The 144,179-nt window shown below is 41.3% G+C and overlaps 6 protein-coding genes and 1 non-coding gene across 11 annotated transcripts in view; 5 read left to right on the plus strand and 2 right to left on the minus strand.

Annotated features, from left to right (window-relative positions):
• The first annotated feature begins 2,052 nt into the window (after positions 1-2,052).
• On the plus strand, positions 2,053-2,240 carry LOC119262771. The gene has a single exon (XR_005129894.1). It is a non-coding gene; the product is annotated as a U2 spliceosomal RNA (small nuclear RNA).
• A 22,725-nt stretch (positions 2,241-24,965) lies between these two features.
• commd10 (COMM domain containing 10) lies at positions 24,966-55,734 on the minus strand. Its single transcript, XM_017721848.2, has 7 exons — positions 55,601-55,734; positions 55,106-55,196; positions 54,909-55,019; positions 54,415-54,570; positions 49,620-49,733; positions 25,814-25,873; positions 24,966-25,695 (listed from the first exon to the last, which is right to left on the minus strand). The coding sequence occupies exons 1-7, from the start codon at positions 55,627-55,629 to the stop codon at positions 25,657-25,659; spliced, it is 600 nt and encodes a 199-aa protein (XP_017577337.1). The 5' UTR covers positions 55,630-55,734; the 3' UTR covers positions 24,966-25,656.
• Positions 55,735-60,147: 4,413 nt separating this feature from the next.
• Positions 60,148-75,534, minus strand: ap3s1 (adaptor related protein complex 3 subunit sigma 1). Of its 2 annotated transcripts, XM_017721839.2 has the most exons (7): positions 75,344-75,534; positions 68,295-68,386; positions 68,078-68,189; positions 67,847-67,918; positions 66,113-66,220; positions 64,680-64,721; positions 60,652-60,787 (listed from the first exon to the last, which is right to left on the minus strand). In XM_017721839.2, the coding sequence occupies exons 1-6, from the start codon at positions 75,410-75,412 to the stop codon at positions 64,686-64,688; spliced, it is 489 nt and encodes a 162-aa protein (XP_017577328.1). In that variant the 5' UTR covers positions 75,413-75,534; the 3' UTR covers positions 60,652-60,787; positions 64,680-64,685. The 2 variants fall into 2 exon arrangements, with proteins under 2 accessions (XP_017577327.1, XP_017577328.1); XM_017721838.2 differs by lacking the exon at positions 64,680-64,721 and having other exon boundaries at positions 60,148-60,787; positions 75,344-75,533.
• An 11,546-nt stretch (positions 75,535-87,080) lies between these two features.
• Positions 87,081-96,180, plus strand: cdo1 (cysteine dioxygenase, type I). Its single transcript, XM_017710213.2, has 5 exons — positions 87,081-87,301; positions 89,524-89,601; positions 90,282-90,439; positions 90,908-91,077; positions 95,181-96,180. Exons 1-5 carry the CDS (start codon positions 87,132-87,134, stop codon positions 95,208-95,210), a joined length of 606 nt encoding a protein of 201 aa, XP_017565702.1. The 5' UTR covers positions 87,081-87,131; the 3' UTR covers positions 95,211-96,180.
• An 11,160-nt stretch (positions 96,181-107,340) lies between these two features.
• tmed7 (transmembrane p24 trafficking protein 7) lies at positions 107,341-112,630 on the plus strand. The gene is made up of 4 exons (XM_017710214.2): positions 107,341-107,424; positions 107,745-107,960; positions 109,883-110,128; positions 110,264-112,630. Exons 2-4 carry the CDS (start codon positions 107,796-107,798, stop codon positions 110,498-110,500), a joined length of 648 nt encoding a protein of 215 aa, XP_017565703.1. The 5' UTR covers positions 107,341-107,424; positions 107,745-107,795; the 3' UTR covers positions 110,501-112,630.
• Positions 112,631-125,731: 13,101 nt separating this feature from the next.
• Positions 125,732-130,033, plus strand: fem1c (fem-1 homolog c). Its single transcript, XM_017710215.2, has 3 exons — positions 125,732-126,247; positions 126,890-127,457; positions 127,634-130,033. The coding sequence occupies exons 2-3, from the start codon at positions 126,914-126,916 to the stop codon at positions 128,941-128,943; spliced, it is 1,854 nt and encodes a 617-aa protein (XP_017565704.1). The 5' UTR covers positions 125,732-126,247; positions 126,890-126,913; the 3' UTR covers positions 128,944-130,033.
• Positions 130,034-140,558: 10,525 nt separating this feature from the next.
• Positions 140,559-144,179, plus strand: part of LOC108434814 (coiled-coil domain-containing protein 112) — an 8,536-nt gene continuing 4,915 nt past the window's right edge. Inside the window, exons 1-6 of one of the 4 annotated variants that reach the window (XM_017710218.2) lie at positions 140,559-140,897; positions 142,683-142,786; positions 142,889-143,010; positions 143,207-143,296; positions 143,440-143,515; positions 143,625-144,015. In XM_017710218.2, the coding sequence (XP_017565707.1) occupies positions 142,710-142,786; positions 142,889-143,010; positions 143,207-143,296; positions 143,440-143,515; positions 143,625-144,015 (756 nt within the window). In that variant the 5' untranslated portion in view covers positions 140,559-140,897; positions 142,683-142,709. Of the gene's footprint in view, positions 140,898-141,837; positions 141,856-142,553; positions 142,787-142,888; positions 143,011-143,206; positions 143,297-143,439; positions 143,516-143,624; positions 144,016-144,179 lie in introns of those variants that run through there. The other 3 variants (XM_017710216.2, XM_037535687.1, XM_017710217.2) reach the window with 3 other exon arrangements.

A 144,179-nucleotide genomic window follows, 5' to 3' on the forward strand; every position in this document is an offset into this window, starting at 1 on the left:
CATCTGGATTTTCCCCTCCTCTGGTTTTTAAGGTGATATTTTGAGAGGTTAGGTCATTATTTTGAAATAGTAAATCAGCCTTTTTGGAAAATAAATCATTATTTCAAAAAAACTAAACTCAGAATTTTTGACAATGCCAGAAACAGGTAGGTATGAGTTATTTTCTCCTCTGTCTGGTACGAATGGGTTTCCATATGTTCGAGGGGGTTCAGAGTGTAGTTCCCTTATTATGACATTTCCATGTATTTCACTTTTAAAGAATATTATTTTTAGGTAATTAAATTCTATGAATGATAGACCTGTGTATCCCTCATTTACATGTTTGCATTCAAGCCCTTTCATATTTTCAGTGTTTGATATTCAGATGCTAATAAGATCTTGTTGAAATAAGGGCCACAGTCTTCCACTGTACACTGCTTCACAATATTCTCTTCTTGAGGATTAGACCCTAAACCACCCCTTCCTTATATAACACAAGGATGTTTACGTCCAGTGTAATTCCTGTTTATGTTTTTTAACAAACAAATGCAACAAATGCCACCAAGAGATTCGTCTCAGTGTTTTTAATCTCCTAGCTGGCTTCTATGCACATTCTGAGTGCCCCCCATACAATCTGTAGTCAAAACAGGCTTAGTTCTGTAATCCCCCGACCCTTATTCCAGCTATCCAATCCAGAAGCTGATATCTGGTAATAACTGGCAACTTCACTGTGTGGGACTTTTTTGCCTTAATTCACTCTGCTCATTTGCACTGGTTCCAAATGCAAAGCTTAGTATCATGTCCCAGGGTTGAGTAAATACTGCTGTTAGTCAATAGTGAGGTAAAGAGGATGGTCGTGCTGATTAAAATGCACAACCAGCAACAACAAACCAAGGCAATGAAATAGCCAGTAATGAAAGTGCTCAGGATCTTGCACTGAAGGACAAACAAATAGGAAAAAATCCAAGGAGGTTTGGATTTTACACTGTGAAATTCTCTAAAATGATTAAAATAAAAATAGCCTAATCCTTCTATACCATACAGAAAGCTACTTAGACATCACTCAACTGATCATTTACATACATATTGCCTTTGATATGGCAGTTTCATGTTTGACCTATTTAATTTGAACTGCGTTCTGTAGTTTCACACTATGCTACACCGGTCCTTCTTTACAACACCCTGTCAAAAGCACCGCTCCACACGGTTTGTCGAGTTAAACTGTTTGAAACGGAGAATTTCTGTAATGATGTTTCGTCTTTTCCTTATTCTTGTACAATATTGCTTTATCCAGCATACAAAAAAGGGCAAGACCACCAGCATTGTTTAAATCCCAAGCCGGCAGCAGGGGGATAAAGAAAAGCAGTGTAAGCTGCAGAGCATGAGGATAAAGAGGGGTTTGGAGCATAGCTGGTGCTTTGCCCGAGCTTGTAAACTCTTGAGAATAAGTAAGGAGAGTGGCTTTCTTATGAGCTGCACATTGTGCAGATAACGTGTGGGTTGCACTTGCATTGGTTACACTACCAAATGCACGATGAAATAACAACGCAGGCAATACTGTGCAGAGTTTCTATCAACAGTGCAAACAAAAACAAAAACACACTGATGGAGCCTGTTGGGAATTGCTGACTCTGAGGAGCCAGACATGAACTGACAGATGCTTGGAAAGATTTCACGGGAAGATTATGATATCAGGAAAGTTATGACAGTGATATAATCTGCTCTATCAGGTGTTAAAACCATGATGGATGTTGGACACAATGAAAGGCCCATAAAAATCCGTTCTTAAATTGAACACAATTCTACTGCAGTTATAATGGGGCAATATCTGCTCTGTCCGCTTTAACCCACATTTCTCTTCTGAATGCATCTCCCTAACAGCTACAAACAAGAAATTGGACATCTTTCCCCACAATAATGATCTTTCCCAATTCCCTCTTCTGTGATCAGTTGCACCAAAGCATTTTATTGCAAATGTGCTTAGTATTTCCACTGCTTGCATCTTTCACTGTACTTATTACATATATTACTTATGAACTATACAGTTTATAATGTAATTGTACATAATTGTACATCGCTTCTCGGCCTTTTGGCTAAGATCAAGTGTAGTATCTGTTATCAGTTGAATATCTGATACATCCTCTATATGAGGACTACATATTAAACTGACTTTTAGAACAGGGAGATGGAAAAGGGGCTTGCTCCGTCCGCTCCACGCATTGACCTGGTATTGCAGTACCTCCGGGAACGGTGCACGTCTGGGGGCAGTCATGGACTGGAGGTTAGGGAACTGGCCCTGTGACTGGAAAAAGTCGCCGGTTCGATCCCCAGTGCCGACAGTCCATGACTGAGGTGTCCTTGAGCAAGACACCTAACCCCCAACTGCTCCCCAGGCGCCGTGGATAGGGCTGCCCACCGCTCTGGGCAACTGTGCTCACTGCCCCCTAGTGTGTGTGTATTCACTAGTGTGTATGTGGTGTTTCACTTCACGGATGGGTTAAATGCGGAGGTGGAATTTCCCCGTTTGTGGGATTAAAAAAAGTATCACTTAATCTTAATAACATTTTGCATTTTTCATGTTATGCTACCATTTAAAAATCCATTTGGAATCACTTGTCATATTAATAATTGCCTTTCCTTTATTCCGTAATGACTGTGTGGAAATACTAAAACCTATACACCACAAGGTATTGCAACACATTTAATATTTTAGGGGCAATAGCAAGATAAGTAATGAATAATATACTGTAATTATCTATTTACAGTAATTCTTGTCAAGATCAGCATCAGTTTAAACTACAAAACACACAGTACAGTGCAAAAATCAGAGACTGCCCTTTCATTTTCATTCAAATTTCCAGTGAAAAGCATTTGTTTTGGAAGACTTGCTTTCAGTTTTTCAAACAAATCTAAAAAAGTTAGTTGCATTTTCTTCTGCTCTCATGCCAAGTAATCCCAATTATACATTTAGACTCATTAGTACTTAAAACCTACACCAAATCTCAGATGTCTATTTTCAGTGTTCAAGTAAAATTTATTCTCTATTTTAAGTTCCTTATCTCTGTTACAACATCTTGACAGCTACACATCCTGTAGCTCATTGGTTTTAATCATTGGAGTGATGGAAGAGTTAAAGTACACAAACATAAACAGACAATTAGGCTTCTGTGTAATTTTCCGTTGAAAATGTTTCCTATTGTTTCTGAAACAAACGTGTACTAAATGATCCTTTTGACTGGAAATGAAATGAACCAAAGGGCGTCTCTGGCTTTTACACAGTGCTGAACATTACCGCTGAAAAGTCTGAAATCACTGTTTAATAACGTAAATCCGATTCGATCGCAGGTGCACGTATAAAATGACTCTATTGTGCAACTTCACAGTTTTCAGACAAAGTATAGGAAGCTAAATCCACAAATAAAAGAATGTAAATGCGTCTACAACGATGAACGGAGCTGCACATCAGTCTAAAAAGACAGTGAAAGCTGTAAAGCATGCAAAATCAATATGTAGAAGGCCTCGTATTTCACACAGACAACCTGTACACATATAATAGTTACATTGTCCATCTCATTTATCATTCATTAGCTTCTTGGTGTTGCTCCCAACATAGTTTGGGAAATAATCAATAAAACAGCTAAAAACCCCTTGGGATGTCTAGTTTACATCTATTTACACACGGTGCAAGTTATTAATGTATATAAAACAGCAAATGTTAATGAGACTGCTGATTCGAAACTTTTGAATGGTAGTGGATGTTTTTTTTTCCTTTATGGAACTTTTGTTGACACCTGCACCAAGAGAAATTCCTTGAACTTCTTGAACTTGGCAAATGAAAGAAGATTCTGATGCTGGAATGTGAAACGCGCACAAGTCTTTGTTGTAGATCTGACTGTAAAGTTCTGGTGGAGTTCTCTCTGGGCCTGTGTCAGAATCCAGGCCGACTTTGACAGGCATGCTTTCAGTTTGTGCCATCATTGTACACGATGATGAAACAGTGCAGCAGCTGCTTTGGCGTGAAGTCCACTGTGGCACTCCGCTTCAAGTTGGCGACAGAGAGATGCAGAAGGCTGGTTTGTTTGCGTGTATGTGAAAGCGTGTGTTGTGACTGACCCCAGTCTCGGTCATGTAGCAGTCCTCACACGCTTGAGCTGCGAGCTTTCGCTGTCTGTCCTCAAGGTCATCTCCTTGTCTCCAGGGAGACTGTGAAGGAAGCTTTTCTTTCGAGTCAGCTATGTCTGAGCCTGAAATGGCCGCCCCTGTGGCAGAGCTATTCTTTATCTCAGCTGGCGTACCCTATTTCCACAGTGAAGTTGTAAATTGATTCTTGCGTTTCTTTTCCTGGCAAAGTGGCCAGGTGCGCAGCTGGATCAAAACAACAGGTTGGAGGTTTCCCGTTGGTGACCCCGTTTTTGTTTCGCTTGTGAAAGCGTGGCCTGTTTTTCCCCCTCGGCAAAGGAGAAGGAGATTTTTTTCCCCAGTATTACTGCATGTTAGATGGCTAGGAAGATACACTACAGATCAAAATTATGGAAGCAAGATGTCAAATGACAGTAATTTTTAACATTTAAAAGACTACTTTACTTAAAAATGTAACTTACACAATTTCCCACATTCCCCATCACCCAAGACATGTTTGGTGTCCAAATTTTGCTTCTATAGATTAGCAATGGAGCTACAATCTGATATAACCATTTCTGCACCTATATCATAAATGGTAAGGCATGTTTATGAACACACTGTGTATCAAATACTGAACATATAGATCTGAAGGTGAGAGAACACATATATGCATAATATATGGATCTCAAGAGTGGGGGATCCATCTCAGTACAGTTATAACTGCTGCTACATTTGCTTTAAAAGATGAACTGATTTAAATGTGACATGGGACAATAATATCATTTATTTCATGTTTTAAAGATTCGCCAAGCTTAACATGTGCATGCTTTTAGAGTTAGGCTTTAAAGCTATTACATTCATTTTCACTTCATTAAGAAGGAACAAAGGAAGGTGCTGGAGAAACCTTATACTTTATAACATAAAGCTTGCACATATGAGTAACCCATATATGAATGTTTTCTATCATATGTTGTTAATATGTCTTACATATTAAGAAGTAAGACATCTAGTGTGGAAAACTGCATGATTTTTTTTTGCTGAACCATTCTTTTAAATTATGCCAATTTGCCAAAACCAACACATATTAATATCTAATCTAAACAAAAGGTTTATGCAAAATATTCCTTTGCTAAGCAGTGGAATGTATTGATTTACAAAAGTATTGTGTAGGAAAAGTATTAACAGTGTTGACAACAGTCAGTTACATTACACTTACATAGCTGTCATTGACATTCTACCGGATTTCAATTATTTACAAACTATTAGCTTAATACACCTGCTTCAGTTCATCAATCCCTCAGCAACTGAATGCCAGAATCATGTGGATATAATTAGGGCTGCGATACAACTCTGCAGGATAATTAACAGGAGCAAGGTTCAGCACCCCTGGTGTCAGAGTAGAAATTATGCAGTGGCATTCAGGGGCTCAGCTTCTTCTTCCTTGGCGATTGCACAGGGATTCTAGCTAGAAAGTACAGCACGGATTTTTTTCTTGCTTATTTAATGTAATATCTCTCCCAGTCTCTCCCCTGGTTACACCGGTACAACAGTGCAAAGCATTAAGGTTAACAAAAGAATGAAAATTCAACATGCATTGCACAGAATTTGCTTTTTATTTAATTTTTTAAAATGTAAACAAAGTCTATCAGAGTGGTCTGATGTGAAATGCACTGTTTTGGAGAAACCCAGTCAAAATCGTTCATGGCTCTATTTAAACTGCCTGTATTTGAACTGTAGATCCCTGGTTCCTGTCACGTTGGTAAGTTTCTCAGTGATGTACTACTTCACATGAAATGAACTCTCAATGAATTTGTTTACAATACAGTGATTTTCCCTTTAAGTGATACATATGAAATGTCACTGCGCTGTCCTATCTATCGGTATTTGCTACTATCTTGGTCACCTCCACATCAGACATCTCTCATGACTCTAACTCTCCTACCAGTGCAACATTAAAGGTGCAGTAAATGATTCTGGAGAACTGTTGATATTTGAACTCAACAGCAAAACAAATACACCCCTCCTTTCAGTGCTCCTTTAGAAGCCCTGCCCCCCCCCCCCCCCCCCCCCCAAATTCATGGACAAACTGGCAAACTTGTTTTTTTAGATCTTTATGGCCATTAAGGCCTTCGAAAATACTGCAATACACAAATACCTCAGAAGGAACAACGACACAGCAAGTAATATAGCTAAAGTTAGCTACGCTGCGGGGTTAGCAAACTGTCATTACAATTGCTGCTGCAAAGCTGACCAGTTGTGATTGGCTATCACGAACATTAGCAAACTGGACAAAACAATACCGACCTACTGGTTCCGAGAAACAGCAAAAATAATTTAATGTCAGCCACATATCAAGCAGAAACAGAAACATTTCCCAATGAAGCTGAAGTCAGCTTCTTTTTCGCCAGTTTCTTGTTTGAATTCTCCCATTCCACCTTAAATGGTGCAGCAGCCTCAGGTGCCAGAATGTGACGGCAGCACCATTTGAGGTGTAACAGGAAAATGAGAACAAGAAGCTGGCAAATAGGAAGTCAACCGCAGCTCTATCAGCTCTTACAGCTATATCAGCTCTTCAGCCTGTTGCTGATTGGCTGGAACGGTGTTGATCAGTCTGAGCCACTTTCTTTATTTCCCAATTCACAGAGCCATTGTTGTGTATGAACACTGTTTTTTTATTCCAGCACGGAGAGCTAGCGGACCCTGACGAGATATTCACTGAATTTGACAAAAAGTGGATTGGATTAAAATCACTTACTGCACCTTTAAAACTTAAATGTTCCTCGTATCCAGTAGAATATCTGTTGAAAAGTAAACAGAAACAGTGGTAATTATGTCAACACAACTGTGATATCGCTGTACTGCCTTTACTTTCACTTTACTTTGCATTTTTACTTTTCAGTTTATCTCAGTGTCTTTTTCCGCTCACCTCCAGATCAACTGACAGTGCGCTCGTTGGGAAGAGAAGGCCCCGACTGCTGTCACTTCACTGTGAAAGGGCTATTAGGCTCACTGCCACGGTAGAATGCACTGTAATGTGAGGCTTTACTGCTCACACACCTCCACATTTCTTGATCTCTCTATTCCTTTGTGAATAAACGCTCTTCTTTATAACAACACGTAAATGCAGCAATATTAATACTCTTTAGATTCACATAATAAATGGAGCCATGGATACACTAAAAATATAGTCTACGCTTTATTGCTTTATTTTCTTTTTGGAATACCAAACAAATACTTTCTGCTTGGTAATGAAAACTTTAACTGAGGCAGTTATGAATGCCTATTGACTTTTTCTTCTCTATTTTGTCACCTGTATGTCTTTGTTTTTTACCATATTTTGTTAACGGAAATTTGATCAATACAAATAAATACAAATTAGCTGAAGCAGCTATATTCCGAATATTGTGTGTATAGCTAACTTAACTACAATAAATCTATTCATTGGATTCGTGACTTAAGAGTTTTATTCAGCTGCACTGACTGAAAATAAACCTAGAGCAAAGAACTGAGAGAAAGATTTAGTTAACAGACCTAGCTAAGTTACCTAGAGCTACCGCTGAGTAGCTAGTCGTGTGTTAGCGAGTAGCTAACTCTTTAGTTAAGCATGTTTTAGGTTTGTTTTTTTCTCAGTTATCATGATCACTAGTTAATTCTAAATGGCCTTAGGTCTTAGATAGCAAATATGAATGAACTCATATGCACCAAAGGGCAAAAGGCAATGCTTAGTTAGTATTAGCTTCTAGCCTGTAGCATAGGGTCAGCTGTGGCATCATTTTTTTTCTTATCTAGCTAGGTTAGCTACACTCACCGGTCATTTTATTAGGTACAGTTGCTTGTTAACATAAATAGCTAATCAGCCAATCACACGGCCACAACTCACTGCATTTAGGCATGTAGAGGTGGTCAAGACAACTTGCTGAAGTGCAGACCGAGCATCAGAACGGGGAAGAAAGGGGATTTAAGGGACTTTGAACGTGGCGTGGTTGTTGGTGCCAGACGGGCTGGTCTGAGTATTTCAGAAACTGCTGATCTGCTGGGATTTTCACGCACAACCATCTCCAGGGTTTACAGAGAACGGTCCGAAAAAGAGGAAACATCCAGTGAGCGGTCAGTTGTGTGGACGAAAATGCCTTGTTGGTGTGAGAGGTCAGAGGATAATGGGCAGACTGGTTCCAGATGATAGAAAGACAACAGGAACTCAAATAATCAACCAGAATCTCTGAGGAACATTTCCAACACCTTGTTGAAAGTCTGCCACAAAGAATTAAGACAGTTCTGAAGGCAAAAGGGGGTCCAACCTTTCACTAGCAAGGGGTACCTAATAAACTAGCCGGCGAGTGTATTTTGCTACTGACGTTTTTTTTACCGGTCGTGTTTCCTACATCGCACAGGTTCTATATAGAACCATATACAATATGTTCTCAGTCAATCTGAAGAATGACTGCTCCATGCAAGATTTAAACATAAAAAGGTTCTATATAGTTCTATATAGAACTCCTGGTTCTAAGTAGAACCATTACCTTTTCTAAAGCACCCATGAAGAACCCTCTTTTTAACGAGTGCAGGAGATGCGCTCTGGATGTATCGATAGGAGCGATGAGGTCAGAAGAAATTTTGCTGAGTGGGAGTAAAGCTTTTTTTTTTTAAAGATTATTTTATAGATCTTGCCTAGAACCCCACAGACCCACAGATCGGTTCTAATGAGAGCAGTAGCTGTCAACCTTGTGACTACCAAACTAAGTTTACCCACTAATGTAGCAACATATATTCAAGTAACACTACATACAAGCAACAAGTAGCCTACCTATGGCAGATGAACTCATCTTAGAGCAGTTAGCACTGTTGTACTAGATTCATAAACATATTTCTCTGTATTAACTGTTAAGAAAATCATCCAAGCTTCGACTCTTAAAAGTTCCAAGCTTCCAAACGTTGGGCCTGCAGTGTGTACTGTCCAGCTGAGACAGATACAAAAAAAAAACCCAAAACATTTCACACAATGTAAACCAATACATTATTTTCACGTCTCCAATGGCAATGAGTGGAGTTTGGAGAGCTCTTGACAGGTCTTGTACCATGTCAGGTGATCCTGAGGCTATGTCTGGTTCCGTCACCTCGCTCTGTCTTTTCTCTGCATTTGAAATAAGCTGGGCCCAGGTGGCTGTAGCCCAGCAGGGTGGGAGAGATGGTCCTCCACTAAATGACAATTTCGTTGCAGTGTTGAAGGTCAGCCTCTGCAGACCAGCTGCCTGATAGTGTGGCCGAGGTGTGGGTCCATCTGATTGATTTTCTGTCTGCCCGCAAATTATTTTCACTGCTGATGGCATACAGTGTATCATGGTAATAATAGCGGTTTAGTATGAGTAATATTGTCATTGAAAATTGCAGAGGACAGTAACGTAATGGCTTAGAGATGATGAATGCATTCTTCTTAGTGTAATGGCGAGGGCAATGATATTCAGAACTTAGCTGAGAAATGTTTATACTGAAATAGCCATTCAAATGAATCAGTGTAGCGCTCCACCATGCAGTCTGGTACAGAGCTAATGCATGTTATTAAATTGCCGTATAACTTACATGTTAACCCATTTGTGACCAGGAAAACGGAGAACCTTGCTTTATCTTTGTGCTGCTGAGGCTCAGGCTGCATTCAGGACTTTAATGCGTTTCATTTCACCCCATTATGGCAAAGGTCAAGAGCCCAGACAGATATTCACCCATTCATCAATCACATTTGGCATTCAGTATTGACTATCTCTAGAGACCAGGGATGGATGTATTAGCAGGCTGTACTAGTCTCAGATGAATGTAACTAACACCAAAAGCTATTCGGGATGCTCAGTCAAGCATTTAGTATAACATTCTACACGTTTTTTTTTTTCCTTTTCATTTTGTACCTACAAATCAGAGAATGAGACTACATGGAAAATGCAATGCAATGCGGTGAAGTACAGGCCGGACTATATTTTCAATCCTATTGCAGAAACAGAACGTAGATTTGTTTCAGATGTTTCAGCAGATCCTTCCAGTCTTGAATAAGGACTAAAACACATGACCGGTGCTGTTCCCAGCTGCAGGTTCTTTCACCCCCTACTGCAGCTTCATCCATTATAGATGAGAGAGGGAGGTGAAGCAGTCCCAGGAGCCCTCCCCCCAGTGCTCCCAGCTGTGCTCCAGCAGTGGCCCCATTTGCATGCGTCCCCACCCACTTTTCATAATCATGCTGACAAAGCAGGTGAAGCCTTCGACCGGCCACATCACACATCACGCTCGCTTTCATCAACCTTTTCCAACTATGCGCTCAGGCCCACCTCCCGCTTCAATAAGAGCAGCACCTAATTTCCAGGGGTGGCCATTTTCCTAATGGAGCTGCCACTATCCGTTTTGAGCTGCTCTTTTAAGTGCGTCTCCAGACATCTATTCCATTACTGGGCCAGTTTTATTCGCTCTGATGTCTAACGAAGCAGCATGGATCAGCCCGAGACCCAGACGTAATCCACAAGAAGAATCAGTGGAATATCATTAGTGTAATTTTTGCACCCTGCTGCTGCGCGGATTTATCTCTTTTAGGTCCCCCCATGGTGTATACATCTTGAAACGGCTTTTCTTCTATTTTGTTACATTATTTCTCATGTGTGGTTCATTGAAAGAAGCTGAGAACGTCTGTCAAAAGTGCAGACTCTAAGCGTTAGTCCATATTTTGTCATTTTTGAAATGTAATTAAAAGTAACCGCAATGTGCAGAGTTGTGCTGCAGAAAGTGTCTAAATTTTTGCCATAGATTTTCTCCATTATTTGACATAGAAACATGAAAAAAAAGTATGAGGTTCAGGCTCTAACCTGTTGCTTTAGAATGTAAGCTAAATCTAATTTGTAATTTATTATGCAACTACTTAATAAATAATATAGCTTAGTTATTACATTTAAATATAGTACTGGCAACTAGGCAGCTAAACTACATAAGTTATTTGTTTTGGCAGGAAGTGTGATTTTGCCTTTCAAACCATCTACATAAAATCAGAATAAATACAAATAGACAGAACAAAGAAAAAAGATTTTTTGTTTATTGGAAAGTTAGAAATGTTTTGGTTACAAGTGTCAGACTGTCAGGGAATCATTTAGTGGGGTAATGCCCACCAACCAATCATCATGCCCCACTAAACACACCATTTCTGTAGTGGCTACCGGCAAAAACATTGTGAATCGAAACTCTGTGTGCCGCCACTCTAAGAGTCTATGTTGATAAACACTGGAAGGTTCTCACAAGGGTTCTTCTACTGTTACAGGCTTCACATCATAACAATAGCAGAACCCTTTTAATGCTATATAGAACCATTATCAGAGGTTCTATATAGAAACACCTTCTCCATCAATCTGAAGAATCATTTCACCATGCAAATAACCATTTAAGCATGTAGTTCTATATAGAACTCATGTGTTCTAACTGGAACCATTCCTTTTATTAAAGAACTCTTGAAGAACCACCTTTTTTTAAGAGTGTAGGTATTGGATGGTAACTGTAAATACTGGACTTTGAGGAGAGGTTTGGAAACGGTGAGGCCAATGCACATCCACTCCTAAAACAATAGTGCATTGGTTATTTGTTTATTTATATTTATTTGAATGATTTGGAAACAAATGCATATTTTCCAGATAAACGTCCTTTCCTAAAATATTCTCAGGTGTCAAAGAATTTTTCACAGTACTGTATGTGATACGAATCAAATTTATATTGATAGCAACAGTAGAATAACAACTTTAGCATTCTAAGGGGTTAAAAATGAAAGGCTATGGAGATCTAATAGAAGAGTGTTTCTCAGTGAGAGGCCGTGGATCCCAACCAGCCTGTAGTTCTGAACGAAACGCTGTAGCTGCTGAGACTGGGTCAAAGCTCCCTGGAGGAAAGCGTCGCTCCTGCAGATGGCGGAGTGAAGGAAATGCCCCCGAAAACAACTAAATAAATGAAAACAACTTCAATTTAGGCATTAATAATGCATGTGCATGCGACTCTTCTTTACCCGTAACCCCCTTATCTGAGCCTCGGGTTGCTGTCTCCAAGTAATTAAGGGCTATCCGGTTTAGGGTAATTAAACATCTCCCATCCTCTCTAATAGTCTTTATTAGAATGCCTTTTTACTTATCTACTGTAAATTACTCGCAACCGTCTACAGCATGGAGCTAAAACAAAGCCGCTCTGTATCTCGTAAACATCCTGGGACAATATTTAGAAATATTCATCAGATACGAGATGTTGTGTCTAGAGTGTGTGAGCTACAATGCCCTTATGTTTCACTGAGTGTGTATATGACTCAAGCAGCATATTCAGATTTTCAGCCAAGCAGTGCCTCTGTTATTTAGCCCAGACACCCTAAGGCCAGACTAGAAACAGCCACGGTGCTTGGATAAAAATAGTAATATCCTATTTGACTATTTTACACCTGATGCAATTTAAGGGCACAATCGCACAACCTGGATGTGTGAACAATGCCTGTGAAGTCAAAGTTAATTGGATGAATGCACCTTGTCTAGCTCCTACTGAAGCTGCAGCTTGACACTGTTACAGGGGAATTTCACCAGTTTCAAAATTTCTGCATACTTCAGTCATTGAGATGTAAACAAAGTCATTCCGAGTGGTTTGACCTGAAAGACTCCATTCTGGAGACACTTACTGAGGCTGAATTGTTCAAATTGGTGGTAGCAGGAATTTTAATGGCTCTAAAAGCTAGCTCACACAAAGTTTTTGCACAGAGTGGTTACAGATGCATTGCCTGATGCCTAAGGCATTGTTTTTAGAGAGTGTTTAAATAAGTTGTTTTTATCTAGAACCTACAGTTCTTCGCAAAAGTCAGAAATGGCACTGTGATTTTTTTTCCGATTTCCAGTCAAGTACAAGTTATTCATTCTTCAGTGTCAGGAAAAAAGCAGAAAAAATGCACAAAAAACTCTGACAATAAATATAATACCAACTCAGTCGGTACTTAAATTTGTCTGCTCTTTACTTTTGAGCACCTCCTGCCACTTTAACTTTTCCTTTCTTCTAATCTCAAAAACAAGTCTCAGCTGTGTCCCTCCAACAAAGGTTTTTCCCGAAGCTCTCAATGACATTAAGTTCCCCTTTAAAGAGACACCGACGTTCACAAGTGACAGTGCGAATCTAAAATGATATTTCTGTGGACTGTCCACTTACATAAGGAAGATGGATGTAAGAAAAATAGGTTTAAAAAATAGAATTTTTAAAACTAGAGCTCAAAAATGATTAAAAGGAAATTGGAAATTTGGTTATTAAAGGTTTCATCTTTTCATCTTTCAGGAAATCAAGCTCCACTCTTCAAATCTGAAAAAATCCACAGGTGTTTCTGCTCATCCTTCTTCCACTATGAGAAGACACCTCGACACTATGGGTCTGAAAGGATGTGCAGCTGTTGCTGAGAAAAGGAAACGGACAAAACTGAAGGTGTGGGAAAGTATCCCTGCAGATCTCGGGGAGAAAGTCTTCTAAAAGAAAAGACGGTGTAATAAAATAGTGAAAAATGGGATATTATATTTTGTTGTCGGTACTTTTCTCTAACTTTCTGCTGAATATATATTTTTTTTCTTCATTTATTTATTTATTTTTGGCTGAAAAATAACTTGAAAGGGTGATCTCTGACAGCACTGTATTTGTTTTTTAAAGCCATTGCTTTTAAGCCACAGTTGAGTGGTGCATGCAAGGTCAAATAGTATTCAGAGAAAACTCTTTTTTTGCGTTTGCCACTGTTTTATCAACATTATATACACAAAACCCAGAAGCCACATGTTGGTTATCTGGCCATTGTAGTTTTAGACAATAACATGGCTATATTAGTGCTGTAGACACTGCGACTGCTGGCTCCTAGTGTTGTTTTAAAGAACAGCTGGTGAGCTTCTCTACATTGTACCATTTCACACCAAACCACTCTGAATGACTTTACATCTCAGTGACTGAATAATGCAGACATTTTGAAAAATCAAGTAAAGTTCCCTTTAATATCTGAGCTCACAGCAAACCAGTGTTTGCTTGGGTTAAAGCACAGACAAACAGATATGCCAGTGCCTTTTCTCAGTTTATGGCTAAACTGAATGGCAGTGCTCAATCTTCAGCAATTAGACGGCCCCTATTCCTTATGTCCTGATTACATGGTGCGTGAGAACTTACCCACTTCAATCAGAAGCTGGAAGCAAAGTGAACTAAACAAGCTGGAGGAAATTGGAGAGATTTTTTTCCCCACTAAACTAATCTTATATAATGAACCATCTCTTAATTTCTATGTGTACTGGCGCATCAATCACTCCAGAGCTTTTTTAATGAGAGATGATTAAAAGACCACATGAATGCACTGGAGGAAGTGGATATTGAGCCTCAGAAAGAAAGGATAATGAAAATGAACATATACAGTAGTGTGATAGATACAAATCTAATCTAATTAAAGGTGCAGCGTGGCTGAGAGCGAGACGAGGTTACCTGTCACAAGAGAAGGGGTTAGTTAAGTCGAGCACCGTGGGAGGGGCGAGCCTGTGTGGCGTGGGGAGTGAGCAGCATGACTCTTAACCAATCTCATTATCACGCACATGCTCATGCACGCACACACAACTACTTAGAGGCAATGACACACCTCCTTAATCTGCTCTTCATCCTTCCCTCGCAAACCCCACTCATAAACACAAACATACACACACACACACACACACACACACACACACACACACACAATTACCATTTCCTCTGGCTTGCTAACAGCTGTTCTACCCATGATAAATGCAGTCTCATCTGTTTTTAACAATATGTTTGGAAAAAAATCCAATAAGTAAACTGAATAAAAAAAAAAATCAACAGTTGTTTTTAATTACTGTAGCAGATTTGTTCATTTGCTTATTTGACCAACAAATAGAACAGCAGAGGCAAATGTTCTACATGCTAAACTGTTAGTAATTCAATAAGGGATGCATATATAGGGATATACATTGCCTATAGGCCTCTGAAGACGTGCGGTCGACCTGTATCATGCCCATTTTAGGAACTCTGGGTCTAAACTGATTTCTCTATGGGGAACATAAATGACATGTTCAAAAATCGCTGCCCTGTGGTGAACTAAAATGTTCCAAACACATTGCATTTTACCATACAGACACTTTTCCTCCAAATGTCACTGGATCCTCTAAACGATGAGAGGCCAAGTATCAGTATGCAAGCTAACAGTGCTCTGCACGGACATCAGGTGACCAGTAACCTCAAAATACCCACACAAACCAGCAAGGTTAGTCAAATGTGGTAGTGAAATTGCTAGGACAGGCTACAGTTTGAGTAGCTGATGTTATTGTATACCAGCGTTTAAGTTTAATAGTAGACTTACTTTGGTGGCTTGCTTGTACCATATGTGCAGTATTTACTTATATTCCAGTGACATTCAAAGGAAAAGTGTATGCAGGCCAAAATGTATCTATTTTTGAAAACCACATTCATTACGCCTATAGAGAAATCCTAATATGGTTCTGACTCCAAGTAATGGGCGACGTACCGGTTCATCCTTTATCTATGCCTGCTTTATCGTAGACCAGCTGAAACTGAAGCATGATTGACTGTAATGTTTTCCAAATACCGCCAATGTCTAACGGTCAGAGGCACCAGTGTATGGGACACGAGTGATTTGAGAAATTTGATCAAGCTGACTTTTTTTTTATATTTGAAATTCCTGTGCCACCTTAAATGGTACAGCAGTTACATTCAGGTGGCTGATTCTGTTCTATTTAGGGTGGAACTGCAAATGCGAACAAAAAGCTGTCAAATAAAAAGTGAACTTCAGCCTTGCAGAAAATCAGAGGTGAAACAGCATTTAGCACCTTTTTTTGTCAGGCTTGCAGAGCTATCAGGAATATTAACACAGGCTTATCTACATGTTGTTCAGTTTCAGTTCATAAAATAGACTTGCCCAGATATGGAAAATGGTTTTATTTGAAAAGAAATACATATACCATGATTTATGTTGTGATATACACTCACCAGCCTAGTAAAAGTTTGGACCCCCTTTTGCCTTCAGAACTGTCTTAATTCTTCGTGGCAGACTTCCAGCAAGGTGTTGGAAACGTTCCTCAGAGATTTTGGTTGGTTATTTGAGTTACTGTTGTCTTTCTATCATCTGGAACCAGTCTGCCCGTTCTCCTCTGACCTCTCACATCAACAAGGCATTTTCATCCACGCAACTGACCGCTCACTGGATGTTTCCTCTTTTTCAGACCGTTCTCTGTAAACCCCGAGATGGTTGTGTGTGAAAATCCCAGCAGATCAGCAGTTTCTGAAATACTCAGACCAGCCCGTCTGGCACCAACAACCACGCCACGTTCAAAGCCCCTTAAATCCCCTTTCTTAGGTGTATCTAATAAAGTGGCCGGTGAGTGTAAATTTCTGGCCATGTCACCCACTACTAACACCAACTACAGTATGACGGACAACTTCCGAGGTCAATTACCAGGTGCCCCCGGTCACAAAGTTTCACATTTAGACCAAATGCAGAGCCCGTTAGGCCGAGTGCACCTTGGAGATTTTTTTCCTTTTTAATAAATCTCATTGGTTGGACAAACCTCCTACATCAAATCAGATTTTTTTGGAATTCATTAAAAGTAACCACTGTAATAGCTAATGAGATGGTGTGATAATGCTTCTGCTGGTCCACCTAGCATCATAGGTGTGCTATCACCGTAGTAGCTAAACAGTGCCTTATGATATAAACTAGATCAGATGATGTGAGGGCAAACCAGCTGGGCAGGTTGGGACCACGGTGATCATCACAACAGCAATAGGTTCTTATTAACGTGCAATTTTTATAGGCATTTCTTTTTTCAAACAGACGCCTGTTTTTGGTAAACCTGTTTCTATTATTGTAGCCACAAATGTTTCATTTTGGCCATAAGATTCATCAACCTGGTGACCCGAGTGACCAGTGCAAGGCTTTATATAATCTGTCTATCCCTGCATATGTATATGCTACATGGTACAGAACAGTGTCACTGAGTTCATGCAGTGCCAGCACGCTTTAGGCTGCAGCTTAAGACAAAGAAGAAGGTTGAATAAAAGGGCCCCACTATGCTAAACAGATGGAGAAATGCGCAGCGCCAATAGGATTTTCTCCACGGAGCCGTAGATACCTGGATTTGGGGAACAGGATTAGGTAGTGTGTAATTATATGGGTGCTGCAGGGGTATACTTGCCATGCAGCATGTCTGTGTATATGTGTGTGTGTGTATGAAGAAGAGAGGAAAGAGGGGGTTGTGCATTATGAGGGAACCTAAACAGAAAACTAGGTTCTTTCTATCTGAGTTTGCAGAAACTAGCAACTCTTGTGCTGAAATATGAATGACGTTCAGTATTGCTGAGCGCTGTTCCGACCACTCAGAAGCAGAACAGCCTATTCCGAGACAAAGCCGTAACGCAACAGATGACACCAGGGAAATCCCTTTTTAACCCATGTCCATTTCCTTTTGCTTCCAACATAGAAGACGGCTTCATATTGGGAGCTGGCCTATGGAGTGACAATCTTTTGTGAGCGTCCTGATGCTCTGCAGAGATGCACACAGGCAGAGCAGAACAGAAATAACTTTATCAAATAAAGCCGGCTGATTTGATTGACAGCCTAGGGGATAAATAGTGCGTGGTAACTGGCGTCAGGCTGGAAAGCACAAAATCTAAAAGACTGGCCTGGAAAAGTTCTGTAAACAGTGAAGTCTGTAAGTAATTGGACAGTGACACAATTAATTGTTTTGGCTCTGCGCTTCATCACTTTGTATTTGAACTGCAACAATTACAGTGAAGCTGCAGAGCCAATTTCATGGGAAAACAAATTTCCCTTGCTGCCTTGAAATAGTAGTTTAAACATGGAAAAACAACAGTTATGCACATTTTAATTCACACTGTGAGGTCAGCCAATCAGAAAAATGACCATTGGTAGATGAGTCTTAAAACCATCGTAAAAAAGCCTGCATAGTCTCTTTCTGTAGACCCTCTCAGTGGTCATTTTGCTGGTGGAATGGAAATCAACTGCACAGATTTTTAACTGGATATACAACCCAGTTTCCAAAAAAAGTTGGGGTGCAGTGTAAACTAAATAAACACAGAATGTAATTGATGCAAATCAATTACAAACCCATATTTAACTGAAAATAGTACAAAGACAACATTACAAATGCTGAAACAAGAAATGTCATTTTTGAAAAATATACGGCCACTTTGAATCTGCCGCCACCAACACATTAAAAAAGTTGGGACAGGGTCATGTTCACCACCGTGTTTCATCACCTCTTCTTTTAACAACACTCACTTTTGAAAGTGAAATGTTTTTCCATTCCTGCTTGATAGAGGATTTCAGCTCCTCAACGGTTTGGGGTCTCCTTTATTGTATTTTTCGTTTCATAATGTGGGAAATGGTTTAAGTGGGTGAGATGTCTGGACCGGACCAGTTTAGCACTGTTTTACCATGGAGTTGTAATACATGCAGATTGTAGTTTGCACTGTCTTGCTGAAATAATCAAGGCCACAGCGCAGCCTGAGGGCCTGAAGATCATGGCCATCCAATAGTGGTTTTCGGTTTTGTCTCTTGCATGCAGAGATTTCTTCGGATTCTCTGAATCTTTTAATGATATGTTCCGTAGATGATTCCTAAGTTCCTTGCTGTTTTACACTGAGAAGCAGTATTCATGAATTGTTGCAGTACCTCTGTCTGTCTGTCTGTCTGTCTGTCTGTGTGTGTGTGTGTGTCTGTCTGTCTCTATCTATCTATCTATCTATCTATCTATCTATCTATCTATCTATCTATACGCTCAAAAACTCCACAGCTGCCTCATTCGTATGTTTCGGGTCATTATTGCAGTAAGGTAAAGCACTATCCACCGAGTCTGGATCTGAGAAGTTATGATGCCTCTGAACACTTTAACATTCATCCTGCTGCTTCTGTCAATAAAGACAAGTGAGTCAGTTCCCCTGCAGCCATATGTGCCCATAACACCATGTTCCAAAGTTGAGGTGATTTGCTGTGGATCATGAGCAGCTGCTTTCTTTCATCTGCACTGCCCTCATTCTATCATTCAGGTACAGGTTAATCTTCATCTCCTCTATCCATAAGATTTTATATCCAAACTCTACAGACCTTTTCAACATTAGACATTTCGTTAGCTTTCTTTGAAGTGAACTAATCACACAATGACAGACTCACCCAATATAGACGGTTCAATCAATAAAGGTTCTGAATACCGCTGGAGATGACACCTCTGCACCTCCATAGCCATTTTTTTCCCTTTCAGATGAACCCATCCTTGAGTGCAGAGCCAAATCAAAAATAGCGCTACTGCCTGATTGCTAATGGACCACCGTAGTTCTATTTAAACTTCCACTGGAAAGCTTGGGCACACGTATGCATAGAAAAGTTTTCCTTATTTTTACTCCTCTTCATTTTAAAACAATAGTAAAGACCCTGCAACTATAAAGCAACATATTGCACACTTACCATAAATAGTGCATAACAAATCAAATCATTTCAGATTTTATTTTTGTAGAAATGAGCTCCACCTTGCCTTGATGCAACTTTACACATTCTTGATCAGTATTTCTAGCATCACCCACATGGGATGTTTTCTCTTATCGTACTGATGAAGATTTTCAACAGGTCTGAAGAAGACTGAAGAAGACTGAAGATGACGATATACTTATGCTGAGACCTTGTTGTCGCTGAGGCACATCAAATATACGTGCAATGCTGTGCAAAAGTCAGAAACCACCCTTTTATGTATTTAAATTCCAGTCAAAACAAGTCTTCACCCTTTTCTTTTATTTCAGCTTCTGTTCTTTTTGTGAGAATTGCTTTCAGTTTTACAAAGAAATCTGCAGGAGTGTTTTTGATACAGTTCAGCTTAGTCTTAGAAGTTGATTGCATTTTCTGGGTTTCACGATCCAAATAATGCCTATTACACTTTTGGACTCATCAGTCCATAAAACATCACTACACATCTCAGAAATATAGTTTCTGTGTTCTCTCTCTTTTTTTTTCCTCCTTTCCTCCATCCTTTCAGCCCCATAGAGTTGTCTTCTCACAGTGGAAGGGTGGACAGAAACTCTTCAGATTTGAAGCAAGAGTTTCATTTTCTCCTCTCTTTCAAAAATGAAAACTATTGTTTATCTTGTGGTAACAGTTTAAGTGATCTACAAGGTCTTGCACTGTTGTTAGGAGGATAAGTTTAGAAAGATTTAGAAAGCTCCAACTTCAGAAATTCCTTTTCACTTTCTTCTTTTGCAGTAATGTTAAATCTAATTTCTCCATAAGTATCCCCTGAACAATGAATAACTTGTACTTAATATCTCTTTTGACTGGAAATTAAATTTGCACAGGGTGTTTTGCATTGTACTCTTTGTACTTTTTTAATTGTCTTGGAAATCAATGTCATGAATTTTCATTGCATTTGAACAAAAGCCTTTAGATCAAATTGCCTCTAACGCTACGAAAAATGCATATTCAGTTATGTGCGTCCAAACATTTGACTGGCAGTGGAGGTAGCCTTCTATTTATGGCCCCAGCTATATATGGACCCCCATCTTTAGCCACAATCGAATGAAACGCTCCAGTCTGGTAGCACGTCGAGGTCATCAACTCTCTAAAACAATATAGCAACACAAGCTTCGCTCTGAACTGCATGAGAATTTATCTCTTGAACGCTGTCCCAGAACAGACTTGTCTTCAGGGCAACAGTTGCAAAAAAGAAGACTAAAGACAAAAGAGAACGAGAGAAGAGACAAGTGAAGCAGAAGAGAAAAGAGACAGTGTTTCGCCAAGAATAGTGTAATACCAGCGTGAGCTTCCAAGAAGCCAGAGACGTCCTCTGCAGACACAGGGCAGACTTAAAGAGTCCTTGTTGAGAGGACAGTGGTGAGCAGCGCTCCCTAAACAATGCTTATTCTTTCCCACTTGTTTTTTTGCTCAGTTTGAAGAGTTTGAACGGGAGAAAACAGACACAAAAAATGTGTTGAGCAATCCCAGGGCACTGTGATACGACAAGACGTGCTCGACATGGCTGTAGCAGACAAAGCGAAGTGGGGGGGGTGCGTGTAAGCAGGCTGATGAGTGTGGCTCCATGGAGGGGTCGGGATCGTGGACCCTCAGGGCTGTAGAGCCGCCCTCATCCCAGCTGCCTCAGTGAAGACTCCTCTCCCCACCGTCTGCCCATCTTACATCACTTCATTACATCACTTCATCTCGCAAAACAAGTGCTACCTACAATGTGCTACAAGTAAAACATACTACTCTACTGCTGCACTGTGTAAGATTTGTTGTTAAAATTCAGGAGAAAGAAAAACATGTTAAAACATGGTGTGTGTGTGTTGCAATTCACCCTGTAAAGCCTGAAACAGCAATTCCAAAGTCAGAGGTGTCGGGCTGGATTTTGCGGTTTCTGGTCCACTTCACACGGACAGGCTAGAAAAGGTCTGGCTGGATGTTTAGGTCTCAGATACTCATGAAGGTATGATAACAATAGTAGATAATTCACTCAAATTCTCAAAAGACACACATTTCACTGAGTTTTGACTGAGTTCTCTTTGAATCCTCTTTCAACATGCTTGCAATCATCAGGGTCATTCGCTCAGGGACTTCTGAAACACAACTAATGTTAGAAACTGCTCTTCTGCACACGCAATTATACATTTCTAACAGAGAGGTCTCCAAACCCCCAAAACTTCCACAGTGTAGCTTTATCATGGCATTCAAGTGAGTGGAGAACGTGTGACAGACTACATCCTCAACTCTAGCTTTAAGAGATGAACATCTTGTCATGAAAATTCACCTCAGATTTTAATGAATATAATGCAAAAGCATCTATTATAACGTTCTGATCGTTATATGATGCAGACAATACACAGTAATCATGTTCTGAAATTTATATTTACATTTTTAAACTAAACTACTTCACGTGCATCCGTCATTTTCTCAAGGTTGACCAACTGTCTCAGGAGCCCCGTCCCTCTGTGCTGCTAGAATTATGGGACTGAACAGCGTGTAATGTTTACTTTTGCCTTGGCCAGGTGTAGCGTAGCAAGGTGGTCATTACCTTACTATTTGATAAATACTGCAGTTCTGGAGGACGGTAGACTAGGAGCAAATGGAAATGTCTAAATTTGTTGGAAATCTATATGCATCACTTTGGAATGAAACTCTTCAAATACACCTCTTATCTTTTCATAAACAAAATGTGCAGTTTCATGCAAAAGGTTTGAACATCCTAGTCAAATGACGTTTTATTGATTTTCTAAGTGAAAATAAGTGAACAAATCATCTACAGGGAAATTAACTACGGCATTTTTCTGCATCTTTAGTGCAGTATTTCTATTTACTTTCTAAATAAATAGAAATTCTGCATAAAATATGTGTGCCATAATGTTTGCACTGGCTACATTTTGTTTTATTTATCCAATATGTTACATTCAGTAAATAAACAACCATTCAGTAAAATCAGTAAATAAATAACTACTGTGCATTAAAGTGAGTAGAAGTGCGTTTCTCTGCAGTGGATGTGTATTTTCATCTAGAAAATTAATAGCTCTTGTAATTTGACCAGGGGCACCTACACATTGGCATGACTGTATATTCAAATCATGATTACAATTTAGGTGGCACAAGTTAAATACACACTTTTACAGCTTTGGTTTCTGACAAAAAAGAGCAATCTAGCATAATAATAATAATAATAATAATAATAATAATAATAATAATAATAATAATAATAATAATAATAATAATAATAATAACAACAACAACAACAACAACAACAACAACAACAACAAGAATAATGTTGAGATCAGTAATGTCAAAGCCCCGAGCAACCCTCAGTGGTGGTATCCTAAATGAAAATGTATTACAGATTCCATAGGTCAGTTTTTGTATTGCACATTTATTTCTCAAGGCCACTTGGCACATTTGCAGCCCTGGGCTTTGGAGGCTCCTTTATCTGTGAACTGTTTCTGCCTCATTTTCTACTTACTGAGGCAGAACTCTAACTACTCTCCATCCAGCTCCTCAGGAACCACTCCAAGTCCTCTGCAGGTTAATCTACTTTAGTTGGGCTACCTGCAGGCCAGAGCCTGTGCTTAAACGCCTCTTAGAACTGAGCCCTCATGTCAGTGTTTACGGTCCAGAAGGCCTCCAAACTCGCTCTCCATTATAGAACTCTCTGTTCTGTGTTTTGCTCCTTCTCTGCTGGAGTCATTCAGCACCAACCGGTTTCACCATTGCAAGGCTCTGAGTCGCCATCTGTTCGCCATGCTGTGGGACACACTTTTCCCTCAGGCACCGGCTTGGTGCTTTTTTTGCATCGTGAAGTAAAACGTAAATTGGGTACAATGGCAGCTCTCGCGGAGCACATGAATGGACGTTGCTCAATCTCCTCAAAAGGCACCTGGCTATTTTAGAGATTTCATGCAGGGAAGGGAATATTTCGTGAAAGGACTCAGTGTGCAGCAGGGAACACGTTGCATAAGCTAATCTTAAATGAGGGACCAAGTCATCCATTTTACAGCATATGCCATCATCCTATCAGCCACGTTGGAAAGTAACGGGGTACATGAACTTCATTACTCTGCTTAACTAGCTGTTTGAAGAACCTGTACATGTGGATTTCTGTTTTTGGCATCTCTATGTTCTACCCTACTAAGTTCTAGCATTACAGGTCTTATGCCCACGATGGATCTGACTCGTACACGGGTGAAAATATCAGCGGCTGAGAGGTGTGACTGATGGAGATTACTCAAACGTCAGGCCAGACTGCAACAAATGCTCACCGAATAATAGCGTGCAGTTACTGCAGACGGTCTGAAGCAAGCCAAAGCCCATTAAAGCTGTAAGTCTCCCTGAAATGGAATGTAGGAGTCTGGCTTGACTGTAAATCCACAAGAAAGTAAGATGCGAATTAGAAAATGTGGGGAAAATTTGAACCAACTGATCTGAAAGTACATTTCTCTGAAGTCAACTTAGAACATTTTTGTGGTTTTATGTAATAAAAAGGAGTCATAATTCATTTCAATTTCATTCCAACCTCTGTCATTTAGAATGAAACAGGCTGATTTTGTTACTGTGCCTTTAAGGCTGATACCTCTAAAATTGAGCTCATTGATTGGCTCTTGTATTGTGCCGTATTCAAAAATCAGCCTGGGCTGACACACTGTTTGTAACTTACATTTACATTTATGGCATTTGGCTGACGCTCTTATCCAGAGCGACTTACAATTTGGTCATTTTATACAGGTAGGCCAAGGTGGTGTTAGGAGTCTTGCCCAAGGACTCTTATTGGTATAGTGTAGGGTGCTTGCCCTGGTGGGGATTGAACCCCAGTCTACAGTGTAGAAGGCAGAGGTGTTACCCACTACACTAACCAATAACTTCATCATGAACAGGCAGAGCTGAACTGCTGTAGGCTGAATGGGAGGATCGATGTAGATGTGTTGGTTCTTGTGAACAGTGAATGCAAAGAAAAGGGAAAAAAATTAAAAAACGAAGTTTCCAGAAACGGACTAACTGTTTGTTTTGAAAAAGTGAGGAAAATTCTGTTTGCCCATAACCTGAGTCCTTTAACACATTATCCTCCTGTAAAATGCCTGCACTTGTAAATTGCCTAAAGTCAAAAAGACGAGTTGCTAACTGTGCAAACAAACTCAAAGACTACTTTTAAAAAGAAAAACAAAGACCAATTTGCACTTTAAACGCTTCCTGCTTCAGCTAAAAGGAAGACAGGGATTAGATAAATTGTGATTTGAACCAAGACCTCTTGGTGACAATGATCCGCAGTTAAACTTGTGGGGCTTGGACACATTCATTACCAGTCTTAGCACTTCCATCATCAATTTAATGAAAGTTCAGTTCAGTGAGTGCAGCACAAACAGTAAACTATAAAATGACATGGCGCCGTTCAAAGAAGATCCTTCACTGTTTAAAATAGTGTCTGATGAGCGACACAAAGGGCTTTAACACACTTTAGTTACAAGAACTCCCAATTAGCACATGTTGAACCGAATGCCATACCGTTTATGTCAGGATTTCGTAAGTTAAACCCGTAAAGCTGTTTAACGCAGACGTACACTTAGTAACTGATCAAGAGTGTGACTTCACACTCTCACACGTTTTAAGTGATGAAACCTCTAGCTGCATGTGACGATTGGGAGCTTAAGGCAAGCAACCACTTATTATTAACATTGCTGCGCCTTGTTATTGGAGTAAGGACAAAGTAAAAGAATCTGACCAGTGCAACGTTTTGAGATCCACTAAGACGGACAGCTTGAGGCAAGGACCGTACTTTGACTCAAATATGAAGCAGAGCACTTCATTCATACAAAAGAGAATTACACATTTCTAAGATGTGGCAATTTAGACGCAGACTGTTATCATACAAAGTGATAATTAACAAAAGTGAAATTAAATGGGGAGCACCTGTTATTCTGGATCAGATTTGAAAACCCCATTACAATGAAAATGTGGGCTATATACAGCAGACTTGCTCATGAAGGTTGGCTCGAGCATCAAGTAAGGGAATCCAACTGTGCTTGAATCATCTCTAGCTGCAAACGGGGAGGAAAAAAGAGAGAAAAAAGAATGTTTGACAGTTTGAAGATGGGTATCATGTCTGACAGTGTTAGCTAAGCAGTCATGTGGAAAACTAAATGAATCTAGTCTGACCTTGTTGTAAAACTCCAGCAGTTCCTGGTGGCTGAATTCCACAAAAACATGCTGCAGATGCTAGAGGACAGAAAAAAAGAAAAAGAAAACAGCAATGAGAACCACAGCCGGCCCCTGTCAGCTCTCCATATAAAAGCCACTCATGAATTATTAGTACACATCTGTCCAAATAAAGTCAGTTTCCATCAAAAAGACAAAAGCATATATGTTGACCTCCTTTTATCAGTGAATTATATACGCAGACAAAAAAATCAAAGCGGCAAAATAAAACCAAAGCAACAAAAGTTCATGTCATTGCAAAGCAAATGACAAAAGCAATGATTACAAAATGCAGCACATTGTACACTAAAGAATCCCTACACTGAATATGAGAATACCTGCAAAATATTTTATTAGAAAACTTCTGCCACGCCATTTTCAAACAGTATCGTCATTGGGGCTGCACAATAAGTCATATTTTTATTGTCACTGCGTTAGGAGTTCTTCTAATAAACACAGTACCATAGGCTGCGATGACAGAACGGATCAAATAGCCTCATGTGTGGCGCTAAACTTACAATTAGACTGACGAAACGTGGAGACTCAGTAACTTAACCACTCGGCTTCATGAGCAGTTACAAAAGAAGCACATGGGCAGCACTAAAACCATCCTATCCTATCTGGATCTGCTACCCTATAAAAATGCATTAATGCTTATTAACTCTTCTCACTCTCAGGGTGTGAAATGCATAGACTTTATGGTCAATTGTATGAAGTAGTAATGGTTCCTGTCACAACAAATCTAAAAGCAGCTTTTAAAGGAATTTAATATATAATAATATACATAATTAAATATCACTGTTGTTGGAAGAAAACCTCATTTATAAAAAATTATATATATGTATATATAAATAACGCACACACACACACACACACACATTTATTTTACATTTACATTTACGGCCTTTGGCTGACGCTCTTATCCAGATCATTTTACACAAGTAGGCGAAGGTGGTGTTAGGAGTCTTGCCCAAGGACTCTTATTGGTGTAGTGTAGGGTGTTTACCCAGGTGGGGATTGAACCCCAGTCTACAGTGTAGAAGGCTGAGGTGTTAACCACTACACTATCCCAACCCCACACAGCCCCACACACTCTGTGTGTATTTTTAGATTGAGGCAGCTTATGAAACCTTACAGAACTTGCTCACATTTCGCAGGTTACAAATTCTCCACAAGGGGGCACCCTTATAGTACCCAAGAATGTGCTTGCAATTCTGATGCAAGTTGCTACTAGTACTTCATTTTTTGTCACATTAGTGATTTGTTTTTCTCAGTTTGCTTCAAAACAAAAAAGATTCTGTAGTTACAGAGCATCCAGTATTTTAATAATAATTTAGCACTTATTATCGTGATATCAAACATCACATTTTCCATTTATGTCATGCAGCCCTAATGTTCATAATGCAAATGATGAAATTATCACATCTGTAATAGCAGTTAGCATCGGAGCATCTCTTTGCAAACCGGAACAGAAGTGGCATGAGCTGTGGGGCTGAAGTCTCCTAGGGGGAGGAAAGTGTCAGCCCACATTAATGGCAAGGACATTAATTAGACGCGACATTATCATCCATAATTAAGAGTAAAAGGGGAAACGTTATCTTTAGCAGGAGCCACTAGAGATGTGGTGCATATGTAGGACACACTCATCTTGGACAAAGGCAGCACAATATCTATAGGCTAAAACAAAACAGTGTGAAAAACTTCAGGTGCACTAAAATTGTTCCAGCATTACAGCCTTTCGGGACCTCATCGTTCCAATCCAGATTACTACCTCAACTACGAAGAGCGGTTTTGTGTTTGTGCAGACATCTACCGAAAATCTGACTTGGGGAAAAAAAAAAAAAAAAAAAAAAAGCTGCTGGCTGGAATCTGCATCCCAAATCTCAGAGAAACAAAAGCATCTGCACTCTGGCAAAATATCTCAGGATGCCAAGACAATAACAAGCTTATCTTCAAGTCTGACATAAGTGTGTCGCAATAACATTCTCCTATATAAGGTTGGAGGTTCGTTCTGCAAAACCAGCAGAGCTGCGTTTTCTAGTGCATGTCACGTGCGTTCCACACACGAGGGATAAAAGCAAATGTGTGTCGCAAAGCAGGGGTTAAAACCTACCCCAGTGTTCCAACACAACACAGCCAATCTTCATTTGACATATCTAGGTTAACACTAATGGGTGTACTTTCCTGCACACCCAAAACGCTGAGGTGAACCTCAGAACTCTGGAGATAAGCCCCTGAAAGCGAAGCACCTTCTTATCTTCACCCTTTCGTGGCAATTCTGTGTTCAAATATACAGCAGGGCCAATACTATGAAAAATGAGGCTTTTGAGCTGCCATCGAGGAGGTTTATTTATGATTTCTGAATGAAACATTAATGACTAATGGTGATTCAGAAGATGGTGGAGTCTGACATTTTCTCGTGGCTGAGCAAGTGAGGAACAGTTGACATAAAAAGGCACTTCTCATGAATCATTTGGTTTTGCGGGCCACGTTTTTTTGGCTTCCTGTCAGTGAAATTCAGCGCATCTCCAAAAAAGTAGGCCTAAAATATCTTTGAGATGAAGTCTTGTTAATAAAAAAAATAAATAAATAAAAAAAAAACCACAACAAAAATATCCCCATGTCGTCCCGTCTCCACAACCTTTCCCCCATAAAAGGCAACACACTGAGAAATGGCTTTGCAAAAGCGTTAGGTGAGACCCTTAGGCATGAGCAACCTCATCTGGAGTATTTTTAGATCTTGCATTCTGAAAGCTCTTTATCAAGAAATTATATAACATATGGCGAGCAGAGTTGCCAGATGCAGTGACAGCTTAAGATGGAAATACATCCGCAAATAGGGTTAAGGAGTGCCGCATTAGTAAGCATGTTAAGATTTGAAAACTGACTAAACTAAGTATGGGAGGAGAGGCCGGCAATGGATAATAAAACGGTCCATCTGATACGCGATACATGTGCTGTGTCGGTGTAATCTGAGGATCCAGAAAACACAATGAGAAGGATTAAATAATTGTCTTTATAAATAGGCTGCGGCTGAATCACCACCTCTGAAATCTAATTAGAGCAACTCTTTATTCTGTATTAAGGTTTATGTACGCAGAAACAGACCGACACCAAAACTGAATGATACACATCCTTGACAAAGTAGAAAAGAAAAGGGGGGGGGGTAAAATAAAATAAAAATCAGTACAACTAAACCACCTATTCCTGCTTATATTCTGAAGGATATATATTGACCCTGTGAAATGTTGACCAAAGCCGAGCTCCCCCCAAAACATCCTTAATTATGAATTAGGTTCCTAGGTTAACCGGTTGCCATGGTCACGGAGCTCTTGGAAAGCCTTTTCTGCCATACTACGCTGTCTGCCTCTGTACAAAATGTCAGTCTCCCTTTGTGTAATTGCCCTGGTGCTCTGAGGAATACATTGTAAAGTTTTGTTTCCGTGTCAGTCATTTCAAAGTAGTGGGAGTTTCTCTGGGATAATGGTGAAAATTGGGAAATCGTGCAAGAAAAAGGAACCTGCAAATAACTACGAGTAATAGCAATTTTCCATTATGCATGGCTCGGCATTTACAAAATTAATAATATGTTTGCAGGAAACTGGTTTCCGCCCCTCCTATCTAAATGAAACTAGGAAAAAAAAAAAAAGTGTGTGACTATCTTAATTGAACTGTGCTGTTTTTTTGGCCACTATGAATTGCTAATGAAACAAGCTGGACAAATTTAATGAGCATACTGCCTTGGTTTAGAGTGCTGTTATTATCTACATGGTAAAATGTGTTCCACATCCTGTTGAAGAAGAACAGCTCTCAAATGTTTGCCCATGCACGCTACGCTAGCAAAGGACAAATGGTATTGCAATGTAAAGAGCCTGAGCGCCAGCTCCAAACCTGGAGTGATAAACAAGATATTAAACAGATTGTGCAGCTATTCATTGTCTGGGAAAGACAATGCAGAGGAATGTCATGCCTAACTAAGGCAGTGGATGGGCAAGGGGACAATGGTCATCTCCCCAGAAAGCATAAACAAAACCAAGGCCTGGAGCCAAAAGGTTGGTGCTTAGAGATGGAGAAGCCTCTGAGGAATTGGGATCAGTCGCAGAGCGGCCAGTGGGAGGCTGGCAGGATGCAGCAGGAGACGTGCTAGTAGTCATGTGTGGATACGACGTGAAGCTGATCCAACTATGAGCATAAACAGGGATGGGGTGTGGCGGTGTATCTACATGGTTTATTTCTTATTGATTCCATACACAACCCGGTTCCAAAAACAGCTCGGAGAGAGAGACTACGTCATAGCAATTCGATTCACAATTCCACCACAGGAAATGCGGTATAATAAATAAATAAATAAATGTATCTTCCTTTTTTTTCAATCTACCGACTGAAAACTCATTTATTTAAAGGAAAGCACATGCTGCAGAAAATCAAGCTCAGTTGTTACCCTCACCATAGGAGCACTTTAGAGTAAACAGAGCCCAGATGTGATATCAAAAATATCCAATAGTTGATGTAGCGGCGGGTGTGCCAGCACCCTCTGTTTCTCACACCTCGGCTACTGAAGCACCCTGGAGGCGAATGTGTGTTTTCATGTGTTTTCAGCACTCGGAGAAAGGAGAAGCCTAAACGCAGACCTGCTATCACAGAGGCATCCGTCTGCGGCGCTGCCGGATTGGCATTTATCGAAAGCCACGATGGAGTCGGTCTCCAGATAAATAGAATGATCCAATTAGAATGAAGAGGAGCGCATGTCGACATGCCGGGCCAGACGCTCGCACGGCCAAAGACGGAAAACAAAATGGCAACTGTAATTGGGAAAAGCGGAGGAAATACAAACAACTGCACAGAGTACAGACAAGATCCACAGCAGGGCATTTTAATTTGAGCAATGCATTCTCTTATGGCCTTCCCTTCTGCAGGCTTTTGTTATGCCATAAATCAGACGGCCCCTTGTTTAAAGGCATTGCTGATTTCTCAGTTTTAATTAGATTACCTCCTTTCCTTTTCGGTTTGTATCCCAGTCTAATATTCAGTGAATGACAGGTCCAAGTTTATCTACAGGCATACAAGAAGCAAAACAGCATTTGCTGAAGTTTATACAAATGAGAGAGCAATGAGACATACCTGCTTACCTTGTCATTTGTTTAATAAAAGATGAGGTCACCCAGGACATGGGTGGACCCTTCGTTGTTCCATCATTACAATAAACCACATCCTCGGCTGCGGCTTTGGAGGAGGGGACCAAAAAAAATAAAAAATAAAAAATCTGGAGCACTGCTCCAACAAAAACAAGCACTGTGCACATCCGACTCCTGACCCACACAATATGCATCAACCGCTGACAACAGAAAACACATCTCAGGACTTCATATTCGTCTGCGTTCGACGCCTTCGGGGCATTTGTCTGGACATTTTTTTTTGTTTGTGAGCAACTGGAACAGAAAAAAGATGCCTCATTGTTCCACTGAGGTCTTGGTGTCCCCCTGAAGCTGCCTGAATACATGTGAGCCAGGGGGGATTTTCACACGGTTTTCACACTGCCTTTCAGTACAGTACACAGCCAGAGTGCAATAACGGCCCAGCACAAAGGATGGGATTGTCCCCCAACAGCTCCGTGTTCAAAAGGCGCGGAATGACAGGCTTGGCCATACAGAGCGCTCTTTCAGCGCTGGCCTGGTCGCAGGACAGTGGGTAGGCCTCACCTTCCCCACTGCTTCTCCACAAACCAGCTTAGCATGGAAAAATAAGGAACGAGAAAGGCCTCTTCCTTGTACTCTGTCTAATAAGCCTAAATAATATGCATAGAGGCTCCCTCAATGGGGGTGGAGTGAATGGTATGAAACTTGAATGGAGTGCTGAGCACTGGTTTAGCATATGCTAATACCAGTAATAAATAAATGGGCTGAAACTATATCACCGGCCACGCATTTCATTTCTCTGAATGTATATTTGATTAAAAAAAAAAAAAAAAAAGAAAGAGGGTTTATTGTTTGTAGAGCTCACCAAAACAAATGAAGCTGTCGTTGTGCATTTGCTTCCATCCAAGCTTTAGATTCTCTAATATTTAATCCTCACTCCTGAGATCCTACTCAAACAATCAATACAACAAATGCTCAGTACTTAGCAGGGCACCAAAATGAAATGAAAAACAATGTAACAAAAACAAAGAACGGGAACGAAAGACAAAACCGGCCTGAACTGTTCTGGAACAGAACGGCTAATTTTATTAATAATTTTATTAATAATTTTATTACTATTATTAGCTTTATTTTTGTGTAGCGCACAGCTGAACAAGAATCGTTATTATGTCTTACATCCAAACTCAAACATGTCTTTGAATCAAAAGCAGGTCTCACATGCAATAGCTATATTGCAGCGTCTTAAGCATCCTTGGTCGCTTTCCCTACGCAATCCATGGATAAACCAAGGTAAATTTAGCATATTATAAATATGTTCTCAAGATAAATCTCATTACCTTAAAGCAGGCAATAGAAAAATAACCAGGCCTGTTTACTGGTTGTCACGATAACATAACAGACAACTTAATGAGCACAGCACAACAAATCGATTTGGTTTTTTTATTCCATTTCTGAGCCCCGTTATGGAGTAAGTTATCAGTTAATGCCACATTTTTGCGTATTAAAACAGGTTCGCTTCAATATTCTTGTATTAATACGGCTGTATTCATTTATACTTGTCTGCTGGGGCTGGGATTTCTTCATAACAAAATTACCAATGTAGAATTCATTTCCATGCTACGTCTCAAATGAACAATAAGTTCATTCAGCCCCTGGAGCCTTTAGTGAGTTGATTATTTTGCTAACAGAGTTTCACAGTTGCTCTATTCGAATAGATCTGGTGCGCACACAGTGAGTGATGGTCTTTTTTAGTACTTTCTTCTTTAATGAAAACCATAAACTCAAGCCATAAGCCTTCATCTAGCTTAACTTGATGTCTTCCTATGGCTCACAGCTTCAGTGAACCCTTTCCCCACGCCCCATAAGCCACAGTGGTTGGGACTCATTTTCGAGAGTTTGCTCATAAGGCCAAATCACTGCTTTACCACATCACAACCAGGCTGACCCAGGCAGTAATAGTCTCAGGCTGCTTTTCATTTACAGACGAAAGAAAGGCCTGCACTCGCCCTGCGTTGTGGCCCTTTAAACATGGCCTGAAGGGAGTTCAGAGCCTTGCCATTTTCAGTTCAGAGCCTCGCCATGTTCACGATGACATGGCGACTCTCAAACCAGCGAGGTTGCTGGAGGCCTTGTCACAATTTACTCACCAAAGACTCACACAGACATACAGACTAATCACATCTGACACAACGGGTTTAATTTGTGGACAGAACGTCACTCTCATATCCCCCCTGTGGCAAAGAAAAGTACTGGATGGACGTAAATGAGGCTCAAATTGAAGCATTTGATAAAAGCTTAAAACTTTTTCCTATTATCCACAACCAGTTCAGCATTTTCAGTCCAATATATGGCTTGGCTATTGGAAATAATATGTGCGCTGAAAGAGCTGTATACAAAATACGAGAAATATTTAAATTAACTGGAAGGTTAGGCTTCCCTTTGCCCTGTAAACATGTTTCTGAATAACTCAGCATTTTTCAGTTTTTGAAGTTCAGCTTCACTGTATTTCCATAAATCCCTTATCCTGTTTTTCTTTTTTGTTTTTTTTAACAGTATTTTTAATTCTTAGGAGATATTTGATGTAGTCATTCCCAGAGCTCTCTTTCATCAACACTGTCTTATTTCCCTGATCCACTGGTTGGAGGCCACAGACTTCACAAGTGAAGGTTCTTCACGGAAATTCATTACGGTTTGTTTACTCTCCGACTGTGGCCTCAGAGGACAACAGGCCTGGTTTGAGAAGCATCAAACTGTGCAAAGGCGTTCGCTTCTCCCATCCCACCATGCGACTTATCCTTAGCGAGAGCGCGAGTATGGAAATAAGTCGCCCTCATTAAGCCCTGCGTTCTTGAGCAGATTAGGGAGTCATTAGCATACAGGAGGGCCTAAAACTAATTATTTGCCACTTCATGGAATCTAATTCGGAATCAGAAAAGTCTTCAGTGGAAATGTGAGGTCTTCTGCGGTGGAGAGAGCTAGAGATGTCGATTTTCTGAACGTCTAGATGTTCTGATCTCTCATGCTTGGTTAACGTTTTGCATTAATAAGGGTCTGGACTCATCCTCTTCTCTCTCAGTTTTGACCTGGATATTATGCCAAGACCTGCTGCTGCACACAGGAAAGGGGGAAGAATCCTTGTCCTAATTAGGAGAGAGTTACAAGTGGATAGCTCTACAGGGCTGAAAAACCTTAGCAAACTCCAGAGGGAAAAAATGCAGAATCTTGTTTACATCAGATATCGAAAGGAGCTTTTGACACATACTGTGAGAGTGGCTCTTTACAGCCAATTCTGGCCCCCATCCTGAGACCCTGCAGCAAAAGGGTCATTTTAATACCAGCCACCGCTGCGAGGTTTGAGCATATTGGACATACCAGACGTGATCGGTGAACAGATCTACCAAACGATTCATGCCAAGCGATACTCTGCTGCATGTTTATTAGAAAATTACAGAGAGCATTAAAACGTTGTAGTTATGGATGGCATCCAAATATGTTTCTTTGAAAGTAGGGCACCGTACGCTTTGAGTTCTATAAGTATATTTCAATGCCGATTGAAGCCGGACATAAATAATTTAGCACGGACTGTCGCATGACACACTTTCAGTAAACATGTCTGAAGTCAGGTGCATTAAAACCAGCCACCGAGTGACTGAACACATCAGTCTGCCATGAATTATAGAGTCTGCTGATAGTCCAAAGCCTTGCTACAGCCAAAACTACTAAAGCCACTGTCAACGTGGCTCGCTTTTGTTTTTTATTGTTTCAGGCATATTTATTTAACATTTGCAGAAGAGCATCTCCATCTCAAAACGGAGGCTTAACATCAAACCAAAGCTTAAGGCAAAGTAAACACTCAAAAATGTGGGCAAGAAGATGCCTCAAGTTTTCCACAGAAAACTGTGACTAAAGGGATTGTGGAGGTTTTTCTCGTAACAGTTAGAGGACTTCCTTGCTGGGTAATTACTAGGAGCGTTTTTTTTTTTAAACCCAGTGAATCTTATCTTTTCATTTTGCCCCATACCAGTAGCTTTTTTTTAGGGTTTGAGAGCTTGGAGCATGGAGTCTTATCATGAATGCACAGGTTCACTGCTATCCAGAGTTGACAAACCCCGTCAAATATCTGCACAGCTCATTCCAGCACCATAACAATGGAGCTGACGTATGCATACTGCCCACATTAATATCTAGCCCAACAAAGACATAACTCCACAGTGAGAAAAACATTTAAATTGGCTTTAGGGAAGGCAGTGTGAGCAAGCGTCATGATATACTACCTACACTATGGTATGCTGCCATTCAGAACTGGGGCTAATGGCCTTATTTAACATCGGATATTTCCAGTGAAATAATAAACAAACAAATCGAATAGCATTATAAAAACAACTTTATCTTCACATCATAGCATTATTAATCTATCACAAACGACTGAAATACTAAACCAAAAATAATAACTGTGGATCAATAACAATGTGCAGTACCTTCACAGGTAACCAGCCTTACTCATGGAATATATAAATCAAAATGGAAATATATTCCTACTGCAGGTTTTCATTTGCAAAGCCACAGTCAAATTGGAACCGAGCAGAGTCGAGGTGGAAGAGGCAGCTGGGGCAGCTGACATAGTGTAACCCCAACTTCCATGCCGACATAACTTCTAATCACCCTGAGGATGTGGGATACTGCAACCTCCTGCTTAAGGTTACCGTCTGAGACATAGTCATAAACCACTAAAATACTATAATGCATGCTTCCTTAACACCAGTCCCAAGAATAATAAAAGTACTCCTTGCTTTAGGCATGTAAAGTCTGCACAAAGGAAACACATAATGCTTGTGGAATAGAATAAGGAAATTAAATATTTATAGAAGAAATGTTACGCATTAGAAGCTGAAGCAAATATGAAACTGTTGTAGTACTGTGCCATGTTTATTTACAATGTACCTCAACTTCTTTAAAAATTATAAATAAAAAAAAAAAAAAAAAACCACTCCTACTCAAAGATATTCTTTATACATCAAAATTGATAGTCATATGCAGGTGACAATCCAACATAAACCGTCTAAATAAGATGTCGGGCCACTAGTTTTAATGCAGTTTCTACAAGTCTCTGGAATTGTACTGGAGGAATAGAGCACCATTCTTCCAGAAGATATTCTTTCAGTTGGTGTTTTGATGATGCTGGTGGAGAATGCGGTCCAACACATAGGTTGGTTAGTGTAGTGGGTAACACCTCTGCCTTCTACGCTGTAGACTAGGGTTCAATCCCCCACCTGGGTAAGCACCCCACACTATACCAATAAGAGTCCTTGGGCAAGACTCCTTGTAAGAGTCCTTTTAAGTCGCTCTGGATAAGAGCGTCAGCCAAATGCCGTAAATGTAAATGTAAAACATCAGTCCAAAGTCTCCTATAGGTGTTTAACTGGGTTGAGGTCTGGTGACTGCCTAAGCCAGGACACATGATTTTCATCATTTTAAAACTCCTCAAACCCCTCAGTGAGCCCTCATGCCCTGTGGATGGAGGCACTGCTGTCTAGGAAGAGACCACTCCCATCAGGACCAAAATGTTTCATCATGGGATAAAAGCGACCAGTCTGAATAATTGTGCTAATTTGCAGTGACTCTTCTCTGTAAGGGCAGAAAATGACCAAAACCACACCAACAAAATGTCACCCACAGTGAAATGCAGCTACTGGATGCTCTCACTGTAAGGGTCAAGCACTTCTGCCTGCACCATCTTTATGGTGTGTGCCACACATGCACTCGCTCACTTGTGGAGAATATGATGAAGTATTACTCATCTGAAACTTTTTTCCGAACACATTTCTCTAGAGCAGTGCCTGGAGCTTTTACACCAATGACCTCTTAAAATGTGGACTCGTCTTTGTAATGAGGGGTTTATGCACTGCAACACTACTAGAATATCCCTCTCTGTAGAGTAGAGATGTGGGCATTCTTGTTCTTGCTGACAGTCTGATCACATCCTGCACTGACCTTCTCCGTCACCTTATTTGCAGGGACCCTCCTCTGTTTTTCTTTACATGCACGTTTGACCACAATTTCTAACCCAAATGACTGCTGACTTTCCCATAGGCCTAAATGCAGGAGTCCCTTTAGCCACTGTGCCTATTAAAACACCAGCCACTTGATCCATCTGTGCCACAATAAACCCTGTAAAAGACATTTTTGTGCCATCTTGATGCCTAATTGAAAATAACCGGGCCTGCTCAGCATTTTCATACTTGCCACAGATCATAGTAATGGCAGGGTGTTAATTGTTTTATCATGCAGTATACCTATCTGGAATGATCTGCCCTCATTAAACTGATCCGCTCATTCATTCAGATTTTTTCCTTTGTCACCCGACTGTAGCTTAGGACGTAAAAATTGAAAACATTACTAGACTAAGAAAAGCGAGTGAATGAATGGGTCAGAATTCATACACATGGCAGATACCTGAATAATTTCTTATAATAACACTAAGGAAAAAAAGACTAGTTTCAGTGGTAGAATGGTAGAATAAAAGGATTTGAGAATGAATGCTGAAAAATGAGTCTAGGTTTGACTGTACCAAGTTCTTGGCCACTTTTTTTTTTTTTAGCTCAATTATTCAGCTACATAACTGTGTTCAGCTCAAGTTTACAGTTCAGCTCACTTCACAAACTGGTTTAAACTAACTTCTTCTGGTGGTGCGAATTATATAACCTAGGGGCCTCTGGACCCTCAAACAGGTAAACAGCTGCAATTAAACATTAAAAAATCCAGTTAAATTATTGAAAAGAGCTCAGCCAGGCATCTTGATGAGGACAGCATATTTGCCTGGAGATGCAGATAAAAAGAAAAGCAGAAGGCCAGGCTAAATCAGCTCCCCTGTCACACACTAATATGCCTCGTCTATGTAGAGTAAATGCTGCCTCTGTTAAGCAAAGCTGCATAGAAAAGTGAAGCACATGACAGTTTGAGAAATCCATATGCTCTTCATGAGGAGCGTTTTAAGTCAGATGTTTCATTAATGATGGCTTCTATTTCTGATTCACAGGCTGTGCGTTTGGAACACGTTTGACCTACAAGTGATCCCAGAACACCATCTCTCCTGTAACTGCAGAAAACGGAGCCAAAACGAGGAGACAACCAGAAAAATCACAAGGGTCCTATGCTAAAGGTAGGACAAAAATATAACGTAGATGACATGAGTCACGATATTTTGTTTTTCTTTGGTTTGCAACGAAGTTGGAAAAGACCACCAAACATTAATGGCTTGAGGCTGCAATCACAAGGAACTTTCTGTATTTGTCAAAAACACGCACTGACAACGATTTCAGTAGAAAACATGCCCTGACTGACAACAGGCACCAACACACGACGGCTTGTGAAAATTATGCTCCTTTGTCCGTTGAAAAAGTTCGACAGAGTGAAGAAAATGGAGGAGAAAATGATCACTGCTGTCATCTCACATTCAGAGCTGTATAATCCACCTCTAAAGACGTAGTAGGACAGTGAATGGTCTCGCACGTATTTCTTGCCGCGTTTAATAAAAAGAAAAGCAACTGCCAGCAGATTTCGCTTACAAGCTTTCATGTTTGAATGAGTTTCCAGCTCACATTGATCTCAGCCCACAAACACACCCACAACAGACCAACCAAGCACATTTTTCTTTTTTTAAAACCGATATCAAAATGCATTGAGAATTCAGGCTAATGGGCCAACATCCAGTCACTACTTGTGTTATACACAGTCGTATGCAAAAGTCTGAGCAGAAAGTCTGAAAGAAAATTTTAAGTTAACCTCCTCTACAGAGAATAGACTTCTGCACATTTTAATGCACACTTACTGTTTATTGGCTGAATTTAACACATTGGAAAATTAATAAAAACATAAAATATGGCCTGTGCAAAAGTAATGGCACATTTTATCCAATATGTTAAATTTAGAAAAATTTTTGCATTAAATTTTCAAGAAAAATCCCCTATTCTAACGTGTTCCCCCTACGACTACGAGTTATTTTCACTTAGAAAAATCAACAAAACGTATACAAAACACGGCAAATTCATGAACTTCCCTGTGATGTGTTCCCATTTCACAGTGCATGAACGCAACAAATCTGACAAGCCTCCATTTCATTGTCCTTTTTATCAGTGGTGTCAAGGCCTTATGTAGCTTGAACCTTTAAGGAACACCTGCACAGATCTGGCCTCTGATCCCGGCTTCTATTCTGATTTGCTTATGCGAGGAGATAAGTCTTGGGCTTTGTCTGCAATCTCACCATGAGCCCTGAAGAATGCATGGGAAATCTGACCAGACTTTGATGCCACCCCGGTGCTACAAGGATATCTGCTCTCGTTTACTTCAGCCATGCTCAGACGATAATCTCTGATCTCTCAAGCATGAGGTGGATCAGCAGACTTGGCATGCACGCTAAAAAGTGAAGGTTCCCCAACAGTCCTTTGCTTGGACATGTGGTTTTGAGAAAACCTTTCACTGGTGTAGAACCTTTACATTATGTGGATGTTCCTTAAACTTTTAAAAAGGTTCTTCACATCTTGTACATCTCATTCACAAAATTAGTTCTTTAAAAGAACTGTCCACAGAGGTTTTCTTTGTGACATCTTTATTTTTAAAAGCGTGGGCATGGGGTATTTGTTTGAAGCGGCTGCCTTTTCTATAGGGACAGATAGGAAACCTACAGCCAACAATGACACGACACTATAAGTAAAACACTTACTAGGTCATTCCATTGTGTGACGTTTTTCACTGACATGGCATGGTGCAGCGAAGAAAATGACCACTTAATGCTTTTAGCCTCACAGTGCTAAGGTAAGCATCAATACCATTATATAGCTTTCATTATGATGGAGGGAAGCCAAGGGCAAGTTTACTAAGGGCCAAGAAAAAGATACATTCATACAGCAGAGAGGATGAGCCCCAAATAGTGTGCCAGGAGTGAAAGAAGAGAGAACGTGCCAAACAGAGCAGCACCTCAAAAATAAGGATGAAAAAAGGGCTCTGCTGTTTGGGACGTCCTTTCTGTGAAGAATGACTGGATATCCCCCATCACAGCTCATAAGGATGCCCAAATTCTGGAAGGAAAAAAGCATCAACATTGTTTTTTGTGAACCCAGTAAAACAATATAATACATATAAAATATAATATAATATAATATGTGGAGTATATAATATAAAAATATAATAACCTATTACTATAACAAGTGATGCCTGTTCTAAAGTGTTTATCAGCCTTTATATAGGGGCATATTAGGGGTGCAACGATACACAAATTTCTCAATATAATACATATTGTATTCACAATGTGATACATTTTCTATACAGAATTAGAGAAGAACGCTAACATAACTACTAAAAATGTTGATGTTTTGTTTTTAATTTCCGCAGTTTGTCTCTAAAAGACAAAAGTGCCCGTTGAAGGGTTAATTAACACAAGTCAGTTTTTTGAAAGGCATAAACAAACAAGAGAACACAAACAAAAGTAGTCTGCATAAAAAGAATCAGAAGTGTAAACTAGAATGATACATTTCAATATTAAATTAAATAAGCATTACAAGTTCATTTACAATGTGATCTTGTGTTTGTATATAAAAGTACAGCTCTTACCTTTTCTAAGGTGGCTCAATCTCTCCCAGCAAACTGTGGAACCCACAACCCGAGGCGGACTCTACAACCAACTAGCCATTCAAATCGGTAGCTATCAACACCTCTGAATGCTGTCCGGAAGAAATTGCTACCGAGACTCAGGTTCTCAACAATACTAAAAGTCGGCTTCTGACTTTTTATTAAAAAAAAAAAAAAAAAAAAAAAAAAAAAAAAAAAAAAAAAATCCATCCCACCTTAAATGGAGCAGCAGTATCATGTAACTGCATTTAAGCTAGAAAGCAAAAATTCAAATAAGAAGCCGGTTTACTTTAGCTTTGCATTTTCTCCTCACTCTGATAACTGACACATGCGGGTGCGTCTTCGCAAATGAGTTCGCATATCTGAGGTATTGGCACGGCTATCTGATCCTTATGTAAAGCAAATGTTGGCACACTGTCACTTCAGTCTACCACTCTTTGTCCATCATTACCGTATTTGACTGAGAAAGTCTACAATCAATCAAACAGCTTGGCTAACTAAACCAGTTTTTTTCCCCAGTACCGAGAGCCAGACAGTGGAGATTTTAGGAATGTTATGAATTGTGATAAACAAATCTATAGAAACCACTCATTACAATGCATTTTACAGCATGAAACTGAACTTTATTCAATTCATCTCAATTCATTCAAATCGTCTCCCAAAACCATGCATTAAAAAAAGAACAGCAGTAATGTGCATCATGACATCCCTAGGACACATCAAAGATTTGGGTTATGCACATCCATGATGTGCATCTATAGCTTACACTGAGCTTGCATTCAAAATGCTGTGAACTTTACAGTAGCTGAGCGTTTTGCAGTTATTTCTCCGTGACCTGCTTCAGTTTTGATTTGATAGTTTTTCTAAAGCGAAACAACAAAGAGCAGGTTTTGAAAAAGCATCCTGTGGCATGCTCGCAGCATCATCATCACAAGGCGTCCCACGCAACCGTGGCAGCCCTCTGTTCCATTTGTTAGCATCTTATGTGGTGAGCCTTACAGGGGAATGACATACTGATGCTGCATTCTCTATCTATAATTCATCTTCCTGCACCAAACAAAGGCCTGAGCTCGGGGTTTGATCACACACGCAAAAGAGCCCTGCAACAGACAGCCTTGTGCTTCTCCCTTTTGAAATTCAACTCTATGACCTTCATGTCAGCCCATTTAAGTGCACAGGTGTGCCCTCTCCCATCCATCACAAACCTGCTTTTGGTCGCAGCAGGGGTGTGAAGGGGGGGGGGGTTCTTGTCTTGGGAAAAAGTCACAGAGAAAGCATGGAACTTCTGACATACAGTAAAGACTCAACGAAAAAACGATTCCAGGCTTATAATGACGGTGACATCCATTTTGCTTGCTAGAGATTTGCTCGATAGGGTTTAGCTACCACTTCAAAACCTGCTTAAAGGAAAAATCACACCCTTTTCGTCACTTACAGGTGGCTTATAGTTAGAGTGAGTTATAAAGATAAAAGTCAGAGTTTCCACATTTAAATGCATCATCAACAGCCGCTTATCAAAACCCGATAAGAAATTACACAAATGCTGGTAATACGTCAAAACTCACTAGCTTCAAAACCAAAGAACAAGCCACTACAAAATATCTGACAAAGTGCTTTAGCATCTCAGAACAGGAAAAATGACCAAGAACGCCACCGTTCAAAAGTTTAAAGTCACTGTTCAAAAAGTTTGAAATCAGTGTTTTCAATACATACATACATACATACATTATATATATATAAATCGATTTAGAAATGTATAATGTATAAAATTGCAAAATGTGTAAAACAATGCTAATATTCTGGTGGCTTTAGACAGTGTGTAAGAATGTTTATATTTTTTAAAAATTATAATATCTCAGAAAGCTGTAAAGCTTTGAAAATAAGCTTATAACCAAACAAATATTCAGAATGCCCCATATTTGAAAACTGGTGACCAAATCTTACAGATCAAGCAGTTATTGATGGTTATTTTATGACCAGAGATGACTATAAGTAGACAACTGCATTTCGCAATTTTAAAATATCAGCTGATTTTTTTAACCATGGCTTTTTAAGTGAAACTGCTGAATGGCAGTGCCATCCTACTTGTGTTTTTTAAATCATGGAAAACTGAATTTTCCCTCACCATTTTGAAATAAAGGAGAGTCTATTTATGCCAACCAAACTGCAAAAGTCAGCCCATATTGAATTCAGTTTTGTGACAACACTATTTTTCATATATCTACCTTTGCAACCTATAACAGTTTAGCTCAATAATGCCATAATGTTAAGGTTATGAGGAATGTTTCAGCCTAGACTGCTTTTTTCATAGGCACAATGCAATGCAGCCAATCAGAACAAAGCTTATTTGCATATATCAGTCTTAAGGGCAGAGCAACAAAAAACAGCCTGTATATTTCTAAGGGGTAAAGACTGCTGTACTTTATAAGAGAGCCACAAAGGAAAAACAAACACATGCACTTGATTTTAAAATAAACGCATAATTAACCCACATTAAATCAAGAACATACGCATTCATATTTCGCACCATTTGTTGTCACTGGCTGTCAAAAAAAATAAAGCACAATGCCACTAAACAAATGCGACACTTAACCTGAACTAACCCAACCAAACTAATTTATGTACTGACATTTTCCAGCGACAATGCAATTAATTAGAAGATGTGAGATGCATTGCTTTCAAAACCGGGATCAAAAGAAAGATGTCTTTGTCTAAAATGACATGACCTTAGAGCTTCTCCAATGAAAATCTCTTTACACAAAGACTAAGATGAAACATGTTGGTGAAGCACTCCAGATCCAGTTAACGGGCATCAAAGCATTAGGCAATTTAGGCTTCGTATCCATGATTACTACTCACAAAGTTTAATAATATGCAAATGGTAGCAGTTGAAAATGTCAGTGTTAGGAGCTTAGTTTTTGTTTCTCAAGCAATAAATCAAAAATGTCAACATTGAACTTATTATTCAGAGTCACAGTGAAACATGCTGCGCTCTAAACAATAAACATAAAAATGTATATTAATCTACTATAATTTACATCTTCGTGGCATCAGATGATTAGCCTGCCAGATTTTTCTTGTTTCGCTTGATTTACAGCTTATTGTGAAGCAAACCCCGGGGGACAGAGCTCACTGAAATTAGGTAGATCAAACTCATTGTGCATGAGAGGCTCTGTGCAATCAGCCATCCGTCTACTGCCTGATTAGGTAACTTCGCCTTATGCAGGTAGCAACGGCAGAAAGTTTTTTCGGGGCAAAAAATGCTGGTGCCCTGAGTGACTCATTGAAAAATCCACATCTGCAAACGCTCAGTCAGAGTTGCTTGGAGATGGAACCATAAAAGTCCAGCGAGATTAAAAATCCATCCGTAATTTCTTGTCATAAGCCACTGAACTGAAAACAGTAGCAGTAGATGATGAGCATAAGCTTCTCATCCAAACAGTAATGAGATTGCCGCATCTGCTACCAGCATCGGTAGAGAACAAGTGAAAGCAAGAAGGCATAAGATAACACCCTCATATGCATTGAATGCCATTCATGGCATCTATTTATACACACACTGACTCATCTAGCGGTAAAGAGACGGCAGGCACCATAGAGCATATAAAGGACGCCTCACTCGCTCTGTTTTCCAGCTTGTAAGCAATGTTGACTACAGGAAAAAATGCCTGGCAGAAATACGATGGGTCTGAGGGAGCGGACAGACCAGGATAAAACGGCAAAATATTGAGGGAATAAACGAGAGCAGACACTAACGGGAACTGTGGCGCCCTTTGCATGGTCCTGGCAAACATCTAAGCAAAATTAACATTTTAGTGGCGATCTCTGGGGCAACTTCATGAAAGCCTGAGAACAAACATGTGGGACAATGGCATTTGAAAGCCAAACCCAAAACACACACACACACACACACACACACACACACACACACACACTCCCTCACAGAAATACATAAAAGTGTTTCTATAACATCCCAGATGCCAATGCAATGCAGAAAACGGGAATTGCACATTTTGACAGACAGGTATAAGCCACCATCAAGGAGTGAGGAATGAGAGTGAGTAGCTGTGCATTAAAATTCCCTTTCGCTCCCCCTTAACCCTATGTGAAGAACCCGATCATCTTCCAGGCAGATGTGTTCAAAGCGGATTGCGGCCTCTTAACGATATCCAACGTGGCAAAAAATGCAGATAAATATAGAGCTGCACATCGCTTTGTTTTTAGAGTTCAAAATCAGACACTAACAGCAAATTAACACGAATACACCACACGTTAAGGTCGCTACAGAGTTTCCTTTGACATAGCTTGAAAATTTAGTACAACTAGTGTCTCCCTAGTTGGCGATGCTGCCCTGAGACAACATGATGTACAGAACTGCGGCATGCCAAATTCCACCCCCGCTAAAAACATCCCCTTCGTCCATTTTGAAACACTATAGCTGCTGAGAGAGAGGCTCACGGGCTGCTATTCATAGCAACAGAAACCTCTCTTGTGTGGTAACTTCAGCGATCGCCTAGGCACCCTTTTAGATCCCTCTGGTATGTCGACACTGCAGCCCCTGAGAGCTAGAGGGCCTCGTCCATTATACTGTACAGCTTGTGGGAAAGAAGAGGATTCGAACAATCAAGCCATCTACAGCTGCCTCCAAATCCGACACATTTAGCCGAGGGAGGTGTTCAAACGCGCAGCAGATTGTTGGTCAAAAATAGAACGTATACCCTCCACCTGTGATGACGCAAATCACATCTCGACATCACCTCTGTTAGGAACAAGCAGCAAGAGGTCGCCAGCAAACTTTCAAATTTTAGATGCCAGTTTGACTCATGAGCACTAATTTTATATTATATTATATTATATTATATTATATGTTACATCTTCAGAAACCAAAACCTGTACTCCAGGGACATAATATCTAGCTGAAACCTAGTTCTTGTTCAACTTTGTAAGTCCAAGTCTTGTACTGTTTTCTATGCATTTTGATTTATCTGTTACAAATCTGGAAATTCAGCAGACATGTTCTTTTGAGACCTCTCATTTTTTATAAAATATAAAATTTTTTCGAAAAACTGCACATCGTTTGTGTTTCACCGGCTTCATAATGTTGCCCAATGCTTGGACCCCAATGATTGCCACTGGCAACATAATTTGTAGACAGTCATTTAACACGCATGGCAGTTATGACTTAACAAAAATGAGCATGTTCTACATCGATTTCAGACGCAAACTAAATTACGGCTGGTAGTATTGGCTGCAAACAATGATCATATTCAAAATGTACCCACCGCTTGGAGAAAACCTGAATATGTGAAAATGAAACTTTACCACTCGCAAAATGTGGCTCTCTCTTCGCATTTCAAGCAATGTTATGTTCATTTTGATTGCCCTGTCAAAATATCTGTGGATTCCCCCAAATAATGACCATGATCTCGTGACTGGTGTGTTTAGGGGAGAGGACAGACTTCAGAATTCTGTTGACAGTAGGTTACATGTATGTGTACACTGAAGATGGACACAGAATGTCTAGGAAGATGCATCGCCATGATAAGTAAGTTTTCTAATTCACTACACTATCTAGCACAAGGCTCAATTTTCAAAACATGCCCAGATGTAGCAGCGCATAAATAACTAAGCAAATACCAAAACGCCCTTTCATCAAAGTGACGGGCTTCAACACTGTGCTAATTTAACTGTCCAACAAGAACGGCAGCATAGGCAGATAAAAGCCTTCACTGATTGGGAAAAAATCAGTATGCAGCCAAATTCTGGTTTGCAGCCAACTCCTGGTTTGCCTGCATGCTGATCAGTGTGCAGACAAAATATGCAATATTTTTCGATTACATTCAACAACACTGGGTCTTTCTGCACAGGACCTCTGCACAACGAACTGTAACCGAACCAACAGAGTGCGATTCAATCCAGAAAAAAAAAAAACAAAAAAAAAAAAAACAAGCGTGGTCACGAATAAAGATGCGACATCATGCACGGATGCTCGCCACTGGACTGTGGTAGTAAACAGAAGGATAAAGCATGCCACAATAGGCCCAGTCCACAGGAGCCCAGCAGAGAACGCCACCTATTCTTCCTGGCAAACAGAGATACAAAATGCTTGCATGGAGCATCCTTAAACAAATAGAGCGAGACTCCACACCACAGAGCTTCAGCGTTCAACTTCAGGACATGTCTAGAGGTTATTTGGGGGGGGGTGTTTGGCCATTATGTGATGACAAGGTATATTTATGTTGAGAAGGTGCCCATTAAAAACTGTCAACCCCATTTGTGACTTCTGGAAGTCTTTTCTTTTTTTTTTTAGCTTTGAAAGAAAGTTGCCGGGTTGTTTACGTCTACCACAGTGATGTGTGAGACAAGTGCAGATGTTTTGAAAGGTTATGATCACGGCGTTTATTCGCTAGTCAAAACGTGATGTTTAATTACATTCTTTATCTCTAGGTGATAATAAATGAGGCCACCGCCTTCGTCAGCGAGACTCTCAACAAAGAGCTTCTCGCTCCTCAGTGGCTGAACCCAGAAAAACAAATTAAAAGCGGGAGAAGCTTTCATGTCAGACACTTTGATAGAAGTCGTGTAGGTCTGACGACAGAATTAGTTACCGCCTCAATGTTAACAAGGCAGATAACAGGGGACATACGCAGAGACCTGAAACAGGGACAACAACTCAGTATGAGGTTAGAGAATCATGTTATATAATCTTGCTGTAAGATTAGGCCAGGGTTAAAAACATTTATACATAAAAAAAAAAAAAAAAAAGATGATTTAAATCATAATCAACAGATCAAAAAAAGTGCATGTTATACAACCTCATTAAATGATTTATCAAGTGTTCAAAGATTCTGCTTTTTTTTTTTTTTTTAAAGCTGGATACTGAACTGGACTTGAAGTCTTCAGAAAGTTAAAACTGCAGGAAAGAAAACACGGACCCATCCCTGGGATCACTCCGTATCAGCCAAAACAGGTCTACAAGGAGTGGAGCATTTCATAGAACCTCCCCTGTTTTGGAGTCTTTTTGTGGACAAAGATTGATGAGGCCTTATCTCAGAGGAAAGGGAAACGGGAGGAACCCTCAGAAGTTCAGAGTAATATCAAAGAGCCGGAGTCTTTCCAGGAGAACCTAGCTGTTAACTGGCCATGACAAGAGCAAGACCGTAGAGGAGCTGGGAATATGCCTAAGGGACTATGCTGATGAAGCACCTTGCCCATCTAAGGCGATTTCTCCAAAGCTGCTAGGGTTTCCAATCGATAATGCACAGCTGTCCCCTGCCATCTCCCCTGCGCCTGGTTCATTTTATAAACTCTACCACTGAGCACGGCTTGTTCAGATTTTCCATTCAATACATAATACTTATTGTGGCCACAAAATTGCCGCGGTGTGCAATACTGGAGCTTTTCAAAATATAAGAGAGTTCAGAGCGTCCAGCACACAATTTAACCCAAACAATCAAAGTCGGCTTTAATTCGAATCTGGAAAAAGTGAGCAGCACTGCAATGCAATCCTCAACATATGCTGAATCCAGACAATACATGGTTATTTAAAGACGTCAACACTTTTCACCATCGTTAGAATGCCAGCTCATGCCCTCAGTAAGAAATCTTACCATCAAGTATAAAAGATTTACTGTAAGAGCACCACCTTGAACCCACAGGAAAAAATTATGAAAGCTCTGTAAATTTAACTTTGCCTAAGCAAAGAAGTAACATACGGTCTGCTTCATTTAACACAGAGGCAAATCAGTGTCCTCCTTTTTTCTTCCCCTTACAAATTAACACCTTGGCAGATTGCTAATTTCAACATGACTGCTTAAGATCATCCATCATCTGAACAGCTGTCACTGCAGCAATTCTCCCCCAAAAAGGAAACACAAACTTTCTTGTGATGGAGTTCAAAGCTTCGGGTTTTTTCTTTTTTGAGGAGACGGTAAAAAGGTTAGTCTGATTTATGATGTAGAAGAAAGTCAACCAATGTTGCTCAAATGGCATAGAAATCTTCATAAATCATCTGAATAGTTTTCGGGCAGAACATAATACAGACACCAAACGTAATAATATTGGTGTCATGATTGTAAACTATCAAAAGGACTGGATTTGAAAATTCTAGTCTAAAAAGAGATCTTTTTGAGGTTAAAGTAGAAAAGATTCAAGGACTACAGCAAATAATTCTACCAAAACCTGCACTTTGATCATGAATTTGAGAGAAAAAAAAACTGTCACAAACCTTTCATTTGGACAGAATGAACAGTTACCTAAACCTCAGAACTCGTGTATACTCCTGCTTCTCAGCTTAGAGAGAAGACAAGCCTACCTTTTGCCATGTGGCAACAGCGCCCCCATTTGCGTAGCTGAGGAAAAGCCATGCAGCACACAGCTCCTGCCATTATCATGGCTTGCTCCAGGCTTAAAGCTATCAATTCCCAACAGAGGCTTTGTAAGTGGATTTATTGTGAGGGGAAAATGTTCTGTTCATACTCTATTAGAATAAAAAAAAAAAGCGAAATACATTACGTCCTCCACTTGCTGTGAATACACTGTTGCCATTCAAACACACAGTACTGCCTCCAAAAACCAGCAGTTACATACGGGACTGAAAAGAGACAGAAATTGAAAATAACTCATAACCCACTGAAGCTGTAAAGGCTGCTTACGGCGAGACAGAGGATTAGGTTCTTTTTTTTTCTGATGTTTTGTTAATCTGCAGGCTTGGATTATGCCTGGATCCTAGCAACTCAGATCGTCATGGATAAACATGGATCCGTCGTACAGTGCCATAATACCTAGAGATGCAAAATCTAGCAGCCACAGCCTCGAGGGCGACTTTAACGAGCTCTTCCCCTTCCACAGCTTCTGTTTTTCTGTGTCAAGCCAGAGAAATGAGCCTGAATTTGCATCTGTTTCAAAGCCGGGGCCGATCCCAAGAGATTATGGATAAGTAAACATCTCCATGCTTGGAGGGCTTGGCGGGTTCGCATGGCTGCGGATAAGCAGCGTGAAGAGTTTACCTCGGACTCGTCCTCCTCTTTGACTCCCAGGTCCAGCACTGCGTGCGGCGCCTTGAGCTTGGCCTGTGAGGATTGGGCCATCTGAAGGTTCAGCTGCCAGCCTATGTGATCCAGCTAACAAGGAACAAGAACATGCGATATTAAACTGCAGCTTACAATACAAATAAGCCCTTCACTCACTGCCAAGGCCGATTCAGTCGAGTGAAACTTTTGGGGACTGCACTGAGAGCGTGCCTGCATTTTAATACTTCAGTAATATGGGTGAAAATGTCAAAGATTCATTTAGATTTTGCTTATTTTGGAAATGATCTGGTGCATCATGAAATCATACATTTCACCATGATTTGATTACATTATATTGGCGTAAGGCAGAACTATTTGTAAAAATAAAATGAGTATAAATTATAACTTTTTTTTTTTTTTTTTAAACAAAATTAACAATCTTAAATCTAGTACTTTTCTGTATACTGTTGGGGGGGGGGGGGGTTCAGCATAGAATATAAATTGTGCACATACAGTGCTGGCCAAAAGTATTGACACCCCTGCAATTCAGTCAGATAATGCTCAATTTCTCCCAGAAAATTATTGCAATCACAAATGCTTTGATATTAAAATGTTCATTTAATTTGTCTTCAATGGAAAACCGCAAAAAGAATGGTCAAAAAGCCAAATTGGATCTAATTCCACACCAAACATAAAAAAGGGGGTGGACAAAAATATTGGCACCCTTTGAAAAATCATGTGATGCTTCTCTAATTTGTGTAATTAACAGCACCTGTTACTTACCTGTGGCACATAACAGGTGGTGGCAATAACTAAATCACACTTGCAGCCAGTTAAAATGGATTAAAGCTGACTCAACCTCTGTCCTGTGTCCTTGTGTGTACCACATTGAGCATGGAGAAAAGAAAGAAGACCAAAGAACTGTCTGAGGACTTGAGAAGCAAAATTGTGAGGAAGCCTGGGCAATCTCAAGGCTACAAGTCCATCTCCAAAGACCTGAATGTTCCTGTGTACCGTGCGCAGTGTCATCAAGAAGTTTAAAGCCCATGGCGCTGTGGCTAACCTCCCTAGATGTGGACGGGAAAGAAAAATTGACGAGAGCTTTCAACGAAAGATTGTGCGGATGGTGGATAAAGAACCTCGACTAACATCCAAACAAGTTCAAGCTGCCCTGCAGTCCGAGGGTACAACAGTGTCAACCCGTACTATCCGTCGGCGTCTGAATGAAAAGGGACTCTATGGTAGGATACCCAGGAAGACCCCACTTCTGACCCAGAGACATAAAAAAGCCAGGCTGGAGTTTGCCAAAACTTACCTGAGAAAGCCAAAAACGTTTTGGAAGAATGTTCTCTGGTCAGATGAGACAAAAGTAGAGCTTTTTGGGAACATATAGTTTACAGGAAAAAAAACGAGGCCTTCAAAGAAAAGAACACGGTCCCTACAGTCAAACACGGCGGAGGTTCCCTGATGTTTTGGGGTTGCTTTGCTGCCTCTGGCACTGGACTGCTTGACCGTGTGCATGGCATTATGATGTCTGAAGACTACCAACAAATTTTGGAGCATAATGTAGGGCCCAGTGTGAGAAAACTGGGTCTCCCTCAGAGGTCATGGGTCTTCCAGCAGGACAATAACCCAAAACACACTTCAAAAAGCACTAGAAAATGGTTTGAGAGAAAGCACTGGAGACTTCTAAAGTGGCCAGCAATGAGTCCAGACCTGAATCCCATAGAACACCTGTGGAGAGATCTCAAAATGGCAGTTTGGAGAAGGCACCCTTCAAATCTCAGGGACCTGGAGCAGTTTGCCAAAGAAGAATGGTCTAAAATTCCAGCAGGGCATTGTAAGAAACTCACTGATGGTTACCGGAAGCGGTTGTTCGCAGTTATTTTGTCTAAAGGTTGTGCTACCAAGTATTAGGCTGAGGGTGCCAATACTTTTGTCCAGCCCATTTTTGGAGTTTTGTGTAAAATAATAATTGATTTGACTTTTTTTTTTTCTTTTTTTTTCATTCTCTTTTGTGTTTTTTCATTGCAAGCAAAATAAATGAAGATATTAATACCAAAGCATTTGTGACTGCAATCATTTTCTGGAAGAAATTGAGTATTATCTGACAGAATTGCAGATATTTTTTGCCACATTTTTTAAGTGAGGGCCATCCCACCCACCCACAGAGAGCAAGGCCACCTGTGTTCTCTTTGACTCCCATCCATGTATAGCTGTAACATCACCAGGGAACAAACTTGTGAGCTCCTGATGATGGTGCCAACACACAGCTGTGCCTCTCAGAAGGCCATGTAATGATATTGAAGGCATACAGAGTACTTACCAGAACATTCTGTGGTCTGATAAGTTTGTGCAGGCAAAAAAAAGCTCTAGTATTACCCTATCAAAACTATATGAGGTCACTCTTAATTTTTTTTTTTCCATCATGAGGTCACCCACTGTGAAAGCAGAGGCAGACGGTATATAATCTTTTAACTTTAAGTGACTTTAAGTGACCCTTATTAGTCCCACAACAGGGAAATTTCACCTCCGCATTTAACCCATCCGTGAAGTGAAACACCACATACGCTCTAGTGAGCACACACACTAGGGGGCAGTGAGCACACTTGCCTGGAGCAGTGGGCAGCCCAATCCGCAGCGCCCGGGGAGCAGTTGGGGGTTAGGTGTCTTGCTCAAGGACACATCAGTCATGTGCTGTCGGCTCTGGGGATCGAACCGGTGACCTTCCGGTCACGAGGCTGGTTCCCTAACCTCCAGCCCACGACTGCCCCCATAATAATCCTGAAGAGGGCAATGTGAGCTCCTAACTTTCTTTCGCTCATATTTTACTCTGTAAGTAAACTGAGGTCACACACACTTTCCCCACCACAGTCACGCTGAATCTGCACAGGCTTAATCCAAGCTAAACTGATGTCTGTGCAAAGCCTATAACCACCCACACTCCTTCAAATCTGACAATTATTTCAATAGCTATTATAAATTGTTCTCTTTTAAAATTACACATCCATACAGAATGGCATAAACCCAAATTGAACTAAAAACCTTTAACATGGCAACCAAATACTGTGACAGGATAATACAGTTGTTATGAGGTTTGAAAAAGCCCTGTTAAAGGATTTCGTGGGCAAAATATAAAAAACACGTAAAAAAAAAAAAAACTATACTTATTTAGTTGTCATGACTTCAGAGCTGTCTGGACACAGAATAACCCTTATGTCAGCCATTGTCAGTATGATTCAACACCGAAAAATCAGTTTTAGTCTGTATCCACAACACTCCAAGTACTGGCTCTAAGCTGTTGCAAATGTAAAGGAGACCTCAAAACATCTGCATCAATGCACTGGTTCTGAAAGACTGCAAAAATGGGCCTGTTCCATTATTTGATAACACAAAAATATAAAAAGCCATGATGCTAAATATTGTGAGAATTGTGGGTGTAATTAATCTAGATTTTTGCCGGTTACAAAAGCTGCTGAAAAGCTTATATCATATTATATATATATATATATATATATATATATATATATATATATATATATATATATATATATATATATGCGCTTAAATATTCAGCACTGTGCGAAAGTTTTAGGCGTCTAAGAAAAGTTTTAATCAATCAATCAGTGAGTTTATCACAATATACATTAGAATAAAGTCGTATTCATAATTCAAATAAACAGAAAAAAAATAAAACGTAACAAGAATTTCTTGGGTCCATTTTTTTCCTTGACACCTTCACAGCCGCCACAGAGACTTGTTAATATCATCAATGACATCATGAGCTCAATTTACTGAGCACTGATTGGTCAAACCAGGAGCTGCTTTTTAACTACATATAATACTGGGCTTCCTCAAGGAGAGGCTTGGAAACGGTTAAACACACACCAACATCCAGGAATTCACTATTTATTATTCTCATATATATAAATAAATAAAATAATTATTAATTAATATTCTATAAATTTTGTTTATTCAAATATTAACACTTGTCTCAGCAAATAAACACAAACTACACAAATAGATTTTGAAAATGTGTCTTGGGTGCCTAAGACTTTCGGGCAGTACTGTAAATATACTACATGGAGCTGATCACATTTTAGATTTTAAAAGGTCCCTTCTTCTAAGAGCAAACCAGCATGTGTGCATCCTATGACCCAAGACATATTACACCGTAGAAGATTATTTAGGATGCGACATAAATCTAAGACTATGATCTGAACATAAGTTAAAAATGCCTTAGACACTAATCACTAGTAGGATTTTCATAGTAGTAAAAAGTAAACTGCAAGCTTTTTTCTTATCAGTGTCTGTGTCATTCAATGTTGACGTTCAATACCTAAGTGGGCAGTCTTAGCATCTGGGCATGATTTTGATTGGCTGTCTAAATTGTAAGCATGTTGTTAACATCAGCGATTTACACCCACTTTGAGCGCCTCATTCTAACATCTCACCTCGGTTCTGATTTCCACATCCACCATCAGTTCATAAGTAAAAAGAAGGTGCTGAAAAAGTAGAATTTGAGAATCGGCACCAAAATTAAGGCATCAGGTTTGGCATGGATATAGAAAGCATGCAGCAAAACCCAGCCCTAATTAGAACCATCACATTACACTGGGACAACGGGCTAAAACAAGATCAATATAACCTACAGAGTAAACATAACGGTGCCGAAACATTATGACTGATGTGATGACTGATGATCCCATAACATGGATCAGTGCTGAACATAAGAAAACATATTAAGATAAGGTAGCATCACATAATCTCAAGTACCCTAATCTGAGCTTACCTTTTTAGGGGCAAATATTCTTTGTCTAATCTTCTCCACAACATCTGGGCCAGCTGTGGCCCAAGCTTGACAAAAAGCCTCTGCCTTATCTGGAGCGATATGTATGTTTTCAAGTTGCTGCTTGAAGGATGCTGGTTTAATATTGTGATACACAGCCTGTAAAAAAAACAAGAGTACATGAGAAATCCTCTCAGTTGTTGGTTACCATACCACAATGTGAAATACACTAATCCAGATGTATCCAAACAACCCTTCTAATTAGCGAATTCAGCTACTTTAAGGTTTAATGTGCTTTAATGTGTGTTTAATTTAATGTGTGAAGAATTAAGGCAGTTCTGAAGGCAAAAGGGGGTCCAACCTTTCACCATCAGGTGAGCGTGGTGAGTGCAGTGCACCAAATCAGGCAACTCCTCACTTTGCCAAAAAAGCCCAAATCTAAATCAAAATAAGGCAGCGAGGAATGAACACTGCAGATGATCCAATGAAACACCAACCTGTTCTAATAGGAATGATGTGGTCTCCAGGACCAGGTGAAGAGCTTGCTTCTCCATAGCCAGAGCTGTCTGTAACTTCTGCTCCTCGTCTTCACTGAAGGAGCGCTCTCCCTGAGTGCAGCAAGACCACAAACATCTCTGAGACAGAAGCTTCCATATTCAGCCCTGATGATGCGCAGTGAGCTGACTGTTCCTACCTTAAGGTGAAGTTTCTGAAGGATGCGAGAGAGCAGCCGGCCAAACTTATTGGCGTCAACCTGATTGATGTGGCCCACCGCCTCTTTGATGCTGCAGGGATAAATGAAGCAGTGAGGCAGCGCAGGTGGTCCCATCTCTGGATCTAAAAGGCTCACAGGCCCTTCAAAGCCAGATTTCATTCATTGGGAAGTAAAACTTGTGACCGAACTGCACTTTTCACGGTTCCTGACGCTACAAATCAGACTCGCTGACTAACGTGACGCTAAACGAAAGAACCAAAGGAACATTTTCGCTCTTGTTTGCGCTTCTAGCTCGACTAGGTTTCCTCTTTTGTCGGGTAATTTGCGTTTTCTTATCTCGGTATGGATCCCGAAGCAGGCGGTAGCAGACCTCCTTTAGCCAACACAGCTAACAGCTCAGCACAGACACGACAAAGGCCGCCAGACGACTCAGTAAAAAGCCCACCGCGGTGTTTCTTCGTAAAGCCCACTTACCTCTGTGTCTCTTTAGCGATTGCAGCCATGGCGAGAGTCAGATAATCTTAATTATAGAGCCAGTCTCTGCCTGAAGAACATTTGTTTTGCCAGTGGAAGCTCTTCCTGTCCAGCAGTCACGTGTCGCATGACGTCAGTGCTGAATACGGAGAGGAAAACAAATATCAATCAATCAATCAATCAATCAATCAATCAATCAACCTTTATTTCGACTCGGAAGTACATTGAGGGCAACCCTCATTTTCAGTGTAGCCGAGCATTTACAAAAACAGGGATTGACATTAAATTAAACGAAAATTTAAGACTAAAAGTGGAAAAAAAAACATAAGAATAATAATTATTATAAATATTGAGGTTTAATTGATAAGAGATTAAGATCATAAGAAGATAAGAGATGAATAAAATAAAAAAAATGTTTTTCTTTTTATTTATTTATTTATTTATTCTACACAGAACATGCATACATACAAAAAAACGTGCAATTTACAAACAAAATTTTAAAAAGTGCACTGCAAGCAAAGGAAAATGAAAAGAATACAGAAGAAAGGAAAATAAAAGGTAAATATAACAGAGAGATGGGGTTCAGGTCCTGAATCATAATCTTCCGTTAGAAGAACAGAGTTGGTGGGTGAAATGGAGGAACGTCTTTGCCCGCACTGATCAATGACCTCTAAGAAGGGTAACAGTGATTTTATTGGGAAGCTCTTCTCACAAATCCACTCCTTTAGTAACCTTCAAGTGGTCAGCTCAACAAAGGACAAACAGTCGTTCCATTTGGACTCATCCTTACCAATATAATATGTTCTCAGTAACAAAATAAAAGAGAGGCTCTATAAATTTAGCATAGGTGCTGCCTGGTTAAAGCTATTTTCAGTACATTTTATGATGTAAGTGATTTGTTTTTTGTGTTTTTTGTAAAGGAGCTGCTGAATCCACTGAACACTTATTTTTTATTGTGTATTTTCCTGTTTCTTTTTGGATTGATCTTTTTTTAGAATGGAAGAGAAGATTTGGTAAGGAAATTCCTCTCAAAGGCCAACACACACACACACACACACACACACACACACACATTTTCTAAGCCGCTTCTCCCTCAGGGTCACGGGGGGTGCTGGAGCCTATCCCAGTGGTCACTGGGCAGAAGGCAGGTTACACCCTGGACAGGTCGCCAGTCCATCACAGGGCCCTAAAGAAACGTTTATAATACATTTGATTAAGATTTTAGGTAAATATTATATACACAAAATATAATTTGCTAAAAATATACCATCATACCAAACATGCATTTATTCAGATCTGTACACTTACATACACAACTTGGTAAATTTTCAACAGATGAAAAATAAGAAGTGTCATAAATTCATTGATATTTTGAAGCTTATCAATTTTATTGAATCCCATTATATATATATATATATATATATATATATATATATATATATACATATATATATATATATATATATATATATATATATATATATATATAATTTTTTTATTTTCCTTTTGTTGTTGTTGGCTTGTTTTGTTTTAGTTTATTATTATTTTGTTGGATATATGAATTGTGAAATTGACCTATTGTATTAAGTGCACACAAATCAATAAAAATAAATAAATAAATAAAAATGAATGAGCTCTGATGGCCATGGACTGGTTTGACGTACTAATTAGTATATTATTATGTGCATTTATTTTACAAAGACGTAAAAGTTCCCACACAGTGGTTCAGAGTGGTTTGATGTGAAATACTGTCAGAAATGCTCGGTGGTGGTGACAGGAACCAGACAGGTTTAATTCCTTTAAAAGCCACCACATGGAAAGCTGTTACATCATTACATGAAATTAAAATTGCATTACATATAAAACTACATTTTGGATAGTAAGAAAAATAGCTATATTTGTGCTGAAGACATCATGACCCCTGGATCCTATTGACGCTAAATCAAAGTCAGTATAAAATATGAACTTGAGTGAGATCCCATTCTTAATTCATGGGGTTTAATATGATGTATTCATCCCAAAGGAGTTCTGTTGGGTTGAGGTCAGGACTCTGTTCAGGCCAGTCAAGTTCTTCCACACCAAACTGGCTCATCCGTGTCTTTATGTACCTGCTTTGTGCACTGGTGCGCAGTCATGTTGGAGCAGGAAGGGGCCGTCCCCAAACTGTTCCTACAAAGTTGGGAGCGTGAAATTGTCCAAAATCTCTTGGTGCTGAAGCTTTAAGAGTTCCTTTCACTGGAACTAAGGGGCCGAGCCCAACTCCTGAAAAACAACCCCACAACATGATCCCCCCTCCACCAAACTTTACACAATGCAGTCAGACGAGTACTGTTCTCCTGGCAACCTCCAAACCCAGACTCGTCCATCGGATTGCCAAGCACAGAAGCGTGATTGGTCACTCCAGAGAACACGTCTCCACTGCTCTAGAGTCCAGTGGTGGCGCTTTACACCACTGCATTCCACGCTTTGCACTGCGCTTCATGATGTAAGGCTTGGATGCAGCTGCTCGGCCATGGAAAACCATTCCATGAAGCTCTCTACGCTGTTCTTGAGCTGATCTGAAGGCCACATGAAGTTTGGAGGTCTGTAGTGATTGACTCTGCAGAAAGTTGGTGACCTCTGCGCACTATGCCCCTCAGCATCCGCTGACCACTCTGTCATTTTACATGGCCGACCACTTCGTGGCTGAGTTGCTGTCGTTCCCAATCGCTTCCACTTTGTTATAATCCCACTGACAGTTGACTGTGGAATATTTAGTCGTGAGGAAATTTCACGAGTGCATAGATGGCATGCTATCACAGTACCACGCTGGAATTCACTGAGCTCCTGAGAGCGACCCATTCTTTCACTAATGTCTGTAGAAGCAGTCTGCAGGCCTAGGGGCTCGGCTTTATACACCTGTGGCCATGGAAGTGATTAGAACACCAGAATTCAATGATTTGGATGGGTGTATTATTTCCACTCTTCTGGGACTTCAGTACAGCACATTTAAGAGTTTTCCCTGTTCAGATTCATCTGACTCAATGCACGGAGGTGCATTATCAAGGACTTCACCCACAACACTGTAAGAAATAGGCTACTTAGGTTAAGAATTAAATTGTAAGTTAAAAAACAAAATGTGAGTTTTTTAACGTGTGATGTTTTCAGGTGATACGTTTGGGATAATGTCTCCATCTGGTGGCCACAAAACTCTCATTCACCAACACTGCACCAAGACACCCTGACAGCTACTGTGTTCTTATGACTTGGTATCATCTGATCATTTTCAGGCAACTGTTTTCCTTAATGTTGTCAACTGAAACAATACATGTTTATTTGCCAATAGAGCTATAAAGACAAATCATTTGTCAGTGTCTGGATTAAAGCAAAACACATTTAGCCTCAACAAATAAATATAATTTCATATTTTTCAGAATTTAATGTGTTCACCCTTTGCCTTTATTACAACTTCGATTCTTTTTAGAGGATTTGCTTTCAGTTTTTCAAAGAAATCTGCAGGGATATTTTGCTACAGTTCAGTCTTAGAAGTTGGTCATATTTTCTGTTTTTTTTCACCATCCGAATAATCCCAAACACACTCCGTGTGATGTTGACGTCTGGACTCTGGGGCGGTCAGTCCACTGTTCTGGGAACATCAACTTCTTTCATTGATTTGTAAATGTTGTTCTTTTTTTGTCTATTTTCTTTTCTCAGTAACGAGTTCTTAACAACTGCACATCCTTTCAGACTCATCGTCTCACGGCGGAAGGATAAACAGAATCCCCTGGGAATTTTCTGTACCTAAAAGGAGATGAACAGATCAAAGCTTTTAGTGCTGTTAATCTGAGGGTGACTGTCTGGTGGTCTACGAGGTCAGGAGTCCTATTTTGTGTATATCTCTTAATAATTTTTTGAACTCTTTTTGTTTCGGAAACTCCTGTTTTTCCACTTTTTCCTCATTTGACTTTCCCCTTCCTTTTCCTTATTGTTTCGTCAGGAAACGAAATGAAGTTCCCATCGATTATCAATCTTTTTACAATTATTCACCACCTTAAACCAAGATTCAAATAATTCGAATCCCTTCCCTGTGGCTTCGGAAATTATTACGACCCCTTCACATTTTCCACGTTTCGTTTTGAAAATGCGTTCTGACCAAATAATGGGATGGGATTTAAAATTGAATACAATTTTTTTCTTTATGAAACACTCGGGGTCGACGTTCAGTCCCTGCCCCTCCAAACTGAAGTCATTCGCTTCTGGTGTATATGATGATCTTTGAGACATCTGTAAATCTTACTGTGCACCTGTGGTGAACTCAAATAACTAAATATTATTAGATCACGTGGAATTTTTTTGCCACTGCGTATGTAAAAATATTAGTCACTCCACATATTCAATGTATTTAATTACAGTAAAATATTTATCCATCATTTTTAACTTACATTTCTGTGTACTTCAGCAGCGAAAATACGTTTTTTAAACATCTTTTCACACCGTTATTGTCTTGTTTATAACTCAACATGGAAAAACACAAGGAGTTAAAAAAATAATAAAAAAAGAAAACAAGATAAAATGCTGCAATACTTTATTTTGTTGGGAAAAAAAAAGAAAAAAAAGAAGAAAAACTCATGCACCGATTAAAATAAAAGCATTATTTGAGTATGAAAAGAAGATAAATTATATATAAAATATTCTGATTACATACAGTATAATACCAGTTATATAATTTAAGCATATACAGAGTCGTTTAGATATTTCCATTCTGGAGCGTACTCTTAAGTCTGATGTACAAAGCACTACAAAGATATGATTGTTCAAATACTGTAGCAGCCAAATTGTAAGGGCACACCTTTAGAGAGGGCAAAGGAATGTAATAAATACTTTATAGAGTTTAAAAAAAAAAGAGAGAAATAAGAGACATTCCAAAACCAGGAGCCACACCAAAGGAAAAAAAAACAAACAAAACAAGTCACATGGTACCTTCATAGCCTCTGAAGTAACAAGACATTTCACTTGGAGTTTGGTAAACACATTTCAACGTATGCATCTGTCCATCCCAGCACAAGGTGTTTTTATCTGCTATTTAAAGGAGGGCAAGTTTGGCACTTTTATGCTGATGTCTCCAATGTTGATGTTCTTGGGCATTTCTGGAAGGTTCATGTTCTTTACTGCTGATACAGCACGTGCAGGAGCCCCTGCAATGCCAGCCTGCGCAAACAAACACATGCATACCTTTAATAACACTATTCAAACCTGAATTTAAGATGTTATTCATATAAGGACAGGCAACACAGACACTCAGTCCATCACACAGCACAGATCCCATTCGACGTCACACAAAATGCGAAGCACATTACAGATGTGTGCAACGTTGGCATTCTTGTTCATAGCTCAAAATGCACATGCATCACTCCGGTCGTCTAGAATATTCTCAATCGTGAGAGTAAGGCCGAGTAAGCCTCAACTATGGAAATTAAACGAAATTATCAAAGGCTTTGAGCCCTTGGCAAAATGAAAGGATGGCCTAGAGGGAGAACTTTTCTAAAATAAATTGACCAAAGCCTTAGGGACTGGTATGCAAGGATAGAAGTTGGGCAAAGCTGAGAAATGGAAATTGATGAGGAGGAAATGAAGAGCTGAGAGCTATTAAGACAAAACCTGACATCTGGGTTTTGATTAAGCGAATGAGCAGGTGCCTTGCTAATCTCCAAGACTGCTTCAGAAATCTCAGCAGAACCTAAGGCGAGAAAACTTCTCAATAGTACTTTCTAATGGCGAGTTTGGAGATTGTAACGTTCGTTCTAAATTAATTACTTTAATGATATACAGTCGCATGCAAAAGGTTTGAAAACACCCAGGTCACATGATGTTTAGCTGACTAAAATATAAAAACGTGCCATAACTTTCAAACAGGGCACATTGCGTTTTGGTTTCAACATAAACAATATAGAAAATGTAATAAAGTCTTTCACATTCGGGGTGTTGATACCGCTTGATGTTAATGACCTGCATTATATATCTGAAATGCTTGCTGATAACATGCCGATAATTTGTGTTTTACTTGCAGCATCATTAGAAACTGAACTTACGATCTCCTGACACTCCGACAAAAAGTTGGTTACACTACTGAGCCAGGGTCACTGCTTAAATGACGTTTAATTTCAAAACCCTGTATATTTGTTTGTAACAATTTTGAAAATAAGTAAATTTTTAAGAAAAACAAGCTGACGCTTAATGGAAAGCGCGTTTTTATTTATTAAATCATAATACAGCACTGATATTCCAATCAATTTAAACATGAAAGAAGCATATACAATCTAATCCAAACCTATCATTTCGCATAACAGAATTCCATGTTTTAGCAATAACTACCTTTTTATGAAGAAAACTAATGAAAACAAGGAAAATAGCAGGTAATTAATAAGGACTCAGGCTATGAAGGATTCTGGTTAGTTCCACCAACCAAATATTCATTTTATTTAAGGCTGAGTTTATACTGTTATACTGAGAACTGACCATCATATCAGTCTGTAAAGAAGCCAGTTTAACAAGAACTATATACAATTAAATCTAATATATAACTAGAAAATTATATTAGCCGACAATAACACATTAAGTCTTTCAAAAATGGTACAACATCTTCAGGTAAGTCGGGTCCTAGCCTCACTACACCCTAAGTGGCTACAGATTTTTCCTCTGCCCCTGAATCCATCCGTATAATCCAAAATTGAGTAGATTACATAATGTACTTGGCCAGGTGTTCAATAACATTAACAAGCTCAGCGGTTTCAATAGGCATCCGCTTGCAGCACACTAATCTCTTTAAGTTCGACGCACCTATATTCATAACAGACAACAGATTTCTAAAGGGTAAACTACCATTGTGTAAAACTGCAAAATTCACTCAAAAGAGCATCGAGTGCTGATGAATCACTCCCGTATGAGGCAGGCCCAAGTATGAATCTGTTCGAACACTGCCGGATTACATTCCTAATCCTCACAGCGGGGTCGAGCAGCAGTACTTGCAAAATAGGATATTTTTAGGCCTTAAAATACAGACAAAAGGCACAAGCAGAGCAGAGAATGTACGCTGCTGGAGCGCTATGGCTGCTCCAGCACTCATCAGGAGCTCCTGGTTTTTCCAGGGGTCACCATATGCTTAAAAAAAAAAAACTTTTACAATAACACTAGAACGTGATGAATAACTGTATGTACTATGTTCCTTCATGCTTCAACAATCACTCACAGAGTTGGCTGACAAGGTCAAAGAACACATTCTGGCCAAAACCTTTTTGGTTCCAAAAGAAATCCCAAATATTTATGTTGAAATCTGAGCCTGGGTTACTTTTACAGTTCCTATAAATATTGAAAACCATCCAAACAAATGCACAAAGACAAAACTAAAACTTCCATTGAAATGGAACTACAACTACTAACGGACATACAGACACAACATAGACCGGTAAGAACTGACTGACTACAATATGTCTGTAACGCTGATATTTTATCTTACGCTTTTAGGCTTATGAAGAGTACAAGTGCAGCTGGCACTGACACCTATTGTGTACATGGCTGTGTACGCCAACCATGTGATAAGGAACATGAGATGATCGTTTTAATGAACGAGCCAGTCAGTCTTTACCAGTTGTCATTACAAATTGATAGCTTCACGAGCACTGCCAATGATCATCCAGGAAAGGAGTTCAACTACTAGAAGAAGATGTGTAGGGTACTTACCGACTATGAGAAATCTAGTAAGAACACATTTGGTGTCTAATACGTTTAGACTATGTCGTTTTTTATCTACTCTAGACTATGCTATGGTAATATCGAATTACAGGTAATAGCTAGGGAGTTCCACATAAAAGTGAAGACAAACCTGCTGCATTCTACCATGTTATCCTGAGAACAAACATTATTTAAAAATGAATGTGTAACCATCACTTTAACAATCTAGAGTCGTTGGGCACCATTTCACAATGTTCAGCCATAGAAATTTGGAAGAAATCCATGTCCTATAACACAACGTGGGAAAGAAATCTACAAACACACACTGAAAAAACAACTAGAACTGATCACTAATCAGATATTAACAATAATCACTACTAGCATCAGCATAACATGCATCTAAATCTTTCATTAAAAGACGCAGAAAAAATGATTAGGTTTAAATGCAACAAACAATACTTAACAACACTATTATGCAGCTATTAGTAGCTATGTAGCAACACACACAAGCAGTTATCTGCTGGTACTGATACCAATTCCCATGTGATTGTTACATAGCTACTAACATCTGCATAACAACATTGTAGGTATTGTTTTTTTATCAATTACACTTAAAAATAACATCGGCATCAGGTTAGATTTGGCTGATATATTTGCTGATGTATTTACGGCACTCCAGAAGTGCTGAGGCATTCTCTTCCATTTTTAACATTCAATATTTTAAGATCCAATATTTTACCACTTTTCTGAGCATGTTGTGGATATCAGTACTTAAATAACAATGACTAGACTTTTCATTACAAAGTGAGCATAATTAGGCTTGTTTAAATGTATTTATTGCCATGACGTTTGTGAAAGACTGAATAAAATCATTGTAGTTAAGGGTTTATGTTTATTATTATTGCAATAATAGGGGTTCTATACGTGTTCATCATGATGCATATTGAGTATTGTGACAGTGGCCTGATATATTGATATCTTTTTACTATACTGCACACCTCTAATTCATAACTTATATTTTGGACTGCTGTAACATTATATTCATATGAGGTGGATCTATTCCCAATTTCTACATTTAATGAATCTTTATGTGGTGGCATTAGCAGATCTATACATGAAAATTCCCATGTCGGTGCATGCCTAATCCTTATGTGGATAACCTCATTCACTTTATATATAGTGTTGGGCCTTTGTCTGAACTTTAAACCATGATTGCAGTTACCCCTTAATGCAAAATCAAAACTATTAGTCAATCTAGTAAAATGGAGCCACAAGTTGTCAAAAAATGCACAATTTATGCCGGTTAAAGCTCTAATGTTTGTTCTTAGGATGACTTGTGTAAAATTTCTTGGTTCGGAATTCAGAGCAGTACCTGGGTCTACCTGTCCTGCCTGGGGGACTGAAAGATAAACGTCTGCAAAAAGAAAATGGAAAGAACTAGAGAAAGTCAGGAAAGAGGAATGAGGAATGGTAGTTAAAGCAGTTAAGAAATCACAGTTCGTAGCACTGAAGGAGTGACAGAACCCAACTTAGACCGCAGAAGAAGTGAACAGTCAAGTTCAAAATTAGGCAACAAATATTTTAGCTATTACTCTGCTGTGTGTCGTCTTTCACAACTTTGGACATTTCCTTCCCAATATACCAAAAGCTGCATTACTGTATAAAATACTATTTAAAGTCTAAATAAGTTTTTGCAATAGAGATTTCAGCCGTAGCGGTCTAGGGTAGGTGGTCAAAAGAGAGAAGGGGCAAGTAGATTTGATGTTTATTACAGTCAAAGATGCTATGAATGATCCAGTTGTCAAATGCTCAGTTGTCCAGATAATTTTATAAAACCACATCACTGATTAGAGCATTACGTATCTTCGTACTCATGTAATAACAAAAACAGAACACAGTTCTGTTCGTTATAACGCGAAACAAAGCCATCAAACCACCGAGATCTGTTTCTGTCTGAGAATCGATAAGAAACAGACCACAATTATGTTGCTATGGCCTTTATTTTACCAGTAATAATTGAGGCTCAGATGCGAAGGCATAATTATAAAATGTTGATAAAGCACAGCTTTGTCTCAATAATTAAAAAATTTTAATTAAACATCACATCAACATAGAATATGCTTGGCACGTTACAGCATATCTAACAGGCTCACCAATTAAAATATTTTAAGAAAGAAGTATGAGAGAGAATTTTCTGTATTTACAGTCAGGGAAAGCACAATGAGACCTGTAAATAAATTAGGCAAATCAATGAAACCTACAACAAGTTTTGCCTCCACTTTGAAGAGCTTGTCTATCAGGATGGCTTTTGAATAAAAGCTGAATCGTTCCAGCAACCGATCAACCGATCAACGTCTTTGACTTTAACCATCAAATCTTCTCATCTTTATTCACAACAACATCCCCTCAACCCCCGAGAAACACAGCTTTCCTAAACATTCTCACCGTGGAGACTAACGGGAAGCCTGTCTCAAATGAGCATAGTGGTGACAGTGTGTTTCTTTTCCATCGCGTTGAAACAGTCTGACCGTTGGTGAAGGAAGCAGTGGGAATCACGTGGGTGTTTGTGTAGAATCAGAAATCTATTCTCTCTATGGATCCAGTAAATGAGGCTGTCTTAGAGCAGGGGCTGCATCTAAGCTGAGAGGAGCTATCAGTGTGCAGCACAGCAACAGCAGTGGGCCATAGAGCCACAGACACTGAGAGCAAAAGGCATCACAAAAAGGGCATTCTGGGACATGCAGTCCACACACAGACATGCCTGCACATACCTAAAGCAGAGTGACACTGCTGCAACCTTCTTACCTCAGACTTCTCCATTTTGTTTTGGGCATCTACTTGTGTTATGATCTCGTTCATGTTGGTCTCCAAAACCATACCGCCCATCACCATCTCGGCCAGGATATTATGGACCTGGAAAAGTTGGTCAAAGTAAATAATAATAATAATAACACCAACAACAATAATCAGCACTTTGTAAAAGTCCATTTGAGACTGAAATCGTAACGCATTTCCTTCCATACGTTGACCTTACATTATCAGTGAGGATCTCTAAAGTAGCTGAGTAGCCGATAGGAGGGAGTGATGTGAAGGAAAACAAGAATACTGTCTTTTAAACGATGTGCTGTATCATGTTTAATATGGCCAAATAAATAAATAAATAAATAAATCTCCTCTTAAAAAACTAAATTTACAACGTGATTTAGAGAATTAAAAAGTATTATTAAAAAGCAAAGAACAAAAAAAAGAACTAAATAGAAACTGAACACATTCATTTAAATACATCTTCATATCTAACTTATCTAAACCTTTTGGTAAGGCAGAGATTTAGAGGGTAAAGAGGGGTGGGGAACCCTCAAGGCCTTCAGATAGAGACTCAATTTATGAAATAAAAAAAAAATTATAAAATTATAACAATCATCAAGCTTCTTGTATTTAAACTTGATTTACAGTAGGCGTGGCCAATTTTGTGACAAAAAAGTAACTCTAGACCACTCAAAGTCCTGGCAATGTCACTTCAAGTCCAAGTGCTATCCTGAACCGATGTGTTTCAGAAGGAAAACAGCAGCAGCTCTACGTCAGGGTTTTGAAAGAGTCACTGTGCAAATTGTAAAATACACATGAAAATATATCTGTAACAGACTTAAACTGAATCTAGAAGAGCCAAAAATAAATAAATAAACAAACATTATTATAAGGGTGCCATTAGAAATGAGCATTTTCATAGAGGCGTTTTCCTTTTTTTGGCTGAGGCCTTTTTTTTTTTTAAACAGACATTTGATATTTATGGTCTGAACTGAAGGTCTAGTTCTGATTGTTATGGTTTGCAACTGGACAAGACCAGAAACAGGTATTTCGCCCAGTTCAACAAACTGCAAATGGACATCCATGAGCTTTTATACAGAAATGAACATCTAGATGTAACTGGACACTTTATTTCTACTTTCTACAAACAAAAATGATGATTACACTGTATATAATATATAATGTATATACTGTATTACATTCTAATCAGTGATATGGCTGTAAACCCCACTGTCCCATAGCCTGATGCAGAATGTGCAGACTGAAGCTGTAGTAACTGATCCCGTTGCTGTCCTGTTATCTAACACATTTAAAAAAATGTAGATTGGGAATCGTAAAAAAAAACTCTGAGAATCTGATCAGCACCACTCATCCAGTTTCTCACTTTTCATTTCAGGAGTTACAATAGCAAGAAAAACACAGCAGAAAAATCGATTCGTTTTTCAGGCCGCACAAGACAACGGACCAATCGATGTAAACAATTTCAAAACAATCAATCGTCATATTTCACTGCAGACGAATAAATGTGTTTATTGATTTTTTAACTTTGATTTTAAAATGTAATCATTGCACTGTGGGTCCAGACTGGCATTTAACAATCTAGGGCTGAACTTTCAACCTGGCCGATTGGAAGGACACGGTTATCCACATGAGGTCTAGCTCTAAAAAAACATTAGGGTGCAAAGTGTCCTCCTAAAGCTGCTCCTTCACCAGAAGAAATTCCGTTAAAATCACCTTGTCTACGTGGAAAATTAGGTCAAGCTCACAGACGTTCTCAAAACATTTGTCCAGCGTCTCCACAAACACCTGCAGAGAAAGAGGAGACAGTTTATTCTCATTTCACATCAATGCAAAACGAAATCCTAAAAACATAAATATTAAGCAACACTGAAATGAGTAGCTTGGGAAAGTCACGGCTGAAGCTCATTCTGCTTCTCTCTTTGAGAGGAAAACAAACAAAGGTACCTGGATTAAATCTAGAATGCCGAGTTCACTTTCAGAGGAGTCTACACAGAAGACAAAGTACAGCGTGGCGTAGTGTCTGTAGATCAGCTTGTTGTCTGATCCATCTATCAACCTGAGTGCACAGAAGGAACACTAGTTTACGATGGCTGCTGTTTGGTGTGCTAATTACTGCACGTGATTAATAAAAACATGCTCGTCTAAATATAGTCACTCTTACATTCCGCCCTCGAGAAAATTGCAGACGTTCTCGTCCCGCTTCGATACCAGATGAAACGTTTCTCTGATAATCTGCTGTTCTGTGTCTTCACTCTAGGGTGAGAAAAGAGAACATTATTTAGCAGCAGGAACCTGTGCAAGCTCTTGACTATCTGTGGGTCCACATGGACATTTGAATGCAGGGCTGGGTGATACGGCAAAAATGTAATATCATAATACTTCAAGAATTAATAATAATAATAATAGTAATAATAAATTACATTTATATAGTGCCTTTCACAAACCCAAGGTCGCTTCACATAACATGTGCAGGACGACAAGGGAGAGAAAAAAAACAACAAAAAAAAAAAAAAAACTATAGAGGAGGAGGAAGAAAATGTGCATTAAACAGAAAAGTCTTTAAGTCAGATTTAAAAGAGGAAAGAGAAGAGCAGTCCCTGAGGGGTGGAGGAAGAGAATTCCAGAGTTTGGGGGCTGTGGCACTGAAGGACCTCCCTCCCAAGGTGGAAAGTCTGGTGCGTGGAACAGCAAGTAAGTTATTGCTAGAAGACCTGAGAGACGAGAGGAAGTGTAAGAGGTCAGCAGTTCTCTGAGGCAGGGGGGAGCAAGATTATGCAAAGCTTTGAAAGTGAGAAGATTTTAAACTTTATACGGGACGGGACCGGAAGCCAGTGTAGCTGAGAGAGAACAGGGGTGATATGAGCTGAACGCTGAGTGTGGGTGAGCTCTCTAGCTGTAAAGCTCTGAATGTACTGTAGCTTTTGGATAGACTTTACAGGGAGACCAACAAGAAATGTTCATGATGCCACAATATTTAGGTTTTCTGAGGTTTAATAAGTTGGAAAAAACAACAATAGAACCTGCAGGGACACGTTTTTAAAATACTATCATAAAACTACATCAAATGATGATATTCAACATTTTACATACTGCACTGCACAGAATCCCATTTAACAGGTGTTATTATGCTTCATTTGTAATGAAACATGCAGTTGGTCCGTATTCTAGACATACTGACAATATCCACTGTACTGTGACGTAATTTACCACCGTAAATATAAATATCATAACATCGTCCAGCCCTGTTTGAGTCAGTCAGTACGTTCTGTTTCTGGCCTTTGGTCAGACTACAGAATCACATATGGGCTTTGTGCTTAGTCCAGGCAACAGGTGGACACCTTTCATTTGCCCACGAGTGCTGAATTCTCTCAAAGTAGGAGATCTGTGCAAGCGAGACGTCTTCATACTGTGTATCCAAACAAAATATGCTGCACGTCTTTGTTAACATTAGAGACGTCCTTGCACAGAGTAATTACGAGACAGGAATGTGGGAGTTCAGGCTAACCGCTTTCTGGTCCTGAAGCAGGAGAGTTGCTTGCAGTTTTGGTGGTCTACTCAGCCCGTTCAGTCCCATTTTTCTTCGACTGTCCTCTTTCTTATGCGAGTAGATTATCTCATGTCTACTCTTCAACTTGTACTTAACGTTTCTGGACTGGAACTTAAAGTCAACCGTGGTCTCTGACTTTTGCACAGACATGTGCATCATTAAGGACAACATTTTTAAATGCATGAATAAATTTGACTTAAATACACGACTACTTCATCTTCTTCTTTCGGCTGCTCCCTTTAGGGGTCGCCACAGCGGATCATCTGCCTCCATCTTGCCCTATCCACTGCCTCCTCTACTTTCACACCAACCATCTCCATGTCCACCTTCACTACATCCATAAACCTTCTCTGAGGTCTACCGCTTCTCCTTCTGCCCGGCAGCTCCATCTCCAACATTCTTTGACCAATATCTCCACTATTCCTCCTCAACACATGTCCAAACCATCTCAACCTGGCCTCTCTGGCTTTATCTCCAAACTGCTCCACCTTCACTGTCCCTCTGATCTGCTCATTTCTAATCTTGTCCATCCTTGTCACTCCCAACGAAAATCTCAGCATCTTCATCTCCGCCACCTCCAGCTCAGCCTCCTGTCTTTTAGACAGAGCCACAGTCTCCAAACCGTACATCAAAGCAGGACGCACTGCTGTCTTGTAAACCTTCCCTTTCACTCTTGCTGCTGTCCTTCTGTCACTTAAATACATGACTACTACTATGTTTAATATATTTCTGGGCAAAATATGAGGGGTCACAAACTTCCAGGTTGAGCGAGCAGCTCTTGGCACAGTGTTACACTAACACGAAGGCGAGAAACTCAAATATTATTCGAAGGTCAGGTGATAAAACTGGAATGCTGCAGGCCAAGCACCATTGCTCAACTTATTGAAGGAGAACTGCACCCCATTTCCAGTGTTTTTCCTCTTTCATTAAAACTAGCACTGTGCCTGTGCTTTGCCCAATTGCTTAATTTACAAAGTACAAGTTCACTTCACCGTTCTATGCGCTGCTAACCACACTGCAACCTAAAAGCAAACTCTTGTGGTAACAGCTGTTAGTGTGGGATCAATGTCACACACTTCCTGCCCTTTCTTTCCACAATAACCATCATTTGCAGCCTTTGCTACATTACATTTTGATTGATTACTTCGTCACTGTATTTGTATAACACCTCTCATGTCACTATAAGAAGACTTCTCCGCATTAGACCCTGAGATATTGTCTCCCATTCAGCACGGGGCTGTTTTAAGAAGATTCTTTTTAGTTAGAAAACCAAAGGGATATGACGAGTGAGACAACAGACAGAGCCAGGTGTCCGTAGAAAAGGTCAAGACAAAGTGTTACCTAATGATCTCTCTCTCTCTCTCTCTGACTCATTTCAGCGGAAAAACCAAAACTCTGTGCAAGCCAACTTAAGACTGCATGAAAGGAGATCAGAATTACTGATTACAAAAACATTAGAGAGACATGAAGCACAGCGTTCACACAGCTTACACACAATATAAAGCTGTACTAATTCAAAAAATACATACTGGTGCATCCCCAATATGCACTCACTGGCCACTTTATTAGGTGCTAGTAAAAGGCTGGACCCCCTTTTGCCTTCAGAACTGCCTTAATTCTTCGTGGCACACTTTCAACAAGGTGTTGGAAACGTTCCTCAGAGATTCTGGTTGGTTATTTGAGTTCCTGCTGCCTTTCTATCATCTGGAACCAGTCTGTCCATTCTCCTCTGACCTCTCACACCAACAAGGCATTTTCGTCCACACAACTGACCGCTCACTGGATATTTCCTCTTTTTCGGACCGTTCTCTCTGTAAACCCTAGAGATGGTTGTGTGTGAAAATCCCAGTAGATCAGCAGTTTCTGAAATACTCAGACCAGCCCGTCTGGCACCAACAACCACGCCACGTTCAAAGTCCCTTAAATCCCCTTTCTTCCCCGTTCTGATGCTCGGTCTGCACTTCAGCAAGTCGTCTTGACCACCTCTACATGCCTAAATGCACGGAGTTGTGGCCGTGTGATTGACTGAGTAGCTGTTTGTGTTAACAAGCAATTGAACCGGTGGTCGGTGAGTGTAAACTTCAAGCATTATTAATGAGTTTCACGTGCTGTCCACCGTTCATCTGGCGCAGCGGCCTTTCAATAAGCTTCTGTTACACATGGTCGTTAGTCACTTCTCATTAGCACAGCATAACGTGCAGAAGATTTAGCAGTCCCAACAGATCCTTTCCGTCACAGGTAATCAGCTCTTATCACGTCTCTGTAGCTGACATAAAAAGAAAACACTGCGCTCAGGTGTTCATTAACGTCGTATTAGTAGACAGGCCAGTGCCATGCTGTGATGCAGAAGCATTAATAGTGCCAAATCTCATGTTCATGGTTACAGGTAGACGGGGGCAGCTAGGAATCATTACGTCCCAGAGATATCACACATAATACACAACTGTTGACCTCATATTTACCTGCCTAGTTACTGTACAGTGTGACTTTGGTTTGGTTTTTTACTTATTTACTCCCTATAACTGGGTACATAGTAGCCTATATTTAGAACCAGAGGTGGACGAAGTACACAAATCATGTACTTGAGTTAAAGTAGAGACCCCCAAGGTAAAATATCACTCCAGTAAAAGTAGAAGTTCTTACTCTAGACCTCCACTTGAGTAAAAGTACAAAAGTATTTACCATCTTAAGTATAAAGTAAAAGTACTAAAAGAGTAATTCTGGCTCTGATCTGGTCCTGTTATCATTTTTATAACCAGACTGGCTTCATGAACTCATTTCAGGTGAAAGTCCTCCAGCGTCTCTCTTGGTAAACCAGTCTTTTAATAGAACGTCATTAATTAGTGATGCTGACGTCTATTAAAATGATCAGAAGCACAAAACACTGAAGGTAAACAGTTTCCATCAGGGAGAACCGAGTGGCTCTGAAATCACTTTTTACACACAAGCAAAGTTTCAGTTTCAGATTTATTTACAACTTAGTTCCAAATTTAAGTTGAATAAAAACTGGCTTTAAACTCAGGATCACAGATGAGCTCCTTTACTATGTTGATCTGTAGGCGTCTGTTCATAAACATAAACCAGCCCAAACTCATTTACTATAAAATGAAATGGTGTTTGTAGAAATTCAGAAAAAAGCCGCGTCAGTCTCGACTGCATATGTGGACATATTTCTATATTGTGCTCTATTTACACAAAGTTAGGTTAGTTCATCATTTATGTTGAACAGACTCTCCCAAAGTTTTACGCTGCTGCGCTGACGTTGAACCGCGTGCTGCACTGGGTCGGTATGACCAACAGGTCAAAACCAGCTCTAAACAAAGTGACCGCTGGGCCCTGATTGGTGCTCTGGCTTTGTGCTTCTTTCATTTTGACATGTTACGTTTTTATACACACAGAAACCAAAAGGAACGACATATTTTGAATAATGTAGTGGAGGAAAAAGTCGGATATTAGACTCTGAAATGTAGTGGAGTGAAAGGAAAAAGTCGCCCAGAACGGAGAAACTTCAGTACAGATACACGAAAAAACTACTTAAGTACAGAAACCAATTACATTTACTTAGTTACTGTCCACCACTACTTAGAACCAGCACAGCACACATCATTTCTATATCTGTTGCAACAGTCAAGCATTATCAAGACATTTAAGAGCGCAAGAAAAATGACATTAAGTAATCTTTTCATTGGCAATGAAGGGTTTTTATGAGCAGTCAGAGACTTGGCTTCCAAGTGTGGAACATTCCCGAGAACTTTAAGAGGCTTTACAGTAGATGTTGGATCCAGGGGAGGGCAATACACAGTATTTTATCACGGTTATCATGTTAAATGATGTCACAACATGGTTTTCTGCATATCTTGGACATTATCAGTACTTAATAGACATTCACGCATTACTGTTTCTTCACAAAGTGAACATAATTAGCCCTGCTTAATTAGATCTGGTGCAGAGATGTTGCAGCTGTAGGTTCATCATTAGTAGTACTTTCTACATGCGACACTACGGGTTCTATTTGTCATATTAGAATTAAGTCTCTCTATATAAATATATAATATATCCTGACGCCTATAATATATCGTGAAAATGCCTTGAAGTATTGTGATATTATATTTCGGCCATATCGACCAGCCCTCGTCAGACCACTGAGGGCTGACCGCGAGAGCTTTAGTGAGGCCAGGTACTGATGTTTGAGGACCAGCTCACGGATCACAAACACCACTCCAACAACTAAGCACGCAGGTCCCACTGCTCCACGGCCTGACGCCCGGCATTAAGCTCATGCACAGCTGCTCCAGTGAGCGAATCAGGAAAAAAGCCAAAGCTTGATTCAATTTCTTCTCAGTCACATTTGCTATGTGGTAAGCAGCATCAGCATGAGGGTATAAATGAAACATGACAAACCCAACAGAAGGTCGGTCAAAGGGGCGAGAATCACTCATGTGAATAGGTTAATAATAAAGGCAGAGGGATTTAAATGTTTGCATAAAGTGATGAGTGTGCAGCTGAGTGAAGAATAAAGGTGGAATGCCCATTTTTGCCAAATGCAAACGCTCAGACATGCTTCACTGCAGTGAAACGCAGAAATATAAGATCATGTTAAGGTTAAGGGAGGTCGGCTCATTTGGGTTGCTTTCACTCATTTCATCTAACCACGTGTGGCTTGTTTCACTGTCGTGTCATAAGGCCAGGCAGCAGTGAATGGAGTCATCCACCGCCGATAGCGCCCGAGAGTGGTCACCGAGAGCAAGCACGAGTCAATCACAAGGCGAGGAGGTCACGCTGTAAACCGATACGTAATCCTATATCCACGCGTACAGACGCAGGCAGCGAGCTCGGAAACACAAGCTCGCCTTTCTCACGCGTAAAACGATAGTCTGCCTTAATAATAATAAAACCCAACACTCCCCAAACTCACTGGTCGTCTAGCTTCGCCTCTTTCGCTCACAGCACAGACGGATGAACCGTGTGAATGGGAGTGACGCCCCACTTGGCCGTGTTTGCAGAGCTAAAAGCAAACAGAGCCACGTTTCTACAAAAGTTAGTCGCAGGTAGTGATTACATTAACATTAACTCGGGCAAACGCCGCGGGCCAGGCTCCCAGCAAGCACGCTGAGAAATCACCTCATTATCAGCTCGTGGGCACCACATATCAGGATATATCAGTATGATATCTCCACAAAATCAACCCATGCGTAAGAAGCCTGAGGCAGCAGCTGTTGCCATTAAATGGCACGAACACTCAAAACATTCAACATATCGCACTCAAATGTGATGAAGCCAGGTTTGTTTACTAGTCAGCTGCTCGACTAGATGGAACTCATACAAAATCACGTTAGTTAGTCAGTTAGTTAGTTAACTAGGCTGAATTCAGCTTGTTAGTCGAATTTGCCCGTTCCACCTTAAACGGTGCAGCAGCAACATTCTGGCGTCTGCTGCACCGTTTAAGGTGGAACGGCAACATCCAAAGGAAGCCAACCTCAACCTTCGTGACACAAAATAACTCTTATTAAGTAAACACCCTCAATATTAACGAGTTAAGGGTCTGAGCATCACAGACGACTCGGCGGACACTGAGAGCTGCGGCGGCTGCACAGCAGCCACTGAGGAGTTCGCTAGTTAGCTAGGTTAGCTAGCTGGCTAGCCTTAAGGTAACTCGTACTCACGTAGTGTTCGTAAAATTTCGAGAGCCTGGGTTTCCCATGGTTGTTGAATATCAGTATGGCTTTTATCATGTTACTGTTCTATCAATAACTACGTTAAACTGCCGGCGAAAGGCGCTGGTGTCTTCCTATCACCTGCCTGCTCCAGTGTACCTGAGAGAAAGTAGAGCCACTCGGCGGCAGCTTGGCAGCGCGGCGGAGGGATACGTGCGAAATTTGAGTGAAGTTGGCGACCGCGGCCAAGTCGGAAAGATTCTTCCGCAGGAAATGGTCAGTTTTCAAAAATAAAAGACGCGTAAAACCCCCGACCAGAAACTATGAAGGGGGGTCGTTTTGTTTTAAGACAAGATAAGATGAGACAAGATAAGATAAGATGAGACAACATAAGATAAGATGCCTTTGTTGTCATTTCACAGTGTACTTCGAAATTGAGCAGCAGTCCAACGGCACTTTCTACACACAAAGCAATTAAACATAAGGCTAAAATATATAAAGTGCAGATTAAAGGGAAAAATAGTATAAAAAATCTTAAATATAAAAAAAGGATTATTAAACTATATATTCTAAACAGACAATAGGCAATAGACAAGAATACCCCTGATTGAGAACCTCCACTGTTTGGAAGTTTTTTTGTTGTTTTTAATTGCTTTGTGTACAGTTCAGCAAATGTAAACAAAAACAGCAATAGGCCAAGTTCACGATTCATATATCCAACAAAATTATAATAAAATAAAACAAAACAAAAAGCGAACAACAATAACAAAAGGCAAAAAAATATATATATATTATATATAGCGGGATTCAAATTAAATTGATAAGCTTCAAAGTATCAATGGATTTATGACACTTCTTATTTTTCATCTGTTGAAAATTTACCAAGTTGTGTATGTAAGTGTACAGATCTGAATAAATGAATGTTTGGTATGATGGTATATTTTTAGCAACTTTCATCTTGTGTATATAATATTTACCTAAAATCATAATCAAATGTATTATAAACGTTTCTTTAGGGCCCTGTGATGGACTGGCGACCTGTCCAGGGTGTATCCTGCCTTCCACCCAGTGACCACTGGGATAGGCTGCAGCACCCCCGTGACCCTGAGGGAGAAGCGGCTTAGAAAATGTGTGTGTGTGTGTGTGTGTGTGTGTTGGCCTTTGAGAGGAATTTCCTTACCAAATGTTCTTCCATTCTAAAAAAAGATAAATCCAAAAAGAAACAGGAAAATACACAATAAAAAAAATAAGTGTTCAGTGGATTCAGCAGCTCCTTTACAAAAAATAGCTTTAACCAGGCAGCACCTATGCCAAATTTATAGAGCCTCTCTTTTATTTTGTTATTGAGAACATATTATATTCGTAAGGAAGAGTCCAAATGAAGGCAGTTCTTATTACATAGAGAGCAGGGAGTCATTGGAGCTTCAGCCCAAGTGCCTTACACACTGAACTGCACAGCAGGCTTGAGCTGATAGAGATATTGTACCATAAATATTAAGAATAATACATAAAATATGACACATACATCTCATTAAATGGGTTTTATTTAATATTTGGGGCACGTGATTTAATCCCTTTCTTTGTTTATTTGTTTTTTATTACACTTGTTACGTGGGCACTTTTTAATTCATGTCAATCATATGTCATAAGTTTAATTAAATAAATTACTCCCAAACTCGCTAGCTGTGAGCTCATTACATATTTCCTTGTGAATTTACGGCTGCAACAAAAAAGACATTTAGTAAATCTGTTACTAAAGCTTTTCAGTTTCATTTAAATCCCAAATAGTATTTTTTTGTTTGTTTGTTTGTTCGTTTGTCTCTCTTTGTTTCTTTTTCTCTGCTGACGTTTTATGCTGACGTGTTATGCATTATATATATATAAAATGCACAGCGTAAAACAGTAAACACATATACACACTGTAACTGAAGAAAAACAAAACAACATTAAATAACAATGTAAACAGTCTGTTTGGTAGATGGGGAGGGCCAAGGCTCCAACACATACAAAGTCCCTTTCTGTCTGAACTGAGCATTTTATAAATTAGAGTACCCAGTTTTAACCTCAATGATCGATCCATATATATATCACATTACATTACATTACATTACATTACATTTAGCAGACGCTTTTATCCAAAGCGACTTACAAATAATGAAGTACATAGAACAAACAGAGTTAGGCCTTTAAGGAGGCCAAAGGGTAATAGTAATATCAGTGTTCATTCCATATGTATAAATGTTCATTCAGTATATATGAACGTTTCGGCCGTCCTCAAGCCCTTTAACGGAGTTTCATTCAGTATATATGAACGTTTCGGCCGTCCTCAAGCCCTTTAACGGAGTTTCATTCAGTATATATGAACGTTTGGGCCGTCCTCAAGCCCTTTAACGGAGTTTCATTCAGTATATATGAACGTTTGGGCCGTCCTCAAGCCCTTTAACGGAGTTTCATTCAGTATATATGAACGTTTGGGCCGTCCTCAAGCCCTTTAACGGAGTTTCATTCAGTATATATGAACGTTTGGGCCGTCCTCAAGCCCTTTAACGGAGTCTCATTCAGTATATATGAACGTTTCGGCCGTCCTCAAGCCCTTTAACGGAGTCTCATTCAGTATATATGAACGTTTCGGCCGTCCTCAAGCCCTTTAACGGAGTCTCATTCAGTATATATGAACGTTTCGGCCGTCCTCAAGCCCTTTAACGGAGTCTCATTCAGTATATATGAACGTTTCGGCCGTCCTCAAGCCCTTTAACGGAGTTTCATTCAGTATATATGAACGTTTCGGCCGTCCTCAAGCCCTTTAACGGAGTCTCATTCAGTATATATGAACGTTTCAGCCGTCCTCAAGCCCTGTAACGGAGTCTCATTCAGTATATATGAACGTTTCAGCCGTCCTCAAGCCCTGTAATGGAGTTTCATTCAGTATATATGAACGTTTGGGCCGTCCTCAAGCCCTTTAACGGAGTTTCATTCAGTATATATGAACATTCATTTCACGATGTAACACACAGCACAGTAAACACACACACTGTAACTGAAGAACAACATACACTGTAAAAAACGAGGCATTAAAATTACTTAAAAAAATTAAGGCAATAGTTTGCATGGATCTTTCTGAGTTTAATTAACTTTCTGTTCTATTAAGTAAATGCAACCTATCTAAGCCACTTAAAATATACTTAAATAAATTATCACAGTATAACTAAAATTACTATTTTGACTCAACTTAACCCCCCCCCCAATCAACACAAAATATTTAAGTTAAATCTACTTATGTTTTCTAATAAACTCAACTAAATAAAATCAAAATGAATGACTACAAATTCAAGTTGTCCTAACTGATTTTTTTAAGTTCTACCAACATAGAAAGATCCATGCAAACTCTTGCCTTAATTTTGTTGCCTTTGTATTTCTTAAAATATAAGCCTACTTAACAACCACTCAAATAAATCAATTTCCATACATCAAATATATCTGCATTTATTAAAAGTGCAAACAATAAACATGCAGCAAAAGGACCTGCATATGCAGTCCTTAATTCTGTTTACATGAAACATAAAATGCATTGCTTTCAAAAATAATAACATACAAATGTTGGTCACCTGAAAGTCGCCATCATTGACTGTGCTGTGCAGAACTGCTTTCTTTTTTTGTTCCCTCACATTTACTGAATGCATATCATTGCTGTTCAATGAAAAACATGCATCTCCAAAATAATGACTTTGCAGGAGAAGACAAAAATCTTCTTAACTTTGAATGGAAGTTAATCCAAGTCATTTGAAAGCAAGGGGGGGGGGGGGGGGGGGGGGGGGTTCTGGAACCTATCCCAGCAGTCATCGGGCGGAAGGCAGGATACACCCTGGTCAGGTCGCCAGTCTCCAAATTGCACATTAAAAATTAAATATGCCCCCCCCCCCTCCATCGAGTCAGCTCGCTAGCATTTAGCTACTTAGCTCGCTAGCAAAAACGGCCTCAACCGACTGAAAATCCAGCCCCCTGCCCACCGAGTTAGCGGTTAGCATTTAGCTACTTAGCTCGCTAGCAAAACGGCCTCAGCAGACTAAATATCCGCCCCCCCCACCGAGTTAGCGGTTAGCATTTAGCTACTTAGCTCGCTAGCAAAACGGCCTCAGCAGACTAAATATCCGCCCCCCCCACACCGAGTTAGCGGTTAGCATTTAGCTACTTAGCTCGCTAGCAAAACGGCCTCAGCAGACTAAATATCCGCCCCCCCCCACACCGAGTTAGCGGTTAGCATTTAGCTACTTAGCTCGCTAACAAAACGGCCTCAGCAGACTAAATATCCGCCCCCCCCCACACCGAGTTAACGGTTAGCATTTAGCTACTTAGCTCGCTAACAAAACGGCCTCAGCAGACTAAATACCCCCCCCCCCCCCCCCCCCCACCGAGTTAGCGGTTAGCATTTAGCTACTTAGCTCGCTAACAAAACGGCCTCAGCAGACTAAATATCCAGCCCCACCTATCGAGTTAGCGGTTAGCATTTAGCTACCTAGCCTGGAAACAAGACTTACCGAAATACTTCTATCCAGAGAAAATCATATTCATATACATCGATATCGGTTAACTCCTCTGATTACGTTTATGCATACGAGCACCAAAAAGCACGACATTTAAGGAGCTTATCAACCTTGCAATATGAGCAGAAGGGCTTCAACAGAAAGTCGAACGAGAGGAAAAATAACCTCACAATTTAGAAAGCTAATCAGTAAGCCAGCTACGGCTTTAATGCCGACATAAATCTGCAAATACACTTTATGTATTTATTTTTTAAGTTTTTTTTATTTATTAAGTTATTTTACATGTAGAAATTAGGTTATGATATGTACGGAAGAGGATTAGGGCCCCTCTCCATGGATCACCACCTTATCGTGGTGGAGAGGTTTGTGTGCTTGAAGGACCCTAGGAGCTATGTTGTCTGGAGCAAAAGCTCCTGGTAGGGTCTCCCATGGCAAACTGGTCCTAGGTGACAGGCCAGACAAAGTGTGATCCATAACCACCCCTATGAGGACAACAAAGCAGGACTCGTGTACCCTGCCCGGATCAGGGTTACCGGGGCCCCACCCTGGAGCCAGGCCTGGGGGAGGGGCTCGCCAGCGAGCGTCTGGTGGCCGGGCATTCACTCATGGTGCCCGGCCGGGCCCAGCCCGAAGGAGCTACATGAGTCCCCCCTCCCATCGACCCACCACCGATGGGAGGGGCAGTAGTAGGGGTGCGGTGCATTGTGGATCGGGCAGTGTCCGAAGGCGTGGGCCTTGGCGTTCTGATCCTCGGTTGCTGAAACTGGCTTTTGGAACTTGGAACGTTACCTCACTGGCGGGGAAGGAGCCTGAGTTGGTGCGCGAGGTCGAGAGATACCGACTAGATATAGTCGGGCTCACCTCAACACACAGCTTGGGCTCTGGATCCAATCTCCTTGAGAGGGGCTGGACTTTTTTCTTTTCTGGAGTTGCCCATGGTGAGAGGCGGCGGGCAGGTGTGGGCTTTCTCATAGCCCCTCGACTCGGCGCCTGTATGTTGGGGTTTTCCCCGGTGGACGAGAGGGTAGCTTCCCTACGCCTTCGGGTTGGGGAACGGGTCCTGACTGTTGTCTGTGCTTATGCACTGAACAGCAGTTCAGAATACCCAGCCTTCATAGAGTCCTTGGAAGGGGTGCTTGAAAGTGCTCCTCCTGGAGACTCGATTGTCCTACTGGGGGACTTCAACGCTCACGTGGGCAATGACAGTAAGACCTGGAGGGGTGTGATTGGGAGGAATGGTCTCTCTGATCTGAACCCGAGTGGTGTTCAGTTTTTGGACTTCTGTGCAAACCACAGTTTGTCCATAACGAACACCATGTTTGAACACAAGGATGTCCATAAGTGCACATGGCACCAGGACACCCTAGGCCGCAGTTCAATGATTGACTTTGTAGTCGTGTCAGCGGACTTGCGGCCATGTGTACTGGACACTCGGGTAAAGAGAGGAGCTGAGCTGTCAACTGATCACCACCTGGTGGTGAGTTGGATCAGGTGATGGGGGAAGATGCCAGTCAGACCAGGCAAACCCAAACGTATAGTGAGGGTTTGCTGGGAACGTCTGGTAGAAGAACCTATCAGATTGATCTTCAACTCACACCTCCGTCAGAACTTTGACCAGATATCGGGGGAGGTGGGGGACATTGACTCAGAATGGGCCATGTTCCGCTCCTCCATTGTTGAAGCGGCTGACTGTAGCTGTGGTCGCAAGGTAGTTGGTGCCTGTCGGGGCGGTAATCCTCGAACCCGGTGGTGGACACCCCAGGTGAGAGATGCCGTCAAGCTGAAGAAGGAGTCCTACTGGACATGGTTGGCCTGTAGGACACCAGAGGCAGCTGGCAGGTATCGACAGGCCAAGCGATCTGCGGCTTCAGTCGTTGCCAAGGCAAAAACCCGGGTGTGGGAAGAGTTCGGTGAGGCCTTGGAAAGTGACTTTAAGTCGGCTCCGAAAAGATTCTGGCAAACCGTCAGGCGACTCAGAAGGGGAAAGCAGTGTGCCACTAGCACTGTATATAGTGGAGATGGTGTGCTGCTGACTTCGACTGAAGACGTCATTGGGCGGTGGAAGGAATACTTTGAGGACCTTCTCAATCCCACCGACACGTTCTCCAGTGAGGAGGCAGAGTCTGGGGACACGGGAATAGGCTTGTCCATTACTGAGGCCGAAGTCGCTAAGGTAGTTAAAAAGCTCCTTGGCGGCAGGGCTGCAGGGGTGGATGAGATCCGTCCCGAGTTCCTCAAGGCTCTGGATGTTGTGGGGCTGTCTTGGCTGACACGCCTTTTCAACATTGCGTGGACATCGGGGGTGGTGCCACTTGATTGGCAGACTGGGGTGGTGGTGCCTCTTTTTAAAAAGGGGGACCGGAGGGTGTGTTCCAACTACAGGGGAATCACACTCCTCAGCCTCCCTGGTAAGGTCTATGCAAGGGTACTGGAGAAGAGAGTCCGGCTTATAGTCGAACCTCGGATCCAGGAGGAGCAGTGCGGGTTCCGCCCTGGTCGTGGAACACTGGACCAACTCTTTACCCTCTCCAGGATTCTCGAGGGTTCATGGGAGTTTGCCCAACCAGTCCACATGTGCTTTGTGGATTTGGAGAAGGCATTCGACTGTGTTCCCCGGGGTATTCTGTGGGAGGTGCTTCGGGAGTACGGGGTACATGGCTCTTTGCTACGAGCCATTCAGGCCCTGTACAAACAAAGCAGGAGCTTGGTTCGCATGGCCGGCAGTAAGTCAGACTTTTTCCCAGTGAGAGTTGGACTCCGTCAGGGCTGCCCTTTGTCACCGATTCTATTCATAATTTTTATGGATAGAATTTCTAGGCGCAGTCAGGGGATGGAGGGTGTCCGGTTTGGTGACCTCAGGGTCACATCGCTGCTGTTCGTGGATGATGTGGTCCTATTGGGGACATCAGGCCGTGAACTTCAGCTTTCACTGGATCGGTTTGCAGCCGAGTGTGAAGCGGCCGGGATGAGGATCAGTACCTCCAAATCCGAGGCCATGGTTCTCACGCGGGAAAGGGTGGAGAGCCCTCTCTGGGTCGGGGATGAGCTCTTGCCTCAAGTGGAGGAGTTTAAGTATCTCGGGGTCTTGTTCACGAGTGATGGTACAAGGGAGCGGGAGATTGACAGGCGGATTGGTGCTGGGTCAGCAGTGATGCGGGCTCTTTACCGGTCTGTTGTGGTAAAGAAAGAGCTGAGCCATAAGGCAAGGCTCTCGATTTACTGGTCGATCTATGTTCCCACCCTCACCTATGGTCATGAGCTTTGGGTAATGACCGAAAGAACGAGATCGCGAATACAAGCGGCTGAAATGAGTTTCCTCCGCAGGGTGGCTGGACTCTCCCTTAGAGATAGGGTGAGAAGTTCAGTCATCCGAGAGGGACTCGGAGTAGAGCCGCTGCTTCTCCACGTCGAGAGGAGCCAGTTGAGGTGGTTCGGGCATCTTGTTAGGATGCCTCCTGGACGCCTCCCTTGGAAGGTGTCACAGGCAAGTCCACCGGGGAGGAGACCCCGGGGAAGACCCAGGACACGCTGGCGCGACTATATCGCCCAGCTGGCCTGGGAGCACCTCGGAATCCCTCCCAGGGAGCTAGTGGAAGTGGCTGGGGAAAGGGAGGTCTGGGCTTCATTGCTCAGGATGCTGCCCCCGCGACCCGAACCCCGGAGAAGCGGAAGATGATGGATGGATGGATGGATGGATGGATTAGGGCCACTATAAAAATAAAAATAAAATGGGGTATTGGAAGAAGTCAGAATTCTGACTTTAATCTCAGAATTCTGGCTGCCCTTTTTTTTTTCCAATGCCCCATTTTTATTTTTTATTTTATAGTGGCCCTAATCCTCTTCCGTACTAATCCTCTTCCGTAGAGTCAGAATCAGTTTTTACAGTGTAACAACATTGAAAAACAACGTAAACAGTCTAGCAGGTGGGGTTAGGCTTCACTATTAATGGGCAGATGTAGGCAGAGGAGCTGGACTTGTGTGAAATAACAGCGATTCACTCAGATTGGGCCGTTTCGCATCCTGAGATGTACGGATTATATGAACTGGGGGTATGAACGGCACATTTTGGACACTTAATAATGTGACATCAAAGTCTTTTGTTTCAATGGAGAGATGTGAGATGTGTCAGAAGCGCGGCGTCCGCTACACTGTCTATGTACGTCCACGCGATGGCGCCAGAGCTGCGTTTTTAATTGAGCCTTTGACCACGTAGCCGGAGAACCTGCACGGACACGGCCGAAACACACACGGGGGGAAAAGGTCTGCTGCACTAACCCAGCTCTAACGCAGTTACATGGTGTTCGTGTTGAGAAATACTCAAAAGAATTAAAAAAGTAATTAAAATACAATTCCTTGACCCGCGTGTGTGTGTGTGTGTGTGTGTGTGTGTGTGGGGGGGGGGGCGGGGGGGGGGGTTGAGTGTGTGTGTAGTGTTCCCTCAAATAAGAGCAAAAAGACTAGCCTACAATTGGGCACTTTGTCCTAACCAGAGGTGGACGAAGTACACAAATCATGTCCTTGAGTTAAAGTCGAGACCCCCAAGGTAAAATATTACTCCAGTAAAAGTAGAAGTCCTTACTCTAGACCTCCACTTGAATAAAAGTAAAAGTACTAAAAGAGTAATTCTGGCTCTGATGTCCTGTTATCATTTTTATAACCAGACTGGCTTCATGAACTCATTTCAGGTGAAAGTCCTCCAGCGTCTCTCTTGGTAAACCAGTCTTTTAATAGAACGTCATTAATTAGTGATGCTGACGTCTATTAAAATGATCAGAAGCACAAAACACTGAAGGTAAACAGTTTCCATCAGGGAGAACCGAGTGGCTCTGAAATCACTTTTTACACACAAGCAAAGTTTCAGTTTCAGATTTATTTACAACTTAGTTCCAAGTTTAAGTTGAATAAAAACTGGCTTTAAACTCAGGATCACAGATGAGCTCCTTTACTATGTTGATCTGTAGGCGTCTGTTCATAAACATAAACCAGCCCAAACTCATTTACTATAAAATGAAATGGTGTTTGTAGAAATTCAGAAAAAAGCCGCGTCAGTCTCGACTGCATATGTGGACATATTTCTATATTGTGCTCTATTTACACAAAGTTAGGTTAGTTCATCATTTATGTTGAACAGACTCTCCCAAAGTTTTACGCTGCTGCGCTGACGTTGAACCGCGTGCTGCACTGGGTCGGTATGACCAACAGGTCAAAACCAGCTCTAAACAAAGTGACCGCTGGGCCCTGATTGGTGCTCTGGCTTTGCGCTTCTTTCGTTTTGACATGTTACGTTTTTATACACACAGAAACCAAAAGGAACCACTATGGAGTCAAATTAGGGTCTTTAATGGTGACGAGAAAAAATATATATCGCAAATATAAGAATAGCATTTTGCATTTTACGTTCCTCTTTTGTTTCTGCGATACTTTCTCCCTCTTTTGCGTTTCTTTCTTTTGTTTGCGCGTCACACTGCTTTTCTTTGCGTCTCGCATTTTACGTTCTTTTTTTTTCGCGCTTCTCTCTTTTCTTTGCTCCGGTTTTACCCTCTGTGTGGGGGCGGGGAAGGAGGCGTGGCCAATAGCGAAAGGCGTTTAGCGTCATCAGTTGGAGCCGCCGTCACACAGCGCGGCAATTCGGTTTACTGGTATCATGGCAGACGGTCGCCCAGCTGGACCACAGCTACACTTTATAGACTGATGGTAATAATCGACTTTTATAGACATTTTATCTAATTCGGCTAGATTTGTTTTCACTGACTAAACTGTGCCGTGTGATCAGGGCTGTGAGAAGAGTAGGCTAGCTAGCTAACATGGAAACCATGGATACCAGTTACGCTATACAGCCAAATGGTTCCTAAATTAAAAGTCTTCATTTAACATTTCTTGAAGACGTAAAAGCAGCTGCCGCCAGCCCAGTCCACTGCTCAAACCAACTGAAGTTAGCTCGTAATTAACCTACTGGAGTTCATTATCTCACTTTACCGTTTACCAAGATAACATGTTTAAAGAAACACGGTTTGGGATCCAGCGGTGGCCGCCGTGGGAACCATTTGGCTGATCACACTGCACAGTTTAGTCAGTGAAAACAAATCTAGCCGAATTAGATAAAATGTCTATAAAAGTCGATTATTACCATCAATCTATAAAGTGTATATAGCTGTGGTCCAGCTGGCGCTCTTGGCCACGCCTCTTTCCCCGCCCCCACACAGAGGGTAAAACCGGAGCAAAGAAAAGAGAGAAGCGCGAAAAAAAATGATGAACGTAAAATGCGAGACGCAAAGAAAAGCAGTGTGACGCGCAAACAAAAGAAAAACGCAAAAGAGGGAGAAAGTATCGCAGAAACAAAAGAGGAACGTAAAATGCAAAATGCTAATCTTATATTTGCGATCTTTTTTTTCTCGTCACCATTAAAGACCCTAATTTGACTCCATAAACGACAGATTTCTCAAAATGTAGGAGGAAAAAGTCGGATATTAGACAGAAATGTAGTGGAGTGAAAGGAAAAAGTCGCTCAGTAATGGAAAAACTTAAGTAAAGTACAGATACACAAAAAAACTACTTAAGTACAGAAACTAACTACATTTACTTGGTTACTGTCCACCAATGGTCCGAACCCAGCCAGTGACCAAAACCTGCCCAGAAGCTGTTTTCTGTGCTGTGAGTGAAGCAGCTCACTGACGTCTACAGACAGTCCATCACAAACTTTAAGTTAGGCCTTTTACGAACTGCAAAGAACAAACTATTTTCACGCAAGGGAAGGGGTGGGGGGGGTCTCCTTCACTTCTCTCGGGCGAGGGAACCCAGTACCCATAGTTAGTCTTCACCACATTAGCCCGACCTTTCCTCTGTTGTCCAGACTCTTCATGCAGAGGAGCAGAGGAGGTCTAAGGCGAACCCTTTCTTTTCTGATCCACAGCTGAACAGCGGCCCAGTTCGAAAAGGAGAATGTGTGGCAGGACTAATCCAAGTGTCAGAGACGGGGGTGCTGAGGTGGCTTCAAAATGAACCAGGCATGGTTCACTTGACTCTAGCACGCTGCATAGGTCTGTTTACAGGCGATTGTGCAAGGAGCATGACGTAGGCATTAGGTTCACACCGCGGAGCAGCATATATCCCTGATGGGTACGTGTTAAACCCGATGCTGCAGCGCGCGCACCCCTCGCAGCGCAGTGGTACCGCCCATTAAAGTTTCGCCGAAATCTATAAAGCGTGAGCTCATCTCATTCAGAGGAGGCTCAGATCTGCAGAGAAAGGTGCTGAGAATGGAGCAGACCGAAGTAGTGAAACCGGAGACTCTGGATGATCTTATTAAAGTTCTGCACAAGATCTTTGAAAGTGACACCATCAACATCGAGGAGGTGCAGAATATTGTGGAGGCATATGAGAGCAAACCTCAGGAGTGGATGAAATTCGCTAAATTTGATCAATACAGGTAAGATTATTATTTATTATTATTTATTTTGATAAATTAATTTATTTTTTAAAATTTATTTAAATAGAGAATCCTCGCACCGTTTGTTTGATAAATGATGTTAAACGATTTTCTTCTCGACAAGTAAATGAGTGTCTGTTTTGGGGGTGATTAAAAGTTTTCTGAAATGTTTCTGAGTTAATAACAGAGTCTGTTTAATAACAGAGGCCCTTCATTTATCTACACGCCTTTGCGCGTATTCATAGGCTGGACTCGTGTTTGTGAAAATGTTTGTAAGCCTGGCTCGCTGTTCGCTCCAATCTGGCTGCTTATTTTTCTGGTCGATGCGTTGAGACCCGCCTTCATCATCGACGTCCCTCTCTGTTTTGAGAAGACTTCGTAAAAGAGGTGTCGCAGCAGGGTGGGGATGGGAGCGCCAATCGCTGTCGAGTTTGTGGTCCACACTCGCCGATTTTTGCACGGACTGGTTTGTTCTCCACCCGTATTCCGACAGGCTCCGCCCCCCGCGCTTCGATTGGCTGGTAGCTCACAGAAGCAAAGCGTTCTAGAACGATGAAGAGTGGGTGTGTATCAGAGCACGAAGTACCAGCCAATCCTGGCCAGGTGGGCGGGGCCTACGACATTGCGGAATACGGGTGGGGAAATACCGCAGCGTGTCGCTGAGAAACTCCGGTTCCATTGCCATGTTTGTAAATCTTGCTTTGTTGATCGCGCTTTCTCGAATTAGCACAGGCAGAACTCCTCCGCTGTCAGACACGACGCATCACATCTCCCTGCGGTGAAAGAGCTTCATTCAGCCTCTGAATGAACAGGACTGAATTTAATTAGGGGTGAATTTCTCATCAGATTGCGCAAACTAAATTAAATACGTCCCAGTGTAAAGTGTGTAAGAAAGTCGCATGTTACTTTGATCCATTGAGCTGTGTAGGTTTATCAGTTTAATTAAGGATACTGAATGGAATAAGAAAAAATCCTCAGTTATAGATATTTGGATCCCCAGAGCCGACAGCACATGACTGAGGTGTCCTTGAGCAAGACACCTAACCCCCAACTGCTCCCCGGGCGCTGCGGATTGGGCTGCCCACTGCTCCGGGCAAGTGTGCTCACTGCCCCCTAGTGTGTGTGCTCACTAGTGTGTATGTGGTGTTTCACTTCACGGCCGGGTTAAATGCGGAGGTGAAATTTCCCCATTGTGGGACTAATAAGGGTTAATCTTAATATGCCTCAGTTATAGGTCTGCCTCACATGGAAGTCATATATATCCAATATATGGCTTTCCAGTGTATGATGTGTATTATCATACATGCCCACATATTTTTGTCATATATGGACATATATGTGACGTATATGCCAACACATTTGAAACTGACCACTGTCAGATATGTAACACACAGTTCAGCCATACGTCATGTCAACATATGTAAACATATATTTGTGCATATATAATGTGTTCAGCTCAACTCTAAAAACATGCACATGTAAGCTATGCAGTTAAATAATTTAAACATGAAATGCGTGAAAATATTGGGTCTCATTCACCAACTGTTCTTAAGAAGAAATTTATTCTTATAACCCACTAAAACTGACATTCAGCAGTGTTTTCTTATTAGGATTTAGCTCTTAGGTAAGAAAATTTACACCCACTCAACAGCACAAAGGCGCAAATAGTTCTGCACTTTAAGAACACATCATGAGTCCGACGTAGACTTTCTTAGGACCTTTCCCACGAACAAATTTAAGAACAAACTAAGCAAGATATTGGTGAATAAGGCCCATTGTTCCCTGACAAATGATTTAATGTTTATAATGCAACATTAAATTATGTGTATATGTCTTTATTTGATGCGCATATATATATATATATATATATATATATATATATATATATATATATATATATATATATATATATACACACAAACACAAACGTCAGATTTCCGTATGAGGCAGTTGCTCATCAGTCTTTTTTCTGCAAATGTGCCCATAAAAACTTCTGTTTATAATATAATGGTGTACAGAATCATGCATCATCCTCTGACATGAAATTCTACTAAGCTGATATTAATTTCAGAAAGTTTTAAGCCATGATTGCTTTTGGACATAAATTTCTCCATGTAGTAGTAGTAGTAGTAGTAGTAGTAGTAGTAGTAGTAGTAGTAGTAGTAGTATAGAGAATATATGTAGCAACAGTGTTTAAAAACACCTTTTATGTCTTTCTTTAGGTACACCAGGAATCTTGTGGATGAGGGCAATGGCAAATTCAACCTGATGATTCTCTGTTGGGGTGAAGGGCATGGCAGGTAAGGAGTTACTGCTAAGGAGTCAACGTTAGAATACCAACAAACATTGCATAAAAGACCTTTTAAAACTCAGAGCATTTTCCTGTGATATACAATGCATAACATTTTGTTGTATAATGTTATTGTCTTGTTGAACTTACATAGAGTTCCACTGTAGTCAAAGTAACGGGTGGTTTGTCGAGGCTTGTAAGTGTTACTGAGACCTGTTCTTTAACCATATTTATGAGCTTAGTTAATGATAAATTACGCCAATTTAAAAACTGGACTTAAAGGTTCTGTGCTGCTGGATACACGCAAGCTGATAATGGAGTTCAATGGTCCTGTGATGTAGGAGGTTATAAATGGAGATAATACATTGACAACGCTGACAGAACTGTATCTAAGAGGTTTGCTTTTCATCGTAAACTCTGAATCTTCTTGAGTTGCTTCCCAACGCAGAAAAGGCTTCATTCACTCGGTCGTGTAAACAGCTTTGCGAGAGTGAAATTACAGGTTCGCACAGAATGTCGTGCCGTTGTCCCGTTAAATCAAACCGCTCGGGCTCTAACCCCACACTGACTTTTCCCACAGGGTTATTTTCATTTGATGATTGCTTCTCGTGATATCTAAATGTAGGATGTCCCATTATAGCAGGTTTGTTACGTATTTCTGAATGTGTCTTTGCTTTGCGTCACTTGCAGTTCTATCCATGACCACACAGACTCCCACTGCTTCATGAAGCTGCTGCAGGGCCAGCTTAAGGAGACTCTGTTTGAATGGCCTGACCGTAAATCACACGGCGACATGGTCCAGAAATCTCAGCGAATCTTACTGGAAAACCAGTGTGCCTACATCAATGGTACTAGTGCTCGATGTTTCCACTGCTCACAATGGCTCTTTTTTTGAGGCAAATGGTACAGAATGGTACATACATTAACAGTGTCATTCAGGTCTTTGGTAACAAAGCACTGAACTAAAATTGGACAAAGATGATAATTTCCTAAAACAGCATATCTCCCCTCAAAAGAGGGCTAGTCGTTTGATCACACAGACACATCTGTAGCTTTAAATGTGCCTGTGGGCAACTAATAGGATCTAGTTTACATACTGGATTACAGGCTTATAAATATCAATTCTTTAAATATAACTTTACCCTAAAATAGATATGAGCTATAAATAATACCTCATTCAGAAATACATACCAGCTATATCCTGTGTGATTTGAGATTTGATTGCACCTCTTGCGTGTGAAACATGACTGTACAGTGAGGGGAAGCTTAGTATAGCTTCACTTGAATGTTTCCACTGGAATGTCTGTCTGTTGCAGATTCCATAGGCCTCCACCGGGTAGAGAATGTCAGTCACACGGAATGCGCAGCCAGTTTGCACCTGTACAGCCCCCCCTTCCAGTACTGCCAGACCTTTGACCAGCGAACGGGACACAAGAACACTGTCAAAATGACGTTCTGGAGCAGATTTGGGGAGAAAACACCATTTGTAAGTGTGCACATTGTTTACATGTTAAAAATCACTTGGTAAAGCCTTTTAGTGCATCCACTAAATGCATTTCTGAAGCAGTAGAACCAGCTGTCTCCGAAAAACAGTTTAGAAGCTGTGGAAGCTGTTAGAAGCTGTTTATAAAGTCACAAATGCTCAGGTCCAAAACGAGTGACATCCTTGAGGAAGACAAAAAAAAAATGTACATAAAATATGCAGCACAAAAACACAGATACACTTGAGCAAATGCCATTACATGTACACTGATTTATTCTAATACAATATTTTTAGACAAGAAAACGTCTTTGAAGTTATATATAATTCTAATTGTATGGTTTGAAGGCAATCAGTTCTGTAATAAAAATGAACTTAGTTAAAGGGGCATCACAGCGTAAGACTTGCATTTAATACGTCATACGTTATGTTACATAATATTTCATCCATCATACATCATACAACCATTTAGAACACCCCACCTCCTACAGCGCTAAAGGAATGCATGGATGTAGAGGCTAATAAACACAGAAGTTCATTAATCCTGCCTTAGACAGCTAGAGGGAAAAAAGAGACATTTCCTTCCATCTTCTAGATGCATCGTCTGAAAGGTTTTTTTCTAGTCTTTAAGCCAGAAAACCTCTCTCTTGAGGCTGTTATCTCTTGGGGCAGTCGTGGGCTGGAGGTTAGGGAACCAGCCCTGTGACCGGAAGGTTGCTGGTTCGCTCCCCTCAGCTGACAGGCCATGACTGAAGTGCCCTTGAGCAAGGCACCTAACCCCCAACTGCTCCCCGGGTGCCGTGGATAGGGCTGCCCACTGCTCTGGGCAAGTGTGCTCACTGTCCCCTAGTGTGTGTGTTCACTAGTGTGCATGTATGTGGGTGTTTCACCGCACGGATGGGTTAAATGGGGAGTCTAATTCCACAGTGTGTGAACACAGAGACAATTGGTTCTAATTCTATTCTATTCTATTCTATTCTATTCTATTCTGGCACTGCCAGTAGGCATTTTTACCTCAGATGTAATGGCAGGTGTTTTACAGTTTGACAAGTGTGCCCCTTTAAATTCATCTAACTGTTTCAGGACTCTTTGTGGCGTTTCATCATTTCTTGTTTGAAATAGGAAAAGAGGTAACACAATGATTTTGTCATCCAAAGGTCGAAACTTGATTAATTCAATATGATTAGTTGTTTATATAGTTATTGTTTAAATAACTTTTAAAAATCTGATCTTACTATAGTTGATCTAACAACACAGAAGTATAAAAGCTATAAATATGTGACTTACCAATAATTTAAAGTTATTTACATGTAAATAACTAAAATTGCCAGGAGATTATTTGTTGGATAGTTACATAGTTATTGGAAGGAAACCTTTATTGCCTCTAAACCAACAGAAGCTCTTTGAATGGAAGCTGTTGTGGTACAATGAGTCCAAAGCCAAAAATCAATCCTTTTGCAGACTTTTTCCAAACACTGGTGTACTTGATCAGATTAGTGACATCACAAATTCTTTTATCAGAAAATTCATGACCACACTGAGGTCACAGATAACCTCAGCACTTCAGACTTTATGCTTTACCTTAGTTTATCTGTTCAAGTCAGCTAATGAAGGACTTAGTAATTGCCTGAGGAGGTCATTTGAGCATATTTATGTCAGGAAAAAAAACACTGAACTCTGTAGTGCTGTGGCCACGCAGGACTTGTTCTAGCAAATGGTTTAATTTACTTTACCTACAAGATGGACTTTATAATATGATCATGAGCCCCATTAAAGACCTGTGGTCTGATAGTACGTCACAGGCTTGAAATGGTCCACCGTTACCGATTAAGTCAAAGACTGTTATAATTAATGATACTGCCAACATTTTGATCATTTTATCGGGCACAGAAATGAAAGAGCAGGTAAATAAATAAAAAATACATTTGTTCCAATAAATTCATTTAGTTCCTCTTCACTGAGCTCTGCTTCAGAAGTCCTTTTGTTGTCTGTTTATATAATGGCTATAAAACCGGATGGTTTTATCAGGTGATAAAACTTATCTATCCTTGCACCCAAGGGTCATTATATGCATCCGTCTACAAAATTACCAAGACATTGACAGCATGAAGCAGTTAGGTGTCGTATCAGCATCTTCTATTTGGTGAAGAAATGGAGATCCTTCATTTTTAAGGAGAAGATGTAAAATGATGCTTTAAACTTCAAGATCAAATCACATATATGTGATAAATGAATATGCGTTAGAATATGTTCTTGTTTCTTATAGACACTTATTTCAATGATTGGGCCTTATAGTCATCTAAGGCAGTCAAGGTCTGGAGGTTAGGGAACCAGCCTTGTGACAGGAAGGTTGCCGGTTCGATCCCATGAGCCAACAGCACATGACTGAGGTGCCCCTGAGCAAGGCGCCTAACCCCAACTGCTCCCCGGGTGCTGCGGATTGGGCTGCCCACCGCTCCATGCGAGTGTGCTCACTGCTCCCTAGTGTGTATGTGCTCACTAGTGTGTATGTGCTGTTTCACTACACGGATGGGTTCAATGCGGAGGTGAAATTTCCCCGTTGTGGGACTAATAAGAGTCACTTAATCTTTAAGTCTTACAATCATTTGTTGGCACACAAGGCTGTAATGAAAGTTAACCAGGCTGGCGTTTCCTACTGTTTAGCAGGAGGGCTGAAGCACAGCGTTCATGAAGCTACACCAGACCTACATGAGCCTTACATGACAGCTGACATACACCTATATAGGCTTATAAAGGCTTTGAGCAGGCATCACTTGTCAGAACACATAATAAAGTGAACTGACAAAACAGCTTTGTGACTATCGACACTTGTTGGAAGAAGCTCTTATACATGCTTATGTAGGTTTATCAGTTGTGATCAAAGGCTTTTGTAGACATCCTTGCACATTCTGCTTTTCATTAAAGTGTTACTGCTCAGCAATATATTTCCTGCTGGCTAGCAACACACAGATTGTGCACATATAAGAACGAAACATTATTTCCCGTGTGTGGTCATGGCCTGTGGTACAGCACAAAATAGAGGTATTGGTCTGTTATTGGTGTTTTTCATGCAGTAATGAACCAGATTCATCTACTCAGGCAAATGTAAATACCTCTGAGTGAAGGCATTTGTGTTAGAACACATAAAACACAAAAACGTGACTTTAGGACTGTCATACGTGTTCCTTGAAATATTATCTGCAACAATTTAATACAGTATAACCTTATTATAATGTTAATTGAAATGTCACATAGGAAAAAATGTTAAATATCGGTTAATAAAACCTATGAGTACAGCAGAAATATACTGTCAATGTCAGAACAAAACTTTTTGTTAAAATTTCAAAACAAATGGACCAATAGAAATGCTCCAAAATTACTTACAATTTCTTTCCCTATAACTTACATTGGAAGTCAACAAGGTTTATTTTCCTTCTACTGTGAAGTTGGTATTTTGGAGATATGAGGTTTAGCCATGAGAGTGATTATATCTTGCAGACTATCAAAATAGTTCTTGGTTAAGTACTTGGAGACACTGCAAAACAGTATAGAAAAAAGAAACTGCTAAAATTGGCAAGTACTGCATGTTCCATCCCTATAGGCACGTTTCCAGCCACGTACAACAGACTAACCCTATAATGAATCTGGGCTTTGCTACATTTCATGGCATAGAATTTCCATGCTGTGCATTGGGGTGGAATTCTAGGAATCTGTCTTCGAAGCTTAGAAGACATGTGAAGAGACAAGTGTCTGTTCTTCAAGCGATTCACTGAGTTCTTCAACATGTGAGAGCTTGCGTCCAATGTCCTGGCTAGTGAACAACAGACGTGTGGACGATCTGTTTCAGCTTCGGCAAATACAATGGGCTTATCTTCCATTCAGAAGTTGCGTAACTTCACCTTGACCAAAATGCTGTCTGGTCATGAGTATTGCGACATCTGACCTGTGATAAGATAGAATCTAACAAACAGTGCTCATTTCAACAGCTGTCTTTCTTTCAGCATTTCTTTCATGTCCAGTCTGGAGATTTCAGATTTAACGTTACCTTATTTTTTCAAGATGATCCGTTTCAGCGGCGCACTCACTTTTGTTTCTTTTATATTTCTTAGGAAACTGCAGTTTCACAAGAGAACAACTGAGACGGGGAGGACAACGTATGGAAAGTTGGAAATTCAGGCCTAATTGAGATGACGATGATGTGTAACACAAAAAGAATGATTCAACACTTTTAAAAAAAATTTGCAAAGGACATTGAAATGGGGACTCTGCAGTAATTAAAGGGGCTTTATCGTGACCCAGTGTAGGCTTGGCAAATGCTGCTGAACACAGGCTGAGGGCCTGAATAGCGGTATTAGGCTGGACTGCGCCATGAATCTGTTCTTTGTTCACTCGGTTTGAGGAGACCCCTTCTGAACAGCATTCCTATGTGTCTGTGACCTGTGTAATCACACTGTTGTACTGTTACGGGGTTGGAAGTTGTTTTGTTTAAAGTGTGTAATTTATGAGAACAAGCTATTTTCATTTACTTTACCTTGTGGTCACATAAAAACTAATTGCCTTAAAATTGCCCTTGATCGACAGAACGCTTTCACACCCAATGGCACACTTTCTTTTGCAGACGTGTTGATTTCTGTGTAAACTTTACATAGTGTAAAACCTCTAAATTGTAACATAGCATCATGCACATACAGTCCAGAGATCTGCATGTGATTTGCATGAGTTTATTGTTTTTATTATTATTTTTAATACATTTCACTGCCAGTAATTTACATTTTTAGCATTTGTAGAGGAACACAAAAGGGTAATGATTGTTCCCAGTATCTTTTGAGCCTAGACGTTTATTTACAACAGTCTTACATGAGAAGTTCAGTCTTAAGAATGATTTCTTTTTCTCTTCTCTGGAAAAAGCAAAAGAATAGTGATACGATTGCTCAGTGAATAACACTGGCTTTTTCACCACAGGACTTTTCCAGTAACTGTAGAGGTATTTATAGGTTTGAATGGTTGGAATAGCTTTCATTAGTAATACTGCTTACTCCGTCAGCCGAGCAGTTCTGATCTTGACAAGCTTGCTTTGACTGTAAACCATTAAATGTTATTTCTGTAAAATGTCTCTGTCCATTTTTGTGTCTCTATGATGAGATCGTTGCTCTTCGTTGTCGAATCTCTCGTACCGTGCATTGTCACTGCTTTTTTAACAACCTCAAGTCAACTTATGAGATTTGTGGGTTTATGCACCAAAAACAGGTGTAGTTCATTTTTACATGAACACTTCCAAACCTCTCTTTATCCTTTAGAACTAGACGTCCTGTTCTTGTTACTCGTGAGACTGACATGTGCCAGTGATATCTGTTCTGATCTCTGTGGGCCGTCATGTATTGTACCTCACTTGACAAGCAGTCTGGGCTGAAACATTCCTTATAACTTCAGCGAATGGACGGAGATAAACTGCTATAGGTTGAATGCATGTGATGTTTAATTCATTTTCAAGTGCCATTTTTCTGCACATGTTAGTGCACATTCTTCTTATTTGCTGAGTTTAACATTTTGCAAAGAATAAAACCTAAAATCTAAAGTGTGCCACAACTTTTGCACATGCTGCATTTTCATTGTTTCTCCATATGTTAAATCCACAAAAGCAGTAAGTATGCAGTAAAATGTGCTAATGTGTTTTCTCTGTTTAGGGTTAACTTAAATTCACTCCTCAAAATCAACAAAACTTATCATTTCACCAGGGGCGCAAATGTGACTTTAATTATGCTTTTACAATATTTGCTCTTGACACTTTGACAAAATCGATCTCTGTAGAGTTCAAGTTCTTGTACATTCTTTGTCCCTATATATTGTATGCCACAATTAACCCATATACTCAGGCCTGTATTTGTAGGAGTGAGACTATATTCATCCTGAAATAGGTCAATAAGAGTAGCAGTCAGGTCATATGTTACTTTTTTAATTAAAACAATAAAAATAATAATGTTTTTCATACCAATCGTAAAAACCAAGCACAGTAGGAGAGAAGGAGCTAAACTTCAGTGTCCACATTTCTCTCTATAATTGCTATAAAAACTTTAAGGCCTCTTTACTTATTCATTCTTTACTCTTTACTTATTAATTCATTATAGTTTTTAAGTTTTTGAAACCTGCCACAACTATAAAAATAGAAGGAGAATTAGGATTCAGTTCATGTTTGGCAAAAAAAAATGAAAGATGGAGATTTTCTTCCTCACAGCAAGTCTGCAGCCCAGCAGTTACTCAGTTGCATAACCAGGCTTAATCCTTTTAATTCAATCCTTTTAGCTGATTGCTATGCTGCTTTTATCAAGGTGCTCTCTGAAAGAAATCAAATAATGTGAGAACTTTAATAAGAAGTGTCGGTCACAATGGGGCAAATGAAACTAACAAATCTCAAACAGAACCAACAGAAAACAAACAAAACCTAAAACTCCCATTATACAAAGAGCTGAATCTTGAATGAGGTACAGTATATAGAAATTATATACATAGAAATTGTCTTTGTTCTCTGGTACCAAGAAAGGAAAACCCAAATGTTGGAGTTCGATTTTGTTTGAACTTCACAAAAGTACATAGTAGCTTTAGAAAAAGGACTCTTCTGATGCTGGCCCTGTCTAGATTATACAAAGTTAATGATGGTCTAAACATTTTGGCTTTCATGTCATATTTTCTGAAGTTAACTCTTAGGTTTCTTTTCCGCCATATCATTACATGAAATCAGACGCTGTGTAAAGAGTCTCTAGAGGACAGAGTGGATTGTACTAACTGGCTTTTATCGGAGGGCAGAATAAATATTTTACCAGGCAAATCAATATTCCCAAGAACCTTGAGCCCAGTCACAGTTAGTCACATATCAAACTGTATTATCACGGGTCAAGTAAGCACATCCTTCAGGCCTTCATGGTCTGTGATTTCAGCTGTGCTCTAACCACACTGAAGAACAGCAGAGGCAGCTTATTTTGGCATGAATTCGTTTAAGTCAATATGAATTGGAAACCATAGTGCATTTTCCGCTGTGATGTATTTTGGAGTGGGATACAGTATCAGGGAGGGTTTTCTCAGTTATGTATAAAGGCCTTTTTCATGGACAAGTCATTGGTTGACTCACAGCTGTAAGTTTAGCTTTGAAAGTTCATGCAAACGATTCCTATCGGTGTCCCAACTTCGGTTGATTAATTACAAACTCTCTCTGTGTGTAAAAGCAGAGTTTACCCCTCAAAAGTGTGAATCTTTCTTTTAGAGAACTTGTAAAGCCAGGATGTCAGGGAGTACAGTCTCCTACACCATCCAAAGGCACTTGGAAACTGAAGGTCAATCTGACAGGGAGATGTTTGGCAGACTCAAAGCCCCAACAGATTCTGAATAGAAAATTCAGAGAGTCAGATTAGTTTACAGGAAACACCTCAATACTGGTTGAAGTAAGGAAGTCTAATTTTTAACTGTGAAGAGAAGACTTTGAGCTGTGTTTGTTTGGCAGGTAAAGTGGCAGTAAGAAAAAGAGGCTTTCCTGGGCTTTGCAGAACCACCAGTAGCATCCTGAAGACCGCAAGAAGATCTTATAGTCCATCCATCTTCTAAGCTGCTTCTCCCTTAGGGTTGCAGGGGCATGCTGGAGCCTATCCCAGCAGTCATCGGGTGGAAAGCAGAATACACCCTAGACAGGTCGCCAGTCCATCACAAGGCATACACACACAATCACTCACACACATTCCTAGCATGTCCAGTTGGCCTGACTGCATGTCTTTGGACTGTGGGAGGAAACCGGAGAACCCGGAGGAAACCCACGCAGACACGGGAAGAACATGCAAACTGCACACAGAGACCCGGTCACCCGGACCTGGTCACCTGGCCGGGGTATCGAACCCAGGCCCTCCTCGCTGTGAGGCGACAGTGCTACCCACCACATTTTGTCAGGTGAAAGGATGTTTTCTCACCAACTGTCCAGCATGGAAGAGGAAGCGTGATGGTGTGGAGCTCTTTTGCTGGATCCAGATTCGGAGAGTTGCAAAGAGTGACTGACACCATCAAGCAAGAGCACCACAGCATCTTGCAGCATGAAGCAATAGAAAGGGTAGCTACTTTGATGAAAATATTTAGAGAAATTTGGATAAACTTAAAATAACTCTGTGATTTCTTTTTTTATAAATCTCTAATTGTTTATTTGTTCTATGCTTTCATTTTGGAGTACTACGAGACAAAAAAACTGCGTAAAGATCAGAAATCTGGAACAATGGGGGTGCTCTAAAACATTTGATCTTTCACTCCTCCGTCCATACAGTCCATGTATAGATATTATACAACATTAAGTTCCGGCCACTCAAGCTGATTGGTTGAGAGGCGGTCTAATCATACTGATATTTTTCCACAACATCACAGGTTTTTCACAAACACTGTATCGCTCCACTTAGACGACGTTGCTAAGCAATGACTTTGACAGCTGTAGGAGACGCTAAAGACATTTGAACACTTCTTACTTTGCGCACAAACAGAAAACGTACACTTTTAAGCTTGCTTTTGACCTACGGTCGATTTGGTCAGACTCTGAGGATGAGAAAACATTAAACTCCCAAACTGTCGTCACCACTGAGCAGCTTTTCAGTCGGCAGCTGTGACAGAAGAACAGCTAAACAATCTGGAATCAGCCAGAAATGAACTGAATGCCAATCGCCAAACGTGTCGTCTGAACTTCAGAGCCTGACCAAATTGGACTGAGCCATAAAACTGCCGTAATAATAAATAATAAAAAAAAAAAAAACCGCTTGCTCAGTGGTAAAGACACTTTCAGAATTTCAGTGACCATATTCACCCATCCAATGGACAGGCGATGGATTAGCCACTTTAGTCAAACCACCTCCTTGCTGTTACACTTATTGCCAATGTTATCAGTTCCACTTACCCATACAATTCTAAAATTTTCTGCATACTTTTCGACCATTTCTTCCATGGTCAGGACCCCCATGGACCCTCACACAGCAGGTGTTATTTCAATGTGTTTGTGTGTGTTATGTTGGTACAAGTGGATCAAACACAGATAAACAAATAGAGCACTGTGCAGCAATAGATGAGCTAATGTTTCTGACTTTACATCTACGAGGTGGACCAACAAGGTCTGTGTGTCTGATACAGTGGACAGTGAGTGGACACATTGTTTAAACCTCCAGCAGCACTGCTGTGTCTGATCCACTCATACCAGCGCAACACACACTAGCACACTAGCTGAGAATGATCCACCACCCAAATAGTACCTGCTCTGTGGTGGGCCTGACCATTTAAAAAAAGGATAAAAGGGGTGTAAACAATGCATAGGCACTACAGTCTGTAATTGTAGAACTACAAAGTGCATCTAAATGGTAAGAGATGCTGATAAACTGGACAATAAAAGCATAGAAGCAAGGAGGTGGTTTAAATGAAGTGACCGGTTGGTGTAGCTGCCTGTTTCACATGATTTCTGTAACCTGAATCGTACGAGTCAGCTGAATATTTTTCACATTAATGCAGAAGGATCACAAGCCGTGTAAATAACACTCTGTCCTATTCTAGATGAAGGCAGGAATAATCCTGGGATTAGATAAGGTTGTGTGCCATCTGACTACTGGATTTCCACTTGCGAAAAGCTCTTAGTGAGGTGGTAAACGATGATGGTGGTAAAGGTCAGGAGATACATCTGACTCTCAGGTTTCATGATGCCACTACGTGCAGCTTTTGAACATGTTGTTCCCAATGTACCTTGCACTTTCTACTTATCACATACAAAGATTAGTTGTGAAAATACCCATAAAACAACTGCAATTTTTATCTACCACACCTCGGTATTATTTCAAGTGGGACAAAAAGACCGAAGGAAGTAAGTCAGGAAGCGTTTGTAACAGATACTGACAGTAAACCTCCCCTCAGTCCCACTGTAAGGGAAAATGAAATGGAGGCTATAGATGGGCTCAGACGTTTGTTGCACACTTCAGTACAAGATGATAACACTCAAAAAGAAGAACTTTGTTGTCATTACAATCATACATGAATATACAGTGAAACTAAGCAGGAGAGACCAAGACACCGAGGACATAAGCTCTCTTTACAAAGGGGTTCTGTGGAGCATTGCCATAGAAAAACAACTTTCTGTTCTCTAAAGAATCTTTGGGTTGAGTGGTTTCAAGAGCTGTCCACTCAAAGGTTCTCATAAGGGGGAAAAAGTGGTCTCTCTACAGCATCGCTGTTATCTTTCACTGATATTAGACCAAACCTGATATCTCCAAAATGGTAACAGAAGATCAGAAAAAAAACTATGATTGTATGATTAAATCTGCTTTTTGAGATGTAAATAAAATGATTTATTTCAATAAAATCTAAATTATTTATTAGAGTTGAATCTGAAAGAATCAGAATTGCTCACAAAGAGTGTCTTAAGACACTCTTTATGTCTCCAAGTTGGCCTGGGAGCAGCTTGGGGTCCCCGGGAATGAGCTGAAGGAAGTTGCGGGTGACAGGGTCATCTGGGATTCTCTGCTCTCCCAACTGCTAACGCGACCCTGTTTGGACTAGCGGGCAACAATGATGGGAGTGTCTGAAGAGTTTAATGTCTCTAAAAGCTTCCTCAAAAGTTATTACATAAAACGGTTACATGTATACCGCCTGATGCCTGAGACATTGTTTTATATTTTTTATAATATTATATTGTCTTATAATCCATTCATGGTGGAGGGATGCATGCAGGGTGTTGTGAGGCAAAATAGTTCCCAAAGAAATTCTGTTTTTCAGATTTCCCACTGTTTTACCATTATCAACACACGTACAACCTCAGAAGTGGATCGTAAGCACAATGGCTGATAACTGTGTTGTAGACATCACAACTCCTGGTTCCTATCAGCACCACTGTAAAGAAATCTGAGCTGATAAGTTTCTCTGCAATGAACCATTTCGCATCAAAACAGTCTGCATGATTTTGCTTACATCTCGGCGAGTGAATTATGCAGCCAATTAAAAAAAAATTCAAAGATCCACTTTAATATTAATAAGGTTTTTTTCTTTCAAAAACAAAACCCGGGTCGATTCACTGTGAAAATTAGAAGTAAACTGTAACAGCAGCATTGCTTGGTCTAAGTGAATGGTAGCCCAGCATAATATTATATTACACCAGCAACCTGTTTATTAGATTGCTGGTATACTGTATTATTGTGCTGGTATCTATAATTGGCTGCCTTATCACATGTTGAACATGCATAAATAATAGTCAGCAATCATTTTATTCCAGAAAGAGCTCATGAATGTGACATGTGGTCACCATATACACCCAAGCTCATTTTCAGACCCCTTGATATTTAGCCATTAAAGGTTTTGCTTCACTTGCGAACACTTTTTATATAATACAGTCTTAAAATATAACGCTGCTAAATTGTTCTTGGCTTGAAAGTTCTTCAAACTCACACATCTCATTCAAAGAACCATCAACTGAAAGGTTGCTCACACTCTCAGAAAAAAGGTACGACGCTGTCGCTGGGGCAGTACCCCTCTTGTCACTGTGGTGGTACCCTCAGAGGTACATCAGGGAACGTAACAACCATAATCCACTGAAATGATATTTTCTAAGATGTACTGACTCCACACACCCCATCTCATTTACATTTATGGCATTTGGCTGACGCTCTTATCCAGAGCGACTTACAATTTGATCATTTCTACACAGGTAGGCCAAGGAGTCTTGCCGAAGGACTCTTATTGGTGTAGTGTAGGGTGTTTACCCAGGTGGGGATTGAACCCCAGTCTACAGCATAGAAGGCAGAGGTGTTACCCACTGCACTAACCAACCAACCACCTCATCACCAGGCTTTTTATTAAATGGTTCTGTTTTTAAAAATTAGTTTATAAAAAGATACAAATGTCTATTTTTCCACTGGGAAATACTTAAGGTTTAACTTAAAACCACTGTTACACCTTTGAGGGAATGTTTACACTGTTTGTACCTTGATGAATGAATCATGTACCTGCATGGTAACTTTATTTCTAACAGTGTAGGGAAAAAAAACCTAATACAGCATTTTCACTTATGAGAGTGTGGCCACAAATGTGTTTTTATATGCGCATATTTCACATTATTATCATAAACTGAATGCGTTATCCTCTTAACAATCCAGACTTCATACATACAAAAGCTTGTATACAAAGGATGTCACACGACATATTATATTATTAGTGGAGAGGTACATGCAGGGCTTTGCATAGTAAGAAAATACCATATATGTACATATATTATTCCATATATATAAATATAGAACTATACCTATTAAAACTTAGGAGACGTGTAGGTTCACTGGTGGTTTTGGATCATAAAAAATGTATTTGCATTTGTTGTATTTGTGTTGTAGACATCATGACCCCTGGTTCCTATCACCACCACTGTAAGGACATCTGAGTGGGTCAGTTTCTCTGCAACGCATTGTTTCACATCAAACCACTCTGAATGACTTGGCTTACATCTCAATGACTGAATTGTGTGCAATTTAACAAAAAATTGTGAATTTTCTCTTTATGTCATGCAGTAGCTCAGCATTCTTCACGCTAATGCGAGATAATAGGAATTATAAATCACCTACACTCTTAAAAATAACAGTGGAAAAAAGAGTTCCTTGGAGCGAGTCCTTGGAAGAGCTGCTTTTGGACCTTCACTAGATGTTTTTTGAATCCCTTAACATTCCAGGCTTATTACGTACAAAGGCTTATTATTTAGTAACTACAGGGACTATAATGCACACTAATGGAGCGATTCTTAATTTATAGAATCGTGTAATAAAACTTGTTAAGGGGTTATTAAGATGTGTGAGTGTGAGGAATCTTTTTTAAAGTTTAAAGAACCTCCATATATGTAAATGAGTTTTACCAAATAAAGGTTTCCCTAGATTTACAAAGGTGTATAGAACACCGTGTGGCCTGCGTTGAGTGAAAACAGTCAGCCTAGAACACAATAAAGAATCAGCTCTCTGCAAAGATCTTGCTCTATAAAACTTTCCATGTGCTAAGAGAATATTTTCTTCTAGAGCCAAGAAACCTCGAGCAACATAATGTGCACATTGCCTTTTCTCTGTGACTCAGTGTCACCCTTGTTAAATAATACAGCATGAAGAAGCCGTAAAAGTAAGATAGGCCTAGGGTATGATATGCGTGTTGTAACATATTTGTGTAGACTAGGACTCCGTGACAAACTGTGGCGAACACTAACTGACATGACAAACATTGTCTATCTTGTACCAGGAGTGACGTGAAAGCGGAGATATCGAAAGAAGCCAACTGCTGACGAATCACAAACATGGCAATAACCACCCTCCAGACACTTATTGCATATTAATTGCAGTCATGAATAGACAGATAATAACCAGTCATGCCTTTTCTGTCAATTATCAATCTCTGTTATTATCAGCTTCCTTAAAAACATTCACAGAATGTGATTAACAGGGTTCCAAGGACGAAGATTAAAGAGTTTCAAGCAAATCTCAGCCATTAACAATCTAGTCTCCGGAAGAAAGTCAGTCGCATTCTTTTTCTTCTTTTTTTTTCCCCAAAGGATTTAAATGAGACTGATTGATGATGATGATGCAACTTCCTCAGTAAAGAATGAGTTCCAAACTAAATCCCAAAGGCTCATCTAAAACCTACAGATGGTCAAACAAGACTGCCAATGTGTGGAGATTTGAAGGAACTGTAAGTCTAAAAGCACAGTACCCCAACCACAATGTACAATACCCCAACCATAACTGCACAATACACCTATAAAATGAACACGTCTATGATTTTTCCAACCCAACTGGCCGCAACATTGGCGTTACTAAGCCAAGCTTGCCTGCCAAGAGCTGCAGCTTCAAAACCTGGACGTGGCAGCGCGAAGACCCAAATGGTGGTGTTTCTGAAAAGGTTTATACAGGCTGTCGGGCTCCTTCCACATAACGTACAACAGCAAATCATGCACAACAGCCCTGAAGACTAAATAAACAAAAGTGAGACAACTACGTCGGCAAACCTGGAATGTTCCCGAAGATAATTATCACATAGTCTAAGCAGGTTATGTAAGCCAGTCTTAACAAATTCAAAGCACAGGTCTTATATTACCCATGCTCATGTAGCTCATCAAACTTTACCATCCCTATTCTACGAACAATAAAACACTCAACTGAAATCTCTGTGGTGTTAATGAAGGACGTGAATTGAAAACTAAAGCAGCGCACCACATCTAATTAACTCATAATTAAACGAGCGGTTGAATAATTACAGAAACAATGAAACGTAACAGTTGAATCATTACACATAATTGATTCATTACACTACAGCAGATGTTCTAGGTGATACAAAACAATCAAAGAAAATTTCAGAGATATTGGCGTGCACTAATCTGCACAGATGCACATTACAATTGTTTTATTACACATTTTATTACACATTATACAGATTTTATAAATGATATAAAGTGATCAAAAAGGGAATTCAGCGTGATGAGATCTCTCATGTTTCGCCTCTGTGATGGCAAACAATAGACAATCACACAAATGAGTGCTGTACTGGATAGAGAGATGTATTCTGACAGAAATGGCACAAAATAGTCATTACTGTGCCAACTTGGAAGAATGTGGAGCACCGGCAGAGATTACGTGGCTGATTAGAACAGTGGTTAAATGCTGCACCCTTGTGGTCAACAATGTGAACCGGTCTGTTTTGCTGGTATTCATCAGTCATTTTCATTGTACCAAAAAACTTGGGCCTTATAATATTAAAACTATAGCATTTTTTAAGTAATTATCCTGTATTTAAATGTAGTCTTTTTGTGCGTTTGATATCATTTGTAAACGTACTGTTCACTCCCGAGTCTGTATGCTCCAAATAAGGAAAGATCACCCAATTTGAATTCACTGTTTACGGAAACCAACAATGGTTAAAACTTAAAAATGGTCCCCATTTTTAAGAACAAGGGTGATGTGCAGAGCTGCAGTAACTACAGAGGTATAAAGTTGATGAGCCACACCATGAAGTTATGGGAAAGAGTTGTTGAAGCAAGGCTAAGGCGAGAGGTTCAGATCAGTGAGCAGCAGTTTGGTTTCATGCCCAGAAAGAGCACCACAGATGCAGTTTTTGCGTTGAGATTGTTGGTAGAGAAGCACAGAGAAGGTCAGAAGGAGCTGCATTGTGTCTTTGTGGATCTAGAGAAGGCATATGATAGGGTGCCAAGACAGGAACTGTGGTACTGTATGAGGAAGTCAGGTGTAGCTGAAAAGTATGTTAGGGTGGTGCAGGACATGTATGAGGATAGTGAGACAGTGGTGAGGTGTGTAGTTGGAGTGACAAATGGTTTCAAGGTGAAGGTGGGGTTACATCAGGGATCAGCTTTGAGCCCCTTCTTGTTTGCAATGGTGATGGAAAGGTTGACAGATGAGGTCAGGCAGGAGGCTCCATGGACCATGACGTTTGCAGATGACATTGTAATCTGTGGTGAGAGTAGAGAGCAGGTGGAAGAGAATCTGGAGAGGTGGAGTTTTGCACTGGAGAGGAGAGGAATGAAGGTCAGTAGAGACAAGACGGAATACATGTGTGTGAATGAGAGGGAGGCAGGTGGAAATGTGAAGATGTAAGGAGTAGAGGTCGTAAAGGTGGATGACTTCAAATATCTTGGGTCAACCATCCAGAGCAATGGACAGTGCAGAAAAGAGGTGAAGAAGAGGGTGCAGGCAGGATGGAGTGGGTGGAGACGGGTGTCAGGGCTGATGTGTGACAGAAGGATAGCAGCAAGAGTGAAAGGGAAGGTTTACAAGACAGCAGTGCGTCCTGCTATGATGTCTGGTTTGGAGACTAAAAGACAGGAGGCTGAGCTGGAGGTGGCGGAGATGAAGATGCTGAGATTTTCGTTGGGAGTGACCAGGATGGACAAGATTAGAAATGAGTAGATCAGAGGGACAGTGAAGGTGGAGCAGTTTGGAGATAAAGCCAGAGAGGCCAGGTTGAGATGGTTTGGACATGTGTTGAGGAGGAATAGTGGATATATTGGGCAAAAAATGTTGGAGATGGAGCTGCCGGGTAGAAGGAGAAGAGGTAGACCTCAGAGAAGGTTTATGGATGTAGTGAAGGTGGACATGGAGATGGTTGGTGTGAAAGTAGAGGAGGCAGTGGATAGGGCAAGATGGAGGCAGATGATCCGCTGTGGCGACCCCTAAAGGGAGCAGCCGAAAGAAGAAGAAATAAATAAATAAACAAACAAACGCACCCACGCACGTCTGTTCAGCGACGAGTTACGCGCCGACGTCACCACGTCCGTACGTGCTACGTCATCGCCACCGGTGCACTTCCTTCATCCGGGTAGTAGATTTTGAGGTGAGTAGAGCTTTCTCTTTGCCGAAGCTTCGTTTTTTTTTAGTTTTTACGGATAAATTTGATCATTTAACTTCTTAATTTGCCTTGTTTAGGGTAAAAGCCCACGTCTGTGAGGTGATATTCAGATGTGTCCGTCTCTCTGTGTCGTATCGCTCTCGTCGAGCCAGTTCATGACCGGGATGCTAACGTTACTGCTAGCTCTGCTATCGCTGCTCCGCTCAGTCCGGACGGGTTCCTACAGAAACAGGACTTTTTATCAGCTGGACTGGTTTGGTCTTTTTCTACATGGTGTCCTGTGATTTCTTTCCCCCCATGTGTAGGTCTGTCCGTTTGTCACCCTGAGAGACCTCCTCGCTCCGCAGTCGGTTCAGATGGAGTGGCTCCGTGGCTGCAGTGGGAGGCTGCTGGTGCTGGTGCAGGTGCTGCTGTGGGGCTGGGCGAGGGGCTCCGAGCTCACCTTCGAGCTGCCCGACAACGCCAAGCAGTGCTTCTACGAGGATATCACAATAGGCACGAAGTGCACCCTCGAGTTTCAGGTCAGTGAGGCTGTTTGCAGCTTAACGAGCGGTCAGACTCGTTTTACCCCTTTTCAAAAGGGTACGTGGCATTTGTCGCGATGGTAAACGGACACACGCACAGCATGTCCAGAGTGGAGCCGCAGCAAACGACTTATTCGTAATCGGTTATCTGATCCGTCGTGAATTACGATTAATCGACTAGTTGCGAAACGAATACCTGCATGTATTGGTCTGGTGGTACCCACAGATTAAAAATAAATGGATTACTCTCTCTTCATATTAAAAACAAACAAAAAAAAAACCTTATCGTCATTTAGAAAGGGCTTTTATTCAGGGCGTAGCAGCAGATTTTCTGCAGTGCTCATGAAACAAGGAACAACGCAAGCTGTTTTTACGTGACAGTCCGAGATAGGCCAGTTAGGTTTGTGGGGTCATGTAGTCTGTTTCTTCCTCTGTCAGTCACGTGATGTAAATGGGAAGCACAAACGTCATCAAGCCAGTTAATTGATAACGTCATTCATTAGCAATTTTTTTTTCGACATTAATGAGTTGTTTCAGCCCTAGTCTAAACATTTGTGGAAACCTGCTCTCTCTCTTTTTTTTTTTTTTTTCTTTCTTTTCCTCTCCTGGAATTAAACATTTTAGTGTGGAGTTTGTTGCTCCTTTCCTGCAGTAACAGCCTCTGCTCAACTGGGAATTTGGTTAGATGATTAGAGGAATTAGATGCTGGACCATTGCTGTGAGGGATTGGGGAATAAAGTTTTGATGGCGTTTAGTCACAAGTGTGTTAGTGAGGTCAGGTAATGATGTTTGATGATGAGCTCTTGAGCATAAATGTCTCTGGTTCATCCCAGAGGTGTTAGATGGATCTCCATCACTGCTAATCATGCAGTTCCGCTGCCCCACAGCCATAATACCCCTCTAGATAACACTTGGCACATGGGCCACTCCAGAGCATCACATCCTATTAGCGGTGCTTATCTCTTTAGATTATACAAGCTGTGTGTGCACAGCATACTTTTAAAGTAGCCAAATTCACTAATTAGAAAGGGTGTCTGTGTAGTTTATGTACAAACATAATATGTCCATAGTAGGACACTGGGGTACGTTTTGTCTTATGAGCAGCCTTAGTTTTTTCTGAAATGCTTTTATGCTACTTTTGTATTTTGTAAGAAAATTAGGATTAGATTAAGAGACCCTTATTAGTCCCACAACGGGGAAATTTCACCACCGCATTTAACCCATCCGTGAAGTGAAACGCCACATACACTCTAGTGAGCACACACACACTAGGGGCAGTGAGCACACTTGCCCGGAGCGGTGGGCAGCCCAATCTGCAGCGTCCCGGCGAGCAGTTGGGGGTTAGGTGTCTTGCTCAAGGACACCTCAGTCATGTGCTGTCGGCTCTGGGGATCGAACCGGCGACCTTCTGGTCACGAAACTGGTTCCCTAACCTCCAGCCCACGACTGCCCCCGTGAAAACAGATCTAATGTGACTTCTTTCAGAAGAGATTAAAAGAATTCGCCTGTGCTAGTTGTTCAAAAGGCTCAGATTGCCTTAATATAATGTTCAAAGCAGTACTTTTCCATTTGACTGCCCTGTCAAAAAATATAACCTTTATAAAGCTCTAGAGGAAAGTTTTAAGGAATATTCCAGCGTTTTTAAAACAGTCTCCATCTGCCGAATCTGAAGCACAGAGACAACAATGGGCAGTTGTTTTAAGGATTGATTATAGGTTAAGAACTCTGGAGTGTTTCTTTAAGGGTCATTACAGTGTGTTGGCTTCTATTATAAATGTGATTTATGTGATATATGTGTTATTTTTTTTTAACTAATTATAGGTGTAGCCTGTGAAAATTAGTCTGAGGTGATTTATTGTATGCTAGATAGAGACTGGGTTGAACATTGGAGTATTAAAATATACATACTTTTTTTACAGGTCGTGACTGGAGGCCATTATGACGTTGACTGTCGTCTGGAGGATCCGGACGGTACAGTTATGTACAAAGAAATGAAGAAGCAATATGACAGTTTTACGTTCACAGCTGCCAAAAATGGCACCTACAAGTTCTGTTTCAGCAACGAATTCTCCACCTTTACCCACAAGACTGTGTACTTTGACTTTCAAGTCGGCGAAGATCCTCCACTTTTCCCCAATGAAAACAGAGTGACTGCACTCACCCAGGTAGGTTTCACAAATGTCATAATGCTCCTCGTCTCTTCAGAAAGCTGGTGCTAGCTAGGCAAACTTATTAGGTGTGTGTGTTGTGTGTACGTTGCAGAAAATGTCCTCAGTCCTAGTATTTCTTGTTTGTCTCAGATGGAATCGGCATGTGTCTCTATCCACGAAGCCCTGAAGTCGGTGATCGACTATCAGACACACTTCCGTCTGAGGGAGGCTCAGGGCCGCAGCAGAGCAGAAGACCTCAACACTAGAGTGGCGTTCTGGTCCATCGGTGAGGCTTTCATCCTGCTGGTGGTCAGTATCAGTCAAGTTGTTCTGCTGAGGAGCTTCTTTTCAGACAAGAAAACCACCACAACTCGTGTGGGATCCTAACGTCCCTGGTTAATTTCGGTCTCTCTCTCTCACACACGCAAGGGACTAAAGGCATCCATAGATATCATGGTCTGTTTTCAAATTTTAGGACTCCATACACAAAAAGATTATTTAAAGGTGTTATTGTTTGGCCTGGCATCTTTTAGCGCTACGTATTGATTTAGGTTTCATATCCTCTGCTATTTTCAATGTTAAGAAGTAAACATCTTAATTTATTATGTGGGTGTGCATTTAATTTTTACACTGTTAGAAAGCATTTAAAGGTATGTTTTGTTCATTGGGTAACTTGAGACCTACTTAACACACACTTGGCTCTTCAGATGTAAAAGAAATTATAAATTGCTCATGGTACATGGTGCTCAATCAGATGTTAGCGGTAGGACTTCACAGTATTATTTGTGAAAAAATGAATGGCCCCAATTACCCAATATGCTCCTAAGTAGTCATTTGGAAGTATATTGGCACCATCAGATCTGTGAAAAAAGAAGTCATTTTAGTTTTAGCTCACTTCTGCTTCTCATATCTTTTGGTATTTTGCTTTTTGTGATTTACTTATTGTTGCCTTTGAGTAGTGGTATAGGCACATATCCTTTTTTTCCCCTTTGGTGCAGTCATCTGCTTGCTGATACTCAGCTGTTACATTTTTGAAAGATCCAGAAAAATACATTTTGTACAGGTTGGCTTAACCTTTAGCTTCAAGAAGCAAAATATGGATAGCAGGCATTTTCAAAGATGTGTAATCTTGGAAATTCATATACCTATGGATGGTCAGAGTTTTCTCTTTATTCAATGTTTTTTTTTTTTCTCATTTTCTGATTGTTTTCATGGTTGCGCTCAAATAACAACCTTGAGTCAATATGCGGAGACACTCCAGAAGGTTTAGTATTTGAGTTTGAATGACTGCATGTATAAGATCTTATATTGCAATGGTGGCTTTCCTGCTCAGGAATTAAGCCTAATCCTAGTCTTAGTCTAGGATTAGGCTTAGTCTAGGCAGAAGACTACCTTGTCTTCAGCAACCTGACTGCAGTCTAAAAAGGATTTCTCTGACTCGGCCCTGTTCCAGGAGAACCGTCCTCCTCTAGGGTTCAGCTCCATTCCTGGTTTAACGTACTTTGCTCTTAGCATTCAGATGCTCTTGAAGACCCTAATGAAGCAAGCCAGAGGAACTCCAGCAGAAGGGTAGTGCTCCTTGAAGATTCCAGAGTTTAATTTCATTTGGGCTCCTCAACCACATCATAGGCTGTGGAGTCTACATTGTCAGAGGCACTGGTTTTATTTTTTGTGAGTGTAATCAATCAAGTGTAATTTCTTTCAGCCAAAGATCACTTTTGTGATTAGAGGGTTTCTTTGGTTTTAATTTCATATAATGTAGACAGGAATGTGTGAAACACTACCACCACGTATATGCTGAAAGGAAGCAAATGCTTCACTGAGGTAAGGAAACAACATTTCGTGCGTAGATAAGTTTTTACAAAATGTTTGCAAAAAATTACACAAAAATGTGAGTTGTAATAAACCCCAGGGTTGCAGTAGAGCAGAACACCTCCACTTTTCTGTGGCATTCTGGTGCATTCGAGGAGGCTTTCTTTCTGTTGGTGGTCAGTATGAGTCCGAAAGGTGCCGTATTTTCCAGTCATGTCTGTTGGTAAGCAGCTGTTCAAGGAAATTAAACCACCCCTTGCTCTAATCAGAATGCCTGCAGCTTTCTACAGGAAAAGGGCGATTATCAACAAAAATGTTTGGGTTGATTTATCAAATTTAAAATATTAGCACAAAAGTTCCAAAATTATTTGTTGCTGAAGTTTTCCACCGGTATCAGTATAGAGTTAAGTGTGGGTTAAGTGGTATTCTGCATACTGCGGATTGTGTGGAGTAGTTTGTTGCTTTTCATGAAACAGCTTTACAGAAGGTTGCTCTAATTGTGAGTTCATCTTTGGTCTTTAAAGTTTTTTTCACCACAATGTTCATTGTACACTGGTTTATTTTTGAGAGTCTAATTGTACACTGATTTATTCAGACTTTAACTTGTGAACATGAGACCTTGTATGCTTCTTCACTTCAACAGCCACTCTGTTGTATGTCAGTGATATCTAGTGTACAGAATCAATAAATCTGAGATCCATATAACCTGGCCTTATTGGTCTTTTTTTCTTTCCTTCTTTTTTGCTTTTGGCCTCTGAATGATCTGCTTTCTCTTATTGACCACTAGAGGTCATTACATTCAAGTGAAAGTAGTGTTGAAAAGATTATTGTAAGCAGCCTATTGCTTGTCGTTTTACTTGCATTCAGTTATACATGAGATGTAATCACAGGGGAGTTCCACATTTCGGGACTTGAGATGTAAACCGTCATTCAAGGAGATTTGATGTGAAATGGTGTATTGTAGAGAAACTTACAGACTCTTCACTATGTAGGCTTTCGTACAGTGGCCGTAATGGGGGTGGGGGTGGGGAGGTCTTGTTTTCTTATCATATAAGTCTCCACCATGAATTGAATATTTAAAAAAATAAGTTTTAGACAAAATCCTTTACTTAACAATAGTTTTGAGAAATGTCTCAAGCTCAGGCAACCATAACCATTTTTGTGTAGTAACTGAGTGGTAGCTTTTAGAGGCATTTAACAAGGGCTACCTAAAGATATAACTAACTTATATAACTATAAATTTGTTGACATGTAAATGATTTAATTGTGCTGACATTTTTTGAAAAATCAGCACAATTACGCTTTAAAAACAGGACTAAAACTGAATGAGTGGTGTCTGTTGTCTGTATGAGCAGTGTCTTGTCTCTGTGTCTGTTGTCTGTATGAGTGTGGTATGTATGAGCGGTGTCTGTTGTCTGTATGAGTGGTGTCTGTATGAGAGTGGTCTTGTCTGTATGAGTGTTGTCTGTATGAGTGGCGTCTGGTGTCTATGAGCTGTGTCTGTGGTCTGTATGAGTGTTGTCTGATCTGTATGAGTGTGGTGTCTGAGTGTAGTCTGTGGTCTGTATGACTGGTGTCTATGAGTGTGTAGTCTGTGGTCTGTATGAGTGGTGTCTGTATGAGTGTCTGTGGTCTGTATGAGTGTTGTCTGTGGTCTGTATGAGTGTTGTCTGTGGTCTGTATGAGTGTTGTCTGATCTGTATGAATGTGGTCTGTATGAGTGGTGTCTGTATGAGTGTTGTCTGATCTGTATGAGTGTGGTGTCTGAGTGTAGTCTGTGGTCTGTATGACTGGTGTCTGAGTGTGTTGTCTGTGGTCTGTATGACTGGTGTCTGAGTGTCTGTGGTCTGTATGAGTGTTGTCTGTGGTCTGTATGAGTGTTGCCTGTGGTCTGTATGAGTGTTGCCTGTGGTCTGTATGAGTGTGGTGTCTGAGTGTTGTCTGTGGTCTGTATGAGTGTGGTGTCTGTATGAGTGTTGTCTGTGGTCTGTATGAGTGTTGTCTGATCTGTATGAGTGTGGTGTCTGTATGAGGGGTGTCTGTGGTCTGTATGAGTGTTGTCTGTGGTCTGTATGAGGGGTGTCTGTGGTCTGTATGAGTGTTGCCTGTGGTCTGTATGAGTGTGGTGTCTGTATGTGTTGTCTGATCTGTATGAGTGTGGTGTCTGTATGAGGGGTGTCTGTGGTCTGTATGAGTGTGGTGTCTGTATGAGTGTTGTCTGTGGTCTGTATGAGTGTTGTCTGATCTGTATGAGTGTGGTGTCTATGAGTGTGTTGTCTGTGGTCTGTATGAGTGTTGTCTCTGGTCTGTATGAGTGTGGTGTCTGTATGAGTGTTGTCTGTGGTCTGAATGAGTTCAGTGCCTGTATGAGTGTTGTCTGATCTGTATGAGTGTGGTGTCTGTAAGAGTTGTCTGGTGTCTGTATGAGTGTAGCCTGTGGTCTGTATGAGTGTGGTGTCTATGAGTGTGTTGTCTGTATGAGTGTTGTCTCTGGTCTGGATGAGTGTGGTGTCTGTATGAGTGTTGTCTGTGGTCTGAATGAGTTCAGTGCCTGTATGAGTGTTGTCTGATCTGTATGAGTGTGGTGTCTGTAAGAGTTGTCTGGTGTCTGTATGAGTGTAGCCTGTGGTCTGTATGAGTGTGGTGTCTGTATGAGTGGTGTCTGATCTGTATGAGTGTGGTGTCTGTATGAGGGGTGTCTGTGGTCTGTATGAGTGTGGTGTCTGTATGAGTGTTGTCTGTGGTCTGTATGAGTGTTGTCTGATCTGTATGAGTGTGGTGTCTATGAGTGTGTTGTCTGTGGTCTGTATGAGTGTTGTCTCTGGTCTGTATGAGTGTGGTGTCTGTATGAGTGTTGTCTGTGGTCTGAATGAGTTCAGTGCCTGTATGAGTGTTGTCTGATCTGTATGAGTGTGGTGTCTGTATGAGGGGTGTCTGTGGTCTGTATGAGTGTGGTGTCTGTATGAGTGTTGTCTGTGGTCTGTATGAGTGTTGTCTGATCTGTATGAGTGTGGTGTCTATGAGTGTGTTGTCTGTGGTCTGTATGAGTGTTGTCTCTGGTCTGTATGAGTGTGGTGTCTGTATGAGTGTTGTCTGTGGTCTGAATGAGTTCAGTGCCTGTATGAGTGTTGTCTGATCTGTATGAGTGTGGTGTCTGTAAGAGTTGTCTGGTGTCTGTATGAGTGTAGCCTGTGGTCTGTATGAGTGTGGTGTCTATGAGTGTGTTGTCTGTGGTCTGTATGAGAGTGGTGTCTGTATGAGTGTGGTGTCTGTATGAGTGTGTTGTCTGTGGTCTGTATGAGTGTGGTCTGTTGTCTGTATGTGTTGTCTGGTCTGTATAAACGGTGTCTGTATGAGTGTTGTCTGTGGTCTGTATGAGTGTGGTGTCTGTATGAGTGCAGTGCCTGTATGAGTGTTGTCTGATCTGTATGAGTGTTGTCTGTGGTCTGTATGAATGTGGTGTCTGTATGAGTGCAGTGCCTGTATGAGTGTTGTCTGATCTGTATGAGTGTTGTCTGTGGTCTGTATGAGTGTTGTCTGTGGTCTATATGAGTGTGGTGTCTGTATGAGTGTTGTCTGTGGTCTGTATGAGTTCAGTGCCTGTATGAGTGTTGTCTGATCTGTATGAGTGTGGTGTCTGTAAGAGTTGTCTGGTGTCTGTATGAGTGTAGCCTGTGGTCTGTATGAGTGTGGTGTCTATGAGTGTGTTGTCTGTGGTCTGTATGAGTGTGGTGTCTGTGGTCTGTATGAGTGTGGTCTGTTGTCTGGTCTGTATAAACGGTGTCTGTATGAGTGTTGTCTCTGGTCTGTATGAGTGTGGTGTCTGTATGAGTGTTGTCTGTGGTCTGTATGAGCGGTGCCTTGTCTGTATGAGTGTTGTCTGTGGCCTGTATGAGTAGGTGTCTGTATGAGTGTTGTCTGTGGCCTGTATGAATGTGGTGCCTTTATGAGTGTTGTCTGTGGCCTGTATGAATGTGGTGTCTGTATGAGTGTTGTCTGTGGCCTGTATGAATGTGGTGTCTGAGTGTTGTCTGTGGTCTGTATAAGCGGTGTCTGTATGAGTGTTGTCTGTGGCCTGTATGAATGTGGTGTCTGAGTGTTGTCTGTGGTCTGTATAAGCGGTGTCTGTATGAGTGTTGTTTGTGGTCTGTATAAGTGGTCTGTTGTCTGTATGAGTGTGGTGTCTGTATGTGTTGTGTCTGTGGTCTGTATGAGTTGTCTGTGTTCTGTATAAGCGGTATCTGTATGAGTGTTGTCTCTGGTCTGTATGAGTGTGGGGTCTGTATGAGTGTTGTCTGTGGTCTGTATAAGCAGTGTCTGTATGAGTGTTGTCTGTGGTCTGTGCGAGTGTGGTGTCTGTATGAGTGTTGTCTGTGGTCTGTATGGTTGTGGTGTCTGTGCGAGTGTGGCATCTATATGAGTGTTGTCTGTGGTCTGTATGGTTGTGGTGTATGAGTGCTGTCTGGTCTGTATGAGTGTTTTCTGTGGTCTGTATGAGTGTTGTCTGTATGAGTATGGTCTGTTGTCTGTATGAGTGTGGTGAGTGTTGTCTGTGGTCTGTATAAGCAGTGTCTGTATGAGTGGTGTCTGTGGTCTGTATGAGTGTGGTGTCTGTATGAGTGTTGTCTGTGGTCTGTATGAGTGCGTGTGTCTGTATGAGTGTTGTCTGTGGTCTGTATGAGTGCGTGTGTCTGTATGAGTGTGGTGTCTGTGAGTGTGGCGTCTGTATGAGTGTTGTCTGTGGTCTGTATGAGTGTTGTCTGTTGTCTGAATGAGTGCGGTGTCTGTATGAGTGTTGTCTGTGGTCTGTATAAGCGGTGTCTGTATGAGTTTGGCGTCTGTATGAGTGTTGTCTGTGGTCTGTATGGTTGTGGTGTCTGTGAGTGCTGTCTGGTCTGTATGAGTGGTGTCTGTGGTCTGTATGAGTGGTGTCTGTGTGAATGTGGCGTCTGTATGAGTGTTGTCTGTGGTCTGTATGAGTGGTGTCTGTGTGAATGTGGCGTCTGTATGAGTGCTGTCTGTGGTCTGTATGAGTGCGGTGTCTGCGAGTGTTGCATCTGTATGAGTGTGGTCTGTATGGTTGTGGTGTCTGTGAGTGTGGTGTCTGTATGAGTGTTGTCTGTGGTGTGTATAAGCCGTGTCTGTATGAGTGTTGCCTGTGGTCTGTCTGAGTGTTGCCTGTGGTCTGTATGAGTGTGGTGTCTGAGTGTTGTCTGTGGTCTGTATGAGTGTGGTGTCTGTATGAGTGTTGTCTGTGGTCTGTATGAGTGTTGTCTGATCTGTATGAGTGTGGTGTCTGTATGAGGGGTGTCTGTGGTCTGTATGAGTGTTGTCTGTGGTCTGTATGAGGGGTGTCTGTGGTCTGTATGAGTGTTGCCTGTGGTCTGTATGAGTGTGGTGTCTGTATGTGTTGTCTGATCTGTATGAGTGTGGTGTCTGTATGAGGGGTGTCTGTGGTCTGTATGAGTGTGGTGTCTGTATGAGTGTTGTCTGTGGTCTGTATGAGTGTTGTCTGATCTGTATGAGTGTGGTGTCTATGAGTGTGTTGTCTGTGGTCTGTATGAGTGTTGTCTCTGGTCTGTATGAGTGTGGTGTCTGTATGAGTGTTGTCTGTGGTCTGAATGAGTTCAGTGCCTGTATGAGTGTTGTCTGATCTGTATGAGTGTGGTGTCTGTAAGAGTTGTCTGGTGTTTGTATGAGTGTAGCCTGTGGTCTGTATGAGTGTGGTGTCTATGAGTGTGTTGTCTGTATGAGTGTTGTCTCTGGTCTGGATGAGTGTGGTGTCTGTATGAGTGTTGTCTGTGGTCTGAATGAGTTCAGTGCCTGTATGAGTGTTGTCTGATCTGTATGAGTGTGGTGTCTGTAAGAGTTGTCTGGTGTCTGTATGAGTGTAGCCTGTGGTCTGTATGAGTGTGGTGTCTGTATGAGTGGTGTCTGATCTGTATGAGTGTGGTGTCTGTATGAGGGGTGTCTGTGGTCTGTATGAGTGTGGTGTCTGTATGAGTGTTGTCTGTGGTCTGTATGAGTGTTGTCTGATCTGTATGAGTGTGGTGTCTATGAGTGTGTTGTCTGTGGTCTGTATGAGTGTTGTCTCTGGTCTGTATGAGTGTGGTGTCTGTATGAGTGTTGTCTGTGGTCTGAATGAGTTCAGTGCCTGTATGAGTGTTGTCTGATCTGTATGAGTGTGGTGTCTGTATGAGGGGTGTCTGTGGTCTGTATGAGTGTGGTGTCTGTATGAGTGTTGTCTGTGGTCTGTATGAGTGTTGTCTGATCTGTATGAGTGTGGTGTCTATGAGTGTGTTGTCTGTGGTCTGTATGAGTGTTGTCTCTGGTCTGTATGAGTGTGGTGTCTGTATGAGTGTTGTCTGTGGTCTGAATGAGTTCAGTGCCTGTATGAGTGTTGTCTGATCTGTATGAGTGTGGTGTCTGTAAGAGTTGTCTGGTGTCTGTATGAGTGTAGCCTGTGGTCTGTATGAGTGTGGTGTCTATGAGTGTGTTGTCTGTGGTCTGTATGAGAGTGGTGTCTGTATGAGTGTGGTGTCTGTATGAGTGTGGTCTGTTGTCTGTATGTGTTGTCTGGTCTGTATAAACGGTGTCTGTATGAGTGTTGTCTGTGGTCTGTATGAGTGTGGTGTCTGTATGAGTGCAGTGCCTGTATGAGTGTTGTCTGATCTGTATGAGTGTTGTCTGTGGTCTGTATGAATGTGGTGTCTGTATGAGTGCAGTGCCTGTATGAGTGTTGTCTGATCTGTATGAGTGTTGTCTGTGGTCTGTATGAGTGTTGTCTGTGGTCTATATGAGTGTGGTGTCTGTATGAGTGTTGTCTGTGGTCTGTATGAGTTCAGTGCCTGTATGAGTGTTGTCTGATCTGTATGAGTGTGGTGTCTGTAAGAGTTGTCTGGTGTCTGTATGAGTGTAGCCTGTGGTCTGTATGAGTGTGGTGTCTATGAGTGTGTTGTCTGTGGTCTGTATGAGTGTGGTGTCTGTGGTCTGTATGAGTGTGGTCTGTTGTCTGGTCTGTATAAACGGTGTCTGTATGAGTGTTGTCTCTGGTCTGTATGAGTGTGGTGTCTGTATGAGTGTTGTCTGTGGTCTGTATGAGCGGTGCCTTGTCTGTATGAGTGTTGTCTGTGGCCTGTATGAGTAGGTGTCTGTATGAGTGTTGTCTGTGGCCTGTATGAATGTGGTGCCTTTATGAGTGTTGTCTGTGGCCTGTATGAATGTGGTGTCTGTATGAGTGTTGTCTGTGGCCTGTATGAATGTGGTGTCTGAGTGTTGTCTGTGGTCTGTATAAGCGGTGTCTGTATGAGTGTTGTCTGTGGCCTGTATGAATGTGGTGTCTGAGTGTTGTCTGTGGTCTGTATAAGCGGTGTCTGTATGAGTGTTGTTTGTGGTCTGTATAAGTGGTCTGTTGTCTGTATGAGTGTGGTGTCTCTATGTGTTGTGTCTGTGGTCTGTATGAGTTGTCTGTGTTCTGTATAAGCGGTATCTGTATGAGTGTTGTCTCTGGTCTGTATGAGTGTGGGGTCTGTATGAGTGTTGTCTGTGGTCTGTATAAGCAGTGTCTGTATGAGTGTTGTCTGTGGTCTGTGCGAGTGTGGTGTCTGTATGAGTGTTGTCTGTGGTCTGTATGGTTGTGGTGTCTGTGCGAGTGTGGCATCTATATGAGTGTTGTCTGTGGTCTGTATGGTTGTGGTGTATGAGTGCTGTCTGGTCTGTATGAGTGTTTTCTGTGGTCTGTATGAGTGTTGTCTGTATGAGTATGGTCTGTTGTCTGTATGAGTGTGGTGAGTGTTGTCTGTGGTCTGTATAAGCAGTGTCTGTATGAGTGGTGTCTGTGGTCTGTATGAGTGTGGTGTCTGTATGAGTGTTGTCTGTGGTCTGTATGAGTGCGTGTGTCTGTATGAGTGTTGTCTGTGGTCTGTATGAGTGCGTGTGTCTGTATGAGTGTGGTGTCTGTGAGTGTGGCGTCTGTATGAGTGTTGTCTGTGGTCTGTATGAGTGTTGTCTGTTGTCTGAATGAGTGCGGTGTCTGTATGAGTGTTGTCTGTGGTCTGTATAAGCGGTGTCTGTATGAGTTTGGCGTCTGTATGAGTGTTGTCTGTGGTCTGTATGGTTGTGGTGTCTGTGAGTGCTGTCTGGTCTGTATGAGTGGTGTCTGTGGTCTGTATGAGTGGTGTCTGTGGTCTGTATGAGTGGTGTCTGTGTGAATGTGGCGTCTGTATGAGTGTTGTCTGTGGTCTGTATGAGTGGTGTCTGTGTGAATGTGGCGTCTGTATGAGTGCTGTCTGTGGTCTGTATGAGTGCGGTGTCTGCGAGTGTTGCATCTGTATGAGTGTGGTCTGTATGGTTGTGGTGTCTGTGAGTGTGGTGTCTGTATGAGTGTTGTCTGTGGTGTGTATAAGCCGTGTCTGTATGAGTGTTGCCTGTGGTCTGTATGAGTGTTGCCTGTGGTCTGTATGAGTGTGGTGTCTGAGTGTTGTCTGTGGTCTGTATGAGTGTGGTGTCTGTATGAGTGTTGTCTGTGGTCTGTATGAGTGTTGTCTGATCTGTATGAGTGTGGTGTCTGTATGAGGGGTGTCTGTGGTCTGTATGAGTGTTGTCTGTGGTCTGTATGAGGGGTGTCTGTGGTCTGTATGAGTGTTGCCTGTGGTCTGTATGAGTGTGGTGTCTGTATGTGTTGTCTGATCTGTATGAGTGTGGTGTCTGTATGAGGGGTGTCTGTGGTCTGTATGAGTGTGGTGTCTGTATGAGTGTTGTCTGTGGTCTGTATGAGTGTTGTCTGATCTGTATGAGTGTGGTGTCTATGAGTGTGTTGTCTGTGGTCTGTATGAGTGTTGTCTCTGGTCTGTATGAGTGTGGTGTCTGTATGAGTGTTGTCTGTGGTCTGAATGAGTTCAGTGCCTGTATGAGTGTTGTCTGATCTGTATGAGTGTGGTGTCTGTAAGAGTTGTCTGGTGTCTGTATGAGTGTAGCCTGTGGTCTGTATGAGTGTGGTGTCTATGAGTGTGTTGTCTGTATGAGTGTTGTCTCTGGTCTGGATGAGTGTGGTGTCTGTATGAGTGTTGTCTGTGGTCTGAATGAGTTCAGTGCCTGTATGAGTGTTGTCTGATCTGTATGAGTGTGGTGTCTGTAAGAGTTGTCTGGTGTCTGTATGAGTGTAGCCTGTGGTCTGTATGAGTGTGGTGTCTGTATGAGTGGTGTCTGATCTGTATGAGTGTGGTGTCTGTATGAGGGGTGTCTGTGGTCTGTATGAGTGTGGTGTCTGTATGAGTGTTGTCTGTGGTCTGTATGAGTGTTGTCTGATCTGTATGAGTGTGGTGTCTATGAGTGTGTTGTCTGTGGTCTGTATGAGTGTTGTCTCTGGTCTGTATGAGTGTGGTGTCTGTATGAGTGTTGTCTGTGGTCTGAATGAGTTCAGTGCCTGTATGAGTGTTGTCTGATCTGTATGAGTGTGGTGTCTGTATGAGGGGTGTCTGTGGTCTGTATGAGTGTGGTGTCTGTATGAGTGTTGTCTGTGGTCTGTATGAGTGTTGTCTGATCTGTATGAGTGTGGTGTCTATGAGTGTGTTGTCTGTGGTCTGTATGAGTGTTGTCTCTGGTCTGTATGAGTGTGGTGTCTGTATGAGTGTTGTCTGTGGTCTGAATGAGTTCAGTGCCTGTATGAGTGTTGTCTGATCTGTATGAGTGTGGTGTCTGTAAGAGTTGTCTGGTGTCTGTATGAGTGTAGCCTGTGGTCTGTATGAGTGTGGTGTCTATGAGTGTGTTGTCTGTGGTCTGTATGAGAGTGGTGTCTGTATGAGTGTGGTGTCTGTATGAGTGTGTTGTCTGTGGTCTGTATGAGTGTGGTCTGTTGTCTGTATGTGTTGTCTGGTCTGTATAAACGGTGTCTGTATGAGTGTTGTCTGTGGTCTGTATGAGTGTGGTGTCTGTATGAGTGCAGTGCCTGTATGAGTGTTGTCTGATCTGTATGAGTGTTGTCTGTGGTCTGTATGAATGTGGTGTCTGTATGAGTGCAGTGCCTGTATGAGTGTTGTCTGATCTGTATGAGTGTTGTCTGTGGTCTGTATGAGTGTTGTCTGTGGTCTATATGAGTGTGGTGTCTGTATGAGTGTTGTCTGTGGTCTGTATGAGTTCAGTGCCTGTATGAGTGTTGTCTGATCTGTATGAGTGTGGTGTCTGTAAGAGTTGTCTGGTGTCTGTATGAGTGTAGCCTGTGGTCTGTATGAGTGTGGTGTCTATGAGTGTGTTGTCTGTGGTCTGTATGAGTGTGGTGTCTGTGGTCTGTATGAGTGTGGTCTGTTGTCTGGTCTGTATAAACGGTGTCTGTATGAGTGTTGTCTCTGGTCTGTATGAGTGTGGTGTCTGTATGAGTGTTGTCTGTGGTCTGTATGAGCGGTGTCTTGTCTGTATGAGTGTTGTCTGTGGCCTGTATGAGTAGGTGTCTGTATGAGTGTTGTCTGTGGCCTGTATGAATGTGGTGCCTTTATGAGTGTTGTCTGTGGCCTGTATGAATGTGGTGTCTGTATGAGTGTTGTCTGTGGCCTGTATGAATGTGGTGTCTGAGTGTTGTCTGTGGTCTGTATAAGCGGTGTCTGTATGAGTGTTGTCTGTGGCCTGTATGAATGTGGTGTCTGAGTGTTGTCTGTGGTCTGTATAAGCGGTGTCTGTATGAGTGTTGTTTGTGGTCTGTATAAGTGGTCTGTTGTCTGTATGAGTGTGGTGTCTGTATGTGTTGTGTCTGTGGTCTGTATGAGTTGTCTGTGTTCTGTATAAGCGGTATCTGTATGAGTGTTGTCTCTGGTCTGTATGAGTGTGGGGTCTGTATGAGTGTTGTCTGTGGTCTGTATAAGCAGTGTCTGTATGAGTGTTGTCTGTGGTCTGTGCGAGTGTGGTGTCTGTATGAGTGTTGTCTGTGGTCTGTATGGTTGTGGTGTCTGTGCGAGTGTGGCATCTATATGAGTGTTGTCTGTGGTCTGTATGGTTGTGGTGTATGAGTGCTGTCTGGTCTGTATGAGTGTTTTCTGTGGTCTGTATGAGTGTTGTCTGTATGAGTATGGTCTGTTGTCTGTATGAGTGTGGTGAGTGTTGTCTGTGGTCTGTATAAGCAGTGTCTGTATGAGTGGTGTCTGTGGTCTGTATGAGTGTGGTGTCTGTATGAGTGTTGTCTGTGGTCTGTATGAGTGCGTGTGTCTGTATGAGTGTTGTCTGTGGTCTGTATGAGTGCGTGTGTCTGTATGAGTGTGGTGTCTGTGAGTGTGGCGTCTGTATGAGTGTTGTCTGTGGTCTGTATGAGTGTTGTCTGTTGTCTGAATGAGTGCGGTGTCTGTATGAGTGTTGTCTGTGGTCTGTATAAGCGGTGTCTGTATGAGTTTGGCGTCTGTATGAGTGTTGTCTGTGGTCTGTATGGTTGTGGTGTCTGTGAGTGCTGTCTGGTCTGTATGAGTGGTGTCTGTGGTCTGTATGAGTGGTGTCTGTGTGAATGTGGCGTCTGTATGAGTGTTGTCTGTGGTCTGTATGAGTGGTGTCTGTGTGAATGTGGCGTCTGTATGAGTGCTGTCTGTGGTCTGTATGAGTGCGGTGTCTGCGAGTGTTGCATCTGTATGAGTGTGGTCTGTATGGTTGTGGTGTCTGTGAGTGTGGTGTCTGTATGAGTGTTGTCTGTGGTGTGTATAAGCCGTGTCTGTATGAGTGTTGTCTGTGGTCTGTATGAGTGGTGTCTGTGTGAATGTGGCGTCTGTATGAGTGTTGTCTGTGGTCTGTATGAGTGTGGTCTGTATGGTTGTGGTGTCTGTATGAGTGTTGTCTGTGGTCTGTATGAGTATGGTGTCTGCGAGTGTTGCATCTGTATGAGTGTGGTCTGTGTGAGTGTGGTGTCTGTATGAGTGTTGTCTGTGGTGTGTATAAGCCGTGTCTGTATGAGTGTTGTCTGTGGTCTGTATGAGTGTGTTGTCTGTATGAGTATGGTCTGTTGTCTGTATGAGTGTGGTGAGTGTTGTCCGTGGTCTGTATAAGCAGTGTCTGTATGAGTGTTGTCTGTGGTCTGTATGAGTGTGGTGTCTGTATGAGTGTTGTCTGTGGTCTGTATGAGTGCGTGTGTCTGTATGAGTGTTGTCTGTGGTCTGTATGAGTGCGTGTGTCTGTATGAGTGTGGTGTCTGTGAGTGTGGCGTCTGTATGAGTGTTGTCTGTGGTCTGTATGAGTGTTGTCTGTTGTCTGAATGAGTGCGGTGTCTGTATGAGTGTTGTCTGTGGTCTGTATAAGCGGTGTCTGTATGAGTTTGGCGTCTGTATGAGTGTTGTCTGTGGTCTGTATGAGTGTGGCGTCTGTATGAGTGTTGTCTGTGGTCTGTATGAGTGTGGCATCTGTATGAGTGTTGTCTGTGGTCTGTATGAGTGTGGCGTCTGTATGAGTGTTGTCTGTGGTCTGTATGAGTGTGGTGTCTGTATGAGTGTAGTCTGTGGTCTGTATGAGTGTTGTCTGTATGAGTATGGTCTGTTGTCTGTATGAGTGTGGTGAGTGTTGTCTGTGGTCTGTATAAGCAGTGTCTGTATGAGTGGTGTCTGTGGTCTGTATGAGTGTGGCATCTATATGAGTGTTGTCTGTGGTCTGTATGGTTGTGGTGTCTGTGAGTGCTGTCTGGTCTGTATGAGTGGTGTCTGTGGTCTGTATGAGTGGTGTCTGTGTGAATGTGGCGTCTGTATGAGTGTTGTCTGTGGTCTGTATGAGTGGTGTCTGTATGAGTGTGGCATCTATATGAGTGTTGTCTGTGGTCTGTATGGTTGTGGTGTCCTGTGAGTGCTGTCTGGTCTGTATGAGTGGTGTCTGTGGTCTGTATGAGTGGTGTCTGTGTGAATGTGGCGTCTGTATGAGTGTTGTCTGTGGTCTGTATGAGTGGTTTCTGTGTGAATGTGGCGTCTGTATGAGTGCTGTCTGTGGTCTGTATGAGTGCGGTGTCTATGAGTGTTTTCTGTGGTCTGTATGAGTGTGGTCTGTATGGTTGTGGTGTCTGTATGAGTGTTGTCTGTGGTCTGTATGAGTATGGTGTCTGCGAGTGTTGCATCTGTATGAGTGTGGTCTGTATGGTTGTGGTGTCTGTGAGTGTGGTGTCTGTATGAGTATTGTCTGTGGTGTGTATAAGCCGTGTCTGTATGAGTGTTGTCTGTGGTCTGTATGAGTGTGTTGTCTGTATGAGTATGGTCTGTTGTCTGTATGAGTGTGGTGAGTGTTGTCCGTGGTCTGTATAAGCAGTGTCTGTATGAGTGTTGTCTGTGGTCTGTATGAGTGTGGTGTCTGTATGAGTGTTGTCTGTGGTCTGTATGAGTGCGTGTGTCTGTATGAGTGTGGTGTCTGTGAGTGTGGCGTCTGTATGAGTGTTGTCTGTGGTCTGTATGAGTGCGGTGTCTGTGGTCTGTATGAGTGTTGTCTGTATGAGTGCGGTGTCTGTATGAGTGTTGTCTGTGGTCTGTATAAGCGGTGTCTGTATGAGTTTGGCGTCTGTATGAGTGTTGTGTGTGGTCTGTATGAGTGTGGCGTCTGTATGAGTGTTGTCTGTGGTCTGTATGAGTGTGGCGTCTGTATGAGTGTTGTCTGTGGTCTGTATGAGTGCGTTGTCTGTATGAGTGCTCCGGGGCCGCGTTAAGAAAGTAACTGAGGGCAGTTACTTTTTCCCCTTTATAACTGAAGGGGCGATTCGACTGTTCTTTACAGCCGTGACACAGCACAACTTCTAAAACTAATCGTCGTGACCACCTTCAGCTCCGTGTTTACGTTACGTCGACACTGCGCCGCGGGAGCCTCCTCTGATTGGGTCGGTTTGGTGTCGATATTAAACGGGGAGGGAGCCGCTCGGCTTTAACAGAGAAGCTACCGACCAGCCAGCGCAGATGGCAGTACGCGCCTCATTAGCCGCTGTGGGAATCGAGTATTAACGCGTCCAGACAAGATAAGGTACCGATCCTCACAGCCACCAAATTGATTTGACGATATAAACGAATCAGAACCGGGTCTGTGCTCCTGTTTAACGTCAGCGCCGCGAGCTCGCTAAGCTCGTTCAGCCTTCAGCTGGCCGAGAGCCGTCGGCAGCAGGAAGCAGGAGGAGAAGCGGGGGTGGGCAGCCGCGGAGGAATTCCAGCAGGAGGATTTTCACCAAATCGGCCTCGATATTCTCCGAAACAGCTAATTATGGACAACATTTCGGCATCGGTGGTGGATATCAGTGTGTTCGAGCTGCCATGGCTGTGCTAACGTTAGTCGAGTGAGGTGTGAAAACCGAGAAGCGGGTTTGGCTGCGAGCGACGTCGAGGACCCGACGACAAAAAGGTAGAAGTCAACCGCTCTTTCCGTCTAATGTTAGCTGGTGGACAAAGCGGAGCAGCCATTAGCCTTTTTAACTGTTGTTCCTCTCTGTATGGTGACCTGAGAGCTGATCGAGCAAATGTACGTGGTTAATAATGTTATGTAGCTAAGCTATTTCTGGCTTGGCCCTATGGCCAAAACAGACACGGCTAACGCTAGGTTAGCTAAGCAGCTTAGCTTGTTGGCTACCCGAACCTATCCCAGTGTCTGAGGTTAGACGTACCTAATTCAGGGCAGTTACTCATTTGAAAGATCCGGTAAGAAATGTCTTGGATAACGTTAGTCATTAATGTTAGAACTGAGAACGTACATGAAACCACAAAGCGCTTAACGCGAGCTAAAGATAGCCGAAGGGCTAGCTTGTTCTTTAGCACTCCAGCGCCGAGGTCGTGATTTGCCCACGGCAGGTCTCATAAATCAACCCAGCTGCCCGTGTAACTTGGGTAGTTAGGTTGGTTAGCTGTTCTCTGTCCCCAGGGAACGTTAATTTAGTCATTTTAAGTGTTAGTTACACGTGAGAGAAACGCGGTGTGCTTGGCTAAATTACAGCCCAGAGTCGTCTGGTTTGCGCTCGTTCTTACTTTGATGTTCTCTGTGTTGGTTTAGGAAGGAGGTGAGCAACCAGATGCAATGGATTTAAAAACTGCGGTGTTCAACGCAGCCAGAGACGGCAAGATCAAGTTGCTGCAGAAGCTTTTGGAGAATAAAACCGACCATGAGGTGACAAAACTGATGGCTGAGAAGACGAATGGAGCAACACCCTTGCTGATGGCTGCCCGGTATGGGCACCTGGATTTGGTCGAATACCTTCTGGAATGCTGCTGTGCGCCTGTTGAGGTTGGAGGCTCTGTCAACTTTGATGGGGAGACTATTGAAGGAGCCCCTCCGCTGTGGGCTGCGTCAGCGGCCGGCCATCTGAAAGTAGTTCAGTCTTTGCTGGGACACGGTGCTTCTGTGAACAGTACTACGCTTACGAACTCTACCCCTCTGAGAGCAGCTTGTTTTGATGGGCACCTTGATATCGTCAAGTATTTGGTGGAGCACAAAGCAGACCTAGAGGTGGCCAATCGACATGGCCACACTTGCCTCATGATTTCTTGTTATAAGGGCCACAAGGAGATTGCTCAGTATCTGCTGGAAAAAGGTGCTGACGTTAATAGGAAAAGTGTGAAAGGTAAGGGTAACTGGAGGACACGTGCACGCGTTGTTGGTGAAAGAGGGGAATGAATGTGTTCGGTTTATTGAAAATTATTTTTTAAATAATTTGCACTTTCGTTGAATCCTGAATGTGTTTTGGTGTGGATGCTCTGTATGGTTGATGTCTCATTTGACCATCTTTGTGTTGCATAGGTAACACTGCCTTACATGATTGTGCTGAATCCGGAAGCCTGGAGATCATGAAAATGCTTCTGAAGTATGGTGCCACAATGGAGAAGGATGGTTACGGAATGACCCCACTGCTCTCAGCCAGCGTCACTGGGCACACAAACATTGTAGACTTCCTCACACAGCACCCGCACACAAGTAAAGTAGAACGGATTAATGCTTTGGAACTGTTGGGTGCTACTTTTGTGGACAAAAAGAGAGATCTTCTGGGAGCTCTGAAGTACTGGAAGAGAGCCATGGACATGCGATACAGTGACGTCAACAATGTCCTGTTGAAAGAAGAACCTAAGGAACTTATAATGGCTTACGATTATGCCAAGGAGGTTAGTACCATTGAGGAGCTGGACAGTTTGATTTCAGACCCAGATGAGATGAGAATGCAGGCTCTTCTTATTAGAGAGCGGATCCTTGGCCCATCGCACCCAGACACATCCTACTACATTCGCTACAGAGGAGCCGTTTATGCAGATTCTGGGAATTTTGAGAAGTGCATCAATTTGTGGAAGTATGCTCTGGACATGCAGCAAAACAACTTGGACCCCCTTAGTCCTATGACGGCTAGCAGTTTGCTCTCATTTGCTGAGCTTTTCTCCTTCATGCTTCAAGACCGAGCCAAAGGCCTGCTGGGAACGTCCGTCTCCTTTGATGACCTTATGGGCATCCTCAGCAAGAGCGTGCTGGAGATCGAGCGCGCTATGAAACAGCCCCACCCGGGTCCAGACCCTGCTCAGTTGAGTAAGGCGCTCTCCATCATCCTCCACCTCATCTGCTTGTTAGAAAAAGTTCCCTGTACTGTCGAACAGGATCACTTCAAGAAAGAAACTATCTACAAGTTCCTCAAGCTGCATCCGTGTGGTAAAAACGGATTCAGCCCCCTGCACCTTGCTGTGGACAGGAATACCACGTGCGTGGGCCGCTACCCGGTCTGCAAGTTTCCCTCCTTCCAGGTGACCTCTATTCTTTTGGAGTGTGGTGCAGACGTAAACTGTCGCGACGAGGATAACAACAGCCCTCTTCACGTGGCCGCCTCCAACAACCACCCTGACATCATGAACCTTCTGATTGCTTGTGGCACACACTTTGACAGCACCAACTCCTTTAAACAGACTGCCTGCGACTTGCTGGATGAGAAGGAGATGGCCAAGAACCTGATCCAGCCTATCAATCACACCACACTACAGTGTTTGGCTGCTCGGGCCATCATCAAATATGATCTCACGTATCGGGGAAATATCCCAGAGAAGCTCGAGGCCTTCGTGCTGCTACACAGATAATGACTGGGAGGACTACAGTTTGGTGAAAAGTGTCTTGGGGTCTGGAACACATTTTAAGTACCTCCATGCTCCTTGTGCTGTTTGTACAGAGTAAGAAGTCTAGCACGGACATTGATGATAGATGGGCATGCCTAATATTTTTAACAGATTCTACCCCCTGAGAGCTTATTTCTTGCGGTTTGTCAACATCTTTTGCATTTCTGCCTGATCCTTCTGCTTTGTATTTCTGCCACAATGCAAATGTGGTGGTACATGTCTGATTTGAGCTTCACTTTCTTGCTGGTATCTGGACACAATACTGGTCTAAATCTACTGTTTTTTTCCAAATCCATGGTTATGCCCTCATTGCATATTTTTTTGTCAAGTGGAATGGAATGCACTCATTATTCTTCTTCAAGCATAAAGAAGCTTTATGATGTGGTTAATGTTTGCAAATACCATAAGTGCTTTATTTCTTCTATGCACAGCCTATGATCTTGCGACTGTTCTGTGTTACTGGACTGTGCCACTGTTTTGTAACTGCCTGTTTCATTAATTCATTTCATTCTCCCCCCCCCCCAATCTTCCTTAACTTGAAATGCAACTCCGTAAGTAAACCTGCAGCCAGGAAGTAATTGAGGTTTTTTTTGGGTAGTCATGTATTCAGAGATAAAGCTTGGACGTTTTTCAAAGCCCATTTGCGAGGACTTTGAGCCAGATTGTTTTAAGGCGAGCTATAAATTGGGACAAAGGTTGGTTCTGTCTTCTTAATGCACAGCATGTAGTTAAGTTATTGTAGTCTATGTGTCGGTGCAGCATCCACAGATCTGCTCTACTGAATTTTCTTATTCTCGCCCGCATTTTTAAGACGATGAGGGCGTACCTTTCATGGAGTTCTTTGCTCGTAATTTTTACTCCAGCTACAGTTGTGCAGTTTGAAAACAAGGGCTTTTCATACCTAGGAGCACATGTCACAAGCGAAAGAAACAAATGTACAGTACTAGCTACCACAGAATTGCACTTTATTGCAGTGGCGTTTGGAAATTCCTTTTACAATGGCTTGTCGATGTCCTCAGAGCATATTTAACAATAAACCTCTGTTGCACTTCCACTTCTTAAGTATCATTTATCTTGTTTTCATGGCAGAACATTAGCAGGTATTCATTTGAGCATTGCTGAGAGATTGACATACCGGTGGATTCCAAGCACACGTCACTTATTTCCTTGTATCGTAAACTGTTCTCACAGTCATGACTGAGTCATACTGGGGTGTGCGTTTTACGTGTACATAACACTGAAGAGCTGCTCCACCCGTAAGCTTTGAACATGATAGGGTTGTTTCCTTGATGCTTGTCTGCTTTTGTCTTTCCCAGACAGCATGATCACCTTTTATGTTACATTTTAATTTTTATTTTGAAGATTTTACAGTATTGTAGGTCTAACTTATGCTGTACCTTTCAGCTCATAATAATGCCATGATCATCAGTTTTCAGCTTGGGGTGGAGTGGAGCTTTAATTAGCAAGTGCTGTGATTGGGCAAATGTCTGTGTTTTAAGCCAACAAAGCACAGGACATGAAGGGACTTCCACTGTGGCTGTATGGGCACAGCCTCGGGTATTTTTATTTCAGTGGACATGGTCTCTACTCAGTTGCCCCTGCTTTTTCTCCCTTCTATTTTTCTCTTTTTCATTTTTCGACATGTGACGTTCAACCTACTTCCGTGGTGTCTTTAAATAACCTTGAATAATGCCCTGCTGAAAATGTGTCCTACATGCAGGCTCGACACAAGAGCTTTCTTAGGTGATGGATCGCAGCTCATGAAACAGTCAGTTATGTCAGGTTCAGAGTCAAGACGTAGATTATCGCTCACGCTTCATGGCGCACTCTCATTATAATTTTATTACCTTTAATGGCCGTGTCACATTTTCTTAAGCACACCCACGACCACGTGCAGTTTTGTCAAAGGTAAAACTACTGCAGTGGTAGGTGACTGTTTGGTTTTAGAGTCGTTATTACATGTGATCCTAGTGGCATGTTGTGTTTTCCAGAATGACCCTCGGTCCCATCTTAACAGGCTCACTCATTACGTAAGAGAGCCTGTGCAGTATCCTTTTAAAGGAGAGGACAGCGGGGTGAGCCACGATGAACTTGATATGCCGGCACATGTGGGCCTGAGATGGGCAGGACTTTAAAGTGGAGATAATCGCACTGGAGTGCAGTGACGGTTTAGCCCCCAAGCTGGTAGAAATCCCCCCCAGCATCATCCAGCCAACTGTCAACTGTGAAAACAACAGATATTTATAAGGCTGCATGAACTGATGCCACAGCTACCTACTATCCAAATAAATCCCCACTCATCAGTAACTGTGTACCAGGACAGCGGGATGCCTGAAATATGGAAAAATGTGTCTATTGACCCTTGATTTAAAAATAACATTCGACACCTTGAGCAGTCATTTTCAGCAAATTGGCAAGCTTGGCAGATGTTCACTTGTTTAAGCTTAACTTCTGCCCAGTATTAATTTATAATATATACAGGATTGTGCAAAAGTCTTGAATGTCTTAAGAAAATACAATGTTCAAATAACACATGTTGGGATGAAAACAAATAAACAATATGTAGTGATTTTATGCAGGTTTGCTTAACCATTTTCAAACCTCCTCTTGAGGATGCTAAATATTTCGTTTCCAGTGCTTATGAGTTAATCACTCCTTCGTTATATTAAATCTGGTGTGCTGCTGATTAAATGCAAGTAGTCCACCTGATGGATGGTTGATCTTCCAAAACCATAAATCTTTATATTTACAAAAAGTCCTTACGTCTATTTGTATTTCTGGTGTTTTACTGCCAAGGTCAACAGGTTTGAACAATTATATTGTTGTCTAAGACTTTTGCCCAGTTCTGTTTATTTTTAGATTTTATTTAAGCTTGGCCCATGATTGGTTGGCACATAAGCTATAGGCTGCTCTGCTGACTTAGAGCTGTTAGCATTAGAGATGGCTTGTGGTCAGTGACACAGGCAAGCAGCTGTTTGCTTGGGATATGAGAGAGAGGTTTACTTTCTATAGTAAGGGCTCATTCTGAATCCTGGCAAGGACACTCATCCCCTGGGATTTGTGCAGTGGTGTAGATTACTCTATATTGCCAAGCTACACTGGGTTAGACGATATAATGGGAATACAGGAATGTCAAGGTGTCGTTTTAACTAACCCCAATTTAAAAGCAGTGTGTTTGTTCCACGTTTTAACTCTGGAAAAACTGCCTCAGGAAAGAGGAGCATCAGGTTGAAAAGGAAGTTCTCTGACAGGTTACTTGGTGTTTTGAGGTCTAGACTGTGTTTCCGCGGAGGCTGTCAGCCTATGGAGGGTTAAAATTGAACAGTTGGACCAGTAGGTGATCACTGAACCTCTCTTTTACCCTGATTTCAGCTCAGTCAAAACAGCCGCATTAACATAAACTGATTGTGATCCTCAAATCTTTGGGAACGCCGCACCAATTTTAAAAAAGCATGAAACCTCCAGTAGTGGAACATAGTACTGTGGTCTGACGAGTCTTTTGACTATTTTTGTTCTGTATCTGATCGTACTCTCTTTTGAAAAATGAGGTAGGATCTGCACTGGTGACAGTCTTCTACTCACTGAATAGTCTTCCAAGCATGGATGAGGCTCTTCTGAAGACAAAAGGCAGACTGGTTGATTGATTAATATTACTTCTTACTTTAATCGAATTGTTGTTTTGGTTATATATTCCAGGAAACTGGATTTGTAGTTAAATAATAATGGATTTAGAATTGCTATTAAAGCATTTGGCTTTAATTTGGGGATGTTTTCATTTGTGAACCATGTAGCAACAGCCTTTTTTATACAAGTATAATGTTTTATTTCAGCAGATTGTAAGTAAGTGTACGGATTAATATAGTCTCACACAAAATTATATATTTTTAAGTACAAAGCATAAATGAAAAGCCTAACTAGGTGCTGCCAGTGATGTAGCTGGTGAAGCCTCTACCAGCCATAGCTGAGGGGATTTCTTAGAGAGCACACTTGCAAAGACACAGGGAAGAACACTAAAGACAAAAAAGACCAGTAATGCAAGCTATGACTCTGCTATCTTTAGCAGGTGTTGCAACCATAACTATTTCCTCTGGGAATAGTTCATGCACAGTCCAGGCCGTGAACCCAGGGGTAACTGGCATAAAGGCGTAACGAATGTTCCAATGATAAGGCTGCATATTTCTCTCCAACTACAGCCATTGTCTTATGGCCTTAAAGTGTCTTTCTGTGAAAAATGATCCGAAAAGGAACACTTCTGTATTTCAACGCTTATGCAGTGCTCCTCTGTGCTGCTATATAACACTACTGAGTAAAAGCCCATTTCACATTTAAGGAACTTGCACCCCTAAAAATAAAGGAGCCAAAAGGTTTCTTTGGATCGGCGCCATGGAGAAACCACTTTTGGTTCCACAAAGAGCCTCGCAGTTGGTGGTTATTTAAAGAACAATAATTGTAAACGAGTTGCAAACTGTAAAGCTGCTATTCCAGTTGATTGTGTGGCTTTATTTCCTAAAACCATACAAACAAGCCAAGAACTATTTAGGTACCTTTTGTGTTTTTAAAGCATGCTTGTGCCACTTGCTCTTACAGGTCTAATTCCTTTTAAAAGAACTCCCTTAAAACCTGAACCCGGGATGACCTCTTGGTACACCTCCAGGAAGAAAGCCTCCCAGATGCCTTTTTCCTGGTATGGAGTAGTTCTGGAAGGTTAGTGACCTGTGTGGAAGCGCTGCAAGGTAAGATGTGGAGACCAAAATGTGTGCTATTAGTGAGAGTAGAATTTCGCTGACGCAGTCAAAACATGAGTAACCTCTTGCGCACACTTCAAGGTATGAGTATGTGACCTCTATATTTGACAGAGCCGTGTTTAAGAGGGAAATCTTAACAGGATTCCACGTACGCACACTGTAGCACTTCATCGTCGGTCTGCTGAACATGTCATGAAGCAGTCTAGAACAACTATAAACATTGTTGGCGGCCGATTAACTATAAAGTGACACCATTATGGTGCTGAATTTTATCAGTTGATGACAGAAGCTGGTGATACAGCAAAATATCCAAATGCAGTCCACGATGAGGAGCAATAAACAGTTCCGAGTCCCACTCAGATGTAGGCTCACTGGCCACTTTATTAGGTACACCATGCAGGTAAAAGGTTGGACCCCCTGTTGCCTTCAGAACTGTCTTAATTCTTCGTGGCAGACTTTCAACAAGGTGTTGGAAATGTTCCTCAGAGATGTTGGTTGGTTATTTGAGTTCCTGCTGTCTTTCTATCATCTGGAACCAGTCTGCCCGTTCTCCTCTGACCTCTCACATCAACAAGGCATTTTCGTTCACACAACTGACCGCTCACTGGATATTTCCTCTTTCTCGGACCGTTCTCTGTAAACCCTAGAGATGGTTGTGCGTGAAAATCCCAGCAGATCAGCAGTTTCTGAAATACTCAGACCAGCCCGTCTGGCACCAACAACCACGCCACGTTCAAAGCCCCTTAAATCCCCTTTCTTCCCCGTTCTGATGCTCGGTCTGCACTTCAGCAAGTTGTCTTGACCACCTCTACAGGCCTAAATGCAGTGAGTTGTGGCCGTTTGATTGGCTGACTAGCTATTTGTGTTAACAAGCAATTGAACATGTGTACCTAATAAAGTGGCCGTTAAGTGTATGTGGGTTTACCTGAATCATGTTTGTAAAGACTTGTTTTGGCTTATGTACATAGATCACTGCTGCTGTTCACAACCTTAACATTAATAATAGACTTGTAGTCTACAGTTAGTCATTATTAATAGGTATATGCTTTCACGATGCATGTTCTCTGCTATGAATGACAGTATTTTTGGGGATACATTAAACATGCATTATTTAAGCCGCTTATCCTTCTGAATCATGGGGGTGGGGGCTGGGATGGCAGGTGCTGGAGCCTATGCCAGCTGTCAGTAGTTATCAGGCGGAAGGCAGGAAACACCCTGGACAGGTCGCTGGTCCATTTATTATGAATTATTATCTATTATGAATGGTTGTCATTCTAATATAATAAACAACGGTAAACTTTACTAACATTGACTAAGACCGCATTCTATCATCTATATAGCATCTACATAGTAAGGGTGAGACCTTACCCCCAATTACAAAATGCCAAAAAATGTATTCATGCCTTTTGGTTTTCTCTCACCTTGACAACGCTACTAGTAGTATTTAAATCTGTTAATAAAGATAAAAGCAATAAATGTGCACCTTCAAACTGAATGAATGCCTGCTAAACTGTTCCATATTGTGCCCTTAATTCATCCAGTGCTGCCCTTCTCCATACTCGGTGTATAAATCGTGGTGAAGCAGCCTTAAGTTTTTGTGTCAAAGATCTGGGACACAGTGTCATTAATTATTCGTCAAGGTCCGTCTATCACTTTTTCAAAAACGGTTAAAGACAAATCACTTCACCATTTAAGCTCCTGTTATCATATAACTTCTGTTATTTTCCTGACTTTCACAGGAACTTATACATTATTTTAATCGTTGTACATTTACTCTATTCTTTACCGTTTTACTTGTTATTATATTTTGGCACTATTTTCATTATTCTTTCGCTGCTTTTATGTGTTTCTTCTTAGCGTTTGCTATTTTTACTACAACCTTGTTTCCAAAACAAGTTGGACACTGCGTAAAATAAAGACAGAATGCAATGATGTGCAAATCGTTTAAACCCTATTTGAAAACAGTACAAACACAACATATCAAATGTCGAAACTGAGATTATTTATTTATTTTTTTAAATGTCCGTTTTTGAATTTGATGCCAGTAACACATTTCGAAAAAGTTGGGACGGGGAAATGAAAGACTGGTTGATTTGTGTAATGCTGAGAAAACAACACCTGGTGGAACATCTCACAATTAATTAGGTAAACTGGCAACAGGTCAGCCAGGTATAAAATGATCATCCCAGAGAGGCTGAATCTTTCCGAAGTAAAGATGAGGAGGGGTTCACTCCTCTGAGTCAAATAGTGCAACAGTTCAAGTTCATGACATTTCTCATTGTAAAACAGCAAAAGGCTTGATGTATTCATCGTCTACGACATGTAATATCAAAAAATTAAGCAAAATGAGAGAAATCTCTGTATGCAAGGACTATGCTGAAAATCAGTATTGGCTGTCGTGACCTTTGGGCCCTCAGGCAGCACTTCATAAAAACAGACTTGATTCTCTAGTAGAAATCACTGCATGGGCTCAGGAAAACTTCTGAAAACCACTTGGTTGCTGGACCCACAAATGCAAGTTAAAAATCTACCATACGAATACATTTTGAATACTAACTTCTAATAAAAATTAGTTTGCTCAACTTTTTCTTGTTTACTTTGCTGAGCTAACATTAGAATGTTTGTTGTCCTAATGAGCACAGCCAGTAAAAACTAGCAACTTCTCTCCTTTTATATCAACATTGGCAAGTGCTTTTATACAGAGTGACATACAACTTCAATCATTTTACAGGAAACGCAATGCCAGGCATCTTACTCAGGGACTCTGTGTGTTACATACCAGACTGCAATCCCTACATAATCAGTATAAATATATACCACTGAATCATTTGGTGGCAGGATAAAAGTTACAATCCATGTCCTGAAATCAGATATTGACCTCTTTTAACGAGCAATGTGACTTTTAATGTTTGTACGTTATGAAGGTTTAAACTTTGCATGATGGGCTGTTCATGTTTTATCAAGCTAATGAAGCAAATAACCTTAGAAATGTCACACTCCATTATGAGGGGTGGGAGTGATGTGGGTATCAACACATGGCCAGTATTCGATTCTCTACTGGAGTAGAAACACCATGCTTCAAGATTCTTACAGCAAGATGCCTAGCACTACACTGACCTACCTCTGTAACGTGATTAAAACCTTGCATTACTCGGGATAAGAGTATCTGCCAAATGCTGTAAATGCAATGCTAATATCAGAGGAGAAAAGTTGCTCTGTCTCAGTTTAATAGTTGTGCTTCTTAAAACAAAATCAAAAGTATTTCTTTTAGTGCTGACAACAATGTCAGTGAGTATAGTTACTAACAGAAGTTGACTAAACAAGACAAAGGTAGTGGAAATTGGCTCTAATATTTATTGAGTGCAAACTACTTTTTTTTTTAGTGAGAAATTATTAAACTATTATGGTTAGAAATGATGTCTCTAGATATGAATGAAAAACAGTTTTAAAGCAAAGGTAAAGGACCACAAAATAAAGAACATACACACATTTCTGAGTATTGCAATCACCCCAGGTTTCAATGCTGATATGGGTTCTCCTGTTTTTCTAAAGAATTCACCACAGAATATATTTACATTTATGGCATTTGGCTGACGCTTTTATCCAGTGCGACTTAGAACTTGATCATTTTACAGAGGGGCGGCCAAGGTGGTCTTGGGAGTCTTGCCCAAGGACTCTTATTGGTATAGTGTAGGGTGTTTACCCAGGTGGGGATTGAACCCCAGTCTACAGTGTAGAAGGCAAAGGTGTTGACCACGACATTAACCAACCACCGTATCATTTGTGATCTTCCCAGGTGACATGGAGTGAGTTTCCCCAAGCATGCTGGACATTACACGGTATCATTCGACCCTTCTTGTTAATAGTAATGAGAACCTCTGGGCTCTGTATGTTTGGGAGACTCACCCCTGCCTGTGTGGTTAAAATAGTGACCTCAGGCAGTAGCTGGGGCACACACTGAAACGCACTTCGGGATCACTTTCACCATTACCCTAGATTCACACAGCTATGGTCTGTTCCCTGAGGCTCGTCTCTCTCCAGCTACAAGGCTGTCACATGGCGAGGCTGAGCATGGTTACATTTCACACAGGGAGGAGCAGCTGGGGCGTCAGTAAAACGTGCTAGAACACTTTGAAAAAGATCTGTGGATAAACGGCACAGACCAAAACACAGATGACTTTGAAGTATGTGCTTAAGTGCAGACTTATTCAGTTATTGATATCCTTTTAGTTCCAGACCTGCAGCACTTGCTCTGACTACTATTTTAAAAACGTCTTCGGATATGTATATAGACTTTCCCGTTAAACAGTTTTTGTGTCATCATTGTCTTGAAGGCTTATACAAATAATGTAAATATCTCAGGGCATATCACTGTCTCTTGTATTGTTGCATAAATATTAATTATTATTAACTGTTCAGTAACTACTATGAATTTATGATGGAAGGTATTGATGCCCCTCTTTTCTAAAAAGTTAAAGAACATCCATCCATCCATCCATATTCTAATCCGCTTCTCCGTCAGGGTCGCGGGGGGGTGCTGGAGCCTATCCCAGCAGTCTTCGGGCGGAAGGCAGGATACACCCTGGACAGGTTGCCAGTCCATTGCAGGGCAAGTTAAAGAACACTGACTACATATTTTATTACAAAGCCAGCGTGATCAGGCCTGTTGAAACAGATTCAGTGCAGTGCAGTTTAAATAAAAAGCATTGTCACTGTTGGTTTATTATTATTGTTATAGTATTTTCATAAAGCACTACAGTTCCACGTATAAAAACAGGGTCCAGCTGCTTAAATCTCAGAAACACTATTATCGCAATGCATCTTGTGTGTTGCAAAAATGTCTTGAAGTGTCACGACATAATATTTTCGCCATATCTCCCAAAAAAAATTGTTCAGGTTAGGTTTTCTCTGATTTTAAAAATGTATGTTTTACATGTTTGTTTTTTTTTATTATTAAGAGGGTAGAATGTACAATGATGGATAACAGTTTCCTAAAGTTAATCCTGGTGTAGTTTCTTTTATTCTTATTTATTTATTTATTTATTTATTTACAACAACAACAACAACAACAATAATACTTTATTCTGGCTTTTTTTTTTCAAACTCAAGTATTTCAAACTGCTCTCTTGTATTAAAAACACTTATTATTATTATTATTATTATTATTATTATTATTGCTGTTGTGTAAAATCACAGGGACAGATGGGATGCAGTTTAAAATATTGCAGTTCAAAAGAGCAGAGCAGCTTTTCTGTGTGCTGCCTCTTTAATCACAGCACATGCTGCCTCCATGCCTCACATTCCCTCACATGCCCAGTTGTAGGGAGTTGCAAACTATAGTTCTGCGCCCACAGGACCAGCAGCTATTTTGGTTTCAAAGATAATTATGCCTTCATATCAAGGGGATAGACTATCCCAAATATCTCTTCTCAGTAATGGCTCTGTTTCTATTCTCAGCTGCCTGATTGGTTTGTTATATCACACACTCTGCATCGCTTGAAGGCTGAAAGAGGGCTGACCAGACCAAGTCTGCGTGTCTCGCTGCAGCAGCGTCTGGGTGTGTGTGTGTGTGTCCTGGTACTAGAACATCACTGGAGGTGTTGAAGGCTTAGCTGTCCTGCCAAATGGTGAAAGGAACTGTTCTCAGGTGTTTCAGTGCAGGAGGAAAGGAACAGCAGTGGTGGACAGTAACTGAGTAAATGTAATTGGTTTCTGTACTTTAGTATTTTTGGTGTATCTGTACTGAAGTTTCTCCGTTCTGGGCGACTTTTTCCTTTCACTCCACTACATTTCAGAGTCTAATATCCGACTTTTTCCTCCTACATTTTGAGAAATCTGTCATTCCTTCTGGTTTCTGTGTGTATAAAAACGGAACATGTCAAAACGAAAGAAGCGCAAAGCCAGAGCACCAATCAGGGCCCAGCGGTCACTTTGTTTAGAGCTGGTTTTGACCTGTTGGTCATACCGACCCAGTGCAGCACGCGGTTCAACGTCAGCGCAGCAGCGTAAAACTTTGGGAGAGTCTGTTCAACATAAATGATGAACTAACCTAACTTTGTGTAAATAGAGCTCAATATAGAAATATGTCCACATATGCAGTCGAGACTGACGCGGCTTTTTTCTGAATTTCTACAAACACCATTTCATTTTATAGTAAATGAGTTTGGGCTGGTTTATGTTTATGAACAGACGCCTACAGATCAACATAGTAAAGGAGCTCATCTGTGATCCTGAGTTTAAAGCCAGTTTTTATTCAACTTAAACTTGGAACTAAGTTGTAAATAAATCTGAAACTGAAACTTTGCTTGTGTGTAAAAAGTGATTTCAGAGCCACTCGGTTCTCCCTGATGGAAACTGTTTACCTTCAGTGTTTTGTGCTTCTGATCATTTTAATAGACGTCAGCGTCACTAATTAATGACGTTCTATTAAAAGACTGGTTTACCAAGAGAGACGCTGGAGGACTTTCACCTGAAATGAGTTCATGAAGCCAGTCTGGTTATAAAAATGATAACAGGACATCAGAGCCAGAATTACTCTTTTAGTACTTTTACTTTATACTTAAGTACATTTGAAGATAAATACTTTAGTACTTTTGTTCAAGTGGAGGTCTAAAGGGAGGAACTTCTACTTTTACTGGAGTGATATTTTACCTTGGGTGTCTCTACTTTAACTGAGGTACATGGTTTGTGTTCTTCGTCCACCTCTGCTGAACAGTAAGAGCCCAGGTGTTGGCATCGTGCGCTTTGTGCAGCAGTAACAGACGGAAAGGCGGTGCTTTGGTTTCACTACGAATAAAGTTTGACGTTCAGAAAGCCAAGCCGGTCGCCTTGGCAACGGCTCTCACCAACACAACAACAGAGGCTCGGGGCTGCGTCCAGTTTCTCCCTCGCATGAGTTCCAGCTGAAAAATACACGCCTGGAATGCAGAACTAGCGTTACTACCCGGGAACTGTGAACACCAGATGTATTATTTAGTAAGAATAACAGCGGCCAGTGAAAGACGTCCTCCGTTTGGGAGCTAGGCTAACGAGCTGTAGCTTTAGCTTAGCTTTAGCGATGTGGCGCCGGCTGTAGCTGTTAGTAACGTCACACACTTTCAGGAAAAATGTTCTAAAAAGTCGAGGTAAACGCTGAGCAGCCGTACATTTAACGGCCGTGGACCTAAATGCGAGGTATGTGAGGAGACTGCGAAGTCCTACGTTTCATTGCAGTATCCATCCATCATCTTCCGCTTCTCCGGGGTTCGGGTCGCGGGGGCAGCATCCTAAGCAATGAGGCCCAGACCTCCCTTTCCCCAGCCACCTCCGCTGAGGCCCTCCCAGGCCAGCTGGGCGATATAGTCACGCCAGCGTGTCCTGGGTCGTCCCCGGGGTCTCCTCCCTGGTGGTCTTGCCTGTGACACCTCCCGAGGGAGGCGTCCAGGAGGCATCCTACTCCGAGTCCCTCCCGGATGACCGAACTTCTCACCCTTTCTCTAAGGGAGAGTCCAGACACCCTGCGGAGGAAACTCATTTCGGCTGCTTGTATCTCGTTCTTTCGGTCATTACCCAAAGCGCATGACCATAGGTGAGGGTGGGAACGTAGATCGACCGGTAAATCGCGAGCCTTGCCTTATGGCTCAGCTCTTTCTTTACCACAACAGACCGGTAAAGAGCCCGCATCACTGCTGACCCAGCACCAATCCGCCTGTCAATCTCCATGGATCACCATCTTATCGTGGTGGAGGGGTTTGTGTACTTGAATGATCCTAGGAGCTATGTTGTGTGGAGCAAAAGCTCCTGGTAGGGTCTCCCAAGGCAAACTGGTCCTTGGTGACAGGTCAGACAAAGTGTGATTCATAATTACCCCCATGAAAATAAGAAAACAGGACTTGTGTACCCTGCTGGGATCAGGGTTACCGGGGCCCCACCCTGGAGCCAGGCCTGGGGGAGGGACTCACCAGTGAGCGTCTGGTGGCTGGGCATTAACTCATGGTGCCCGGCCGGGCCCAGCCTGAAGGAGTTACATGAGTCCCCCCCCCCTAACATCGACCCACCACCGATGGGAGGGGCAGGAGTAGGGGTTCGGTGCTTTGTGGATCGGGTAGTGTCCGAAGGCGTGGGCCTTGGCGTTCTGATCCTCGGTTTCATTGTGTGTGTCCACTATTTCCAGATCGCTGTTGTCAGAAGAAATCCTTGTATCTCCATTTTCTTGACGTTTTTCAGTTTTTGACATAGTTTGAAAATACCCATTACCCTGTACATTGTGTGGAAATTCCATAAAGAATGGACCAAAAGAAAGCACCCAAAATGACTTGGAAAGACGTCTGGTTCCTTTCACTTGCATTAAAAGTAAAGTATGTTTTTTCCTTCTCCTGTAAAGTTACCATTTTGGAGATACCAGGTTTTCTTCCAACAACAACGATAAAAGACTGATCTTCAAGGGTTCTTTAGCAAAGGGAATAGCTCTGTTTACAACCGTACTTCCTATATAAAGCCAGTTCTTGCTTAAATGCTTCTTTGCATGGTGCAGTTGTTCTTTAGATTGATGGAGAATGTGCTGTAGGTTATATGGTTATGTATAGAAATTTTTTGGAAATGGTTCTGTAGTGCACCAAAAAGGGTTCTACGATGTCAAAGTGAAAAAGTAAAAGAACCATTTAAACGTGAACTAGTTCTATACAGAAAAAATGTGTCACCACAGTATGTGTATCGCTGTTGTCAGATTAAAACCTCGTATCTCCAAAATGGTAACTTTACAGGAGAAGGAAAAAAACAACTTTTAATGTAAGTCTATGGAACCAGACGTCTTTCCACGTCATTTTGGGTCGTTTCTTTTGGCCTATTCATCATGAAATTTACAGACAATGTAAAGGCCGACAGGTGCTTCCAAAATATTTTAAAAAACGGAAAATGCCAAAAATGGAGATATGAGGTTTTGTTCCAACAGCAGCGATATGCTTCTATATACGAATGCAGGTAAAAGGACATCACACCGCGCTGAAAATGCAGAGTTCAGATGAAAGAGTCGTCCTGGCAAAAACGGCCGATTTTCTCCAAAAGGCTGAACATCTGAGAAAACTGTGAGTGCAACAATGAAAACTAACTACCATAAACCAGTAACACGAAAACCAAGAATAACCTTACTGGCTTTATGCAGAACATATGCTAAAACTTGTGTGCAGGGCTGACAAGCATGCAAAAGAAAGAAAGTGGAATAACTGCAGCAGAAAGAATGACCTTAAAGATTGTTTCTGCAGTTTGGAAGAGCTGGAAAACAAATTCAACAGTGAGCTCAAGATTGAAGGCAAGTTTTCAAAGTATTTCCAGTACTTTTAAATTTTTTTTGTATCTTAATGTTTTTATTCTAACAATAATGCATAATAATCATAACAATTGTTTTCTCCTTAAATGGCCAAAATAGTGTATGCACAGTGAGTGCAGTGGCTTGTCTTATTTAATTAAACAATTTTTAAATATTTGGTTCTGTTTTTGTTTACCAGTGATAAGAGTGCGGCAGCAACTCCAAAAAATCAGAAATAGTGTCTACAGATTCCAGGGGCAGTTGATTGATGTGAAGCCGTCTCCTGATCGTAAGTAGCTAAAATGAGGCCTTTGTTTCGATTGTGAATATGAACAGAAACATATACTATTTGTGTTAATATCCAAATTTAAACTGCATTGTTTGCACAGGACACATTTCATTTATCAGTATTTTATCTCTGTTGAATGTTAGTGATAGAAAAATTAAAAGATATCATGAGTGAGATTGAAAGCTCTATCAACACCTTTAAAGAAGAACAGCACCAAAGGTATGAGCACATTTTAAAAACAGTTGATTGTGGATGGTTAATTGGACACTAAACCAAGGTATTCTTGGTGAATGAGTCAGTTTCCTTTTCTTCAATCGCACTTGTGTAGCTTTGAGGAGCTCTTAAAAGAGGAAAGGACTTGCTGGCAGGAGATATGGGCTTTTGAGAAGAAGATTGATGCTTGGTCATTAACCGTGAAGAAGGGCGCCGAGTTCTACATAACTCCCAAAGTCAGGCTGTGCATGGACAAAAAAGGGAAGGAGGTGCTTCCTGCAGAGGTGATGGCCCTAGAAGCATTCCTGCAGCAGACTGGAGGGAAGCTGGGAGGTTGGGACCAGTATGACCACCAGAGCTTCCTGAAAGTGTGGACCAAGCACCATGGAAAACCCTCATACAGGACAGAGGCTAAGTTTTACTTACCAAGCAAGACTGAGGAGGACATAAGGCTGCATGAGGATTGGTATCTAGAGCTCTGCCGTCTCCAGGAAAGGAAGAAAGAGGTATGAATACACTGTGGGATTTAGTTTCCATCCTTGGCTATGCTGGCTTTGACTCTCAGTACAGCCTCCTGCAGTTAGAGTGAGTGTATCGCTTTGTCTTAAATGATTAAAACTAGTCCTCTCTTACATGATTAAAGTTATCAGCTCTTGGCAACATCTCAGAT

Source organism: Pygocentrus nattereri, chromosome 28, assembly GCF_015220715.1.
Source record: "Pygocentrus nattereri isolate fPygNat1 chromosome 28, fPygNat1.pri, whole genome shotgun sequence".
NCBI lineage: Eukaryota > Metazoa > Chordata > Actinopteri > Characiformes > Serrasalmidae > Pygocentrus > Pygocentrus nattereri.

What these genes read in the sequence shown, in the direction of transcription:
- cdo1 (XM_017710213.2), top strand. Translation starts at nt 87,132, where the DNA reads ATGGAGCAGACCGAAGTAGTGAAACCGGAGACTCTGGATGATCTTATT. An exon ending in TGGGGTGAAGGGCATGGCAG is followed by an intron (nt 89,602 to 90,281) that starts GTAAGGAGTTAC and finishes CGTCACTTGCAG; the next exon opens with TTCTATCCATGACCACACAG. An exon ending in TTGGGGAGAAAACACCATTT is followed by an intron (nt 91,078 to 95,180) that starts GTAAGTGTGCAC and finishes TATATTTCTTAG; the next exon opens with GAAACTGCAGTTTCACAAGA.
- commd10 (XM_017721848.2), bottom strand. Translation starts at nt 55,629, where the DNA reads ATGGCTGCAATCGCTAAAGAGACACAGAG. An exon ending in ATCGCTAAAGAGACACAGAG is followed by an intron (nt 55,197 to 55,600) that starts GTAAGTGGGCTT and finishes TTATCCCTGCAG; the next exon opens with CATCAAAGAGGCGGTGGGCC. An exon ending in TTCAGAAACTTCACCTTAAG is followed by an intron (nt 55,020 to 55,105) that starts GTAGGAACAGTC and finishes TGCTGCACTCAG; the next exon opens with GGAGAGCGCTCCTTCAGTGA.
- ap3s1 (XM_017721838.2), bottom strand. Translation starts at nt 75,412, where the DNA reads ATGATAAAAGCCATACTGATATTCAACAACCATGGGAAACCCAGGCTC. An exon ending in CGAAATTTTACGAACACTAC is followed by an intron (nt 68,387 to 75,343) that starts GTGAGTACGAGT and finishes TTCTCACCCTAG; the next exon opens with AGTGAAGACACAGAACAGCA. An exon ending in AATTTTCTCGAGGGCGGAAT is followed by an intron (nt 68,190 to 68,294) that starts GTAAGAGTGACT and finishes CTGTGCACTCAG; the next exon opens with GTTGATAGATGGATCAGACA.
- tmed7 (XM_017710214.2), top strand. Translation starts at nt 107,796, where the DNA reads ATGGAGTGGCTCCGTGGCTGCAGTGGGAGGCTGCTGGTGCTGGTGCAG. An exon ending in AGTGCACCCTCGAGTTTCAG is followed by an intron (nt 107,961 to 109,882) that starts GTCAGTGAGGCT and finishes CTTTTTTTACAG; the next exon opens with GTCGTGACTGGAGGCCATTA. An exon ending in GAGTGACTGCACTCACCCAG is followed by an intron (nt 110,129 to 110,263) that starts GTAGGTTTCACA and finishes TGTTTGTCTCAG; the next exon opens with ATGGAATCGGCATGTGTCTC.
- fem1c (XM_017710215.2), top strand. Translation starts at nt 126,914, where the DNA reads ATGGATTTAAAAACTGCGGTGTTCAACGCAGCCAGAGACGGCAAGATC. An exon ending in TAATAGGAAAAGTGTGAAAG is followed by an intron (nt 127,458 to 127,633) that starts GTAAGGGTAACT and finishes TGTGTTGCATAG; the next exon opens with GTAACACTGCCTTACATGAT.